The 103,020-nt window shown below is 39.5% G+C and overlaps 1 protein-coding gene across 1 annotated transcript; it reads left to right on the forward strand.

The window, feature by feature from the left end:
* The first annotated feature begins 14,941 nt into the window (after positions 1-14,941).
* TMPRSS15 (transmembrane serine protease 15) lies at positions 14,942-100,334 on the forward strand. The gene is made up of 24 exons (XM_043505736.1): positions 14,942-15,166; positions 15,634-15,701; positions 20,055-20,206; positions 23,406-23,454; positions 28,446-28,573; positions 32,816-32,924; positions 39,640-39,749; positions 41,549-41,686; positions 42,834-42,983; positions 49,725-49,830; positions 56,874-57,024; positions 58,314-58,455; positions 67,261-67,350; positions 68,720-68,845; positions 69,320-69,460; positions 71,439-71,549; positions 74,384-74,516; positions 84,977-85,072; positions 89,654-89,703; positions 90,036-90,210; positions 93,601-93,782; positions 94,072-94,167; positions 97,739-97,878; positions 99,438-100,334. Exons 1-24 carry the CDS (start codon positions 14,942-14,944, stop codon positions 99,591-99,593), a joined length of 3,024 nt encoding a protein of 1,007 aa, XP_043361671.1. The 3' UTR covers positions 99,594-100,334.
* Positions 100,335-103,020: the final 2,686 nt, after the last annotated feature.

A 103,020-nucleotide genomic window follows, 5' to 3' on the forward strand; every position in this document is an offset into this window, starting at 1 on the left:
ATTATCAAAGGCAGAAGACCCACAGGGCAATGAAAGCTACTTTGTAATCATTTCATCCAGCTTCTTCAATGCAGTCATTTGCATCTTGTGGTTTTTTTCAGCTCTGTAAAGGTAGAGCTCAGTTTCAAACAGGGGTCTAGAGTAGGTTTTCCAAAGAGCTGAGGCATAACAGATTGACCAAAGACTTGACTGGTGTACAGAATTGGGAGTCAGGAGGCTCAAGTCCAACCTCTCCTGGAGGCTCACTGTGTGATTTATTTTGATTTACCATCTATAGCAGGGATCAGCAATATTTGGCACACGGCCCACCAGGGTAAGCCCCCTGGCGGGCTGGGCCGGTTTATTTATCTGCTGCGTCTGCAGCTTTGGCCAATAACGGCTCCCACTGGCCGTGGTTCACCACTCCAGGCCAATGGGAGCTGCGGGAAGTGGTGTGGGCTGAGGGATGTGTGGGCTGCCACTTCCCACAGCCCCAATTGGCCTGGAGCGGCGAACCACAGCCAGTGGGAGCCGCGATTGGCCAAACCTGCTGATGTGGCAGATAAACAAACCAGCCCGGCCCGCCACGGGGCTTACTCTGGTGAGCCACATGCCAAACATTGCCGATCCCTGATCTATAGATTTCAGTTATCCCTTCCCCCCAAAATGGGGATGATAACACTTACCTGTATTTGTAATACATTTTGAGATCTACAGTAAATAAAGTTAAATATTAAATATAATATTTAATCCTCAAATCCAGATGCAGATACTCAAATAGGCATTTAGGCATTTCCCATTTTAAGTGTTTAAATAGCAATGTGAGATCCAACCTTTGGATTTGAACATTTCATTAAGTCACCCCTTTTTTAACGTGTCCTGAAGAATAGTGCATCAATTTGAACTGGCCAATGAATAGGCATATCAGAAATGTACAGGGAATGCCTTAGATTGTAAAGAAAAAGAGGGTGCATCTATACATAGTTAAAACCAGTGATCTTCCCTGCTTTTTATACATCTTCCAGGACAGATATCTTTAATAGATTTGAACAGAAAGGGATAACGATGGTTCTGGCCTGTGACCTGCATCCTTCTTTCAGTCATATCCTCTTTTTCTTTTCCATCTCTTGGTGATCCCTTAGTATCATCACTGCACAGATATTTCTACCAGGACAATGTACTCTTTGTTCAAAAAGCTGCTTAAAGGCTCAGGTGAATCCGCACTAACAATCCTGCAGTGCTTCTGCACAACCAGCAGATAGTATAATTTCATTCTTTCAAATGAAGAGAGGGGGTGGAGGGCAGGGACCCATATACCAGCCATTTTGATTTTCTTTTCAGGACTTCCATATTTGTCTCCAAGAAGGAGATCTACATACATAAAATGTTTTATAATTGCCTGCCATCCCTGTAGCCCATTATATCGTCCTTGAACTTGCTGCTGTTTTCTAGTCATTGATATATTATTAACTCACTGGCTTTTATACAAATTTTATCGGAGCACCAGTTATATTTTTACTCCCTCTTGACCTTTCTCTTTTGCCTTCTTCTTTTGATATTAACATTATCAGTGGAGATAAGAGGCTGATTCCTCCTTAATTTGTCTTATCTGTCCCTTGCCTTTTCTATTATTTATCTTTGACAGAGAGAACTTTGGGCTTATATGTACTTTTTATTCACTAGTCCATGGTTCATGCCTTTTCTCCTACTGTTTTTCTTACACCATGTGCCATTTGTCATTTACCCAGGCTTTATATTCCAATTTCTCCCATGACCCACACATTCCCTCCCATCTTTCATGTCACCAAATGCAACTCAGAAACAAATATTTTAAAAACCAACAACACAAAGCCATGAGTGGAAACATTTAGGGTTAAATTCTGACAGCCTTACTTACAGTGAGAAGCATTTAGCTCCACAAGCAGTGCTGTTGAAGTCAGTGGAATTCATCACAGAGTAAGGTGTTGTTCAAGGTGAGGAAGGGTTTCTGAATGTGGCCATTTTCATTGAGACATGACTGTCCAATGTTGTGTGTGTGTTGGGACAAATGTTTGTAACTAGTATTAGAGAAAATGAATGATGAATAGAAACTGCCTAGAGCTGGACAAAGTGTGGCCAGGTGTAATGAAAGTTTCCACACTCTGCTCTGGCAATGCACTTCAACCCAGGCTAGCAAGTTCCTGCTGGCCTCCATTGAGATAGAGAGTTAAGGATGCTATTTTTTATTGTCTTTCAGCAATATGTTTCCAGTTTTGCTTTATATGCAGATTTTATTTTCACCTGAGTTGTCTAAGATTTACAGCTGCTTATGACAGCAGTGTGTTTTTAATTATTTCCCTGATATGGATCAATTGAGATTGCGACAGATTAGTTCCCAGCAATCCATTTGGATCATTTCACTGGATACTTAATTTCAGTTCCTATTTCTGAACCCTCTTCAGAAAATGTATGATGTCTTCAGGGGGGTTAGACTATATTTTTTATCATAGAGTTATTGAAAACCAGAGTTTAATTAAATTGTGAATGCGCACAAAACAGCTCAGATATTGGCTTATGTGATATGAATCTGAATATACTCAAACCCTATTCTTTATAGTCTCAGCATTCTCTTCCTTATAAAGTAAATGTATCAGTTATTTCATTGCATTCAGTTACCCATCAAAGTATAATTTTGTGCATCTGTTCTGCCAGTGCCCCAAAAAAAAAACCTATTATTTGGCAATCTTGTATGTGAAAGTTCTAGGATAATATCTTAAAGCATACTCCTCTTGGATACCCGCATGAGTTTCCATTGCCTGTGGCTCTCCCAACATTAGCAGACCCATGGATCTCATCTCTCAATATTTAATCAATAGCTAGACCTGGGGTTTCCTACATTCTGGGTCCTAGATGCCGGCTCTCACCAGCAAACACAGGCACTGCTCCTTTGTACACTATCACATGAGTAAAATATCAGACTTAGTGGAACTTAAATTGGTGCTGAGAAACTCATAAAATCAGATCAATTATTTGATGGAAGTTTGTGTCCTAAAAGACTAGAAATACAACAGTTGTTCCACAATGGATTATTGACAAATGTTTTCCAAAAATATGATGTATTATATCACACACACAGGCTTATGATAATGTAACTCTTCTGCTGGATCGGTGATGAAGTTGTATAACCTGGCATCAAGAAAATAAATTATAGGGGCAACAGAATTTTATAGAATGCTAGTGATGTATGTTATGTCATTGCCATGCAGGCAGGCTAGCTGTGCCATGGTGAAGAGAAAAGATTGCACAAGAGAGACACAAATAAGGAGTCACATAGTCCTTTAAGTTACCAAAAACAAGGCAGGTTACTCATGCTGTGGATGGAATTAAGAATCATGTAAGCCTTTTTTTCTCCCACATGTGATGTTTGACAATAAATATGCCACTGTCCTCATTTGGAATCTCATTAAATTCTGCAGTTGTAAAGCTTGATGGTAAGTCATTTAAGTCTGTGTTTCTTAAAGTTAAAAGAAAAGGAGTACTTGTGGCACCTTAGAGACTAACAAATTTATTTGAGCATAAGCTTTTGTGAGCTACAGCTCACTTCATCGGATGCATTCCTTTATTTGAGCATAAGCTTTCGTGAGCATCCGATGAAGTGAGCTGTAGCTCACGAAAGCTTATGCTCAAATAAATTTGTTAGTCTCTAAGGTGCCACATGTACTCCTTTTCTTTTTGCGAATTCAGACTAACATGGCTGCTATTCTGAAACCTTTCTTAAAGTTGGAATTGTTAGAATTTACCAGTATAACAAACCTAGGAAGCCATATATATGCCTGAGTTCTGTTTTAAAATGCCATTTCATAAGCATCACCAAAAATAAGTTAACGGTCTGTTACTAGGTTTTCATCACAGATGTATTGATGTAGTTTTCCAGCTCTTTCCACAGCAGCCTGCACAGCAAAATGCACTCGCATATCTGAAAACACCTGCCACAAGAAAGCTGACTCTCACTTCATCTTGTTAATGAAGGGGATTCCTGTGAATGTAACCAAATCATTTACCCACAACTGGATTAACAGAATGTCAGGCTTTGGGTGTGTTTGTCATAGATTGAGTATTAGAGGAATTATCTGAATACAACATTTCCCCTTTCTGTGTCAGCAACCTTTTTTCCCTATGCAATAGTATGATTTAAAAGGAAAATAAAAACATCACAATGAGACTGTAAATTTTGCTTGCTCTGCAGATGATGTTGACACAATATAAAGTGATTGTACTGTCACTCTGCTGGGATTGCACTCTGATATATTTCTTTGGAAATGACCTGAACTAGAATTTGGTTACTGAGACAATGGAGATGATAATGAAAAGCTATCAATCAAACAAGACTTATATGTAATAACACTAAGTCATTTTTTTAGAAAAAGTTGTCCATTCCTCTCTATTTTAGATAAATATTTCAAAATATTTTGCTCTTAGCTGAGTTTCCATAGAAACTCAATTTCATTGTAGAATACTTTGCAACTATTAGTCCTTAAAGAAAGTGGAAAAGATACAATATAAGTGGAAAATACACTTTTGTACATGCTCTCACAGTCATGTTGCTTTTTCTCCATTTCAAATATGGATAGTCTAGGGATTATACTTGGTCTGTGTGTTTGGTTTTGCTTTATTATTATTATTATAATTATTATTTATTTTATTGTATTTTATTTTAGAATAATTTGGGCCTCATTTATAGGTTTGCAATCTCTTCTATTTTTCTTTAGAAAATAAATACAATGTTTGATGCATACATATTTTATAGCACAAGGCATAAAACTTATTGTCAGTTTAGGATCTCCTATCCTTAATGTACATAAAAAAAAAACAAAAAAACCCCCACCTTCCTACCAGTTGTATAGCAGATAACTATAGGGAAAATCTAAATTACATGAATATGGGGCAATCCAAATAAATGAGCAAAAAGAAGATAATTTGGTGACCCCTTATGCAATAGTTAGCATTTTGTACAATGTAGACTATTTCATAGTGTGACATTAGTCCAGCCATGTTTAAGTTCTGCAATTATCATACATTTCAAAGGCCATGACAGTATGGATGTCACAAGGGTGAGTTTCCCAACATAGCTCAAGAAATTGATGAAAAAATAGTGGAATTGCACAAGAAGAAATGTAATAGCATTCTCCTATACAAAACAATGACTTTACCAAAATATCAAGGGGCAAGATTTTCAAAAACAGCTAGTAATTTCGGGAGTCTAAGTGTATGGGTACGTAACCTGACCACCTTAAAAAGACCTGATTTTCAGAATGTGCTAAGCACTCAATTTTTAAAAATCAACACCATTTAAAACATCTCCTGTTGGGCACCCAAAATCATGAATCTTTTCTGAAAATCTTTGCCAAAGTCTAATTTGCTCAATGTATTCTTCTGCCTTAGAATAATGTAGGAAAACAACTCAGTATTTCACACTGATGATAGTAAATATTGCCCTTATTTGAAACAAAAATGTAATAGGTATTACTTGATTTCACACTTCCTGGCAGGGATTGATTCAGCCTTGAATAGCACCAGCTTCTACCGCATAACACAGGACAACCGAGAGGAGAAAACTCATCCTGGAGGTGGTTGAAATGATGCAAGCCTGATCAAGTAGAGGTTTTCTGATCCCATATTCTGCATAGATTTACATTATTATGTGTTTTTTGAGTCATGACAATGGACTAGGAACATCTCTTAAGTCTTTGTTAAATTGCAAGATTAGACATTTCTTTGGATCACATGGCCCTGTTCTCTCCTCTGATATACTTACCTAAGGGTATGTCTACACTATGAAATTAGGTCGAATTTATTGAAGTCGAATTTTAAGAAAGCGATTTTATACAGTTGATTGTATGTGTCCCCACTTAAAACCATTAAGACCATTAAGTCGGCAGAGTGCGTCCACAGTACCGAGGCTAGCGTCGACTTCCGGAGCGTTGCACTGTGGGTAGCTATCCCGCAGTTCCCACTGTCTCTGCTGCCCATTGGAATTCTGGGTTGAGATCCCAATGCCAGATGGGACAAAAAAGATTGTCGCAGGTGGTTCTGGGTACATGTCGTCAGGCCCCCCCCTCCCTCCATGCAAGCAATGGCAGACAATCATTCCACGCCTTTTTTCCTGGGTTACCCATGCAGACACCATACCACGGCAAGCATGAAGCATGCTCAGCTCACCGTCACCATACATCTCCTGGGTGCTGGCAGACGTGAGACTGCATTGCTACACAGCAGCAGCTCATTGCCTTGTGGCAGCAGATAGTGCGGTACGACTAGTAGCCGTCCTCATTGTCTCCTGGGTGCTCTTAGCCTGCCTCGTTGAGGTCAGTTGGGGTGCCTGGGCAGACATGGGTGCTCCTGGCAGACTTCAGTAAAATCTGTCAGGGGCGCCTGCACATAAATGGGAGTGATTCAGGTCATTCTCTTCTTTAAGTTTTGTCTAATGGACATTCAATCCTGCCTGGAATATTGGCAGAGGGATAGCTCAGTGGTTTGAGCATCGTCCTGCTAAACACAGGGTTGTGAGTTCAGTCTGCTGCCAGCCTACCCCTTGCTCCCCCCCTCCCTCCCTCTATAAAAGCAACGGGCTGACAATCGTTTCACGCCTTTTTCCGTGCAGGCGCCATATTGCTGTCAGCATTGTCATCCACCCGCCGCTTCCGCTGCCACTCTGCTCTCCTGCTCATGCCATACCATGGCAAGCATGGAGCCCACTCAGATTACTGTGGCAGTTGTGACTGTTCTAAACACCATGCGCATTATCCAGCAGTATATGCAGAACCAGAACCAGAACCTGCAAAAACAGGTAAGTAGGCGACGGCAGTGCGGTGAGGAGAGGGATGAGGACATGAACACAGACTTCTCTCAATGCATGGCCCTTGGCAATTTGGCCATCCTGGTGGCAATGGGGCAGGTTCATGCCATGGAACACCAATTTTAGGCCCGGGAAACAAGCACAGACTGGTGGGACCGTATAGTGTTGCACGTCTGGGATGATTCCTAATGGCTGCGAAACTTTCGTATGCATAGGGCCACTTTTATGGAACTTTGTGACTTCTTTTCCTCTGCCCTGAAGCACCAGAATACCAAGATGAGAGCAGCCCTCACAGTTCACAAGCGAGTGGCAATAGCCCTCTGGAAGCTTACAATGCCAGACAGCTACCTGTCAGTCAGGAATCAATTTGGAGTAGGCAAATCTACTGAGGGCGCTGCTGTGATGAAAGTAGCCAGTGCAATCACTGAGCTGTTGCTATCAAGGGTAGTGACTCTGGGAAATGTGCAGGTTATAGTGGATGGCTTTCCTGCAATGGGATTCCTTAACTGTGGTGGCGCGATAGACGGAACGCATATCCCTATCTTGGGACTGGACCACCAAGGCAGCCAGTACATAAACCGAAAGGGATACTTTTCAATGGTGCTGCAAGCACTGGTGGATCACAAGGAACATTTCACCAACATCAACGTGGGATGGTCGGGAAAGGTACATGACACTCTCATCTTTAGGAACTCTGTGGGAATGGCTGCAGCAAGGCACTTACTTTCCAGATCAGAAAATAACCATTGTGGATGATATTATCCTTGGGGACACAGCCTACCCCTTAATGCCCTGGCTTATGAAGCCATACACAGGCACCCTGGACAGTAGTCAGGAGCTGTTCAACTATAGTCTGAGCAAGTGCAGAATGGTGGGAGAATGTACATTTGGACGTTTAAAAGCGCTCTGGCGCAGTTTACTGACTCGGTTAGACCTCAGCAAAACCAATATTCCCATCGTTATTACTGCTTGCTGTGTGCTCCACAATATCTGTGAGAGTAAAGGGGAGAGGTTTATGGTGGGATGGGAGGTTGAGGCAAATCACCTGGCTGCTGATTACACACAGCCAGACACCAGGGCAGTTAGAAGTACAGCAGGGCGTGCTGCGCATCAGAGAAGCTTTGAAAACAAGTTTTATGACTGGCCAGGCTACGGTATGACAGTTCTGTTTCTTTCCTGATGAAAACCCACCCCCTTGGTTCACTCTATTTCCCTGTAAGACAGCTTCCCTCCCCTCTCCCTTTTGATCACTGCTTGCAGAGGCAATAAAGTCATTGTTGTTTCAAATTCCTGCATTCTTTATTAATTCATCTCACAAATAGGGGGAGAACTGCCAAGGTAGTCCGTGAGGGGTGGGAGAGGAGAGAAGCACTGGGTGGAGTGGGGTAGGAGGGAAGGACAAGGCCACACTGCACTTCAAAACCTATTGAATGCCAGCTTTCTGTTGCTTGGGCAGTCCCGTGGGGTGGAGTGGATGGGTGCCTGGAGGCAAGATACTTTCAAATCTTGTGGGGGGGAAAGGCTTTTGTTTGTGCTCTTTGTTTATGTTTTGTTCTCTCTTGCTACTGAGAGAAGCCGGACAGAAATCTATCTTCTCCAACCCATCCTAATCCAAGTCTCCAATATTGCAACCAGTATAGGTAAGCCAGGCAAGGCGGATTAGTTTATCTTTTGTTTTCTGTGAATTTCCCCGGTGTTAAGAGGGGGGTTTATTCCTGTTTTCTGTAACTTTAAGGTTTTGCCCAGAGGGGGACTCTCTGTGTTTTGAATCTGAATACTCTGTAAAGTATTTTCCATCCTGATTTTACAGAGGTGACTCTTTTACCTTTTCTTTAATTAAAATTTTTCTTTTAAGAACCTGATTGATTTTTCATTGTTCTTAAGATCCAAGGGTTTGGGTCTGTGTTCATCTGTACAAATTGGTGGGGATTATTATCAAGCCTTCTCCAGGAAAGGGGGTGTAGGGCTTGGGGGGATATTTTGGGGAAAGATGTCTCCAAGTGGGCTCTTTCCCTGTTCTTTGTTTAAAATGCTAGGTGGTGGCAGTATACTGTTCAAGGACAAGGCAAAGTTTGTACCTTGGGAAAGTTTTTAACCTAACCTGGTAAGAATAAGTTTAGGGGATCTTTCATGTGGATCCCCACATTTGTACCCTAGAGTTCAGAGTGGGGAAGGAACCTTGACACCATCTCTCCTCTCACTCATCCCTCCTGTCCTCTTGCTAGTTCCTCCTGTCCTCGCATTCATTTTGTGCTTTCCTGGACTCTGACATTGTCTCCCTTCACGCATTGTGCTGGGATCTTTCAGTGTGGGAGGACTGCATGAGTTCAGAGAACATTTCATCTCAAGTGCGGTTTTTTCAGCTTCTAATCTTTGATAGCCTCTGGGACAGAGATGATACATGGAGTGATGAAACATTTGCAGCTGTGGGAGGGAAAAAAGGGAGATTAGTCTTTAAAAAGAGACATTTTAGAGAACAATGGGTAAACTCTTCCATGGTGAACCATGCTGTTAACATTACATAGCAAGTGTGCTTTCTTTACAAGGTCACATTTTGCCTCTTATATCGAGGGCCTGCCGGTATGGTGTGAGAGATCACACACACGCAGGGCCGGCAGACAACAGAATTTGGCTTGCAGGCAGACATGGTAAGCCACAGTCTTTTGGCTTCTTTAACCTTCTTAACATGTGGGAATGGTTTCAAAAAGCAGCACCCTCATTTCACATACCAAGCACCCATTGGGTTGGCCCTTTAAAATGGGTTGACCATTTAAAAGGAGGAGCTTCAGTTTTGGGTTAATATGCGGCATAAACCCAACTAACCACCCCCCCACACATACACACACATCCAATTCTCTGGGATGATCACTTCACCCCCCCCACCATGTGGCTAACAGCGGGGATGATTTCTGTTCAGCCACAGGCAAACAGCCCAGCAGGAATGGCCAGCTCTGAATGTCCCCTGAATAAAATTTCCCTATTTCAACCAGGTGACCATGAATGATATCACTTTCTTGAGGATAACACAGAGAGATAAAGAACGGATGTTGCTTGAATGCCAGCAAACACTGGGACCATACGCTGCCATGCTTTGTTATGCAATGATTCCAGGCCTGCCATGGTAAAGTGTCCTACCATGAAGGACGGAATAAGGCTGCCCTCCTCAGAAACCTTTTGCAAAGGCTTTGGGAGTACATCCAGGAGAGTTTCATTGAGATGTCCCTGGAGGATTTCCACTCCATCCCCATACACGTTAACAGACTTTTCCAGTAGCTGTACTGGCCGCAAGTGCATCCCAAGTCTTCAGGGCAAATTAATCATTAAACACGCTTGCTTTTAAACTGTGTATTACATTTACAACGGTACACTCACCAGTGGTCACTTCTCTGCCTTCTAGGTCCAGAAGCCCGCCTTTGGTGGATTGGGAGGGTACTAGATCCAGGGTGAAAAACAGTTCCTGGCTGTCAGGGAAAATGGTTTCACTGCTTGCTCGGTGTGCTTCAACCTCCTTCTCTTCATCATCTTCTTCATCCCCAAAATCCGCATCCCTGTTGCATGATAGTCCATTGATGGAGTCCACGCACTGGGCTGAGGTAGTTGTAGGGCCACCCCAGAATGGCATGCAGCTCACCATAGAAGCGGCATGTCTGGGGTTCTGACCCGGAGCAGCCATTTGCCTCTCTGGTTCTTTGGTAGGCTTGCCTGAGCTCCTTAAGTTTCACATGGCACTGCTGTCGGTCTCTGTTATAGCCTCTGTCCTTTAGGCCCTTGGAGATTTTTTCAAATATTTTGGCATTTTGTCTTTTTGAATGGAGTTCTAATAGCACGGATTCATCTCCCCATATAGCGATCAGATCCAGTACCTCCCGTTTGGTCCATGCTGGAGCTCTTTTGTGATTCTGGGACTGCACGGTCATCCCTGCTGATGAGCGCTGCATGGTCACCTGTGCTGAAGAGCTCTGCATGGTCACCTGAGCTGATCAGCTCATCACGCTGGCCAAACAGGAAATGAAATTCAAAAGTTCACGGGGCTCTTCCTGTCTACCTGGCCAGCGCATCTGAGTTGAGAGTGCTATTCAGAGCAGTCACAATGGAGCACTCTGGGATAGCTCCCGGAGGCCAATACTGTCGAATTTCATCCACACTACCCCAAATTGGACCCAGCAAGGTCAATTTCAGCCCTAATCCACTCATTGGGGAGGAGTACAGAAACCGGTTTTAAGAGCCCTTAAAGTTGGAAAAAATGGCTTCGTAGTGTGGACGGGTGCAGGGCTAAACATATCTAACGCTGCTAAATCCGACCTAAACTCATAGTGTAGACCAGGGCTAAGACAAATAGGGTATTGGCTGTGCTGCAAAGAAAACCCTGACAACGAGTCTCACAGCACAAGTCAAATGTTCGGGGTTCATGGGCCTTGAGCTGGAGGGCTAAAAATAGCATTGTAGATGTTCCTGCTTGGGCTGGAGCCTGGGCTCTGAAACCCAATGAGGGTCTCAGAACCCCACTCCAGACCAAGTGGGAAAGTCTACACCGCTATTTTTAGCCCCACAGCATGAGCCCCATGCATAAGCACCGACTCCATGGGTGTTCCGGGGCTGGAGCACCCACAGAGAAAAATTAGTGGGTTCTCTGAACCCACCACCAGTCATGCTTCCTGCCCCACCCCTCCACCCCCCTCACCTCCTCCTCCACCTCTGCCTCCTCCCCTGACTGCACCGCGTCCCAGCTCCTCCACCTCCATCCCAGAGTTTGCTGCTGCCAAACAGCTCTGGGAGGGATGGAGGAGGAGCGGGAACCTGGCATGCTCATGGGAGGAAGCGGGGCTGGGGCGGGAATTTGGGGAAGGAGTCAAATAGGGGCAGGAAGGGGGTGGAGTTGGGTCATGGACTTTGGGGAAGAGGTCGGAATGGGGGCAGGACGGGTTGGGGCAGAGGTGTAGCCGGTGGCAGAATGAATTAAGCACCTCCTGGCATCATTAGAAGTCAGCGCCTATGGCCCCATGAATACAAGAGAATTGACTCGGGTTCTAAGAATTGGTGCCATGAGGTTTTTTTTTGCAGTGTAGACATACCTTCAGATTCTAAATCTGATCTTTTATTGTCTGGCATGGGGTGGTGATAGATTAAAATAATTTTGGGCCTGATGTACAGTCCACTGAAATCCATAGAAGCCTTTCTATCAATTTAATAAGCTTTGGCTCTGGAGCATATAAAACCATTCATTTTTCTAGCACTTTCTTTGGGCTCCGCATTCCTTTTTATAAGTACTTTGGACATCTTGAAACATCCCCATGCAAAGTATTTCTTTTCAAACATCAACACTTATGAGACACAAACATCAGCTGCTCATACAACTTCTAGTAATTTAGTAATCTGATTTTAAATGATCGTTAATACCCATGCAATTCTAAGGGGCTTTCCTTAAGTTAATGTACTAACAAAATTAGCATGGTTGTTAGATGCCTTTATACACTAGAGGGTTATGGACATCCTCCAAAGTATTTTTGAGCAATATATATTACCCAAGACAGAGTTATCAGACACATTTATATGTGTGCACCAAATTAATAAAAGTGTCCAGCAAAAAGGTTAATTAAAATAAAGATAAAATATTGAAAAGATTAAAACTCATGAGATAATGAGGTGCTGAACACCCTTAACTCACGTTGATTTCAGTAGGAGTTGAGGATACTCAACCAGGAACAGGATTGGGCCCTTAAAGTGACTGCCAAGCGGATATTTTGGTTGTATTACTTATTGATGCAATGCTAAATTCAGTTTTATTTCTGGGTATTTACTCCTAAAATAGTAAACCAAACTGCAATAAACTGTATTTGTAACATTTATTTTCAATTTAAAATTTGCAAATGACAGGTAATTATAAAGCTGATGATTAACATTTACAACTTTGGGTAGCTGTTCACATAGGTATTTTTTATCTTAAGCATTATCATCTTCCTTAATGAGAGTTTTGTTTTCTGTTTATACCAGCATATACTGTCCATTGATATAACCATTCAGGAATTATATAAAAACTACATCATACTGACTGGGTGTAAATGAAGGTTAAGGTGCAATTAATTTACAAATATCTCCTGTAAATGTCTGTTCATGTAGATCACTGCCCTCTTTGTCATGCTTATATGTTTCTTGCGGCAATTCTTAATTGATATAAACTTCCTAGCTGGAAATGAATCTGAAAAAATTGTTACCTAAGAGAAGTATCCCTCTTAATAACTTTGAAATCTGTCTTGTTGCTTTGCTTACAATTTTTGTGTGTGTTTGTGCTGGATTAATTGCTCTTTTATGGGTACTAAGCAAGGAGTCGCAACAAGGTAAGTAGTCAAGATTTAACCTTTAAAGGAACTCTCTGGTAAGTGTTCAAACTTGGAAGCTAACTGTTGTTGTCATTGTAATTATTTTTCATGTTTCATGCTCTGCTGTTACCATTGTTGCTTTAAAAAGATTCATTACAAACAAGATATGCAAAAATTTAAACACTTCAGGCCTGATCCAAAGTTCATTGAAGTTGATTGGAAGACTCTTATGGTCTTCAGTGGGCTTTTGATCAGGCCCCTGGACTTTAATCTCAATAGTAAAGATTATGATATTTGATCAGATGTGTCAGAGGAAAAATTAAAAGCAACACTGGTTGGGGTATTTTTGTTTTCTTTTGTTTTTCGTTAAAGTAGGCGGTATCATTTTTGTAAATGTCCTTTATCAAAATACCATTTTATTTGACAAGCTTCTGGCTTGATCCTCTGAGTTACTGATTTCCATGTAGTGTTGCAGATTCTCCGCGTGTCTTGGGATCACATTTTTTCAGAGACAAACAATATTACTAGTTTATGTAATACTTTGATTTGCAGTGTCATCCTGCACAGTACCTTCATCTCCCAACCTTGTGCATAGTGAGATGTGAGGGCACTCAGCTGGTAGTAGGAGGTTCTCGGCACATTGCACAGTCAAGCCCTAGCTAGTCAAAGTAGGTTACAGTCACTGTCAATGCTAGTTAGTTTTCCATAGGAAAATGCACTTTCACTAAAATCAAAACATGTCACAGGAATGTGTCAATTTCAATGACATTTCAAATGGGAAAGTGTAGAAATGAATCATTTTAACTTTCTTATTTCTTTTTAAAATACTTTTTGCAAAATCATTAGATGGGGTAGATGGCAGTGAACCTCTTTTTTTTTTGTACTACCAGATTGGGTCCTGGCAGGTGAGATGGGGGGGAAACATCTAGTGTGAAGAGCCTGCTGGGACTTAGATGTGAGATATGCACCTGGGTGCCAAGACTGAAGCAGCTGTGTGCATGCTCACTAGCAGATTTTTAGGCACTGTGGGGACATTATTGGCAGAAATTTTGCTGCTCTAGAGACTTGCCTATAGATGCCTACAGAGTTGGGCAGCAGCTGGACAGGTAGGTCGAGGACTTCAATGATGCCAAAATGTTGGATTTAGGTGCATAAAGTGGCAGTGAGGTGTCTGTCCTTTTCTGGATCTAGCCCTTACTACCTACTTGCACATAATTTTTTTTCGTAGATGATAAAGCCACAAGGGACCACTGTGATCTTCTAATCTGACCTTTAGCATACCACAGGCCATAGGATATTCCTTGAATTAATTCCTGTTTGAACTTTTTTTTTATAAACTCATCCACACAATCATGTATGTTCTGATAGAAAAGGTCAGTCACACATGTCGTATAATAATTAGTTCAGTGAAAGCAGTATTTTCTCAAAGGGGTGTACATGTATATAGAAGTTAACAGAGCTTTTAATTGTAGAAAGCAACATGGTGAGACTTGGTGCCTGCAGTCCAAGAATATACAAACTTTTAATGGCTCATTGCCCACCATGCTTCCATTGTATCAGTTGCTCTAGCTAGAAGAAGCTGACCGGTCATTGCCTCTTTCAGCAGGCAATATAGTTGTTCCAGGAAGCTCTGAAATGAAGATATAATTTAAAGTAATGGGATTAGAAAAAAACAGCATGGATTTAAAGATGTTAGCATTGTGAAACAGTGTCCTTTAAGCAGCTGAAAAGCAGTTTTCTTTTGAAACCAGTGCAAAACAAAGAAAAGCTTTGAATAGAATGTGAAAGGAGAGAGTAGCAATATTTTATCATGATCTTTATTGGAAAAGTCAAATGCAACCTCTTGCTTACATTTCTACATAATTCAACACTTCCACTGTTTTGTTTTTCTTTAAATAATCCAACTGAAGTATATGGAAACAATCATGCAGCCACAGGAACATTTAAAATACTGTCAGGAGCATCGTTCAGCCCTGGTTTACAAGACAACTCATCAGCTGACTTCAAGGCTCTTGCCTTTGATGTTCAACAATTGGTAAGAGTCTGTGGTTTACTCAAGAGGATATAACAGATAACATGCCATTAACTGTATTGATTTCTTAAAGGCATCTAATATCAGTTATAACTGGTTGGGAAATTTCTGACAAAACATTTTTGGAAAATGCAGATTCATAAAATATGAGATGGTTCCATCAGAAACCTGCCTGGGGATTCAGCTGGCCCAGGACACTGGGATCCCTTGGTCCCTGTCCTCAATGCCATGGCCTGGCTATCTAGGAGCCCTGGCAGCTGGTGACTTAAATTAACATGATTCTTGTCCCTTTAACCACTGTTAATGAATAGCAGCAGTGAAACTGACAAAAATGTCAATTTCAGTCACCTCAAGAAGCATATTTCATTTAGGAAGAAAAACATGTGTGGTGTTAAAATCATAATTGTAATGAGTAATTGTGTATATTTCTAACTTGTAGTTCTTCAGAATTTTTCATATTTTTTGTATAGATAAATGAAATCTATCAAGCAAGTCAGCTGAAGAATGAATATAAGAACTCTGAAGTTTTGCAGTTCAAGTGGGTATATACTGTAGTTCATAATTTTTAAGTTTAAAAATCCTCATTAGATTATGAATGTCGACAGTGCATAAAAAAGATTTTGTCTCTCAAAGGGGTCTGTGGGGACATTTCATCTCTCCCCTTCCTTTGATGAACACTATTGTGGAAAGCACAGTGTAGTTATATTCCTCCACAGTGTAGTTATATTCTTCTCAGAACCTATTGATGCAATGCCAAGCCTTGGCCAAATAAATTTGTTAGTCTCTAAGGTGCCACAAGTACTCCTTTTCTTTTTGCGAATACAGACTAACACATCTGCTACTCTGAAACCTGTCATTAGTTTAGGATAAGCTCTTCTTGGTGGTGATAGAGATTAGGCTACTATTATAACCCAGACAGACCCACACCTCGTGTATTTTGAACAGTATAAAACATGTGGGGTATACTCTGTTTTATTAAAGGATGGTTAGCTTTATGTCCCTCATGCCAGTTATGCCACAAGCCTAACTAAACTTGAGTTCAGTCCAGTCTGCTCATATTTCAGTGCGGCCCTGATTCAGCAGAGCATCTGCTCAGGACATCCCTATTCACTAAACAACTTCAGGACATGCTCAAGTCCCAATCATTTCAATGTAACTAGCTTCAAAGATATACAGCAGAGCACTGACCACATGCTTAGGGATGGATCACTGAATCAGAGCCTGAGAGTTCAAAACAGGCTCAAAATGAGGTCATCAAACAATGTTCACTTGTACAAGGGCAGGAGACATCAGTGCTATTGAAGCAGAAAGTAACGCTCTTGAACAATATTTGTGAGTGTACCATACATTCAGGGATTGTATCAGACAGACAGAGGAGCATATAATTACTATGCCCCTAACAGTACTTTCTCCCACACAATCTTCCAAAATAATAAAATAAAGCATCTGATTTTCCATTACTCCATTGCAGAGTGGGTGTACAACACTGCTTTTCTGATCTAGTAGCATAGTAAACCCATTCTGCATTGGCATAAATGACTACAGAGAATCAGGCTTTCAGTAAAGAAAAGAGAGGAGACATGGAAACCCAACACTGCATTTTCCTTCCTTTGAATACAACTATGAGAGACTGAAATGAGAGAAACAGAGAAAGAGAGAGAGAGAGAGGATCCCAGAACAGCACTATTAATATGTATTTAAAAAGTAGGGTATTCATATATTTGTAAAGAGCTGTTTTCTCCATTTATAAGCATACAGGAGGAGATGTTAGTGAGCATGAAATATTTTCCCACACCCATTTTCCTAATCATAGATGATTACATATCTAAAATTATTTCTATTTTTATGAGCTTTAAAATAACATGTAGAGGTGTTTCATTTTCACCCCTCCCCTCCCCAATAGATTTTAGTTAATAATGATGCATCTGACAAGCATTCAGATTTTAGAAAAAATGCCTGGTCTTAGTGTTGACCTACACAGCAGCCGGGGAGCAACCCAGGTTAGATAGACATACTCACCTTAGCTCTGATTGATCTAGTGCATTAAAAATAGTGATGTTGCTGTGGAGACATGGCTGCTGTGACATACGTAGTGGCTTGCGCTAGACACTCAAGCACCAGTGGGGACAGGTGGGTTTATAGTTTCGGTCACTAACTGTGGCTAGGCTATTATTTGCCACACGTTGGCTCAATCAAAGCTAGCACAGGTACATTTATCTAAGACAGAAATTACACCCCGGGAGCAATGTAGATTTACCCTAAGTGGATTGATTTTCCTGAGATTTAAGGCTTCCTCTTCCCCTCCCCCCAATACATTCCTATTAACTTATGCCCTCTAGACATTTTATGGCAAAATAGATTGTTTTCCTTTTCTTTTTCTTTTGTGCAGCTAAAGTGAGAGCCAAACCCCTGTGAAGTCACAGGGAGACTCCATTGACTTCAGAGGACTTTGTATCAGGCCCCTAAATTCTTTGGAATAATCTCTATTCCTGTCCACTGTGAAAATACTCAAATTATTACTTTGACTCAGCAATTATTTTCTACTTGACTCTTCATAAAAAATTGTTTATCTTTTGGGAAATCTGGTTATTGTTTCACCCTTGGAACTCAGCTCAGCTCCAAAGAGAGCAATAAAAGCTTTTGTTTACTCAGCATGGCCTAGAGGTTATCAGAATCATTTAAGAAATTAGTCTTTTAATATATTGCAAACTGTGCTCAGTGCAGTGATAAAATTAATCACCTCATATCAAAGAGTGCTGTTGAATCAGTGGCAGTCTGCTAGCACAAGTACTTTGCAATAAGGGCGGTCACTGCTGTTTTTCAGCAGGGAGAGAAAATGTCCTTTTCTCCAATAAGCAAAATTATATATTCAACTCAATCAACATGTTGCTATAAGTATAGACCTGAATACCAGGGGTTACTAATAGAGCTGGGTGAATACATAAATTTTCAGTTTGATAGCAGTTCTGAAAAATCAGGAGGAAATGGTTTGGGGCTGACTCAAAACTGAATTTTGGGGCAATTTTTGGTGAATCAAAAAGTCAGAAAAAATTGTTGCAGGTTAAACTACATGTTGTTTTTTTTCCAATTGCAGACAACTTTAAATGTTTCTTAATAAAAGCAAAAGAAATATAAGGGACTTAAGGCCACTCACAAAACAGAAGGAGAATGGGGTGCTGTCCTCCTTTATATCAAGGGCATTTACCTGGAGTGTTGGAAAACTGAGTTCATATCTCCACTCTGGAGCAGGAACTTGAACCCAGGTCTCCCATATACCAGGTGACTGCCCTAACCACCTGGCTATTTGGTATCCCTTCAGTTTTGCCTGTTGAAGCTGTTCCACTTTGTATTCGATAGTGAAATATTCATTGGGCAAAAGAGAGAGAAAGAAACTCTCTATCTTGGTGATTAGAGTATTCACCTGGGAAGAGGGACACCCAGGTTCCAGTTAATATTTAATTTTTTTGAAAGTGGGACAGCTTCAAGGGGAAAGACCCAGTATCTTGGCGGTAAGGGCAGCTATCAGGGATATAAGAGACCTCAGTTCAAGTTTCATCTCCAGAGTGGGGATTCAAACCTGGGTTTCCCACAGTCCAGTTGAGTGTGATTGCTAGTGGTCTTAAGGGGATACCACCACCACCTTCTGACTTATGGGAATGACACCTAAGTCACCTTGTGAATCTAGCCCCCAGAATCAAACTTTCAGTTTGGGCATGTCAAAATGAGCCATTTTGAAATTTCTCATATTTTTTAAGTGAGACAATTTTCCAAAGTCGATAAAAATTCACCACATTTTGGTTGTCACAAATCTGTATTTATTAGTGAAATAATGTTTCTGCAGAAAATTTTGCCCTGCTCTAATTACCAGGGCATCACTTTAATGAAAGCATATCCCCAAAGAAATTAATGTAAGTTTTGCCATTGACTTCAGTGAAAACATGATTTCACCCTGTATTGTTTCATGCGAGCAGTCCCAGTGCTTATCAAATCCACCTGTGACACAAACATATTTAACTTTGGGGTCACAAAAATGGGTACTTTACATGATGTTTTATCATGTGGATATTTCAAGGCTATCTGTCATTGTTATAAAGCCTAAAATATGAGACCTAATCAAGACTCAGTGTGGGTTTAGCTAAACACAGGTCCTGATTCTCCTTTCATTTACACCAGTATAACACCACTGACTCCTTTGACTTAAATTGAGTTACTTTTGATTTACAGCAATGTAAGTGAAAGGACAATCAGGCTTCAAGTTTCTAAGGTGTTCAGTACTTTTTAAAAATTATGTCCCTTCACCTTATCTCTAGTTGCTCATCCATTATACCCTGACAGTTTGAGTTTAGTGGACGGAACCTATTATTAGAATGAGATCCTCATTAGATTCATATATTCTATAGCCGGAAGGGACCACTCTGATCATCTAGTCCAGGGATCGGCAATGTTTGGCACGCGGCCCGCCAGGATAAGCCCCCTGGTGGGCCGGGGCAGTTTGTTTACCTGCCATGTCCATTTACCTGCCACAGGTATCCCTCAGCCCGCACCACTTTCCGCAGCCCCCATTGGCCTGGAGCAGCGAACCGCAGCCAGTGGGAGCTGCGATCGGTCGAACCTGTGGACGCGGTAGGTAAACAAACCAGCCCAACCTGCCAGGGGGCTTACCTTGGCAGGCCATGTGCCAAAGGTTGCCAATCCCTGATCTAGTCTTATCTCTTATATAAACACAGGCAACAGAACTTCACCAAAATAATTCTTGTTTGAACTGGAGTATATACCTTTTAGAAAAAAAATGTAATCTTGATTTTAAAAAACGATATGTCAAATATGCTATTCACTTGGTATTTTGTGTGATTAACTTGTTTTTTCTTCTGTGGTGTTTTCTGTTTGGCAGAAATGGCAGCATTATCGTAATATTCAACCTATACTTTGCACAGTGGGTATCTAATGAGAAAACAAAGAATGAACTCGTTTTAGGTACTGAAGCAAATAAAACTAGCCTTTTGCAAACTATTAACATTGATGTGAACAGCATAGAAATCATAGGTAACTATGAAAATTGTTTGCTTTCTTTGAAACCTTGAAATGTAAGTCAATTGCAGATGTTGGCACTCAGTCCTGCAATGGCATATGTGCAGGTATACAAGTCCACACATGAAAATTCCATTACAGGAGATTCCTTTACTAGCTGGCACAACAGAGGCTACATAATCAGAAGTTGTAGGGAAGAAGGCCCAAATCCTCAGTGGGAGTTAGGTACCTAAATACTTTTGAAAATCTTGACCAATAGTCTGTGAGTTGTTCACAAGTGATCTCCTTTAGCCAACCTGGAAGCAGCATTTACAAACCACACTGGGAGCCATGCAGTCATTTTCACAGAACAGTGGATCAGCGTGATACATATGCTTTAAAGGGGAAACAAGAGGGTAAAATAATGATGAACTCCCAGTGAAATTCCATAATATTAATCCTTTATTTATGGTGTCCATCATTTGTGATGCCTACCAATGTCCTTCAAGGTAATGTAATTAAGGTCCAACAATGTTATTTCATAAGTAAATACCATTCTTTTACCCAACATTTGGACCAAGGGTAGTGAGAGGTTCTAGTGTTCTTAGAAAGTGAGATGTTCTGCTTTGCTTGTGAAGGCAGATAAGGGAAAGAAGTGGGATCTCATGTAAGTGGAAACAAACATTAAGAATGGAATTTAAAAGGATTTGATTATTCAGTTTCATTTAACCAGCAAGGAAAAACTCTGACTTGTCAATAAGTGGATGAGGTGATTCTAAGCATCATAAATATGATTAAAAAGTGGTGGTGGGACCCTCGATACCCAGAGGAAGAAATGTATGAGCAATGGATAAGACCTGATCCAAAACCCAGTGAAATAAGTAGGAATCTTCCCATTGACTTCAATGAGTTTTGGAACAGGCTGTCAATGAGGAAGAGAATAAAAAATTAATTTGAATCCCTTGAAGTGGAAGTTGATTAAACTCACATTTTTAATCTTGTTTGAGACACTATTAAGTAGCTACTGATTGCCTTCATAAGGAGAGAGAGACATCTGGTGGGTAAAGTCTCTTATACTCTATATACTAAAGGCACATTTCATGCTAGGTACTTTAGATATTCAATGACTAAATTCAGAGCCATGACATCATTATTTATCTTGACTATTTGCACCATCTAGAAGTTTTTTTTTTTATAAAACAGCACATCATTATGTGAAATGATTGACCACTATATCCCAGAAATTCTGTAGAAGAAAATTATGAACTGAAAGGGTGATATATCTACTTGTGAGCTTCAGAGTAGCCAAACTTTTGTTGTTGTGAGATATTAACAGGTCTGACTTAAAATGAGATAACAACTGTGTATTCCTCCAGGACTACTGCAACAATGTGATATCAGGAATTGAACATCCAATTAATCATTAGAATGAAAATTGTACATAGCACTTTAACTTCCTAAATCTCAACATGCTATAGCAAGAAAAGTGTCATCTCCATTTTACAGATGAGGAAATTGAGGCACAGAGGTGAAGTGATTTGTCTATGCTCCCACAGCTTCCATAGAGATCAAAAGTAACTTTCTTTTTGGAAAATTGCTGCCATTCCACATTTTAATTTCAGCTCATTTAACTGATCCAAATATTGTCTTATGAGATGCAGGTGCCACAAGGAGTACTGTGATATAAATGGTAATATCAATACTCAAGAAGGCTGCTTGAAAAGATATGTCCCTTCTGACAGTCACAGATGAGTCCCCATGAGTCCCCAGACACACATTCTCTATAAAAACCTTCTTGAAGAGGAGAAGGAATAGGGATTGAGGAGCCTGTGTGCATGAGAGAGAGTTGGGAGAAAGGGCTTCATGTGGAATGGTAATCCTTGATGAGCTTGCAGAGTGGGAGGAAAAGCTGCAAGAGAGGTAGGATATTCACCAGGAGAGAACTGGAAAATTTCAGATGGCTCAGAGGAACATTCAAGTAAAAAAATATTTGAGGTATTCCTACACTAATGTGAAACTCCAAAATACTTTATACAGAAAGTTTACACTTAACTTGATTTTGTTCCAACAGCTCCTGAAACTCTGACTACAAGCCCACCTCTAACATCATCAGGTCAGTATTTCTTGTAAATGAAAACTAGCTTGTGTGGCCAAGTAAGGTATGAAAACAAATGTAGGGCCAAATATTCATCCTGTGTGAATTGGCACAGCTGCATTGACTTCATTGGAGATACACTTCAGTACAGCAGCTGGGGAGCTGGTCCATAAAGTGATATGTTACCTGAAGTTATACCCTAGATAATCTAAGATGCTTGGATTTGAACTCACCTATAATGAGGAGACAAACTTTTGTATTTTGTATGGAAGTCCTTGGAGTCTAGTGATTTAAACCAGTCTGGAAAAAAAGTAAAAACAAGCATAAATTGTTGCCCACCCATTGACTCCAAACAAAAACTTTGTAAGGGTTCAGATCGGTTTAGATAAGGCCAGAGCTATCCATCCTTATGTTGTGAGAGATGGTTAGTGCAACAACTTTCCTAAGCTTTGGTTCCATTCTCAACGGAAATCTTATGGGGAAAGGCACACTTAGGTTTCCCTGGACAAGGGGATGCTGCCACAGCTGCTGAGCCTTACAAATTCAGAATCAAAGGTGAGCAATTAAAGCCAGTTGGAAGAGAGTCAAAAGGAGAGACTGAAATATGTAGTGATCCCCTTGTGTAATTCAGAGCTAACTTGACCCTGCATGCAAATGTAATGAGAGAAAGTTGTACCCTAAATGATCAATCACTACGTACACACAAGCATCCTTGTTATCAACTACACCACACACTTTGCACCTGATTTTCAACTTCCTCCAAAAACAAAGCCTCTATCTCTTGAGCTGAAAGATGCTCTTCATTGGCTGTGATAACACATCTTTTTTGAGATAAAGATGAGATGATCACACTTGAGGTCTTGGAAATAGTACATATGCACAATAACCAATACCTTACTCAGCAGTCAAGGGCCTATGGTAGAGGAAGAAGGTGCTTCAGGAGGAGTTGGGTAAGAAGAAAAAAGTAGACTATTGTTAGAAAGGTTAGGAGGAAGGTGTTGATGGAATAACCAACAGATAAGCACCCAAACTTTTCAGATTTTTTTTAAAACCATCAAAAAAGTAAATCTATACACAAGAGTGTTTACAGATATAGATTAGAACTAAATTAAGGGTTATCTCAACTATATTTTGTTCTAGCAGATCCTGTGAATCTCACTACAAGTCCCCCTCCATCAGCTTCAGGTCAGAACCTTTGCATATCATGAGAATACAAGATAATGCTACTGTTTGTTAATGGAAGAACCTGGTATCTACCTGAAGTCTCTCTCTCTCTCTCTCTCTCTCTCTCTTTCTCTCTGTTTGCATGCATACACACATATATGATGGGATTGGCTTAATAAATCATGAGATTTAAAAATAATATATGTTGGATTATTTATGTTATGTTATGGATTGACCTTTTAAAGTTAACATTTTCAAGCTTTTCTACAAAGCCAGGAGCAACAGAAACTTAACCATTTAGAAAATCAAAACTGAGAGTCTCACCTGACTCCAGGAGCTGGAGTTTTGAGACTCATGAGAGTCGGTAGCTTTGCTTGACTCTGGACAATGTCAGAGTAGCAAATATGGGCTTCTTTAAAGCAATAATTAACACTTTTCCAAAAGTGGGAAGATTTTTATTAGACCTTTAAGGGATAGGAAATGTGCTTCTGAAATGTTTTCATCTTGAGGTTGGTTTGTTTATATAGATTCAGAACCACTCACTAGAAGCAAGTCTTCAGGTTCGTAACTTAAATATAGTGAAAAGGTTGATGTTTTACATAGAAGACTTTGGTATCCATTCAGTTGTACAAATTATGGGCCTGATCCTACAAATACTTCATACATAGAATTTCCATTGACTGAAAAGGGAGAGCCATGAGCAGAGCAGACCTTTCAAGTTTGGGCCCTAAACACAAAAGATATTGTATAGTATACTGTGTTGGATTAATAGAGCTAGTTTTGCAAATCATGGACTATAGGGGATATTTTGAAAAGCACAAATTACAGTCAGGTGCTTAATTCCCACTGGCTTTCAGTGTAAGTTTTGTACCTATCTGCCTGTAGCGGGGTGGTCACCCGCTCCTGCCTGGAAGGGCTTAAAATGGCCCAGGGAGAAGGCTGGGGCTGGGAGCCTTAGGCTGGGCTGATTGGGAGGCAGTCTCAGATGTGGCCACACCCCAAACAGACTCAGCTGACCCTATAAAGGGGCTGCTGGGCTGAAGCTCAAGAGACTCTTTCTAGCTTCTGAGAGGGAGGGACGTGGCTGCAGGGACCTAAGCAGAGTACCTAGATTAGAGCAGGGCTGAGGAAGGGCCTGAGGAGCTGGGGAGCTCCAGCCATGAAAGCCCCAGGCTGCAGCCTAGCATTAGGCCCAACAGGTACTGGGGCTTCAGGGGACAGCCCAAGGTGAGACAGAGGCAGCAGGTCCAAACTCAACCTTGCCTGTGATGAGTGGCTTATACTGCAGTCTGCCCCAGGGCAGGGGGGCTAGCTGGTGACTGGCAGGAGCCTACAACTGAGGTGAGGTAGGGATAGGGGTGGGCGGTCCCCCAGGGAGGGGAGACCCTGCAAGTGAGAGGTTACTGCCAGGGGGCAGCACCCCAGCATACAAGAGACACCAGGTCCCAGAGGGACACGGGGGCCCGGCGTAAGCGGGACACCGGCCTGAAGAGGGCACTCCAAGGCTGGAAGTGGAGCTAATTCCCAGGACACCAGCAGGAGGCGCCACAGGGTTGATTCCCACACTCTTACACTGCCATTTGTACCTTTGAAAATATTTCCCAGAATCATTAATTAGTGCAAAATATGAGAAACACAAATGCATTTCAGATATGTCTAAGCATTTGTAATTTTTACATGTACCGTAGCAATTTATACTCCTCTATGGGTTGTGATTTAGAGGTAATTTTTTTTTTCAGTCTTAAAATTAAAAAAGAAGCATTTTCAAACAAAATACCAGTTTTCTTATGCCCAGAAGGTAGCCATGCAGTTTGGTTTTTTGAATAGGAATAAAAATGAAATTGAAGATATCTTCTGTAAACACAACACTCTTATTGCATATTAATTTCACTCAAAGCATATCTCTGGATATTTGGTGTAGTTTTGCTGGTGTTTTTTTTCATTGCATCTAGAAATGTACTAAGTTCAAACATCTCACCAAGATTTGTGATCATTCCCTTTGCTGATACTTCATACCATTCAACTCTAACTCTTCACTGTTTAAGGTTCTTCTATTTATCCTTGGTGGTTGTCCTAGAGAAAGTTGGAATTCCCATTACACATTTGCAGTGCCCTGTCCAACATTCTTATTCTGCATAAAACAGGCTATGATATAAAGGCTATGAAGTGTATGGCCTATTGCTTGAGTGCAAATGGCAGATTTTCTTTCTTACACCTTCACTTTGTATTGCAAATATTTTATTTACAGGGTTTGTTGCAGAGAAGCTAAGTGAATTATTTGTGATTGGGCATCACTGCAGAGGATGTAAGGGTGATTCCTACACAGAAGCCATTCTTTTTTTAGATAACAAATCTGAGGAACTGTCTCAGACTGAGGTGTCGGTGGAGGAGGTTTTGAAACAAATTGATTATTTAAACAGTAATAAGTCACCAGGGTCAGATGGTATTAGGGTGACCAGATGTCCCGATTTTAAAGGGACAGTCCTGATTTTTGGGTCTTTTTCTTATATAGGCTCCTATTACCTCTCACCCCCATCCCAATTTTTCACATTTGCTGTCTGGTCACCCTAGATGGTATTCACCCAAGAGTTCTGAAGGAACTCCAATCTGGAATTGCAGAACTACTAACTGTGGTATATAACCTATTGCTTAAATCAGTCTGTCTACCAGATGACTGGAGCAGGGCTAATATAACAATTTTTTTAAAAGTCTCCAATGGCAATCCTGGCAATTACAGGCTGGTAAGCCTAACTTCAGTACCAGGCAAGCTGGTTGAAACTATAGTATAGAACAGAATTACCAGACACATGGGTGACAACAATATGTCGGGAAAGAGTCAATATGGCTTTTGTAAAGGGAAATCATGCTTCACCAATCTATTAGAATTCTTCAAGGGTGTCAACAAGTATTCAGAAAAGGGTGATCCAGTGTTATAGTGTACTTGGACTTTCAGAAAGCTTTTGACAAGGTCCCTCACCAAAGGCTCTCAAACAAAGTAAGCAGTCATGGCATAACAGGAAAGGTTCTCTTATGGATCAGTAACTAGTTAAGAGACAGGAAACAAAAGGTAGAAATAAATGGTCAGTTTTCACAGCAGGGAGAGGTAAATAGCCAGGACCCCCAAGGATCCATATTGGGACCCATGCTGTTCAACATTATCATAAATAGTCTGGGAAAAGGGGTAGACTGTGAGGTGGCAAAGTTAGCAGACAATACAAAATTTCTCAAGATAGAGAAATCCAAAGTGAAGAATTATAAAGTGATCTCAGAAAACTGGGTGACTGAGCAACAAAAGGTGAAATTCAGTGTTGATGAATGCAAAGTAATGCACATTGGAAAAAAAAACCCTAACTGTACATACAAAATGATAGGTCTAAGTTAGCTGTTACCTCTCAAGAATAGTTATGTGAAAACATCTGCTCAGTGTGCAGCAGCAGTCAAAAAAGCTAACAGATTGTTAAGAATCATCAGGAAAGGAATAGATTATAAAACAGAAAATACCATAATGCCACTATATAAATCCATAGTTTGCACACACCTTGAATACTATGTGAAGTTCTGGTTTCCCCAGCTTAAATATATATAATTAAAATTGGAAAAGTTGCAGAGAAGGGCAACAAAAATTATTAAGATATGGAATAGCTTCCAAATGAGGAGAGATTTAAGATGCCAGGACTTCATTTTAGAAAAGAGATGACTAAGAGGGGATATGATAGAGGTCTACAAAATCATGAATGGTGTGCAGAATGTGAATAATGAAGTGTTATTTACCCCTTCACATAACAAAATTACCAGGGGTCACCCAATAAAATGTATAGGCATCAGGTTTAAAACAAAGAAAAGGAAGTACTTTACACAATGCATAGTCAACCTGTGGAACTCATTGCCAGATGTTGTGAAGACCAAAAGTATAATTGGGTTCAAAAAAGAATTAAATTAATTCATGGATAGGCCCATCAATGGCTATTAGTCCAAAATAATCAGGGATGCAACCCCTTACTCCGGGTGTCCTTAAACCTGTGATTTCCAGAAGGTGGAGGACAAGATAGATCATCCAATAATTGTTCTGTTCTGTTGATTCCCTCTGAAGCATCTGGCACCAGCCATGGTCAAAAGACAGGATACTGGGCTAGAGGGACCATATATCTGATCCAGTGTGATCAGTCTTATGTTCTTATAAGTATTTTGCCGCTTTTTTCTTGTCAGATCTTTTCCACCTGCACTCATATGCATTTACTAACAAAAGCAAAACAAATGTAATTAGAACTGAGTGATTACCCTTCTCCCCACCTCTGTCCCATGAGGTATGTACTTCCAGGATGCTTATCCAAAATGTCTTTATGTGTCTTTATTCTGCTCCATTGGCAGAATTCTTATTCACTTAAATGGGGACAGGACTGCACTCTTTCGCCCTGATCCAACAATTAGATTCATGTGGAGGGACACTTACACCCTTGGGCAGTGCTGTTTAGTGTGACTCCATACAGACTTAAGGGTCCACCCTCAGGGAGCTGATTGCAGAATCTGGGCAGAGAATTGTACAAAAATAGATTTTTTTCCTCAGAGATTTATAATATACTAAAATTTGTCCTTTAAAGGGCTTTCTTATTAGTGCTGGTCAAAATGTGAGAATTTTTTTCCATGACAAATTTTAAATTATTTATGAAATGATTGAAGGAGGAAAAAATGAATTTCCAATTGAGTCAAATAAAAATTATTTTTTTTCATTTTGCAAAAAAAAGTGATAAAAAATTTCCATCAGCCCTCATTTTGAGCTTAGTTCTAACAAGAAGTGAATGTTCAGTTTTCATATTTCTGAACTTATTTACCCTTCTGTACTAATATTCACCTTTCAGCTATTATTTATTGACTCAGAGCATGTAAAAACACCATAAACAAGTTAGACATACAACTCACATAATTGTTGTGTAATCAGGTTTGTGTTGGAGTCCCAAAGGCAAGACAGTTCTCCTTTCTAATATAATTTTATTTTTCCCCTTTTCTTTTCTCAATTATTATTTCAGTGACATGTTTGCCTCCTGAGGAACCTTGTGCTGATGCCATAAACTGCATAAGTAAAGACTTATTTTGTGATGGAGTACCAAACTGCCCAGATGGTTCAGATGAATATGAAAAAATATGTGGTAAGAATGTAAAGCTCTGAATCAATCTTTAAATCTGCTTGTACTTGTCAATATATTAAGCAATAAAAAGTATCTTCCAAACCAATCCCACTAGAAGTAAAAAATAGAATTCAAGAAGATAATTTACTCTTCAAGAAATGTATGAAACTATAGATTAGCTTGATATTTTTATGAATATTTGTATGGTTTAATGCTGAAGCAGCATAAGCCAGCTCTATTCATCTAATGGAAAAGCCGTTGTCAAATAATTTACCAATGATATCCAACATTGTGCTATCAAATGATGTTGCTATGCAGCTGCAGAACCACATACGCCATCTCCAGGATGCATTAACCTTAATTTTTTGGTGGAACTAGTACAAAGATGTCCCTTGTGATAGTTGATAATGGTATCCTACTTCAATATGATGTTCTTCCATTGCTCACTGTTCTCAATTAGCTTTTAATACTGTTGACCAGGAGGATTCTACTGCACTGAGGCAATTTATAGGTCTCGCTTTATTATCTCAAACCTGGTTTCCATCTTACTAGAATGTTTGCAATGAACTGATCAAATATTACCAAAAATGACTCATGAACATCTCAAGAATAGGTCTGACCTCAAATGGTGATAAGCCCCTTCTTCAAATTGTTGACTGCTCTTGTTATGTGCTAACTGCACCTCTGACCCCTTTCTTGTCTCTCTGGTCCCTTGCCTGTACCTATCTTAGGGTGGAATCTCATTCTTCTCCTCACACTTAGCTCAAAACCAAGTTATACTCCCCTCTTGGAACCACCACTTATCACTCTGCAGGTCCATCAGGGTTTTGGACACTTGAGTTTCCTCCTTTTGGAAACTTGTGACCAGTGTTAGTGACCTTCTTGGGGAAAAAATGTAATTCTTTAACAATTGGAACAAAGCACTAGAGAAAAAAAGCCACCACACATACTTAATTCTCTTGTAATCTTGCACTTCACTACGAACTTAGCCAAATAAGTTTCATCCCAGCCATCAATTCCCATTAAATCAGTGGAAGTGGAGGGAATTCAGGAGTTTGTATAATTGGGCCTTTGACTCAGAAAAAGTTTGATGCAATAGCACCTGCCAATGATTTAGCTAAAGTTTGTACAGCGGTCTGAAGCAATACATAAATGTTCCATGTTATGTGTAATACAAAGTATTCTACCTGCAACATTTAAAGAAATAAACCAATCATTTTTATGGTTAACAGTAATTGCCTATTTTGTATTAGAATAAATAACACTTTTTCATAGCATCATAAAAATGCAGGGCTGGAAGGGACCTTGAGAGTCATCAAGTCCAGCCCCCTGCCTTGAGGCAGGACCAAGTTTGCTTATGAGGTCAGTTTTGCTCACAGATTTTGCTTATGTTTCATAGAGAACTAATAGAAACACATGTAAAATAAGGGAGAATTCAGTGAAATATTTGACTAGTCAGTTCCTTTGAAAAATCAGAACATTATTTCTTACTTAAAGCAACATTTATTTAGATTGCATTGAATATGTAAAACTGAGTCCAAACTTGCCTGGGTCTTTAGGACAGAGATGATATGCAATTATGTCACACAGAAGCTTGATGTAGAGTATTCACAAAGCAAAATCCAGGAGTTACAGCCTGCTCTAGGGAGTTACTGGTGGTATCCTTTTCCTTTTCATTTGTGCCTGGTGGATCAAGCATCCAACCTATTCTTTTCAGTTCACATTTTCACTGAAAGCTGTTCTTCACAACCTGGGGGAATATAAAAGTCTGGTTTCAGGACAAAATGTTATTTAGCCCATCACCCTTATTTTAGATTTTGAATCTTAAATCTTATGCTCAAAAGTAAAGAGTTTTTCCAGGCTTCTATATTTAGGCTTCTTAGCAACATTTGCAAAGCCAGTGTACAGAAAGGCAATAAGCAATGTGCACATTTGGGAGAGCTGCCAAGTTTTCCACCTTTTTGATTTTTCACTCCTGTCCCATCCCCCAGAATGACTTAATACAGCTGTATAATAGCTAAAGTTGTCTGGTTTTTCAGAAGTGTCACAGAGTTTTACAATTAGATTTACAGCCAATTTATAATTCTTGTTGCAAGTGCTTTGGCACACAAAAAGTGTTATTTCCCTTTAAACAACTTAAACAACTAAACTACTTGATTCCTCCTCTCCTCCCCGCAGTTTATTTCTCCCTCTAGTATTACTGAATTTAGCATATCCTATATGTATAGATACATTACCGGAAAGGTGAAATTCTAACCGTTTCTTCCTGCCTTTGACAAAGTGTAGTGAAATCTATATGCATTTAAGCAGAGATTCAGACAATGGATGGTGAAAGATACATTCATTTTCTAGTTTTATCAATAAAATTGCCATGAAATGTTGGGTAATTTTATGGCAGCAGCAGCAATAGGCAATACTGAAGGGCAGTTAGAAATAGCAGTTAAGGGGTCTCCAGAGAAGTAGGGAAAACCTAAACTATTTTTATTAATTAATTTTGTTGGAAAAGCAGCCATGTAGCACATCAGTCTAAGGGAAGGGAGTTTGGAGGCTCAGCACTTGGGGGACATTATTTTTCATAATGGGCGCTAAGACCCCTGTTTTTGTCATAATAAACCTACTTCACAGAATCGCTACTTTGCTAACAGAGATTAACCTACATTAGCAGTGAAGAAATAAACCTTCATTGACAAGTAAAGGCTCTGCACATGAAACAGATGAGCTGGATCCTACTCTTTTGAAGTTAATGTGAGTGTTGTCATTGACTTAAATGAGAGCAGGATTAAATCCTATTTGCACCCAGCCTCCAAGACAAGTGGTTGGAGCTGTCCAGATTCTCGTGGGGTAGAGAAGCAACAAGAGCAATTTCCAGGAAACCCCATATTGGACCAAAAGGTCCTCCTTCTGTCCCAGCAAGGGAAGCAGCTAGAGCTACCCAGGGGCTCCAGCAATGCAGCAGAAGAAGTCAAAAGAACAGCTCAGACTCTGCCTTGCCCTGACCTGAGGTGCCTCCTCTCTCTGCAAGGGAATTAGTTGAAGCAATCCAGAGTCACCAGTGAGGAGGCTAGGGAAATCCAAAGGGACAACTCCATTAGCCCTGTACCAGTACCTTTAAACACTAACTCTTTGTGACTGTTGGGGAAATCTCCTGCTTGGATTTATGCTTTAATGCCCTTGTGTTGTGTAGCCCTCTTACAGTCAGTCCAAGATCTGTGATGGGGAAGGTTGGATTGGGGCAGATAGTGTGAGAGAGCAGATAAAGGAAAGAGGGATGGGAGAGCAGCAAAAGGGAATTGTTGAACAAACAAAGCACATTTGCCTTAGTCATTATGGGGTGATAACTCTATGAGGCTGGCATCTATTTTGCTACACATCTATAAGAAAATACCACACCTTTGTGCACTTGATAAATTTAGCACATTATTATTATGAATAACGGGTAATAGTACATTCATGTTAATAAAGACAAAAATATCTTACTAACAATATATAACTTCTTATGATCTGTATCAAATTGAGCAACTTCCTCTTGCTCCCTGAGTTATATGTGGCATTGCATTTAAAATATAGTAACTGTCCATTTTTCAAGTAAAATATCTAAATGGTAAATGGAAAGCACAGGGGAAAACATTTATGTTATTTTAAAAATAAGACTACCCTAATGATCAGTGTCAGTGAGGATACAGGAAAAGTATTTAATGTTAGATTTGGACAATGCCTCTGTTTTAGCAAAAAATACCCTGTGAAATTCAAAATGTGCAAATGTAAAACTTTGTCCATTTTCATGTTCTTACTGGGCTTTTTGCATTTGTGTTTTTGGTTAAATTCACTGATTTTTTAAAAAGGGTGAACCACATCCTTCATGAGCTCAAGAATGCATGAGCAGTAGGAAATATGAACTCTAAAGGCAAGATCCTGTGTCTCTGTGAATGCACTTAATAATAATAAAACAGGGAAGGAGAATACAAAAAATGAATGGCTAGATAAGCAGTGTTGTCTCTGACTACTGTACAATGTTTTTCATAATATGTCAGTGAGCCAAAAAAAAGTCAAGCTTTTACTGTGAAATCATACAATTATAGGAGTTAGAGATAGAAAAGATCTATTGGGTCATTTAGCTTATCTCCCTGTCAATGCAGGATTGTTCCCTATAATACATTTTAAAAATTTTGGATATAAGCCTTTTTCTGAGTCCAGTTTCATTCAGGCAATACCTTCAAATTTCATATTGTACTATGGCAAATATTAATGATTATTTCTTTACAGCTACAACTTGTGATGGAAAATTTATGTTGACTGGCTCCTCTGGATCTTTCCACTCTATTAATTATCCAAAGCCCTATAATTCAAACATTGTTTGCCAATGGATTATGCGGTAAGTAGCTTCAAAACAGGTTGTTTCCTAGCATCTATTTGATTGCAAGGTGTTCTCATTTCCTGTATATCAGAACGTATTCCCTGTGCTTTGTATTCCCTGTTAAGATGTTCATGTAAAATGTACAATAGAAATTTCTTCCATTTCTTCAGCTTTCTTTAAAACAAGGCAAAACTTCAAGAGTCAAATATATCATCAGTTTTTTCACTTAAGATATTTGATGCATGAAGTGGTAGGGATGGTGTGAGAAACCTCGGGTACTGACTTTCTGTATATGTAAGTACTTGTCTGCTCTGGATAATTTGGGTCTATTATCACTCAATTGACTCTCCATACCACAGAAAGTTATCTTTCATAAAAATATTACTGGAAATATTACCTTAAAAGCAATAGTTTAGAAAGAGATAACACTGTTGTTGACAAGCAGGATTTTCAGATGTGCCTAAGTGACTTAGGGGCACAAGTCTCTTCTGGAAATTGATGGGACTTCCATTCCTAAGTCACTTTGGCCCAGCTCTTCAAAGATTTTTAGACACTTAACTCCCATTGATTTCAATGAGACTTATGTGCCTAAATATCTTCAAGGATTTGGGCCTTAGGTGCTTCTGTAAATCCCACTCTATACCAACTAGCACACTCAAAAGTACTTTGAGAGGCAAAGGTTCTTGTAATGGCTTTGTAAAATGGCAGTCTTGTGATCCTCATGTACCCAATGAGGGTGATTAATTTGGGAGTTAGACACCCTGGAACGGCAAACCATGGCCAGTGGGAGCTGCGATTGGCCAAACCTGAGGACTCGGCAGGTAAACAAGCCGGCTTACCCTGGCAGGCCATATGCTAAAGGTTGCCAATCCCAGCTATACACTGAAATGGAAGTACAAAATTTATATTCAAATTAATTTATTTTATAATTATATGGTAAAAATGAGAAAGTAAGCAATTTTTCAGTAATAGTGTGCTGTGACACTTTGGTATTTTTATGTCTCATTTTGTAAGCAAGTGGTTTTTAAGTGAGGTGAAACTTCAGGGTAGGCAAGATATATCAGACTCCTGAAAAGGGTACAGTAGTCTGGAAAGATTGGGAACCACTGATCTAGGGATTTTGGACCAAGATTTTCAAAACTGGGTGACTAAAATAAGTCTCCTAAATAAGTAGCCTGAGCACCCAACAGCTCTCAGTGACATCAGTGGAAACTGGTAGGTACTCAGCACTTTTGAAAATCATGTACCTAAAAAGGAGTTTAGGACCCAAACTGTAGCCACCCAATTTTTAAAATATAGGCTTTGGTGATGAATTTCCCTATTTAAACACATGAAATAAATTATGGCCCACATACCTACAAAAGATGGAATAAGGCATAAGGCTCCTATTAGAGTCATTGGGGCTCTGCCTAAATGAAAGTACCCCTCTGTGATGGGGTGTCCATCCCAGACAAGGCTTGAAGGGGTAAGGCTGGCTATCAGGGCCAATGTACTTCCCAGGCAGCACCTGGAGGGGAGGCAGGGAGCAGGAATTAATTAGACAAGGCTCAGCTGGACAGGAACAAACAGGGCCTGCGTAAAGCCCAGAAGCTGAGAGCAGAAAGGGGATATGTGGAAGAACACTCTAGTCACTCCCTGGAAGAAGGAAGGTGTGTTTGGGAGTATAGAGACAAGTAGCCTAAAGTTACTTCCTAGGAAGGAAGGAGGTGTGTGGCTGACAAACCCAGAGAAGGGGGGAGAGTCAAAAGGTAAGGAAAGCCTCAGGGAAAAGGCAGTAAGATCCAGGGTGGAACGGAGCTTGGCAGCTGACTAGAGGATCCCTGAGCTGGAACCCAGAGTAGCGGGTGAGCCTGGGTTCCCCTGCCAGCCAATGGGGAAGTGGCACAGACCAGGCAGTAGTGAGTAGACTCCTTTGGACAGTTTGCCTTGAAAGACTTTGATGCCCCAGAAAGGGAGGTCCAAGACAAAAAGTGCAAGCTGTAGCTACTGAAGTAAGAGGGGCCACAAGGTGAAAGAGGACTATGGGTGGGGAGACCATCACAGGGACAGCACCTGGAAGGAGCTAATCCTAGGAACGGCCAGGAGGATGCACCCCTAGTGGTGAGTGAACCCCATGACATCATCCCACAAAGGTCAGAGTAGGTCTGGATGAGAATGCTTTCATATTAAAATACTCCCATGTCAGTAATCTGAATCAAAATCACCCCATCAGTTATTACTAACAATAATACCTAGCCTTTATATAGCAGCTCTCTAGCACTTCTCTGTCATGAAGTGATGAGATTGTGCTGCATAGTGAATTGATAGATAAAGGAGCATCACAGGTAACATGCAAACATAACAGGGATTGTCCTATATCTAAGGGTTAATCTTTGGATGCCACACCCTCCAGTGTAGTTGAGTCAAAGGCCTTTTAAAGGTTCATCTACTATGTCCAACATTACAGTAATGATGCAGCAAATGTGTGTAGCTACATGTTTCTCAATGGGAAAAATAATCCTTCTAGTTTTATTCTTCAGTTCTCTGCCTTAGAAAAGCCTGAGTACTTACAGTGAAAGCCTGAAAAGATCAGCTGGGTATCTCCTAACTCAGACACTTGTCTTCCTTCAGGGTGCAATTGTTTCTTTGGGGAGTCTTTTGAATTTTGCAGTCACCAACGGGATGCATTTTATGTTGTTCTTGTTAGAAAATATTTATTAGAAAAAATCAACCTGCAGCACAACCAAGTTTGATCTTTTTCCATCCTTTTCTTCTCTACTAATTAACCAGAAAGTTCAGCAGTGACCCCTGATAAAAGATGTTTTCTGTGTTCCCTTTTCTAGTTGTTTCCTTAATAAAGATATAAGTTCATCTTTTTTTTTACCTAAACCATAAAAATAATATGATGGCAATAGTGTGGTCAATTTCCCTCCATCATATTTAATTACACAAGCAGTCCTCCCCCAGTGCATTTACTTTTCACAGCATCCTTCATCTTTTCATTTTCATAAATATATATATTTGTGTTTGTATCTGTGCACACCCACAAAAGAAAAATAAAAAGAATTACGAGCTGCATGAAACCTTGTTCCATGTGTATCTCCAAACTGGTTCTGACAGGTATGTTAAGACTGTTGCTTTCAAATCTGTATTTGGATTTCTGCTGGGAATCACAACCACAGAGAACAACAAATTAATGGTTCTGTTGGAACGATTAATTGATTTTGGCAGTGGACTTATGGATCTTGGACCACCATGTATTTCTGATGGAGAGAATCGAGAGAGAATCATTTAGAAAAAATATGGAGAATGTGATGGGGGGGGAAATAGGATGCAACACTTGTGATATTGAACTGTTACAACAGACTGCTGTGTGATGCTTAGAAGTGAAGACATAGAGCCAACTCATTGGTTGGACAGCCCCGATTCTTCTGAACTTAAATTGTGGTTTTGGAACAAGGAGGAAGGTAGCATGGACTAAGTCATAGATTCTGAAATCCTTTCTCTTGTTGATTATTGAAATACTCCACAAAAATTCATTTGACTTAAATGAAGCTACTTGGGAATTAAGGTGATACTCGTCATGAGCAAAGTATCAGAAGATGGCCACAAATTAGCAACCAGTTTAAGAAAAAGAGCTACCCATTTCTACTTCTGATTCCAAATTATTAGAAGGTTCAAACCCTGAAGTACATGTTTTATGTATGTAAGGAATCTGTAGGCTCTGGTAGTAACCAAGGTTATGAGTTATCACTATATAAGAATTTGCCCGATCATTAAGGCCTCTTAGAAAAGATAGAACAAATGGCCAAGAGAATAAAAACTCAAGGTCTAACAGCTAAGTTTCTTCAATAGTTTGAGAAAAATCAGAGTAACATAAGAACATAAGAATGGCCATACTGGGTCAGACTAAAGGTCCATCCAGCCCAGTATCCTGTCTACCGACAGTGGCCAATGCCAGGTGCCCCAGAGGGAGTGAACCTAACAGGTAATGATCTAGTCATCTCTCTCCTGCCATCTATCTCCACCCTCTGACAAACAGAGGCTAGGGACACCATTCTTTACCCATCCTGGCTAATATCCATTAATGGACTTAACCTCCATTTATTTATCCAGTTCTCTTTTAAACCCTGTTATAGTCCTAACTTTCAGAACTTCCTCAGGCAAGGAGTTTTACAGGTTGACTGTGTGCTGAGTGAAGTTGCTGCAGCCTTTTGCAGGAGTGTACCACTGATGGAGCTAAAGAGACTTCCCCTTTTTCCTGTCTGTGAATGAATAAATGAGTGAATGAAAAATGTATTTAACATCAAACATTGATATTATATGATGTGCCAGATACAGCAGTGAAATAGGGAACTGGATTAAATCTAATATTATGATTAATATGAATATAAAAGGAAAGGCAGCTATAGGTGATACAGTTTAGGGTGAAATATTGAAGACTTTAATGACAGGGTTTATTCATGGGCGGTATTGTTAGGAAAGAAAGTGGTTGTGTTCATACTGATCAATTTTAGTTTAAGTAATAAAATAAGCCTAATGTTTGCAATCAAGCATGCTTATGCTGTCAAGCTAGTGAAATACACCTGTAGTGAGAGAGACAATAAATAAAAGAAATTGAAACCAAACAGTGAGTTTATAAGGACACTTGAGCACAGAGTAGAATAATCAGAAATTTACCTGGTTATATATAATGCATGGACTCAGCTCAGCCATGCATACCAAGGTCTCACCATTGTTGTTGAAAGAAGAACAGAAATGGAAGATTTATACCGCTGTTTTGGCCTTTTGGAGAACAACAGTTCTTGAACTGATTTTGCATTGTATAATGGACTGTTATAACAAGTTTAAAGAGTATCAAAGAATATGGATGGACTTTGTATAAATGATATGAACTTTGGAGATTTCAGCGGCTAGCAGAGAGTTGTTGGAGAAGCTGCAACTTGAGCAAGCATAACTGCAAATCTAGTGAAGCTAGTGTTCAAGATACATCTCAAGTTGGTTGCACCAACAGCTATGACCTAACTTGCTGTACACAAACTGGTGTAAAAAAGCATGTTGCATAAAGCGCCTGGAAAATCCCAATCCCAGTTGCAAGAACTCAAAAGCTTATGTTTCGTTCCCTGAGAGGATGATGAGAACTCTTATTTTGGTTGGCCATTTCTAATATTCAGAAGTAGTATGGGTCATCATCTAATTGGTCCATTCCAGCACCTCCAAGAAGAGGATAAAGTTGAACCACCCAGCAGAAATGGGATCAAAGGGCCTGTTCCCAATAGAAATGGGATCAAAGCGACTATCTCTTTCAGTATATCACTTCCTGAAAGCCAAAGACATCTGGACCAGAGAAGACTAAGGTCCTGGACCAGCCACCAGGGACTCCTCCTGGTGACATTAAGTATCTCTCTCAGATAGAAGTCTTTAACTGAATGTTTCTATTTTCCAGCAATTCTGGTTGCCTACTAGTGCACTGGGGAAAAACTATAGTTGTGTCTGTCTTTTGCTCCATCTGTGTTTGCAAAGTGAACACCTACTCTGAATGAAAACTGAACTAAAAAGCTGACCACTAAGCAAAGATCAGGTGATACAGACTTTCTTGTAGGTGATGACCCAAATTAGTCAATTGACCACTTCCTGAAACTAGGTACCTACGTAGTAAGGAAGTGTACATGCTTGTATATATGCTTTAAGGATTGTCAGAGTTATAGTGTGTGACCCTATTTTGTAATAGGTTCCAATCAAGATTATTATAAAGTAGTTTTAGAAATGAAAACGTTTCTGTTGTTAACTAAGATTGTAAAAGAAATTTGCATTCAGCTACCATAGCGAATGGTTGCATACTGCCTTTTAAATTCTAGGTATATACAGACATAAAATGAGACCAAGTGTACAAGCTTCTTGTACTACACTCAGTCTGTAGTTTGTCATAAAGGTATGAGTTTGTTAGACGGTTAGGAGTGTTAGTTAGATCCCGGGGCTAATATAATTCATTGGGAAATAAGTAATAACAGTTGACTACTATAGATCTATTGGGGAAGAGATGTTGCTGAATTGTTATGAAAGTAACTGATAAAACTGTGTTGTGATCTAGCTTTGGATTGTTTTTTCCTCTATGTTAGCAACATTGGAATTGAGAAACAAATGACTCAAGGGGAGCCCTGTTCTGAGGGACTCTGAGTCAAATATCTAAACTAAGTCACCTTCCCAAGATAGTAATTGAGGATAAGTATTATTTTCTATAGTGGTTGTTTAATTTGATTCTGAAAACCTGAATGGTTATATCAACCAATTTTTTTAGTTTGTGTTTTCCAAATCATAATTCAACACTAGTTTTGTCTTCCTATATCCTATAATATTAGTTGCTGCTGGCAAGGATATTTAATAAAAATCTATAAACTAAAATTCAACTCTCGAGTCCATTTCTTTAGTTAAGCAATCAAAATTAAGAGAACCTTAAAAAAGATGGTCTGGATAATCAATTAAGCAGTTGCTTAAGTGAGGTTTGTTTCCTACAGTTTCCACAGCTGAAGAGGCTTCCCATCTGTTCTCTTTTGCTATTGTACAAAGTGTAATAATGCTTCATCTAAAATTTCACCATGATTAGCACAGATTAGAAAAGCTGATAATGCAATTCCCATAACTTTTCTGAACTATCCATTAAACAGCCTTCATACGAACAGTTCATTTACTACAGACAAGGAAAATTACTGAAGCATATAATCTTCCTTTTTTTCTTTTGTTTTTGTTATTTTAGTACAAATCAAGGATTATCCATTAAACTAAACTTCACTTCCTTTGATACCCAACAATATGCGGACATTTTAAATATTTATGAAGGTACAGGACCAAGCAAGATTTTAAAAGGTAAGGCAGTATTACTTTTCAGTCATTATTATATTTGAGGTGAATCAAATACATGCATATAGTTGTCCAGATTACCTTTTTCTTTGAAGATTTCTGATCTAAACATATTTGCTTACTCATTTAAAGTGGCTTGCTAAATGTTGTTCTAAGATACAAAGGAGAGAGTCACTTTTTAATGCTTTATTTGGCTTATGGTCTAAGTAAATCTGAAGATCACAAATGCATACTATTTACCACTGTGTCCTACTTTAAAGAAGTGAGATTCCACTTGTATTTTACCTGAATAAACCCATTTAAGCAACTTTTGATGAGGGATTTTAATACATATTTAGAGAAAAAGTTGGGAGGTTTCCTTATCATTATAGTTTTTGTCTTTGTAAGTGAAGGGAAATTTGCACTACAAATAGTGTCTGGATGGAGAAGGGGATATATAGTGAAGAAAAGTGAAATTCTGTCTCTGTGACATTATCTCCCCTCACCCTTATACACACATGGTTCCTTTGTGGAGGATCAGGAAGCTTCAATTGGGTGATCCCGTGGTAGTATTGCTTCTGCAGCAGCTGTGCTTCCCAGGAGATGAAGGAATGGTTGGGGAAAAGGTCTCGTGCTAGTATAAAGTCATTGGACACCTTAATGCATGTTACCACCACAAGCTCTCTCCAAAATCTGTATCAAGGGGATAGAACCTTGGTCTCTTCCAAGGGGCACTGCATGTCCCATGAAGGAAGAATTAAAAGGGATTTCCACGCAGAATTTCAATTCCACTAAGAAGGAAAAAACTATGGAAGGGAAGAATTTGATACATACATATCTATGTCATTCTAATTTTTAATTATCATTTTGACATATTTTTAAAGATTTATAGAATTAAAATAGGCAAAAAGTTCCTCTCCAGGAAAGTGCACACTTGCTAATTGTCTGAAATTGTCTAAGAGTTGAGAGAGGAAGAGAGCCTAGCCTAAACTCCACTTCATAATGGAAACTGGGAGTCCAGGATTTGCCTCCCCTTGGATATATTATAGTGCAGTGACTCATAAAATAGGACCTGACCTAATGCCAATTGAAGTTAATTTGAGTCTTTCCATTGACCTCATTTGGGTATTGGCTCATGCTGATAACCAGGAGGCTAACTACATGATTAAGTTACTTATTGTATTACCCCATTAGTTTCAGAAATAATTTTTAGAATTCACAGACATATGTGATTTTTGACTACACTGTAATTGCTTTTGTTATTTTTTCATACTTTTATGATGTATACATTACTAAGAAAATAAAACTACAAGGTAATCATAGTGTATTAAAAGTTCTTTGATTCTCAAAATAAAAGTGTTAATTACCAAGCCATGGGGGTAAGCTCAAGTAATGAAATCATGTAGTCGATCTTCTGGTCTTAGGAGTTTGGAGTTTATACATGTATCAAAAACTCCAGAATATTTAGAGGGAAATAAGTGTGAAGTTGAAGAGCTAATATGTGAATAGTTAGATATTACAAAATACAATTAAAGCACAACCAGTTTAGTTACAGTCATTCACTAGCTGGTATCTGTGCTGAAGTTAAAGTAAGATGGATGTGCAGATCTAAGGGCAGAGCTGTACCTCACAAAAATAATTATATTTTAGCTAATTAGAAAAATGCTGTTTTGTTTGTTTTTTTAGATAGAGCCACCACTTCTGTAAAGAGGGATTTATTCAGAATTGAAAAAAACAGTCATACTCACTCTCTTTTTATAATAGCACCACTCATTTTAAGTGACCTTCTGTAATTGACAGTTGCTTTTTTATTTATTTATTCTTAGCTTCGCTCTGGGGGACAAATCCTGGAACAGTTTACATTTTTTCTAATGAGGCTACTGCAGAGTTTATTACAGATTATTCTGAAAATTATAATGGATTCAATGCAACATATACCATTTTTCGTACCAGTGAGCTAAGCAGTAAGTGCTTTGTTATTTCTCAACAGCAAAGGCTGATGAATCTGTATTTTGTATTTGATAAAGGGAGAAAGTGGAGATGTTGAGATCAATGAACTGCTACTTTTTAATGACCCAGTTCTGCAACTGGGTGGATCCTTCCGCTTCTTCGAAGTTCCATTTACTTCAACATGAGCCTTAAGATCTGCCTACCTGGAACTGATTGTAGTATCAAGGCATTATGATATTATTTATATTACAGGTTTAATAAAAATGAAAGCTCGGGGATACGGTCATAAGAAATATATTTAAGAATGAGCAATTGAAAATCATTGGCATTACCATTTGTTCTTCAGTATCTGTTCATTTGAGGGTGAATTAAACTGTGGAGTTACTGGTATCCTAACTCATTGCAATGAATGATGGTCCTAGAACAGTTAAAGCAAATGGAGGAGCATATCAGCTTCAGTCAATAGAAATACTGGAAGAAAATATGTTTGTAGCCAATCTGTTTGTGACAAATGAAGGACAACTACATGAGTTAAGGTTAGGTGTTTCCAGATATTCAGGGGAAAAATTAGACATAGGCTGGACAGGTGGCTGCCATCTAGGATGCTACATTTTGAGTAATGAGGGTGAGGAGGACATGACCCTGGGGGAGAATACGGCTACACGAGGCAACTGGCTGGCCAAGATTCCTGTGCTCTGGGAACCCTTGCATAAGGTGTGAGCTGCAATAGAAAGTATGATGGCCAGAAGACAAGATCCCCTCCCTACTGAGGAAGAATATTGAGCAAGATATTGTGGGAAAGAAAAAGAATTGTGGAAGCCTTCAAAAGGAACAATGCTGGAGTGAACACAGGGAAAGCGGAAGAAAAGAGAATGGGATATTGTTGACCTGTGGAGCATCAAAGGAATTCTTAAGTGCCTGAGCACTTAGTGTCAACTCCAGGGATACTGCAGCACATAAAGGAGTTTAGGCTTATTAGGAAAACATATACACTGTTTCAACTTTATAATGTTGCTCCTGAGAGGAGTGAATCAAAAATGGCCATATGTTGCAGTCCTTATAGGCACTCTTAAAAATTCAAACTGTTTTTTCATAGAAATGCACAGTTGGACATGCTGATGAAATCATCACTCTTACGTTCTTGTCTGATATTATTCACAGATAATGAAAAAATTAACTGCAATTTTGAAGATGGCTTTTGTTACTGGATTCAAGGTTTAGAAGATGACAGTGAATGGGAGAGAATTAGTGGGCCTACCTTTCCCTTTATGTCTGGCCCTGATTATGATCATACATATGGCAATTTGTCAGGTAAGAAAAAATTCTAGGAAAGAGATTAATAGAAGGAACATCCAAAGAAAAAAGTTAATTTTAAACAAATAGAGAATATTCCTAGGCTGCAAATTTTGAATTAGTAATTGTGAATACTCATCCTAGAAAACTGCATCTGAAGTTTATGCTTATTCAATGGGAAAACAAAAATATCCCCATATGATCTGTCAGCCCAATCAATGCTAATCAATGTAGTTTGAATTTCACTTTGAATAATCACAACAAACTGTTTGTTAGACTGAGAATTATTCAGAATTTATTCAGTGATTAATTAAATACAGAAAATTGTAATCTGCTGAAATACAAGTTACTTACAGAAAAAGAGGCAAAATTGCATAATACATTTTTTGGTATAAAGTATTCATCTGACTGTAATACATAAATGTACACTCCCTAAACAGTCTTGAGAACAGTATATTATTTTCATTCTCAAATTCTGCATGCCAGAGCAGTTGAAATAACAAGGAATTCATTTAGTAAAACATTTGACAGTGATTTTCAACTCTGAATTTTTCTTTTATTCTAGATGTTTCCTCTTTCACCTCACTAGATCTAAACTGACGGTTCTTAGATGCAATATTGCCTTTATTCAACTTTCAGATTTCTACTGCCTCAGTTTGATGTAAACGTATGAGCTGGCATCATTATACACAGATATTAAAAATGTTCTGTTTTGTTCGCTTCTCTCCAAAAAAGCAAAAGAGATAATACACATTCAACAAGCCTCAGAACCAAATCAGCATGATACTTCAAACATACAGTAGAAAAGATTTACTTTCAATTTAAATTAGACTTAAACCTCACCTCACTTTCTTCACATGATATTGTATTATACAGTGCCATTCCTCATGCCAGAATGATGCATGCTACATAATAATACATATAAACAGCACAAGCACCAAAGAAAAATTATATGTATTATTAGACACGTTTCCCAAATTGATTCAGATTGCTCAGAGAATTAATGAACCAAGGATCAGAAAGAAGTGATTTGCTTGAAATATTTGCAGACATTTTCAAAATAGGGATAATCTGTTTCCATTTCATCTCTCTACTTCTAAAGAAAAGCTTTTCAATATAGTTGAGGATCACAGAGTGGCTGATATGGGACTTGATTAATAAATAATTAAAGGAGGGTCCTCTGGTGTCCATGCCTTGTCGTGGCTGGACAGCTTGCATGCTCTAACGATCCCCAGAGTCTGTATCTGCGAGGGCTTTTTGCTCCTGGTAGGTTCAACCATGCCAGATTGGTCTGTGGGGGAGGGACCAGACAAAACAGACACCCTGGTCCTCCAGGTTGGGGGTTAGGCACAGGGCTAACAACCCTGTCCCGTAAAAAACAAAATATGTTATAGAAACAGCAATGGAAAAATCGACCTTTACTGTGTGTGATAACCTTGAGGAGTCAATGACCCATATGGCTGCCAGTGGTGAAGATCAAAAGGAAGCCACTGGCATGAAGACTGAAGTGCTCAACACCAAGACAAAAACCAAACTTGTTTTTTGGAATCTACGGACAATGTATGAAACAGGGAAGCTAGCTCAGGTCACAGCAGAGATGAAATGCTACAGCTTACACATTTGGGTGTCAGCAAGAGCAGATGGATGGCATCAGGAAGATTAACAGCAGCCTCGGGAGAAACTTTGCTGTATTCTGGATGGGATGATGAACAACACCATGAGGGGTGTTGCCATCCTTTTGAAGAAGGTAGTGGAGCATTACCTGCTTGAATGGAAATCCATCAGCAGCAGACTTATGAGAGCCAGACTGAAAAGGAAACATAATAATATCACCCTGATACTATGCTCTGACAAATGACAGTGATGAAGAAGTAAAGGACAAATTCTACCTTACACTACAGACGAAGTTAGAGAGAGTACCATGCTACAACCTAACTATCATCATGGGAGACCTGAATGCCAAGGTCAGTAAGGACAACACAAAAAATGACAGAGCAATGGGAAGACATGGGTGTGGCATCATGAATGAAAATGGAGAGAAGCTAGTTGATTTCTGTAATATGAATGACTTAGTCATTGGCAGAATCCTATTTCAACATTGTGAAATTTACAAGCTGACATGGTGTTCTCCAAATGACAGAGATAAGAACCAGGTTGACAATATCATGACCAATGGCAAATGGCAGTGCTCACTGACAGATGGGAAAGCGAGAAGGGGTGCAGATGTTGGCAGCAACCACCATCTTGTGACAGCCTCCATCAAGCTAAAGCTGAGAAGTGTGGGTCCACCAAACAAGGGACATAAACATTATGACATTGACAAGTCCCCTGAAATACAGAAAGCCTTTGTTCTGCAGTTAAAGTTCAGGTTTCAAGCACTTGAAGACCTTGATGAAGAGGAGGGGAATGCATTTGAGGAGATCAACAAGAAGTGGGACAAAATGACTGCAATTTATAAACAGAGCAGTGAAGCCAGCTACAGGCAGAAGAGAAGGAATGAGTGGATTACACCCAGCACAGGGAACACCACAGAAGCCGGACGAGCCCAGAAGAAAAAAGTTTTAGACACAAAATCCCAAAAGCTAAAGGACAAATACCGGAAGCCATATAGCAAGACACATCGGGAGGTCAAACGCCTTGTAAGAGCAGACAAATGATATTATATTCATAATCTGGCAACACAAGCAGAGCTACTTGTGGTGAACAAGGAACTGTCTACAAAATGAAGCAGTTTATCAGTGGTAAATGGCAGACACCAACAAACACTCTCATCAGGAACAAACAAGGACACCTACTAACAACTGAAAAAGAACAAGAAATGTGCTGGACAGAGCATTTCAAAGAATTGTTGAACAGGGAGCCACTTAAAGAGGAAGCAAACATCCAGGAGGCAGAAGAAGAATTTGATATCCACACAGACACCCCAAATAAGGAAGAGATCATTCAAGCCATCAAATCCTTTAAAAATGGGAAAGCTCTTGGCAAGGATAACTTAAATGCAGAATTGTTCAAGGTAAATCCTAAGTTAGCAGCATCTATCCTGGCCCCTCTATTTACATCAGTCTGGAAAAGGGAAAAAGTGCTGGATGAGTAGACCAATGGGTGAAGTGAAATGAAGTGAAGATACCAAAGAAAGGAACACTCAGTGATTGTAATAACTGGCATGGTATCACACTTTTATCTGTGCCAAGAAAAGTATTGTGTAAGATCATAGTCCAGCATAAATCAGAGGCAGTTGATAGCATTCTCAGAAAAGAGCAAGCTGGTTTTTGGAAAGTGCATGGATGCACAGACCAGATTTTCACTCTATGAAACATAAAAGAACAATGCTTAGAATGGCAATGGCAACTCTACATAGACTCCATAGACTTTGAGAAGGCTTTTGATAGCATTCACGGGACTAGCCTATGGTGTATTCTGCAGGCATATGGAATCCCTCTCCATATAATCAACATCATCAAAAGCTTTTATTTCAACTTTACATGCAGTGTTGATCACAGTGAGCTCAGTTTTGAAGTCAAAACAGGAGTACGTCAAGGGTGTCTCATATCTGCAATCCTGTTCAACGTTGCCATTGACTGGGTAATGAAGACAAACAGAAGACATGCCAAGAGACATTAAATGGACACCCTTCTCATCCTTTGAAACCTGAACTTGCAGATGATCTTGCTTTCCTATCACATACCCAACACCACATACAAGAAAAAACAACTCAACTCAATACATTCAGCCAGAAAGTTGGACTGAAAATCAACCACAATGAGACAGATATCATGACATTTAATATTGCCTCACCATCAGCAGTATGGATAGAGGATTGTGTTCTGTCCAATGTAGAAACATTCACATACTTGGGCAGCACCATCATCCAGGACAGTGGAACAAGCCAGAACATCCGGAACAAAATCAGTGAAGCCAGGAACAACTTCAGGAGCTTAAATACAGTCTGGAAATCATCAACATACAAAACCAAAACCAAACTCAAGATTTATCAGAGCTGCATATTTTCAACATTACTTTATAGTGAAGAATGCTCGGGAATGAGAAAGTATGACATGTCCAAACTGTTTTCTTTTCATACAACCTCCCTCAGAAAAATCCTTTGTATCTTTTGGTCCAGAACAATCTCAAACCAAGATCTGTTGACACAGTGCATCCAAGAGGTTTTGAGCACCATTATTGACAGGAGGTGTTGGAGATGGATTGGTCATGTGCTTCAGAGAGAAACTGATTCCATCACCAGAGTGGCAATAAGATGGGCACCTGAGCGCAAGCTAAAATGAGGCAGCCTGAAAGCAACATGGCAAAGAGCTGTGGAAGACAAGCTGAAAAACCTGGGGCACAGCTGGGGAACCATTGAAAGACTTGCCAGAAACAGATCGGAGTGGAGGAGCTTTGTCACTGCCCTAAATGCCAGAGGTGTAATAGGAACATGATGATCATGATGATGATGAATATGATTAATGCCGTTCAACATGAATTTATGAAAAATAGATCCTGTTAAGCTAACCACATCTTTTTTTTTGGTGAAATTAACAAGTATGGTTAGTAAAAGTAATAGTGTAGATGTAATATACTTAGACTTCTGTAAGGCATTTGACTTGGTGCCACACGATATTTTAATTAAAAATCTAGAGTGATATAAAATCAACATGACTCACATTAAATGTATTAAAAGCTGGTTAACTCTGATAGGTCTCAAAATGTAATTGTAATAGGGAATTATCTACAAAAGGATGTATCTCTAGTAGGGTCCTGCAGGGATTGATTCTTGGCCCAATGCTATTTAACATTTTTATCAATGACCTGGAAAAATACATAAAATCATCACTAATAAAATTTGGAGATGACACAAAAACTGGGGGAGTGGTAAATAATGAAGAGGACGGGTCACTGATTCAGAGCAATTTGGATTGCTTTATAAACTGGGCTGAAGCAATAAGAACATAAGAATGACCTTGCTGGGTCAGACCATAGGTCCATCTATCCCAATATCCTGTTTTCGACAGTGGCCAATACCAGGTGGCCCAGAGGAAGTGAATAGAGCAGGTAATCATGAAGTGATCCATGCCCTATCACCCATTCCCAGTTTCTGGCAAACAGAGCCTAGGGACACATCCCTGCCCATTCTGGGTATAGGCAATGATTTTTAATATGGGTAAATGTAAATGTATAAATCTTGTAACAAAGAATGTATGCCATACTTAGAGGATGGGGACTCTATCCTGGGAAGAAGTGACGCTGAAAAAGATTTGGACATCATGGTGGATAATCATATGAATATGAGCTCCCAGTGCAGCTCTGTGGGTAAAAGGTTCTGTTGATCCATAAAAAGGGGAATCGTGAGTAGGAGTGGAGAGGTTATATTCTCTCTTTATTCGGCACTGGTGCAATCGCTGCTAGAATATTATGTTCAGTTCTGGTGTCCAGAGTTCAAGAAGGATGTTGATAAATTGTAGAGGGGTCAGAAGAGAACCACATGAGCGATTAAAAGGATTAGAAAATATGTCTTCTATTCATAGACTCAAGGAGCTCAATCTATTTATCTTAACACAAGAAGGTTAAGGGATGATTTGATTAACATACATGGTGAACAAGTATTCAATAGTGGGGTCTTCATCCAGCAGAGAAATGTATAACACAATCCAATATCTGGAAATTGAAACTGGACACAGGTGTAAATAAGGTAAAAAATTTTATCAGTGAGAGTAATTAATCATTGGAACAATTTACCAAGGGTTGTGGCAGAATCTCCATTGCTGGCAATTTTAAAATCAAGATTAGATGTTGTTCTAAAAGATATTCTCTAGGTATTTTGGGGGGGGACATTCTATGCCCTGTGTTATACAGTAAGTCAGATTAGATGATTACAGTGGACTTAGATTCTACGAATCTATGATTATGAGCATCTCTAAATCAATACAGAAATGAAGGACCTGATTTGGATTTCATTCTACAAACCAGTCTTTTTTGTATTTTAATGAATCTTGCAGACATGAAGCATCTATACAACAGAGGTAAAATCCTGGCATCTGTAAGTTTTCTTGGAACCAGAATTTCACCTTTAGGATTCTTAATTCTGTGGCTAACATTGTCTTTCTGATCTGAAATGAAAGTGTTTCTCCACTTAATTTTACCCCATTTAGCATTTTCACATTGCAAAAGAAAGTTTGAGCTCCTAGCCTCAACGAATTAATGTAGATAACTCTAGAAAACACATTACCAAACAATGTATGTTTCATGTTGATGTTGCTTCCACCTACGACTTATTGTCCCAATCTTTTTTCCTCCCCCCACATCCCATTATGGTATGGAGGGTATGGAGTGGTATGGAGGATACGGAGTGAGAATAATCTCCCTCAAAAGCCTGTACAATTGTCATAAGGGCAGACTTTGATTCATTCACTATAAACTCCTTGGGTTAAATCCTGCCCCACCTGGTGAAATTCCCACTGACTTCAACGGGACCAGATTTTCACCCCTTGAGTAGTTGCTCAGTCATTTTGTAGGTTAAGGGCCCATTAAAATATATAAGTTTTAAAACTATTGCTTACCAATATGCATAACTTTACACTTACATTTTCACCTGCTATTGTGATATTCCCCACTCTTCCCGTGTATTTCGCTCTATCTGCAGTTAACACTGCTGTTTCTGATATTTTTTACTAACCAGATTCTTTTTATTGACCATAATAATTTAGTGTCATCATCAAACTTCATCAACTTGATAGCCAATTAAAGATATTTATTGTTTTACAGGATTTTATATTTCAACACCCATAGGATTTACAGTGAGACAGCAGAGAGTTCGGCTTTTTAGCTTGCCTTTAGTTCCGGCTTCAGATCAATTCTGTCTAAGTTTTTGGTATGTTAGAAAGCATCTGCAAGTTATATAATTGCTAAGTATCACCTTTTAATTAAGAATGAAATCATATGTAAATGTATTTTTGTCATAAATCATTTGGTCAATTGGTTCAAAGTCTAGAACCTGGCTTGACCATGCACAGGAGTGCAGCACAGTTCTACAAAGAGTTTGGATTCCAGGACAAACTAGCGATTCCTGTGGTGAAATCCTGGCCCTATTGTAGTCAATGGGAATTTTGAAGCTAGGATTTCACTCCAGTTTTCTAACTATCCAGTTCCATAAGAAATTACAACATGGGCCTTGATCCAAAGTCCACAGAAGTCAATGGGAGTCTTTCATTGACTTCAGTGAGCTTTGGAACAGGTCCTATAGTTTGACTATGAAACCAGCTCACAAGAAAGAGAGTAGCCAGGTAATTAAGAAAAAGTTATGTTATCCTTGTACAATTTCTTCTCTGTTTTGGGTTTTCTGTCCTGTTTGAAATAAAAACTAGAGTCCATCAAGGTGATATTTGTTATATTAGAATTCTATGACAAATATTCAGTATTTAATTGCCTTCAAAAGAAAATGTCTTTTATCCTATTGTTTCTAATACAGCCTAAAATCCAGTCCCAAAAGATCTTGTTTCGGACCATTATTGATTTTAATGGAGAATTCAGATTAAGAATCAGTTAAATGTACTGGTCACTAATCCTTACTCAAGTGCAAAACTTCCACTGAAAATATCAATAAACAACTGAATAAGACTGAATAAGAAAGATAGGAAGTATGACAAGAGACCACCCTAGCTTACCCAGGTGATCTTCAATTTTCTGAAACTCAAAAAAGAGTGTACAAAAAGTGGAAACTAGGTCAAATTACAAAGTCTGAGTATAAACAAATAACACAAGTATGTAGGGACAAAATGAGAAAGACCAACAAATAAAATGAAATTAAACTAGCTAGAAACATAAAAGGTAACAAGAAAACATTCTACAAATACATTGGTTTCAGAGTAGCAGCCGTGTTAGTCTGTATTCGCAAAAAGAAAAGGAGTACTTGTGGCACCTTAGAGACTAACAAATTTATTAGAGCATAAGCTTTCGTGAGCTACAGCTCACTTCATCGGATGCATTTGGTGGAAAAAACAGAGGAGAGATTTATATACACACACACAGAGAACATGAAACAATGGGTTTATCATACACACTGTAAGGAGAGTGATCACTTAAGATAAGCCATCACCAACAGCAGGGGGGGGAAGGAGGAAAACCTTTCATGGTGACAAGCAGGTAGGCTAATTCCAGCAGTTAACAAGAATATCAGAGGAACAGTGGGGGGTGGGGTGGGAGGGAGAAATACCATGGGGAAATAGTTTTACTTTGTGTAATGACTCATCCATTCCCAGTCTCTATTCAAGCCTAAGTTAATTGTATCCAGTTTGCAAATTAATTCCACTGGGCTATTCTATCTGCTACCCAAGATCCATAAACCTGGAAATCCTGGACGCCCCATCATCTCAGGCATTGGCACCCTGACAGCAGGATTGTCTGGCTATGTAGACTCCCTCCTCAGGCCCTTCGTTACCAGCACTCCCAGCTATCTTCAAGACACCACCGATTTCCTGAGGAAACTACAGTCCATTGGTGATCTTCCTAAAAACACCATCCTAGCCACTATGGATGTAGAAGCCCTCTACACCAACATTCCACACAAAGATGGACTACAAGCTGTCAGGAACAGTATCCCCGATACTGTCACGGCTAACCTGGTGGCAGAACTTTGTGACTTTGTCCTGACCCATAACTATTTCACATTTGGTGACAATGTATACCTTCAAATCAGCGGCACTGCGATGGGTACCCGCATGGCCCCACAGTATGCCAACATTTTTATGGCTGACTTAGAACAACGCTTCCTCAGCTCTCGTCCCCTAATGCCCCTACTCTACTTGCGCTACATTGATGACATCTTCATCATCTGGACCCATGGAAAAGAAGCCCTGGAGGAATTCCACCATGATTTCAACAATTTCCATCCCACCATCAACCTCAGCCTGGACCAGTCCACACAAGAGATCCACTTCCTGGACACTACGGTGCTAATAAGCGATGGTCACATAAACACCACCCTATATCGGAAACCTACTGACCGCTATTCCTACCTACATGCCTCTAGCTTTCATCCAGATCATACCACTCGATCCATTGTCTACAGCCAAGCGCTATGATATAACCGCATTTGCTCCAACCCCTCAGACAGAGACAAACACCTACAAGATCTCTATCATGCATTCCTACAACTACAATACCCACCTGCTGAAGTGAAGAAACAGATTGACAGAGCCAGAAGAGTACCCAGAAGTCACCTACTACAGGACAGGCCCAACAAAGAAAACAACAGAACGCCACTAGCCATCACCTTCAGCCCCCAACTAAAACCTCTCCAACGCATCATCAAGGATCTACAACCTATCCTGAAGGACGAGCCATCGCTCTCTCAGATCTTGGGAGACAGACCAGTCCTTGCTTACAGACAGCCCCCCAATCTGAAGCAAATACTCACCAGCAACCACACACCACACAACAGAACCACTAACCCAGGAACCTATCCTTGCAACAAAGCCCGTTGCCAACTCTGTCCACATATCTATTCAGGGGATACCATCACAGGGCCTAATCACATCAGCCACACTATCAGAGGCTCGTTCACCTGCGCATCTACCAATGTGATATATGCCATCATGTGCAAGCAATGCCCCTCTGCCATGTACATTGGCCAAACTGGACAGTCTCTACGTAAAAGAATGAATGGACACAAATCAGACGTCAAGAATTATAACATTCAAAAACCAGTTGGAGAACACTTCAATCTCTCTGGTCACTCGATCACAGACCTAAGAGTGGCTATACTTCAACAAAAAAGCTTCAAAAACAGACTCCAACGAGAGACTGCTGAATTGGAATTAATTTGCAAACTGTTCCTCTGATATTCTTGTTAACTGCTGGAATTAGCCTACCTGCTTGTCACCATGAAAGGTTTTCCTCCTTCCCCCCCCTGCTGTTGGTGATGGCTTATCTTAAGTGATCACTCTCCTTACAGTGTGTATGATAAACCCATTGTTTCATGTTCTCTGTGTGTGTGTATATAAATCTCTCCTCTGTTTTTTCCACCAAATGCATCCGATGAAGTGAGCTGTAGCTCACGAAAGCTTATGCTCTAATAAATTTGTTAGTCTCTAAGGTGCCACAAGTACTCCTTTTCTTTTTACAAATACATTAGAAGCAAAAAGAAGACCAAGGACAAGATAGGCCAGTTACACAATGTGGGGAGGAGACAATAACAGAAAATTTGAAATGGCAGAAGTGTTGAATGACTTTTTTTTCTCAGTTTTCACCAAAAAGTTTATTAGTAATTGAACATCTAACTTAATGAATGCCAGTGAAAATGAGGTAGGATTAGAGACTAAAAATAGGGAAAGAACAAGTTAAAAATTACTTAGACAAGTAAGATGTCTTCAAGTCACTAAACCCTGAAGAAATATATTCTAGAATACTCAAGGAGTTAATTGCTAATGGTTCAGATATTTCCTCAGTTATCTTTGAAAAGTCATGAAATAGGTGAGATATTCTGGAGGACTGGAAAGGGGCAAAAATAGTGCCAATCTATAAAAAAAGGGAATAAAGACAACCTGGGGAATTACAGACCAGTCATCTTAACTTCATTACTCGGAAAGATAATGTAGCAAATAATTAAGCAATCAATTTGCAAACACCTAGAAGATAATAAGTTGATAAGTGACAGTCAGCATGGTTTTGTCAAGAAACAATTATCTCAAATCAATCTAACAGCTTTTTTGACAGGGTAACAAGCCTTGTGGATGGGGGGATTGGTAGATGTGATTTATCTTGACTTTAGTAAGGCTTTTGTTACTGTCTTGCATGACCTTCTCTTAAACAAATTAGGGAAATACAACCTAGATGGAGCTACTATAAGGTGGGTGTAGTGGGGTTGTCACCCTGCTCCTTCCTGGAAGGGCTTAAAGCAGCCCAGGAGAGGGCTGTGCCAAAGAAAAGCTGAGCTGATGGGGAAAGCAGCCACCGCTGTAGCCAGTGCAATCAGGGCCCAGCTGACCCCTATAAGAGGGCAGTGGGCCAGAAGCACAGACAATCTCTCTCTAGATGTAGAGAGGGATGGGCGTGGCTGCTAGGAGCTAAGCAGGGCTGGTGGAAGGCCAGAGGAGCTTCGGCCTGGAACCCCCCTCCCCTCCTCCAGGCTGCAGGCCTTGTTAAAGGCCAAAGAAAGGTACTGGGGTTGCAGAGGGCAGCCCAAGGGTAGGCAGAGGCAGCAGATCCAAATCCCCCTTGCCGGTAATGAGTGGCACTTACACTGCAGTCTGCCCCAGGGCATGAGGGCTAGTTGATGACTGGCAGTGACCATAGACTGAAGTGAGGTGGTAATAGAGGGTGAGGGTTCCCTGGGGAGGGGAGACCCAGATCTGTGGGGGTACTGCCTGAAAGGAGCACCAGGGTCCAGGAGGGACTCAGGCCCAGCGGCATGCAGGACACTGGCCTGCAGAGGGCGCTCCGGAGGCTGGAAACGCTAATTCCCTGGACGACCAGCAGGAGATGCCGCAGGGGTGAGTCCCACCCCTCTACAGTGGGTGCATAATTAATTGGAAAACGGTGCTAAGAGAATAGTTATCAGTGGTTCACAGTCAAGCTGGAAGTCATATTGAGTGGGGTACCATACAGATCAGTTCTGGGTCCAGTTCTGTTCAATATCTTCATCAATGATTTAGATAATGGCATAGAGAGTACACTTATAAACTTTGTGGATAATACGAAACAGGGAGGGATTGAAAATGCTTTGGAGGATAGGATTAAAATTCAAAATGATCTGGACAAACTGGAGAAATAGTTTGAAGTCAATAGGATGAAATTCAATAAGGACAAATGCAAAGTACTCCATCTAGGAAGGAACACTCAGTTGCACATATACAACATGGGAAATGATTGCCTAGGAAGGAGTACTGCGGAAAGGGATCTGGGAGTCATAGTGGACACAAGCTAAATATTAGCCAACGTGTAACACTGTTGCAAAAAAAGCAAACATCATTCTGGCAGGTATTAGCATGAGTGTTGTAAGCAAGACACAAAGTAATTCTTTTGCTTTGTGTGCTGATTAGGCCTCAATTGGAGAATTGTGTCCAGTTCTGGGCACCTTCTTTCCGGGCAAATTGGAGAAAGTCCAGAGAAGAGCAACAAAAATTATTAAAGGTCTAGAAAACATAACCTATGAGAGAAGATTGAAAAAAATTGTTTAGTGTGGAGAACAGAAGACTGCGGGGGGGCGGGACATGATAAGTTTTCAAGTACATAAAAAGCTGGTTATAAAGAGATGGGAGAAAAGATGTTCTTTTTAATCTCTGAACATAGGACCAGAAGCAATGGGCTTAAATTACAGCAAGGATGGTTTAGGTTGGACATTAGGAAAAACTTCCTGTCACGATGGTTAAGCACTGAAATAAATTGCCTAAGGAGGTTGTGGAATCACCATCATTGGAGATTTTAAAGAGCAGGTTAGACAAACACCTGTCAGGGATGGTCTAGATAATATTTAGTCCTGATTCAGTGCAGGGGACTGGACTAGATGACGTCTTCATGTTCCTTCCCGTCCTACACTTCTATGATTCTAAGAACTTCAGTATTAGACCTGGAGATAAGATGCAAAATTTTAACTGTGAGGGTAATTAATTGTTGGAACAGCTTACTAAAAGAATGAAACTTAGAGTCTTTAAATCAAGACTGTGCATTTGTCTAAAAGATATGGAGTGAAATCCTTTCCTCACTAAAAGTGAATGGGAGTTTTGCCACTGACTTCAATAGGGTTGAGATTCTACTCATACTAAAGTTCAACCACAACTTGCTCATTCGTGGATGAAATTCTATGTCCTGTGTTATACTGGAGCTCAAATTAGATGATCACAATGGTCCTTTCTAGTTCTGAAATCTCTGACCACTAGAAATTTTAAAAATAATATGGCCCATTTTTTCCACTTAGAAAATCAAATTTCAGGTAAACTTTTACACTCATTTGTTTGGATTTTACTGCAGAGTTTATTTCTGTTAAAATATCAAGATATTTATATTTTTAAAAATAAATCTTTAGTCTATAATGTCTTTATTTTTCTGGAAAAAGCAAACACAAAAAATGCTCTCTAAACTATATATCTAGCTTGAATTCTTTAAGACTTTTAAATATATTAATTCTAACAAGGAATCTCTGTTCTGCTTTGTCATTGTTGTAGATACTACCTGAAGAAATTCTGTGTGGGAAGGAGGGGAAAAGACCCATAATGAAGTCATGAGGCTTAAAAACTCATATTATAATAACATTCTAGCTTGTTGATCTTTCAGATGCCACTCCAGGGATCAGCAACCTTTGGCACGTGCCCCCTCCCCCCGGGTAAGCCCCCTGGTGGGCAGGGCCAGTTTGTTTACCTGCCGCTTTCATAGGTTTGACTTATCGTGGCTCCCACTGGCCGCGGTTTGCCATCCCAGGCCAATGGGGGCTGCAGGAAGTGGCAGCTAGCACATCCCTCATCCCACGCCACTTCCCATAGCCCCCATTGACCTGGAGCGGCGAACCGCCACCAGTGGGAGCTGCGATTAGCTTAACCTGCTGATGCAGCAGGTAAACAAACCGGCCCAACCTACCAGGGGGCTTACCCTGGTGGGCCATGTGCCAAAGGTTGCTGATCCCTTTGCCAGTCCTTCAGAATGACTCATGCTTGAAGTTATCAAAGTCTGAATATCATATTCTTTTGATACCCTGTATTGTAGAAATTTACAAATATCTGTGGGATATTAGAAACAAATTCCCAGCATTTATTGGGTGAAAATACATTAAAACCTTTTAGTTTTTGACCTGTCTTGACTTCATAAAGCTATGCAATGAAAAGCTTGAATTAATATTTTCGGTATGATATTTCTTTTTATTCGCTCATGTGGATGAATTCCAGTCTGATAGGATAATATAAAATTTTGGTATTTCCCCTCCAGGTATCATATGTATGGTACTAACGTTTATCGTTTAAGTATTAACATCATGAATAGCAATAACATGGAAAAGACAGTTTTCCAGAAAGAAGGAAATTATGGAAACAACTGGAATTACGGACAAGTAACATTAAATGAAACATCTGATTTTAAGGTTTGTTAAGCTATTAATCTTTTTTATTAGTTGAAGCTAACTCTCTTTCACTTTATTTTCCATCAGCCTTTGTAACCGTTTGCAGTATTCCACATCTGCCAAAGTAATATCCTTTGTTGTCTACTAACACTTACTGTCAAATAATTATTAGTATGCAGAGGACCGGGGCTTCAGAACTGAACTGTGTATTTTCTAGGGTATAAGTTGTTGTTGTTATGGTAGGACAAGGAGACTTACTGCTGTCTGAGGACAGCCAGCTTTATATCCAAAGAGAGCTCTTGGTCACAGCAAAGGAAATCTGAGAACATATCCAAATCTGATTGTAAGTTGAAATACCTTGATGATGAATAAAATATGAAACATTTGTCCCTAATGAGATTCGACCAGAAACTTTAGATTCCCAGGTAGTTCATCCAACTAATTACATAATTATATATTGGAATTCAGCTTCAAAAGGAAATGTTTTTATATCCAGCTAGGTTAAAAAAATGACTCTACTTGTATCAAAAATCAAAAAGAATTATTCTCTAGTAGAATGACTCTAGGTAGTTTTTTTTTAGCTATTCTGAATTAGACCACAAATTCATTCCATAAGTATTAGGGATGACCAGTCTTGTTATGGTGGTGAGGATGAGCAGCCATTTGAGCAAAACCACTGCTGGAAAAGAGTGCTAAAGATTGCAGTTATCATCTGAGCAAACAAATGCTCTTGTAATGTTGGTATAGTCAGTTTTCCAGGAAACCTGGATTTCCTTATAACACCATGAAGAATATTGCATTTGGCTATTCAGCTCACCAGCACTTAATATTTGGTAACAGGCCTGCTAGAGGTAATAGTAGGTTTGGGGCACAGTAACAACAGTAAATTCTCTTCTGATTAAACTAGTTCACCGCCTTATAAATCAAAGGAGATAAGCCAATTAAGGCCAGCAGAGAATTTGAACCATAATGATTCAGATTCTGTGTGTGGAAACTTCATTATAATAGATAATGAAATTATTGAATTGCATATTCAGTGTTCTGACTCATTTGATATATAGGGGATAGATGATTGTGATTCATGCTTACAAATGGAGAGATCCACTCTAGTCTTCTGTAGCGCTGTTTCACAAAGTTTTCTAGCGGGGAATTATCACTTGTCATTAGTGACCCATCAATGGAATGTCAGACCAGAGATTATGGTAGAAATTAAAAAAAATGCATGAAACAAGGGAAAATCTATTCAGAAGGCACAGATGGTTAGATCATTTAGCATTACATTCTAAATTTGTGTTTTTCATGAATTTCAGGTTATTATTGATGCCTTTAAAAACCCAGGTCAAAGTGATATTGCCCTGGATGACATTGGCCTGATAAATGGACAGTGTAAGGAAAGTATTTATCCAGAACCAACTTTGGTTCCAACAAGCACTACTCCACCTTCACTTCCCAGTAAGTCAGTTTTAAATTAAAGTACAGTATATGTTTGTTTTCTATGAGTATATTTGTTTTTAAACATTTTCAATTCTTTAATTACTTAGACCTTTATTTATAGTTACAAATCAGGGGTTAAAATCTTAGCTGGCATATATCATCAAAGCTCTGTTGTTATGCATAGGGCTGTATTGATTTACACCCATTGAGGATCAGGGCCTAGATTTTGAAAGTATCAAAGAATAAATCATTTAAATTTTTAAGGCCCACTAAAGAACTCTAATCCTGTCTTTACAATATGTAGAAAGGGAGGTTTCCTGGAATGTTAATGTTTATATTAGACTTTACATTTTGAAGCAATACAGAATAACTAGGTGGTTCGACCATGCCACACACTGACATCAGTAAGGGATTACATGGCTAAAATTTCATGCAGCTCTGACTGTGTATCCACATCTGTATTTTAACAGAGCTGAAATCTCTGTGCTTGGTAGATAACTTTCTTGTTCAAATGGGCAAGCCTCTAGTGTTCCAAGCCTGGTTTTAGAGTCAAATATGAGCATGGCAGGACCACCCAAGTTTAGGGGCACTGTCCAAATATTCCTCCTGAACAACAGTTTAATTTAAAGTTCATGAACTATTAAAAACATTGGCTGTAAACCTCCTTTCTGGTGCACCAGACTCCTCTGTCTACACCATGCCTGGAAAGTTCACAGGGAGCCATTGTGTGGAGACTACAGAGATTTAAAATTCCTGAATTTATATTGTTTGCAGGTTTTTAAACTCTTTTTTTCTTTAATGCAACCATAACTTTGTGTTTAGAACATGCATATAACACAGTGTAGAATAATATATCTGATATTAACTCAGTGGGCTAGATCCACCGATCCTTCTAGATGCCTTAGTAAACATATGAGTACAGCTGGTCAAAAAATGATGAAAATTTATTTTGTTTTGGAGATTTTTTTTGCATTTTTTGTGGGGAAAAAGATCATGGGAATTTTGATAATTAAAAGAAGAAAAGCTTTATGTGTGCCCAGAAGGTCTGAAATAATTGAAATGAACAATAAGTGCATGAGAATCCTGTTTCATACTGGATTTACTGTCCTTTATAAATCCTTCTAGTTGCTAACTTGGCAACATATAGTAAATAATGATGGTCTTAAATTAAAATAACGGAGGTAATTTATTGGCTGTGTTTCCAATCACACAAAGTACTGTTTACTAATATTGACATTCCACTAAAAATCCCATCACATGTAAATGTAAAGCATCAGTAATGGGAAGCAAACTACAACTTTTTGACTATATGATAAAAGATTAATTTTAAACCTTCCTTGCAATAAATATAAGAGGAAAGGAAAGCTCAAAAAAAAGTTTGTGTCCAAAGTTAAACTTGGACAACAAATTAATCTTAATCACCATAATAAATTAGTTTTGTTCTTTGCTTTGTAGGCCTTCATTTATGTAAAATTCTCAGTGAGTTTTCAGTATTATCTAGCAATATGGCATTCACTGAGTGTGAGAACATGGATCATTCTTGGTTCATGGAGCAGTGTGATGAAGTTATCTTAATCAATTTCAATCTGGATACATCCTTTTCCATTTGAGGTGCATTAGAAGTTGAACGTTTTTGAGATTGAAGCACATGAGTAAACTTCCACCAGTTTTTGAAATAATGCAAAAGAATTTCGAAGGATGTTCTAATGGTAAATAAATGACCAATACACTACTCAGTACCATCTGTGGAATGATGGAATCAGTATAAGAATTCTGTTTTACCATTGACAGCCATGTGCTGACCTGGTTTTAAATCTATAACACATTTCCAAAGCTGAGTTTTATCCTTTTTTCCTATGCCATTACACAAGAAATGAACATTTCTGCACAGTTGAAATATTAAATTTAATCATATATCTAAAGTATCAAGACCAACATGTAACATATAATGCATGAAAATGATGGTGAGCACCCCGATCAGATCATCTTGTCCTTCATAGTAGAAAATAAAGCATGCTTTCTGAAGACACAGGATGGTAGAAAACTATGAGCATATCTTGTTTGCTTTCTTGTAGCATTCCTGTATCTAAGGCATACTAAAAATTATCTTGTCTTTAAGCTGTCAAAAGTCCTGAGTGCTTCAAAGTAATATTGAGCTACAAAAAATAGACTTTGTGCAAGTTTACTAATGATACTGATTTCATTACAAATTTCATGTCAGAAAACAAGAGATGAGAGGAATCTGAGTTGAGTCAATTTCTTCTGCTAGACATTGTGCTTCAGTAAAATGTGGCGTTGTCTTTTGCAGTATCACAAAACACTATTGAAATGCCGAGCATTTCTGTAGCTTTTTTGCATGACTGTCAGTTCTACATTTTTATTTGCAATATTCATTGCTGTAATCTGTGAATGCTCATTTTCAAATCATGTTTTGACACTGAGCATAGCACACAAATAGAGTGGAAATGACTAGGAGTGGTTTTTGCAATTGAGTTGGTTGTATCCATCTAGATTATGATTATGGCCAATGCACAAGGGAGCTTTATGTGAGTAAGGATTCAGGGCTGGGCCCATTTTAGATTAATTAATAGAGCTGTCTTCAAAAGTGCTCAGAAAACCTTCTGTAGTGCACAGTTGCCAACTTTCACGTGGTAAATAAGCATCCTAACTTTCACAATAAACCAAAAATCAAGCTAATCCCATTTCAAAGCAAGGCCAAAACAAGCCAATCCCTAAGAACTCCAACACTCTATGTGACTCCAACACTCTATCTAGATCCCCCCGTTGTGCAGTCTGGGACTGTGGTGGGCCTGCTGTGCACCCCTGATTCTCTCTCTCCCCCAGCTTACCACTGCTTGCTCCTTCCCCCACCCCCCGCCCCTGCTTGCCAGGAGCCGATCAAAAAAAAAAAAAGAAGCTACAAGACAAACAAGCAACAAGCTATAAACCAAAAACTAGCCAACAAGCAACTCACAAGCCAATTAAGCCAAAACCAAGCCCAATTTCTGCAGTTTTTTCTGCAGGTTTGGCATGTCTGCTGTAGTGTCGTCATCAGCGGGAAAAAAATGTGTGATTGCAGTTTGTTACTAGTAACTAGCTTCAAGCATAAAGTCCAAAATAACTGCATAATACTTTTATAAACACCACTCATGATGTTGCCAATAATTTTCTAGACATGAGCAAAATCAATTACTTTTCTACTGTATTTCCTTGCCTGGGTAGTGCTTAGAGGATTGTGACTAATGTGTCTTATACTTAGACTTCACAAGATCAAATTTTACCCCAAGAAACAACAAGCCACACCATTTTAAGGTAGCTGTTGTTGCTCTTCTAAACCCATCAGATGATATTGATTCAGAAAGCCAATTAACAATTGAAATATCTGTGTATGTGTGTTTCATAATAGAATGCTAATGTCGTCATTTGTTGATCCCGTCTATAGAAAGTGGACTTCCCTATGAACCCTTTGAACCATAACTCTAACTTGACATAGTTTCTAACTCTACATAAAATGTCTATGTCTTGAGACTCCTGGCACTATTTTTTCTCTTTTAGAGCTTTTGACATTTCTTGCCAAGAATAATAGCCCTACTAAATGGGTTCCTATTTGCCTATCAAAGGAAAATATTAAGCCATTCCTTGTGTCCCAGAGCTTCCTCCTGAGAGAATTTTGTGGACAATCTCAACAGGAACTTTCCCATTGCGCAGGCGGTCTCTAAATGGCTATGGAGGAATTCATTGCTTAATTTTTGCTAAACTTGCAGTGAAAAAAACAGTGCTCTGAATATTAGGTAATTAAGATCACATTGTTTCACTGTTTGCCCTTCTACAATGGTCATCCCTCTCTAACCGCTAAGGTCCAAATATGGAATGCAATGAGTGGCAAAGACCAAAAATAGGTACACAAAACAATTCTCCATGCAGGAAAATTACAGTATAGAGGGAGTCCTTCCCTTAGGGTAAATGACTCTTCCTGTAACCTCAATTTCAATATTCTTTATTTTTATTGTAAATAATTATCAACAATAGAAGTGAGGAGACACCAGATTTGTTTTAATCATAGGTAACTCTGGGACAAAAAAGTAAAATCCCTCAAAATGAGGTATACTTAAAAGATATGGCAACAATTTTCCTCCAGTGCAGATTGGAGAGGCCCTGGAGGTTTTTCGCCTTCCTCTGTAGCATGGGGCATGGGTGACTTGAGGGAGGCTTCTCTGCTCCTTGAAGTCTTTAAACCATGATTTAAGGACTTCAATAGCTCAGACATAGGTGAGGTTTTTTATAGGAGTGGGTGGGTGAGATTCTGTGGCCTGCGCTGTGCAGGAGGTCGGACTAGATGATCAGAATGGTCCCTTCTGACCTTAGTATCTATGAATACATTTCAGACATAAACCATCTTTTATTACTGTGTTTTTTAAAAAAATAAGAGTATCAAATGCATAAGGATTTTTTCTATCAATAAAATTTCACCTCTTGTCTTCATGTGATTCCTGGCAGCTAGCTGAGTCGCACTAATGTTTGTTGAGATTGTGAATCACTGTGCATTTACAAAATCTGGGGGTTTGGTTTGCTTCTGAACAACAAAAAGAAAGGATATTCCCCAAAAGAAAAATTCACAGAATCAAATCTTAGAATAAAATATCCAAAAGTCACTGGGAAAAATCCCAAAGGGTGATATTATAAAAACATGTTTACATACAATGCATGATGACTCAGAAAGATTCGCACACCAGAATCACACTGGTTCAGATTTAAAATAGCAATGATAAGTAACTCAGTGGGAACTCCATCAAAAGGCCAACATAAAACTGTCTTCCCCTGGTTCCCAAATCTAGAAATGTTTTGTTACCTCTCCTTCATTATCATTCTCATCTTTAGTTCTTCAGATGAAGTTTGCCAAATGGAAATGATGAAATATCCCAATAAATTCCATTTTCTTCTGAGATTTTTCTTCACTTCATAGAGCTTCTTGTCTGGAGATTTTTAGTTCAATTTTGGAGACTGAAGAGGTAAATGTATTTTGATGCCAAAAGTTTAGATGCTTCTCTGAAATGAATGTACTAATCTTTGTAGGGTCACCAGTCACTAATGGAGAATGACCTCCTAGTATTTCTGATGGTCCCTTATAGTTTTGACTATGTAAGTTTCACATTCTCAGAGACAGCAGCTCAATTTCTGCCCATAGTTAAAAGAAACCCCACTTAAGTGGGGTTGCATGGGATGTGACTAAGGGCAAAGTTTGGCCCAATGAATGTTAGTAGAGATAAAATCTTGAAAAACAAACAAAGATCAGACAGATATTGCCAAGCAAACAGAATATTGCAATATGTATTGTTTTTTCCAAATCCCTCATCTCCATAAAAAATTAAGGCGTGAAAGTTTCTTAGTCAATTGTCATTAATCATAAACCCAAGAATTGGTGACTGATTTACAAATGTAGCTTTTTATTTTAGCCAAAATCTTTAATTAGATGTTTGTTTTTCTTGGTGTGCAGGATGGTGCATTCTTTTCAAGCTGCGGGACCTAAGAATTTTATCCTGTGCAGATAAAATAGTATTATTAGAGAAACAGAGAGCCAGTTTCAACCAAGAAGATATATAGATAGATAGATAGATAGATAGATTATCACTTCAAATATTCTATTCTTTACACACATGTACATGCACACACAATTCGTATGTCTTTTCTGTAGAGTAGGTTTTTTGTCAGATCATAACTCATGAGAAAAATTGTTCCATGGAAAAGACAAATGGCTAGTTTTAGCATTTAGAAAGATTATGTGAATGAGCTAATAGATATCAAATGAAGTGAAAGTAACTGACAAGTATTTGAGAAATTCAACTATCACCCATTGTACGCTTGTTCTGTAGTTGTGGCCCTTTTATCTAATAACACTGCATATCAGGGATATTAAGATCCATTATAATACAAGTCTTTTGTTGCTTTATTACAGAATACATACCATCTTTTCTAAATAGCTGGACCACCATTAGTGTAAATGATATCATCATAATTAGAATGGCAGATACTATAAGTGCTTCTGCCAATTCCTTACCATCATTTGTCTCTAGACAGCTTGTAATATATCTTGCTTGACCAAGTATAAAAGATATCTTACTAGCCAGCTGTTTAATGTAAAATTATACTTGAAATGTAACTAAAATAGTAGCTCTTAAATATTTAAAAGCAGTGACCCTTTTGAAACTCTTCCATTTAGTGTATAAATACTACGAGTGCTATCCATTTAGGCAGGCTTACTAATGCCACTGAAGTCTGGATGTATTTTCACAGGGTCCTGACTACTCACCTTAACATATTTTATTAAAATATATTTTGAAAGGCTAAGATACACATGCAGAGCTCTCAAAACTCTGTTTTAAAAAAAAACCTTTATAAGTAACCCCTACACTTGTTCAGTATAGTCACACTATAATAATAGCCTGCACGTACATAGCCCTTTTCATCCAAAAAGTTGCAAGTGTTTTAAAAAGGTGGATAAGTATTATCATCTCTATGTTACATATGGGGAAACTGCGGCATAGAGAGGAGAAATGGTTAGTTCCAGGTCACACAGTGAAGCAGTAGCTTAGCTGGGCCTAAGTCTCCTGACCTGAGTCCTCTGTTCTAGCTGTGTGTCCAGGAATGAAGGGAGAGTGCAGTGTCATAAAACAAATAAAAGCTCACATCAGCAAATGGAGCTATGGCGCTATACCAACAGTTTATGGTGGTATACACACTTATGGCTCTATAGAAATAATAATAATGGCATATCTTTAATGTTCTCTTTTAAAGCATAATCCAATTGTGGCCTGTTAAATTATTCATCTTAAAAATAGAAGAACAGAGCTAGTTTTATGCATTGCCATGCAAAACAGCTAGGTTTCCTTTCATGCCCTGAAGAAAGGAGCTGCATAGAAAACAGAGGGGAAAGAATCTCATGGCTTGAGGAAATGTTCTTTGTGGCGGGGAGACACACAGAAATAGGTTCAGAAGGTCTATTGAAAGCATTGCTAAAGCTTTTCCTATAGGGTTAGATTAGATAATTTGTAATATTAAGTGGTCTGGGCTAAAAGCTTCCCTGTGTTTCATTGGCTCACTGGGGAAGAATTCTTCCTTTCACTCACCAATGCATCTGCACAGGAGTAGGGAAGGATACCCTCCTAGTGCTCTATTGAACACAATTATAACAATTCCTAGTAATAATTCTAAGCTTTTCACAGGCCTTGGTTAGTGCATCTGCTGCCATACTGGTCTCTTAGGGCAGGATCCACCAGTTTGATGGTATAGTCAGGTCCCTGATTTTTGGGGTGCATGCTCCAGTTAGTAGTTTGCAATAGAGGGGTTTGCAAGTGATCCTTTTGGATGAGCACTAAAGTGAGTTCCAGAGCCCATTTCTCTTCTCACTCTCATCATCATCTGGAACTATCCTACCCTCTGCTGGCAATAGAGCTCAAGCACTCACTGTACAGCCTACATCCCTTGTTCCATCTCTTGCATGGCCTTAGCCAAGGATTGGCAGGTTTTTCCTTTTTACAGGTAATACCATGATTGGCAGTACAGTGTGGTAAGGGATGCTCTAGAATAGCTCACTGCATTCAAATCTCACTGTATTTAAAGCTGCCTACAAGAGTCAGAAACTCAATTCCCTTTGGGATTTGGGTATCCAAATTCCTTAGGCGACTTTGAAAATCTCAGCCCTAGAATTTTACTGTGGTATTTAAACAAGAGCGCAATACAGAAGTATAGGAAATCATTCAAGATATTGTGGTAGGCTAATGCTTTAATTATGGCCAAAGCTGAATGAAAAAGCATGAAATCTTTTCCCCCAAAAATTTCTTGGCATTATTTTTCACATATATATGAAAAATAGTCATTATATATATGAATGACAAAAATTTTAAATGACTAATTATCTGACCTACTTTGTCATTTTAGTTCCACATGGTCTCCATTAATAATTTATTCAGTGGACAAAGAAAGGAAAGGACCTCTGATGTGTCTAAGAGCATCACGTATTTTCCAAGGCTAGCAAATCAAATACAAAGACATTTAGAAAGAGAGTAAATGACAGAGATGTTGCTAACTAAAATTCCAAGGTTTGCATTAATCTGTATGGGTTTTTCTTGTTAATCTTGAATAACAGGCATTTAAAATATTGTACAGCCAAACAATACAGTGTATGTTTAAAACTTTTCATGTATAAAGCCTTCAAGCTCTGCTCTCATGTAATTTTAGGCATCCTTGATCAACAAATAAGGGATAGATTGTGACCATTTCCTCTGCCAGAGTTCAAGAGGAGGGCTTCACAAAGAGTGGTGACACTTGCAACACTTGTGTTCCCCAGAACACAAGAACCACATAAGCAATAGAATCTACAAACAGGCTTTTGATGGAAGCGCAGTACTGCCCAGCTCTGCATCAGCCAGCAGAGCTGACTGGCTCTGGACAGTCGTGCATATTATATCTTCTTAAGGAGAAGAGCAGCTGCTATATTCCCTAGGAGCTCTGTAAATACTCTGCTTCCCTGAGACTCAGTGGTCACACTGAGGTTGATTGACTCCTCACTGCCCGTGGTTCACAATTGTGTATTAATAGCACCGTCTGGCTCTGAACCTTCATACTGTTACTGTAAAGTTGAATGCAGTTCATTCTCTTTATAAAAATGTTGCTGTTCTTTCCAGGTCTATAAAGCAGAAGGAAATACCATTAAGTGACCATTAAATGTATGACCTGTAATTTTATAGATTGGAACATGGTCTTTCTAGTAATTGGTTGCACAAAGAGGCAATAGGTGACATATTTCTGAAACTCTTTCTCTTTTAGCTGACTGTGGGGGACCATTTGAACTCTGGGAACCAAATACTACATTCAGCTCTACAAATTTCCCGAACAATTACCCACACCAAGCTTCCTGTAAGTCTCCCCTCCCCCAGATCTTAGGGGAGGATTAGTACAATAAAAATGGAAATAGATTATAGGAACTATGTGCTGTGAGGAAGGAGAAGAAACCTTGCTGTATAATTGGATAACTGTTAATTGAGAGCTGTGTTGGCAACTTGCCAGGAGGCTGAGGTACCGGATGTTAGCTAGCTGATAAATCCACTCTCAGTTCTGGTGCACACACCACAGCAATATGGGAGCTGTCATTTCTGTAGTCTGCTTTTAGACGGAAATACAGTGAGGGTAGCAACAGGCCACACTGAAGAACTCTATGTCAGTTTGCTGTATGTGGCCTGCAGGCAGCGTTTTAATCGTACCTCCTATAAAATAATTAATTTTAAAATATTTTATGTGGAAGAACATTTATGTGTATTTTGTGAGTGGTTTTGATTGGAGATTCTCCTCTCGCAGTGGTGTAAATCAAGAGTTACTCCACCGAAGTTAATGGAGGTAAAACTGGTGTAAGTCAGAAGAAGATGGGGCCACGATGTTTTGATAATGTACAATATTTGCTGCTGATGCTTGAAGTGAAGAAGAAAACACTATTGTTGCTTTTCAATTAAATTTAAATTTTGTTCAGTTGTTGTAGGAGAGCTGTGTGAATTCTCTGTGCTAATCAAATGAAATCAAATCCTGTTTGTTTTGTTTGTTTTTTTGTCACATTAAAGTATGGTATCCTACTTTCAAACACTAATTCCACAAGATACTTAATCACATGGCCTTACTTTAAGCATGTGCAGGTCACTGATAGTGAGGCCATGGTTAAAGTTAGGTATGAGCTTAATTACCTTGTTGAATTGGGTCTTAGTATGGGATCCAAAACATTCTGAGCATTGCATGGTTATCAGAAAAAGATTGCCAGTTACATCCTACTTATGCTGCTCTATATGTCTTTGGGCAATTCTGGTCACATGAGTTTTCACTTTGTGGAGAAAGAGTACATGTACTCTTTTTGTTTGCTTGTTTGTTTTCTGACAAACAAATCTTTCCTTTCAATACACCCCAAGCTGCAAAGATTTTTTCCATAGAAGGAGCGTAATTGGAATGACCACACCTATGCCATATGATTCTCTTAATTAAATAATGCTGATACTATTGCACCGAATTTAAGTGACAAGAAAGATCATTTGGAATTAGGCCCCTCAATATCTTTAAAAATATGACCCTTAGTAACTGATGAAAATAGGATTTAGGCTTCTTAATCACTGAGGTGCTTTTGAAAATTTTACCCAAGATCTTTTTCCTCATGGCCTGTCAAAATGCAAATACTACCGTAAATATAAAGCATGTGGGGGTTTTTTCGTTTGGTTTTTATTCGTTTTTAATTTGAGTTGTTTTCTAGGTGTGTGGTATTTAAATGCTGGAAAAGGAAAAAACATTCAGCTTCATTTTCAATATTTTGAGCTGGAAAATATCTATGATGTTGTTGAAATCAGAGATGGAAGAGGAGCGGATTCCTTGTTTTTAGGCAAGTACCACATATTGAATTATATGATGAATGAAATCGGACAATTCTAGCAATCTGATCAACATGATGGAAAAGGAATTAGGGGTGTCTAATTTTATCTGTATTTTGGGATTATCCATAATACTTGGGAGTTAATCAGAAGGCATGAGGATATATTTAATTTATGTGATCCTGTCAAGACTTATGCACATGCTTAACTTTCCACACAGGAGTACTCCCATTGTAGCTCAGCACACATGTAAGTGTTGACAGGACCAAGACTTATGCTGCTATATTAATGTGTCAGGTTTGGAATATATACCTTCCTTGTTATAAATACTGCAAGGATGTGGGAGGCTTGGGAAATAATTACTACCCATATGTTGCTATCTCTCAATTTAAAGATGTAATACCTTTCATCCTATGGCATCCCAAAACATCTGACAATCCATCTAACACATCACTGCAATGTACTCATCTTTTCCTTGAGAATAGCTGTCTATACAGGACGAAACCCTGTTCCAGATGTCTTCTCCACCACTAACCAGATGACAGTACTCTTCATTACTGACAAATCTGCAACTCAGAAAGGATTTCTTGCAAATTTCACTACTGGTTATAATCTTGGTATGCCTCGTGAGTAAAGTTCACTATCTGTTGTATTTAAACAGACACAATTATGCTCTAACAAAGTTAAGATTGTAGAAGAAGTTATATGAAATTGGGAACAGCAAAAGCAGGACGCAGCACGTCGGTCAAAACTTTGGATTATCTGATCATGAACAGCTGTTGTCACTGTAACATCATTTAAACAGGCTTCAGAGTAGCAGCCGGGTTAATCTGTATCTGCAAAAAGAAAAGGAGGACTTGTGGCACCTTAGACTAACAAATTTATTTGAGCACAAGCTTTTGTGAGCTACAGCTCACTTGATGAAGTGAGCTGTAGCTCACTTGATGAAGTGAGCTGTAGCTCACGAAAGCTTGTGCTCAAATAAATTTGTTAGTCTCTAAGGTGCCACAAGTCCTCCTTTTCTTTTATCATTTAAACAATATTAAATTTAACCAAATTCTGCACGTCTAGAACTCTGTGCAGTACCACTGGATTTAAGGCAGAATTTGACTCAGTATTTTCAAGTTTACAATATTATTTTAATAAAAATATATGGAAAGTTACCTACATGTATTAATTATGTTCATGCCCAATAATCAGAATACCTCTCTGTGAGTCATTTTGGTCCATCATGGGCTGTATTTAGGAAATTTTTATAAAATATTTAATGTGGACCTGATAAATAAGAACAGATTACTGTACACAGTAACTATGGGCCAGATTTTTGAAAGGTATTTAGGTGCTTAACAGTGCAAATAGGAGATTTTCAGAAGTCCCTAGGCACCTAACTGCCCCTTTAAACGTGTCTAGGTGCCTAACTTCCATTGAAATCAATGGGAGTTAGGTGCTTAGGCACTTTTGAAAATCCTATGTGGTGCCTATCTATATTTTAAGGTGCCTTTAAAAATCCAGTCCTTTTTGTTTACTGGGAATGGGCAAATAACTGCTCTTCCCAAAAGTGGTTCAAAAGATTTTGGCAGTGAGCAGCAGCTGAGCTATTTTGAAAATTTGGCCCTAATTGTGGGTGCTGAACACTTGAAAATCTGGGGATCCAAAGAATTTTTGGAAACCTGGCCCATTGTGTGTATAACGTGTATAATTGTTTTAATCAATATTGTGTCAAAGGCCAGATGTGTTTGTATGACTCTCCTTGATTATTATATCCCTTATTTTACCAAAAGACAAAACAATGGATTCCCCTTAAACAAAGGTATAAAATTTCAGCTACAGTAGCCAGAAAGCAAAGTAAACTGAAATAAACATGCTTGTCAATAGACTAGGCAGTTTTTTCCATTTCCTTGCTCCCTAATTTAATCTGTAAGCAATGCAATTCAAAAAATTATATTAACTAGAGAAAACAAATGTAGCTGTATATTCTGAAGGAATGTAACTTTCTTCTGTTATGCAGTAGACTGAACTAGAGTACACTTAGCTTGGTGCATGCATCCTTTCTTCCTATCCCCTCCATTCCACCGCAATACTTCTCCCCAGACAAGATTTTTTTTTTAAAGTGACTCATGATTTTGGGTGCCTCCGGATTTGGGTGCCCAATTTTTGAGATGCCTTAAAGAAGCCTGATTTATGGAAAGTGCAGAGCACCCAGTACCCAAAATCTTTAGTCACTTTTGAAAACTGTCCTAAACCCATTGAAGTCAATGGGACTTTTGGCATTGACTTCAGTGGGACCAGAATGTCACCCATGGTCTATGTTCCTTTCTCACCCCTCAGACGTGTATCGTATTTAACAATTGAACACCAGTAACTAAACAGTATTAACAATAACTCTAAGAGATGTTACCATGTAGTTGTTTCAATTTAACTTCTTTGTATAAATTTTAAAAACCCATGTGTTTCCATAACAATAAGATACCAGTGAAGAGCCCCTGCTCATTTCATCACTGGATTCACAGTTTCGTCCCTTCAGTCAGGTTGGATGATCTGTGTTTATTAGTCTTACTCTCTGATTATGGTTTTGTTTCCTTCGTTGACCAAATCTTTCTGCAGAACCCTGTGGACCCAATGATTATCAGTGTGGAAGTGGGGAATGTATACCCCTTGCTAACCTTTGCGACAAACAACGGCAGTGTAAAGATGGCTCTGATGAAGCGGAGTGTGGTAAGTGTTTGTTTTCCTCTTACCCAAAGAGCATTACATGTATTTTCAATAATTTCTTTTCTTTTTATTTTATTACTTTTTTATTAAAGGAAATAACCATTCAGGAAAGAACAAATGTAAAGAGGCAGAACCTCCGCAGATGTAAATTGACATAGCTCCATTTATTTCAATGGAGCTGTGCCGAATTACACAAGCTGAAGGTCTGGCTTGAAGTCACAGAGAAAGAGAGAACAAAGTGAGTCATTCTGTGACATTGCATGTAAATGGGCAAATAGCCCTGTGAAAGCAGGGAGTGTCCTCAACACTTTAAGGTGTAGGCTACTTAAAATGCCAGGAGAATGTTCTTTTTCAGTTGTACGGTTAGTTCTACCACAGTAAGCAGGCAGATTTCTCTTCTAAGAAAACCAGTCTGACTGCTGGTTATTGCAACGTAATTACGGCTTGTAAACCTCTGCTCCCATGCCTGACCCACAGAGCTTGCCTAGGCTCTGTCTCATACAAGTGTTGGAGCAGCATTATGACTGCTTTTCACAGCTGCTCATATGTGCAGGTTTCCATGACAACAAGAGCAACAGCTGCTGACATGCTATCATCAGTGAAGATAATAAAAAATTAAATGCACAGTACATAGTTTTGTTTCATGTAAAATGGAAATAATAGCCCCCAAATGACCATTTATATGCAAAAACTATGTTAAAATCATGTTGGGTCTGGCAAAAAATGAAATTGCTATTTCTGGCAAAGTGCTGTAGACCACAAATGGGAACATTTAAGGGCAAGCTTTTAGACTCAGATACACATTTGTTGCCTTTGGTTGGTTTAAGGAAGACTTCTAGGGCCAAGATATGACCATAGACATATGCTGGCAGCTCCCATTGACTTAAACTGGAACTGTGTGCATGCATCCAAAAGCAGAATTTGACTCTTTCCATTATTTCAGTGTGTTCTTTTCGAGTGTGAGAATGTCGTTGTCTTTTTTTTTTTTTCCTAATTTCATAAAATAAACTGACCTGCAGCTTCCACCTACAGGAAAAGCTGTGAACATAATTATTTTAACTAAGAACAGCTGGAAAAGATTTCCAACCATTTATATTGCAGATTTAAAATATGGATAAAGCAGTCATTTCCTGTCCCGTTATTATGTACTTGATCCCAAAGAAATGTTTTTGGCACAGATTGCTTTACACCTTCTTTTGAGTTAGACATCTAAGGCTGAGTGAGCTGTTACCAAAACGAAACAACCCCTCCCCCCACCCCAAGAACTGACCTTAACCTCAGTCTAAGCTTCAAAAAACAGTGAAAAGTCAACTAGCCCCCATTTAGTCCCCAAAATTTCTCCTAATTTTGCTGAAACCCATTTCAAGATCTCATCAGCTGTGGCAATCAAGCTAAACTAACTACCATCTTCAAATACTCTAGTTCCTGGGGCTTCTTGAGGATCATAGAAAAGTCAACATATTCTAAAGCTTTCTCACCTAGAGAAGCTTGTTAATATATTGAAGATTGAGATTAGCAGTTGTTTGGGTCCCAGTATCAGAACTCCCTGCATCCCTTACCAACATTACCAAAATAGGAGAATCTGTTAAGAATCATATGTGAATCAGGGATTTCAGGGGCTTGTTGGAAATGGGGGAAAAGGAATTGTAGTTCATGGGAAGATAAAGAATTTCAAGGGGATAGTCAAGGGGAAGAGAGTCAAAAGAAAGGCAGAAAGTTCTGACTGAGACCGAAGAGAGGGAAAGAGAGCTCTCCCAGTGAAGATGCCGCTAATGTTTTCTGGGTTTATCCAAGCTTCCTGACATTTTAGGTTTGCCAGTCACTAGTTACTATACATCATCTCTGCCTTGTAATGATATATTTCACCAATATGAATACCAGAAGGATCATACTTCTACTAATTGCATACTGAAAAAGACATTCTCAAAGCTCTGCTGTGTGATGTTTTAGCTACAGCCAGTCAGGAATATTTAGCAGATTTTTTTTAATGGAAAATGTTGTTTCTACACAATCAGAAATTTTCACCAGAAAATGTTGATTTTTGTGGGGAGAAAAATGTTCATTTTTCCACTGGGAAAATTGAAATGTAATGGTTCATTTAGGTCAGGCTGACAATAATTTTTCATCGCCTGAGCTGCAGCAGCGCCTGACCAGAGTCATAGTTTGGAGTCTTCATGCTGTCTGTCTCCACTTAAACAGATTAAAGCACCAATGAGCCTCCACAGCAGCCCATGGAGGTGCAGTTTAATGTTGAACAAAACCAAAACAAAGCATTTCATCATTTCCAGATTGAATATTTTTTTAACTTTTTGCTCTGTGGAAAAAATCTGACATTTCAACTTTTAGTCCCAATTAATGATGAAAGCAAATGTTGAAATATCAGAATTTCTCACAGGATGAAAATTCCAGTTTTCAGTCAGCTCTGGTTTTAACTTAATCTCCAATTGGTTTTCGTGAAAATTGAGTAGCTAAATCATTGTACAATAGTTTGAAAAAGGGGATGATACCGGCCAGGAAGGGGCCTTGGATAGATTGGTTGGAACATTTGCTGCTTCAGCACATCAACTCAATAGCTTCCATTGACAAGATTCCTAAGATTCCCCTGGCTGTAAACTAAAACTCTCTCCCATGTCAGAAATGCCAGAGGAAGTGGCAGTAGCGTGCCTGCTTCCTGTTGGCTTGTGTCACCTCTGCGGCACAGGGTTCCTCACTGCTGCTAGGCTGTGTAATTTACACTTTCCTCTGCCAGCACTAGTGAATCTGGCTTGCTGTCTGTTATATTTCCAGTATTATAAGCCTAGCTGCCAATCCATATGTCTGGGTTTTTTTGTCCACAGTGCGTTTGTTTAATGGTTCTCTAAGCATCAATGGATTGGTACAGTTCAGGATTGAGAATAATTGGTCTATAGCATGTGCAGATTACTGGAGTGAGCAGATTTCAAATGAAGTTTGTCAGCTGCTAGGACTAGGGTAAGTAATGTTGTTTGTTTGTCTTTGTCAGCACCTCATTTATGTATCTATTGCATATGAAACATATTTGTTCTTCTCTAGGTGGTTTGAACAACTTCAGGATTGTCCAAAAAAGGAAGCATGCGCATATCTGTGGAGCAAGGATTGGCAACCTTTGGCCCACGGCCAGCGCCACTTTCCGCAGTCCCCTTTGTCCTGGAACGGCAAACTGCGGCCAGTGGGAGCTGCGATCACTGAACCTGCGGACACGGCTGGTAAAAAAAAAACTGGCCCAGCCTGCCAGGGGGCTTACCCTGGTGGGCCGCAGGCCAAAGGTTGCCGATCCCTGCTGTGGAGCATGACAATGATATATATTTAAAAGACTATCCTTTGGATTTCCAGGTTCTATCTGGATATAAAATGCTGGAAAAACTAAAATACTTCCAGAGAGGCTGTCTCCATGTTGTCAGTTTCTTACCTCACCAAAACCAGGAAATCCAGAAATCTCATGAGAGAGCCTTTTTTTTTTCCATGAGATTTCCAGCCTGATGCCCAAATCTCTGTGGTATGGAAAAGTCTCTAACTGTTATATATAGCACTTTCTTGAAATGAACCTCTTGTGGCTTGATCATTATTCTTTATTGCATTTATATCAATATTCTTTATTGCATCTGTCAAAAAACGTAACATTTTTATACACACTTCCAACTGGGGAAAAGAAACCAAATCTTATATATTTCATCAAAGAAACTTAAAAGTTATAGGTATTGGTAAATTTTCATATAGTCCCATGAGAGTTCATATAGTATGTTGCCAGACATTAGAAAGAGTTCTCTGAAAAAAATGTAAATTAAATTTATTTTAAGCAGTTTAATGTGTAAGAACTCCAGTGAAAAAATTGAGTCATCTTCCTATGTTCTTTCTGGAAAGCCACAGACAAAAAAAATAAAGACTCCTGTTTCTATGTTTGTCTTTCAAGTCACTTTCAACTTATTTCACTTGATAAGTTGAAAAATAAAGTTTTAAGTTGGTCCTCCAAGTCACTACCTTCTGTACCCACTAAAATCTCTTTTTAAAATGCATTTTATTTGTTTGAGGCTTTCTCCAAGGTTCTTTCAGCATTAGTCTTTCTTCAAATGGCAAGGATCAGTCCTAATAATATTACTTGGCATTTGCATGGTGCTTTTTAGCTCAGTCAAATCCTTCTGCAGTGCTTACTCAGGCGTGGGAGCACTCCACTTCCTGGCCTCCAAGTGGTGGAGGGTCCTGCCATTTGTATCCTGTCCCCTACTTCTGCAGGTTCCTCCCATCTTCTGTGACTAAGGGATGGGCAAAATATTAGTCCCCATTATCAAAATATTGGCTCTTCATTCTCCTTACTTCCCAAGAGCTATCACAGAACACCAAAAACTCCAGTGTCCATTTGTACTATACCAGTGTTCTGTGCAATAATGGCCCATCTTCTGGTCTATCTGGTTTTAAGATTCTACTCGATAAGTTTATGGAGGAGATGGTATGATGGAATAATGTGATTTTTGGTAAGTAATTGATCTTTAAATATTCAGGGTAAATAGGACTAATCCCCTGAGATGGGATATTAGATGGATGGGATCTGAGTTACCCAGGAAAGAATTTTCTGTAGTATCTGGCTGGTGAATCTTGCCCATATGCTCAGGGTTCAGCTGATTGCCATATTTGGGGTCGGGAAGGAATTTTCCTCCAGTGCAGATTGGAGAGGCCCTGGAGGTTTTTCACCTTCCTCTGTAGCATGGGGCATGGGCCACTTGAGGGAGACTTCTCTGCTCCTTGAAGTCTTTAAACCACGATTTGAGGACTTCAATAGCTCAGACATAGGTGAGGTTTTTCGTAGGAGTGGGTGGGTGAGATTCTGTGGCCTGCACTGTGCAGGAGGTCAGACTAGATGATCAGAATGGTCCCTTCTGACCTTAGTATCTCTGAATCTTACTGCGCTTCTTTACGGTCATTTGGATATGTAATGGCAGCTCTTCAGAACATTTGAAAACAGATCATATTTGATTGAGGTTCAAGGCCAAATTCTTTGCCAATGTAAATCCATTGACTTCATTGTGCCAGCAGAAAATCTGGCCTCTAGTCTGCTGGGAAATAGCTTCTAAATTCTAAATATAAAGACATCTTGAAATTTTATGATTTGTGGAAAAAAATGTGAACATTCATCCTACTTTGATCAGCTATAGAGCTGTTAAAAAAAAGTCAAAATTGGAAATTGTAATGAAAAAGTGAAGTATTTTTCATGAAAACTTGTACTGTGACCTGACCTGTTCTAGAAGTATCTAATATTGCACTTTAAAAAAAAAATAAAGCACCCTATAGCTAGAGAGGTTTTGCAAAAGCCACTGTTTTGGTGGGGGATGACCCACAGAAACAGCAATGTAGTTTATATGATCTGGCTCTGGCTGTCACTTGGCAGGGGTGAACAAGAAAAGCAGTGCTAACTTCAGCTACATTAGAAAAACTGGGGAATAAGGGACAAAGGGGGGGAATAATTTCCTAAATGGAAGAAGCAGTCAGTTGAGAAATAAAATACTTATTTTTAAATGTTGAAAGGGATATTGTAAAGAAGGGGATATATAACAATGTAAACTCAATAGCGCAGCAGGGAGGGAAGAGAGGAGCCAGCAGCAGCTTCTCTTCTAAAGCAGGAACATCTTTTAAAAGAGTAAGCTTCAGCAATCAAGGTCCACAGGGAAATTTGGTTTCTGCCCACATCAACTTATTGCCTGAAGGAAAAAGACCAACCACCGATGAAAATAGAAAAGTCTGGCCTTCCCACAGTGGCAAAGAGGAGTAAGTCAGAGGACTGAGTGTTCTTACATGCAACTCCCTTGATAGTGACCTGAGAACAGTTTTTGTCTGGCATCAAACTTACAAGGGAAAAGAAGTTGAGCTCTTTCTTATCCCTCTGTGTGACTTAATCAACTTCCTCTGTCACCTTGCTGTTTGAGAAGTTGGTCTCCTGAACTCTATTCTTACTCTTTAAAGAGACCTACTGTAGCATAGTAAACTGAACTCGGGTAAACTCTGACCTCCCCGTCAAAGCTGTGTGGGTCCTGCTGCTGGGCAAATACTTCAGTAAAATGGCCTGGGCAGATTGAATAATAAAATCAAAGAAATTGGAGATGTATAAGACCTATTAGGTCATTTTGTCCATTCTCCCGCCAGTGCCAGATTGCTCCCTTCAGTATATTTTCTGTTACCTTGTCCAGTTTAGTTTTATGACAAAAGGGTATTCCCCCTACTTCCCTTGTGAAACTATTCCACAATCTATCATAATTCATGGCCTATGTTCTCCTTTTCTTTATTTCATCCAAGAAGAGGATCTGTTCAGTGCTGCTGCCATAAAATGGAGACACAAACAAAATTTGGCCTATGTAGCCCAGTGACTCTAAAATTAAATATGGCTTAAATCAGTGGTACCTGAGATTCTCTGTGTGGTAAAATCCTGAAGGCATTTGTCATAAACACACAGCTAAGGGAAGCATAAAATCCCTCCTTTACCTTTAATCAGTTCCATTAACCTCGTTGGCACCTGACCAGAAGGACCAAAGGAGAAAGAAGATACTTTCAAATCTGTGGCGGGGGGGGGATGTTTGGGCTCTTTCTCTGTTGGAGAGAACAACAGAGAGACCAAGCAAGTAATCCAGCTCCTACTGAATGATACATCTAAAATTACAGAAATAGTAAGTAATAGCAAGGAAATGTATTAGAGTATCTTTTATTTTAGCTTGTGAATTTTCCCTATGCTAAGAAGAAGCATTGTAACTTCTGTTTTTTGTAACTTTAAAGTATTGCCTAGAGGGGAATCCTCTTTTAAATCTTATTGCCCTGTAAAATTACCTTCCATCCTGATTTTACAGAGGTGCATCTTTTACTTTTTTCTTTGTAATAAATTTCTGTTTTTCAGAATCTTATTGGGGTTTTTAGTGTCCTAAAAACCCAAGAGTCTGGTCTGTGCTCACCTTGTTTACTCTCAAGCCTCCTCAGGAAAGGGGGTGAAGAGGCTTGGGGGATATTTTGGGGAAACAGGAACTTCAAGTGGTCCTTTTCCTAAATCTTTGTCTAACTCACTTGGTGGTGACAGCGATACCATTCCAGGATAAGGAAGGATTTGTGCCTTGGGGAAGTTTTTAACCTAAGCTGGTAGAGATAAGCTTAATGGGTCTTTCATGCAGGTCCCCACATCTGTACCCTAGAGTTCAGAGTGGGGAGGGAACCCTGACAGCATTGTTCTTTTAAACTTTCAACATTTACAGTGCAGTTTTATGGGCCGTATTTTAGCCTCACTTACACTGGGAGCAATTCTAGTGACAACATTGGCACATCACTGAATAACCAGCACTATTTCTTGCAGCAGGCTGGTTTTCAATGGATGTCACTCATCTAACTACTAAGTAAAATCTTAGCTTGTGAGATCTGACAAGAGTACAGCCTAATGTTCCTTTGTGATAAATAAGCAAACTACAGAAATCAACCTAATCAGGAGCCCTTAAAGAAAATATTCAGGGTCTTATTTTTCATCATTAGCTGAGGAAATCTGTTGTTTTTGCCTGAACAATCACTGCATTTGTGTACACATCAGGTATCTGGCTGTACAAATCATGGTGGCAATTTGCATGTACAATTACCTGATTGATGCATGCAAATATAATAATTGTATATGCATATTAGGCATACAATTTCACAGCAAACTTATCTTAAACAAACTCCATGTTAAGATTCTTATTTGTTCTTCTTCGAATAGCGCCTCTGTGGATGCTGCACTTCAGTGCGCTTGCACCCTGTCCCTTTGATCAGAGATTTTTGGTAGTAATGCCAATTTGGTCCACTCATGCACCCCACACATCCTCATGCCCCATGCAGGTGAACAGCTCTCAGTTCCTTCTCAACCACCTTTGGTCCAAGATGGAGTCAACTGTGTGCCTGTTCTCTAATATTTAGCTTTTTTCAGATTCCTTGTAATTCCTTACCTTATAGCGTTATAGTTGCTAGAACAATTTTCTTTTTGTTTTTTCTTTTTTTTCTTAAAGCCTTTTTATTCATAGAGATAGTTACATAGTTAGGAGATTTCCCTTTCTAGGGGTTAAATTTACATTAATTTTTCTCGAGAATGCCTGGGATTTGCCCAGGATTCAAGAGGTGCCTCTCCTGTCATGAGATTATTCCAATAAGTCACAGACTCTCCCAGTGACTCTGCTGTCTCATATCCCCAGCAAGTGGAGGATCTGTACTTCCTTCAAGGGGAGATCCCCCAAAAACAGAGAAATTAAGTTTAAACTCCTTATGATGGAGCAAGATTTACATCCAGCTTCAGATCTGGGAGACAGTCCCCCCTGTACATAGACCTCCCAGTACAGCTAGTGCCCCATCCACATCAATATCTCAGTCACCAGAGACCAGCAGACAGTACCAGTACCATGACACCGAGTACATTTATGGTGCCGAAGTCCTCATCTACATCTGCCTCTAAGCAAAAGTATGTGAGGAGGAAATCTCCAAGAAGTTATCAGTCACCACCTCACAAGAAGACTACAGAGACCTCAAGTCCTGAGAGGTCTTCTGTGCAAGATCTGAGTGAGGCCAGTACAGCAAAGGCAAAGAGGAGTCAGTCGTCTAAGACAGACTCAGTACAGAGTTCAGATACCCATACCCAGAGGAGCAGAGACAGGCTTGAAAAAACCAAGTCATCCCTGAACAACACTCACTACCAATAACCAGAAAGACTGCTCACCTATCTATGGTACCAAGGGAATCCCATGCCAAGTGCTTGGTGCCAGCTGCATTGTACTAAAGCCATTGTCCACAGTTTCCCACTTGTCCCAATCCTTGATACTGTCAGTACTGAAAGAATTCAAGTCCCTAAGGACCTGATAATATCTTCTGAGCCAGTATCTCCACTGTTAATAAGTGAAGGGAGTTTGGGGAGCACTGTAAGATAGGGATATGCTATTTTCCTCATTTTAAAGGTGGGGAACTAAGGCAACTTGCCCAGGGTTAAACAGGAAGTCTGTGCAAAAGCAGGAAATTGTACCAGGATCTCCCAAGTCCCAGTAAGCACCCTGGACCTTCCTTTCTTTGACTGTAAGCATTTAATCACAGTTTGGAAAACTTCCAATAAACTGCTTTCATCAATTGAGGTTCCAATATTAAATCCCAAATCCAGACTTTAAGATTCGGCCCATTGTGTTAAGAAATTAAATCATACAGGAAAGGAGTTTCGATTAGCAAAGGTAAGAGCAGACATATTTCTGAATGCTTATGGCTTTTTCCTTCATTTTAAATCATATTTTTTCTTTGTTGTTTCTAACTGCTGATCAGTACGTGACAGAACAATAGAATAATCTCATCAGAACAGTTCCCTGAAACCTTTCAGGGCACACATGACCTGCATCACCATGTATATGTTCTCTTGCATAATGGAAATAATGTTGCTATATAACTGAAATCCTGACTCTACTGAATGAAACATATTGTTACAATAATAGCTTTCCAATAAAGACATTTGATTTCCTTTTATCTTTACTGAAAAGGAAGAAAGAATACAGAAGATATTCATTGATTTTTAATGAGGTAGTGTTTTATTCAACAGATTACAATCCAGTACACATTTCATGCATAAATTCTTGGAATTTGCAGTTTTATGTCTTCCAACAAGATAATCTAAGAAACCTTTAGTCAACTAACTTACTGTAATTTGATAAATCAAGAGAAACTCTTGAGGGTTAACTCAGAGAAGCACGTTAAACTTGCTTTCAGGAATTGAGGGGCCTATTATCTTGAGGAGGTGTCAAAGACTAGAGAAAAAATGAGAGAAATCCAGAACAGTAATCCGGACAGCATTGCATTAGTCAAATAGAGGAGCAAGAGGTAGAAATAGTCAGTTCTCACTTCGCTGAAAAAAGAGCAAGAAATGTAGGAGAAGAAAAGCACTGAGTAGATAGTCAGAGGTCAGTGGGAGTTTTGACTTGAGTTAGAAAGGATTGCAGGTTTTTGCCCTATTACAGTATCTCTTTCAACCAATCAGATTTAAAATGTGTATTCAATTATAGGATCATGATATGAGACACTGCCTCCTCATACCTGGGGTGGCTGCAAACTAATTCTAGACCCAGAGGCCTGCACCAAAGACTGTCTGTGTTCTACCCTGGCCAGAGGGCCAGAGACCCTTATAAACTGTTACTTGCGGTCTATCCCAGACAGGAGGCTATGGGCTAAAGACTGTTTGTTCTTGGCCCTTCCCAGAGGGCAAGAGCTTCCCCCATAGACTATTGATTACGGTCTGCCTGTAATGAGGCAGAGTGAGGGACCACTACAATTGTTGGAGAATTCAGGCATCATCCCACCCCTGAAACAAAGGGACAAGCCAAGAAAAGCAGCATATCAAATACCTCCCATCTGCCGGATGATAGAATGGGGAACCTTCCAACCAGGAAGGATGGAGGTCAAGAAGCTCACAGAGTGGCTCACCAAGTGCCAACAGCAGCAGCATGTGGCACAGCTTGAACAGCAGCAGCAATGCCTGCAACAGCAACTGATTCAAGAGCTGGGGGTCCAAAACCAGCACCCAGAATGGCAGTGCTTGCAGCAGCCGGCTGTGTTGGTACTGACACCCAGAAGCTCCAATGTTGGGGGAGCAGTGACCCCGACTAACCCCATAGTGCTTGTGAGCCTGACAAAAATGGGTCCCAAAGGTGACCTGGAGGCCTTCCTCAGTTTCAGCTGAGTCTGGACCAGGGAATCTTGGGCATGTAAGCAGCCCCCAGGGCCAAGTGACGACCCTGTTAGATGTGGACGGAACTTGGATCTCCACCCTCGTGAACTCTGTGGACAGACTCTGGTATGTCGGGACCTTGTGAAGCTGCCAGACACATAGTATGCTGCTGCTGTTGGCAGAGTTACACAGATCGTTATCCTCAGGCCTGGGTCACCTTGACTGTGAGGGGGGATATGAGGATTATGATAGTGGATATGTCACCAAGGCTGGCCTAGCCCATCATCTTGGGTTGAGGCTGGAGCAGCTTCTTGGGGGTCCTGCGCACCATGAGCCTTGAGTCCTAACAGCCCCAGGGCATCTTTGTGGGAGAGGTCCTGGAAGGGACAGACTGAACACCCAGGAACCTCAACCCAAGCAACCAGTGATACCTCAAGGCCGACCAGGACCTTCCTGATGAAGGGGGTGATCGCAGGCCTCCCACTCATGGTGAACCCCCTGGTTTAGACTCAGACTTTAACTATGACTAGTAGGAGAACCCAGCCCTCAGATGGGCCTATGAGCAGTTGGCTCATGTTGATGGAAGATTATGGAACCCATCCCCAAGGAAATGCAGTATCCCCGCTTCTAGTTGACTGGCAACTGCCTCTAGTGAGTTGATCATTACTCCCAGACCCAGGACATCCAGATCCCCAATGCCACCATCAGGCCATCTTGCAGCTTTCCCTCACCATTCCCATTGCGGGACATCTGGGGCATGAGAAGACCTTAGCCCAGATCCTGACATGGTTCTTCTGGCCCAGGGTACACCAGGAAGTAAAAGATTTTTCTGACTTCTGTGTCAACTCACAGCCCCGTGAGGGGTACTGAAGGCTTCCCTTGTTCCTCTGCCGGTGATCGACACCCCCTATGAGAGCATCGCAATGGACCTGGTAGGACCCCTCCTGAAGAAAGTCATGGGGTTCCAATATATCCTGACCATCCTCAACTACACCACCTGGTTTGTGGAGGCAATCCCCCTCCAGAAAGTGACAGCGAAAACTGTGGTTACAGAATCTTTCCCCGGTGTCTCTCCCCCAGGAAGTCCTGACAGACCAAGGTACCAATTTCACCTCACAACTGTTCCAACAGGTCTGTGACCTGTTATGAATAAAAAAGCTCCAAATGTCCATGTATCACCCGCAGACTGATGGGTTAGTAGAGCAGTTTATCGAACTCTTAAAGAGAGGATGTTGAAGTTTCCGCCAGAAGATCTTTGCCACTGGAACCAGTTTATCCCTCCCCTATTACTAGCCATTAGAGAAATTCCCCAGTCCTTGAGAAAGCTGAAGATATCAGGGAGGTTGCACAGAGTGTAAATCAGGGCAGAATTTTGATTCAGTGTATTTGGTATAATTCATTATTATGTTCCTGCAAATGCCTGTGAGGCCAAGTAACTGCTAGGATGGAATTTTTCAGGTACATGAATATGTCATTACAGTAAAACAATCTGAAACAATGCTACTGTACTGTACTGTACTGTACTGAACATTGGGTGCGTAATAAGGGTGTATTCCCTTTCCAGATTGCTTTTTAGGCAAGTTGGTTTGAATGGATTTGTAATTAGGAACAGACCCACGTTACTAAGATTGCCTCTTGAATTGAATCCAGAGTTAACCTTCTGCCAAACGTAGGGGGTTTAGTGTTCACAGCCCAATGATCTAGGCCATTATACCACTTTTACACTAGCCCAGCTCTGTTAAATTCAATAATGTGCAACTGGCATGGAACTGATGCAACAGTGGAGAATCACACCCACTGGGTTCTGGTTCAGCTCATTAAAGAAACTGGCTCAGGACGCAGAAGTTCAGATCAGAATTCACCATCAGTTTGGGGGGATTTGAGTTTCATACCCAGAGATATAGTTCTCTCCCAACTGCATACATAAGTACTGTAGAATTGCTTCACCACTGCCTTTGCATCTTGGGGTAGCCACTTTTCCCAATGCAAAATGCATGTAAGATGCTCCCATATTAGAATGGCCGTATATTATTCTGACATTGCACAGATGTGATAATTAAACAAAGTGTGAGTCAATGGAGAATAAATGCAATTCTTTTCTGCTCAGCTGAAATTCTCAAGCTGGCTAGGTTTTTGTATGCCATTCTGAAGTCAGGTTTAAAAACATTGAGGTTTTTTTAGGAAAAAAAATTCTAACCACCAAGACATACACACTAGCCTCCCAAGTAACTTGACAATCATATTGTACTTGTTTTTGTTCATTCCTGTCCCCCCTGTCTGGGTAGTTGTCTTTTCTGTTCTTAATTTAGAGCTAGGCTCTGCCATTTTCACATTAAGTAATATCTTATTTCACAAATAGCTCCATCAAGGCCTTTGACTTTAAACTCTTCTCTATAGAGAATGCACCTCTATTTGTTCTGTAAAGCCCAGTGTACGTAATACTGTTTTCCCCCCAAAGTACAGAACTGTGCTACACAAGTTTCAATTGACTATTGTTGAACATTGCATAATAAAATTTAACTCTCTATCTTTTAAAAATGGCAGTGCAGTACCTTTGAGTGGTGGCATTGTTTCTGTTCTTTTTCCTTTAGATTTCAAACCTCAAAAAATCTTTGAATAAATACCCACTATTCTAGGAACCAGTATTACCAGACATAATCATTTTTAAAATGTTATTCAGTCAGAGAAACACAATGAGTATCTTAAAAATGTCTCATTTTTCCCCTCCTCCTAGAAATATGAATACATCTTCAGCGATGTTATCCACTGGAAATGGGCCATTTGTAAAAATCACCAAAGCAGCTAACCAGAGCCTAATACTTATACCAAGGTAGGCATCAATGCATCTTTCTCACATTAAGGATCAAATTGATTATAGTGGTAAATAAAAATAAATATAATAATAAATGTCTTGTTCTACTTTACTTTAGTTGAGATCCAGTGTGGTCTAGTATATAAGGCACTGCCCTGGGTGCCAGGAGACCTAGATTCTATTCCATCTCTGCCATTGACTTTCTGTGTGACCTGGAGCAAGTCATTTTATGTCTCTGTTTCCCCTGCCATGTGTTGTGTATTGTAAGCTTTTGGGGCAGGGACTGTCTCTATCTGTTTGTATGTTACAATCTTGGTTACAGCATCTAGGTACTACTGTGATTACAATAATAAATAGTACTATTCTTGCATAGCATTTGTATCGTAGATCTCAAAGTTTTTACATTAAGTATCATTAACCCCATTTTACAGATGGAGAATAAGGGGTCCAGAGAAGTGAGGTGACTTGGCCAGTATCATCAGTCATTGATGGCAAGAATAGAAGAACCCAGATCTCTTAACCCAGTCCAGTGTCCTATCCTGTAGCCCACACTGCTTTTCATATTAAATATAAAATGTTAGGAAAATACTGAAAACTGGATATTTGGGAACAGTCCATAACAAGAACAGAGAGCAATACAAATGTAATAGCCAGCTAGAAAAAAAAAAAGCATGTCCTTCTCTTCCTGGTTGGATATGTTTTAAGGCAAGTGGTAGTAACAAAAATAAAATGAGGCCTGTATAGTTCTTCTGGCTTTGTCTCCATATCTTTCTTACAGAAATCAGCTTGTTAAGTGAGGAGTTGTTCAGAATCATATGCTAGCCCCTAATCTCTTTTACCCTATATCATATCTGATGTGACTTTGAAGGATTCCTATGGGTTTGGAATAACTGGGAGCTTTTCTTGACTATAGACCCTGAATTTAATGGTTTTAAAGAATTATGTTCACAAGAGATGCCAGTGCTTTAGGCACACCTATAAAAGGAGAGGTGCTTGCCATTGACTAGCAAGACAGTTTACACTTCAGTTAAAACAATGCCTTAAAGGAGCTAAGAAAGCTTAGTAGTCCTATCACATTAACAGTTACATTTTCCTGGAACCTTGATGAATGCACTGACACAGAAAATCACCATATAATTGCTCAGTAGCGTAGACTGGATTGAAGATGGGATGCATCAATAGTCTTCTAGGCTTCACTTATGAGCCATATTGCACAGTAGTAAAGCTATAGAGAATATTTAATTTGCTGCAGAGTTTTCTTTTTCCCTGCTGGGAGCTGATTGATACATTTTCTGTTCTAATTCTATTCTGTTAATACCAAATATTTATCAGTCTCACTGGTGGTGGAAAAAAAATCTTAGAGTAATGGAGGATCATTAAAAGCTATTTTTCTTTTTTTAATAAAATGTATGTCTAAACAAGCATTGCCGTGAGAGATCTTAAAGAGCAGCCTATGATTTAAAGGTGTCTTCTATTACTATCAGTTAGACACTAAAGAATGAGGAGAGCAAGAGGAAAAGGAAGAAGACCGTTCATCTTTATTGCATTCATATTGCAGAAAGAGATTTCTTTTCTGTTTATCATCTGAACTCCTGATAAGGGTCACTTTATTGTGGTGATACCATTATACCCTCATGTAGTTTCACAGAAGTTGTAATGTTACAGAATGAGAGGAGGATTAGACAGTGTTTTTCTTTTAGTACAATAAACTACTAATAATAAAAGTCAACTGATAATCTATACATGAAGGCCAGACCCCACACTGTATTTAGTCCTTACTCAGTCAAAACTCCCTTTGAAGGTCATAGGAGTTTTGACTGATTAAGGATAGTAAACTATGACCCAGAGATGAAACCCCTGTTCACATCCGGGACACACAGGGAACTTATTTACTGACAGAAGGATAACATATGCATTGGGCCAGATCCTAGCCCTAGAAGTATTGGTGGGGCTTAATACTAAGCAGCTCTGTGGCATGGCAGGCTCCACAGCCAGAGATGGGTTAGGGATTTGGGGGGGCCCTGAGCAAGTGGGGGCCCCTCTCCATCCCCTTCCTCCTGCAGTTCCCCCTCCCCCAATGCTCCTGCCAGGAAATGGGGTCAGGGCTTGAGGGCTTGCCCCCCCACAAACTCCTGGCGGGAAGCTGAGTCAGGGTTCCAGGGCTTCCCCCATTGCCCAGCTGGAGCACTGGGAGGGCAGGAAGAGCAGTGCAAGCAGCCATCAAAGTCATCCACCACCGCAGGAATTGCTGCCAGCCCAACTTCTATATACAGTGTGACAAGTGGGCCTTTTGGAGGTCACACAGGGGAAGCAGTCAGCATGCACCAGGCTTCCCTGACATTTCAATGGGAGAGGAGGGGAATTAGAAGTGGGCAAATAATTGATTTATTTGGTTCATTGGCAGCTCTGAAACATTGAAAAACAATTTTGGTTTGAATCAAACCAAAATCAAAATTCTGAAAAATTTTGGCAAATTGAAAATGTCAAGAGATGTTTCATTTTGTGTCAAACAGAACATTTCATTTGACCAAAAATAAAATATATTGTTTCCTTTCCAGACACTTTTAAAAATAATAGCAAAGGAAATGAACGACTGGATTCACCAAATGTGGGCATGAGGGGAAGGGAAAGAGCTGGTGCTGCCTATCTTATAACCTTTATCCCAGTGATTAGGGTGCTTACACAGGATGTGGGAGACCCAGGTTCGTTCTCCCCCTCTGCCAGATGTAAAAAAGGGATTTGAACGCAGGTCTCCAACATTGCAGGAGTGTAACCCTAGCCACTGGACTGTAGTGTATGCCGCCGTGGGGCTGTTTCAGTCTCTCCTATTGAAGCGGTTCTATTGGTTAGGGCACTTTTCTGCAATGTGGGAGACCCAAATTCAAATCCCTTCTCCATATCAGGTACGGTGGGGCAATTGGATTCAGCTGAATGCTCTAAACACTGGCTAAAAGTTATTAGGGTGGTGGCACTGCCTTCTCTCTGTCCATTTTGCGAAATGCACCAAATCCCAAATAATAGTTTTTGCCAAAAGCATTTGGCAAATTTGTTTCAAAATCAGGAATACTTTCAAGCTGGTCCAAACTGCAAACTGGTTTTGGCTAATAAACCATTCAACTGAAAATTTTCATCCAGCTCTAAGGGGAATGGAACCTCCTCAGCTACCCTGCTGGCATCCATAGGAATGACAAATGGGGATGAACAGCCCAAAGCCAGTCTCCAGACTGACAGCTCCCACATGAAGTAAAGGTGGAGGCCCACTAGCTTGAAGTCCCTCTGATCACGGCAATCAGAGGGTATCAGCAGTGTAAGAAATACCTCAGTGAGTTGCCACTCCTACCCATAGTTCCCTGCTGTAGCTTAAAGAGTGGGAGATGCTAGATGTTGTATCACCATCATAGAAGGCATGGGTCCAGTCCAGATGAGCTAATGTTCTATCCCACCTCCTGCTGGACCTGCATAAGGAGTGGGCTGCATTAGTTCCTTCACCCTCTGCAGCTCCATGGAATCCATGTAAGGCATTTTAGTAGAGATGGAGCTCCTATGCAAAAGTTCCCAGTTACTGTGCAATCCTGCTGGGAGCAGGTGTGTGTTCCCTGCCCTACCCCTTTCTGTGCCATGTTATTCATCTTCCCTGCCAGATGGCCCAATGTGCAACTGGTTTACAAGGGCTTATGAGTTTTCAATGGGAGTTTGAGTAAAGACTGAAGAATTTGGTTTCAATGGTGTAAACCACATCCTTGGGGTTATATGTAAGACTGAAAATAGGAGATGTTTGCAATGTGAAAACTATACAGTGATTCTGGATTACAATATGAGAGTGTATGTTATTGTATAATAGGGAAATGTTGATAGCTACATTTATACAATCATGCTATATTACTCTGTATACATTTAAAAAACAAACTGTGCATTAAACTAGTCTTGCAGTGACATTCTTTCCCAGTATATTTTTGTATATATCAAATTTAATTGGTGGCACAGGCACTGTCCCCAGTGTTCAGATTCATTACAAGCTATGAAGATAATCTTAAAACCTCTGGGTGTCAGAAATGCTTGAGTAGTTTTGATCTGTGGCCTTGTGCTCTTCAGGCTTCTGGCTTTATGTCTCTTCTAAATAATTCCTAGGCCTTTACATGTGACTATATATATTCTACAGTGCAGTGTTATCTCCATGAAAGCTACACTGATATCAGACTAATATATATATATATATTAATTCTTTGGTTACACTGATCTCTAGTGGCAAGTTCCTGAAAACACCTAAGAAGGCAGCAAAAAATCCATATTGAATTCAGTTTGTATTGGATTCAGAATTTTAGCAGATGATATTTCCCCCCTAAAGATTAAGCTACTTTTATTTCTATAATACGCTGTTTTTAATCAAATGTTCAGCAAAGGAGAAATTATGTGCATAATATCCATTTAAGCATTGGGTAGTACAGCCAAATTACTGCATATTAACACCATGGTTTTCCTTTAGAATAAGGAAACAAAACAGAAGTTTTGTAGTGATTCTAAACTGCACTTAAACATACTCATGTAATGTCACCTGGCCTGCAGATACCTGTGTTTTTAACAACTTTGCTTTCATTCTAGCAAACAGTGTCTCAGTAATCTGGTGATTCATCTGCAATGCAACAATAAACGTAAGTAAATATTTCATAAGAAACTTCAACTTTAAAAATCAAATTATTAGGTCCATAAACTTCATGTATATTGTTTGAAAGATTTTGGCAGTGAAATAGAAACTGTATTTTCATATAAACCATGAAGCAGGAACATTTGCAATCTTCAGTTGTTTGCATACAATGGGTATAAACAAAAAGAAGATCCAACACCCCCTCCTCCCACGTCCCCCAACCCCCCTGAACTTTAGGGAAGATCAGATCCAATTCCAGACTGGAACTTTGTATCTTGGGCACATCTTGAAATACTGCATAAATTAATTTCAGACCTCCCCTCCTCTTTCAAATTCCAGCTTGTGGAAAACGATTCATAACTCAGGAGATCAGTGGAAGGATTGTAGGTGGAAGTGATGCCAAAAAAGGAGCTTGGCCTTGGGTAGTCTCACTGTTTTTTAATGAAAGACCTACATGTGGAGCTTCCCTCATCAGTGATGAATGGCTAGTCTCAGCAGCGCACTGTGTATATGGGTAATGTTTATTTTCTCCTTAAGTTAATACATATACCATGTTGACACTCCCAAAATGTTCATGTATAATGATGGAAAGATGCTTGTTCATAAAGCTGGGTTACAGAATGGCCCTAACCTGTCAATCAGATATGCATGAGGCAACACTGCTAGCCACGTAGGGTATGTATACACAGTGATAAAAGACCTGCAGCATTGGTCTGCTCACTTGGGGTCACAGGGCTCAGGCTGCGGGGCTATAAAATTTCAGTGTAGGCATTCAGCCTTGGGCTGTAGCACAGACTCTGAGACCCCGCAAGGGAAGAAGGTCTCAGAGCCTAGGCTCCAGCCCAAGCCTGAAAGTCTGCACTGAAATTTTTAGACCCTCAACCTGGGCCCTGCTGACATGGGCTCTGCGACTTGGTACTGCAGGTTTTTTATTGCAATGTAAACAAACCCATAGAGTCCCATTGAAGTCAATAGGAACCACATATTCACAGGGATCTCCCCTTATGGATCCTATGAAAGAGAATAGATGTGGTTGCCTTTGATAGCAGGGAACTGAACTCATTGACCCAGGAGGTACTTCCAATCCTATATTGTAATGTTCTGATGGATCTGATTGCAGCATCAGGGCTTACATTTATGCTTTTAATAATATTCTGTTATTTTTGCCTCAGTAAAATGACTTTTTCATGCTAGAATAATGTTGTTTTGCCAAATTAATTGTTTATTTTCAAAGTTGAAAAAGAATTATTCAGTGATTCGAAGGCCCATCAGATAAATGATTCAGATTAGGTACTTGAAAATCATACCCAATAACAAAACTGTTCAAATGGAGAATAGCCAGAGTCAATAGAAAATATGAGGAAAAATTAATGTAGGGGACTTGAGACAGTTCTGTAGTATTTTTCAAACATGTAATCTCTCTTTCTCTGTCTCTCCTATCCCCCAATGTATAATATTGTGGTGAAAACGCATATACAGCAGGGACCCAGTTTTATAAAAATGACATTACCACTGAAGTCTGCACCAGACTAGGGAAAAACCTGAAATTAGTGATAGGTACAGTTAACAACCCAGCTCATTATTTAATTATTATGTACTGAATTATTCATTCTCCTAATAAGAGATGGAGTCCAGCTCACAGCTCCAGGAGTTTTTAGTAGCCCCACATTTTAATGACTCCAGTAAGGAGTCACTTAAATCAAGAGACACGTTTTTGAAAATAGAAGGTAGTATACATTAAATATATGATACCTCATCAAGCATTTGCAGTTTATCTGTAATTAGTTGGGTGTCTGCATTACTCACTCAGAGCTTTCCCAATGGTGTGAGAGTAAAGAATGACATATCTCATAAAGGTAAATTTAGTATTGCCTGTGTAATTATGACTCTCTGCCATACACTGAGAGACTGATCAAGATTTACACTACTCTATACAATTGGAATGAATTTCATTTGTCTGAATAGATGTGTTAATCAACTCAAGTAATCTCTATGGTGCACTACTCAGAATGTGAGGAGATGAGGTATATTTTAAAATATTTCCTACAATATGTTACCATTATGTCTACAATTAAAGTGCTGTAGAGGTGACCAAGAATAGGAAAACATAGTGTTTAAAAAACCATGGAAGAGGTATCACTAATGTAAGTAAGTAAAATCCATTTATTTATGTCTGAATATTGGTGACATGGCAGAATTTACTGAAGCCTTCTCTATCCATTGCTACCTATGAACACTTAGCAGATGACTTCCCAATAATCTGCTACACACCATCTATTCATCTCCTCAATTATCATACCCTTTTACAGTGACTTGCCACCATTCCTTCTGTGATAACTGTCTCAAAGTTATTTCCATCTCTGTGCCTGATGTGACCAAAGTACATAAGTTTGTGCCTGTTGATTTCTGACAACAGAGTCTGCTTCTCTCCAGCAATGTTCCAAACATAAACATGCCTCATCTTTTCCATCCAGGAGATATGCAAAAGTCTTTGCCAGCACCACATTTCAAAGGCTTCAGTTTTCTTCTTGTCAGAAGCCTTAATTTCCCACAGTTCACATCCATAGGTTGCTATTGAGAAAATAAAGTTTTTCACCAGCTGAAACTTTGTATGTTTTAAGATTCTACGGGTTTTTTTCCAAATTTTTGTTAGGGGGTCATTACAGAGCAAACCATTCCTACATTTCTTCCAATTTCTTTAGAACAGCCTCCTTGGTTGGATATGTATGTATATATGTATATATATATATGTATCCCAGATAACTGAAATAATTTACTACCTCTACATCTTGAACATTAATTGAGGTGTTTGCTTGCATCTTGTTTTTGTTAATCATGTAGATGTACATGAATTTTATTTTCACCATATTCAGAGATAGTCTGTATTCATCACTGTTTTTTTACAGACACCAATATTTGTTGCATTTCAATCACTATAGAGACTGAAGGAAATCTGGGTGCTCAGCTTCAACCAGGATCATAAGTATTTATATTGTTTGTAAATCAGTTCATTCAGTGGACATTTGATGATTCAAAACAACTTCAGCCATAAAGCAGGTCTCTAACTAAAGTACATCCGATACAGCTCAGCAATAAATACAGATTGTAGGAACAAACTTGTCATATTTTTTTTCATTTAAATGCTGATTTTCTAGATTTTTTTTTCAGCTGTAGGTTAAAAAAAATTAAAAATTAGATTTCTAATGGTATGTGTACTCTGCAATCAGGTATGATTGCAGCATGTCTAGACATACCTGAGCTAACTTTGATCTAGCTAGCTTGAGTAACAATAGCTGTGAAGGTGCGGCAGAATGGGTCTAGTCTTGTCCACCCCAAACCCTGGATACATACTCAAGAAGCCACTGTCCATGCTACAGTGGTTTCACTGCTATTGTAACTTGAGCTAGCTTTGAGCTAGCTTAATTAAAGCTAGTTTAGGTATGTCTATATGTGATGCAATCACACCTCCCAGTTGCAGTGTAGATATCCTCAGTCTACCATCCCCATGGTATTTCATGCTCATAATTTTCTATCTGCGGGATGATAATTAATTGCATGGGAATTTTTAATTTCAGCTGTTTAAAGGGTCATAATAATTATTCTTCAATAATTGTACTATTGTCCAAGCAACTCTGTATAAATGTATTATTGGCTTAATACCAAAAATTTACTGACAATTCTGTGATACTAAACTTTAGGCCACTAGTGCTGTCAGAAAACTGTAGGCAATTTCAAATGACAATATGCTACTCCACTTAATCTGAAAAAATATACAAAGTGTGTATGTATATGTGTGTATATATATTCTTGAGGGGATTAAAGATTAATACAAATTATACATGGCAAATTGTTCAAGTCCTTCATTTGATCAAAAATAATTATGAATATTCATTGCAATCTCTAGGAGGAATTTAATACCATCTCAGTGGAAAGGAGTGCTTGGCTTGCATACCACTTTGAATCTCACATATCCTCAAACAGTAATTCAAAAGATCGATCAAATTGTCATAAATCCTCATTATAACAAGCGCACAAAAAATAGTGACATTGCTATGATGCATCTTCAATTCAAAGTGAATTATACAGGTAGGATTGTTGATCTTCTCTTATACATTTATTTACTCTGTATGAATTAATTTGAGCTAGCTCCAAGTGGACTAGTCAACCTGACTTTACTCAGTAATGACAGGTTTATGGGATACTTGGACTTGTCCTTATAAATTAGATATAATCTTGGGAAAACCAATCCTGCGCTTGTTGGACATTTTGCTTGAGCAAGGAAGAGAGTGTTTGGATCAATGTGCATTTTGGTAACTGACATCACAAAAACCAGAATATTGGAAACAAGTTGAAAATAATTATTTCTCTTTCACAGATTACATACAGCCTCTTTGCTTACCAGAAGCAAGTCAACAGTTTTTGCCAGGAATTAATTGCTCTATTGCTGGCTGGGGTAGAACTACAAATCAAGGTGAGTCACCACACTTTTAAAAATACCACACAAAATAATGAAGAAAAATTTGTTTGATGTCAGAGATGTATTTTTACTTTACGTTTTAAAGACTTCAAGTGATGGGAAATCTATCACATCGCTTGGGAAGTTGTTCCAATGGCTAATTTCCCTCCCTGTTAACAAAGTATGTCTTATTTCCAGTTTGATTTCCATTATCATGTTTCTGATTGTGTGCACACAATAGAAATCAATGTGAGCTGCCTGTACATATTTGTGGGTGGGATTTGTATATAATAGTAATATCTGCCTCTTAAATAACATCTTTCATCAGTATTTCTCAAAGCAGTTTACAAAGGAAGTGTTGTTATAATAATTTTGCAAGTGGGGAAACTGAGTCACAGAGTGACGAGAAGACTTGCACAGTATCACCCAGCAGTTGAATGGCAAAGCCACAGCTAGAACTAAGGTATCCTGAGTACCAGTCCAGTCCTCTCTTTATTCAGCTACCTTCTGTGACATTAAAGATCTCTAAAAAGGTCATATACTATCACTGATTTTTTGACATTCACTATAATGGAGTACTCTTCATATGGAAAAAAATGTCCATCATTTCTTTGTTTTTGTAGATTTAAGGCTGAAATCCTGCTTTTCACTTCATTCCATCTTGCCTAAGCAACAGAGGATGCAGAGAGAGATAAAATTCAGATTCAGATTTTGAACATTCCTGCCTTCAGGAGCATTTGGATGCAAGAAGTTGGTTATAATCCTTCTCTGGATATGAGTCAGCAGTGTGCCCTTGTTGCCAAGAAGGCCAATGGCATTTTGGGATGTATAAGTAGGGGCATAGCGAGCAGATCGAGGGACGTGATCGTTCCCCTCTATTCGACACTGGTGAGGCCTCATCTGGAGTACTGTGTCCAGTTTTGGGCCCCACACTACAGGAAGGATGTGGATAAATTGGAAAGAGTACAACGAAGGGCAACAAAAATGATTAGGGGTCTAGAGCACATGACTTATGAGGAGAGGCTGAGGGAGCTGGGATTGTTTAGTCTGCAGAAGAGAAGAATGAGGGGGGATTTGATAGCTGCTTTCAACTACCTGAAAGGGGGTTTCAAAGAGGATGGCTCTAGACTGTTCTCAATGGTAGCAGATGACAGAACGAGGAGTAATGGTCTCAAGTTGCAATGGGGGAGGTTTAGATTGGATATTAGGAAAAACTTTTTCACTAAGAGGGTGGTGAAACACTGGAATGAGTTACCTAGGGAGGTGGTAGAATCTCCTTCCTTAGAGGTTTTTAAGGTCAGGCTTGACAAAGCCCTGGCTGGGATGATTTAACTGGGACTTGGTCCTGCTTTGAGCAGGGGGTTGGACTAGATGACCTTCTGGGGTCCCTTCCAACCCTGATATTCTATGATTCTATGATTCTATGATTCTAGACGAAGGCCATTTTCATAAAATCTGATTGTTCAGTTTGGATGAGCACCAGGCAGTTCATATGCCATACCACAAGCTCGTCAGAAGTGGGGGAAAGAAAAGGGGATGTCTGCTGTTGAGAAACTTCAGCGGAGGAGCTGTTTATCTAATTTTTTTAAAATTAAAAACATATTTAGGCTCATTTTAGACAAAATGCTGAAATTTAGGCCCAGTGTTAACATTTCCAGGGTTGCTGCCTGTTCTTAACAAAGATCCCATATTGTCATGGCCGGGTTGTGGGCAGCCAGACCTAGTAGTCAGAGCCAGAGTCACTAGTCAGGGTCAGGAGACAAACTGGAGGTCAGAACCATGAATCACATGACAGGAAATCAAGCCAGAGGAGGAGCAGAAGCAGGAGGGGACAAAGTCCAGAACAGGGTGGAGCCCAGCTGTTTCCTGTGCCTGTTGCTGGACCAGCAGGCCAATCAGCTGCTCCGGGATGCCACCAAAAGTACTGCAAGGGCAGAGCTTCAAACTGGGGCTGGGCTTCTTGGATCCCAGGTAAGCAAGCCTTAGCAGGCTGCCAGATGGAGGGTTGGAGTATGGCTGTTCCTATAAACCAGGGATCGGCACCCTTTGGCACGCGGCCCACCAGGGTAAGCCCCCTGGCGGGCCAGGCCAGTTTGTTTACCTGCTGCGTCCGCAGGTTCACTGATCGCAGCTCGGACTGGCTGCAGTTCGCCGCTCCAGGCCAATGGGGGCTGCAGGAAGCGGCCGCCAGGACATCCCTCGGTCCACGCTGCTTCCCGCACCCCCCATTGGCCTAGGACGTCAAACTGTGGCCAGTGGGAGCCGCGATCAGCTGACCCTGCGGATGCGGCAGGTAAACAAACTGGCCTGGCCACCAGGGGGCTTACCCTGGCGGACCGCGTGCCAAAGGTTGCCAGTCCCGGCTATGAACCTTGGAAACCCAGGTTTATGACTTGTGGGCCATGACACATACATGCTGCCATGCCCAATCCAACCACATGAATGACAGAGAATTCTCACATACATGTTTTCGGTGGCTAACATTTTAAAATGTCCCAAATGATTATTTTAAAATTTAAAATTTGCCAAAATTTCAGCCTGCAACCGATTTTTATGTTCCTTACATAAACCCACCCAAAAGAAAAATTAAATAAAAAATTTAAAAATGAGCACACTTTGAAATGTATTTATACTGTACTTCATAATAAAGCAGATTTCTACTTTTCAAAGATTGTTATTGCAGATGGAGCCAAATTCTGTCCTGAGACAAAGGAGGTCGTACAGGGGAATCTGATGGCAGAATGTGGCTCATAGGATATTATTATTACTGGTAAAGATGCATACAGAGGAAAGATGCAGCTTGACTGTTAGAGCCTAGACTGAATTTCCAGGGCTGAGAATTTACATTTTCATTTGTAAATCAAGCCTATGGATCTGATGTCACAGAGCAATAAACATGGAATAACTCTGCCATTTTTGCTGAGCTACTTTCAGAGTACAATTGCACCATAAAACTGTGGTTAATAATTAATAACATACATTAGTGTAAGGGGTTAAAATGACCAACTGAAAATCATACAATGTACTCAAAGAATCTGGATAGTCAAAGCCACATTTAATTAATCCTTATATCCATGCATAATAATATTCATTTATTTTAATGGTCTTCATTAAGTTATTTGAAAAACAAAATTTAGTTGTGATTCCTATTATAAAAGCTCAGGATGTCATTCACTACTGTTTACTCAAGAATAATTCCAATGAGTGAGGAGTAAAGAGGGCCTAGTGCACAGCACACTGGACTGGGACTCAGGAGACCGGTATTCAAATCCTAGTTCAGCCTTATTTCAATTTGTGATCTTGGGCAAGGCACATAATATACCCAACCTCAGTTCCCCATCTGTAAAATAGAGTTAATATATTCTACCTCACAGAGGATAAAATCGATTAATGATAGTGAGCCAGGGCCTTTTAAGTTCTGAGATACATTTTAGTGAGGTATAAACTGAAGTAATGACGTGGCAACCCAGGCCCTCGATAGTGCTGTGTAATGAGAGTGAAATTTCTGAATCACTAAGAATAATGGCTGTAGTTTGTTCAATGCATTTTGATCAATTTGGTTGTGTATACTCTGTATTTTGATCAGGTTCCACTGCAAACATATTGCAAGAAGCAGAGGTCCCTCTTATAACAAATGAGAAATGCCAACAACAGATGCCAGAATATAATATTACAAAGAATATGATGTGTGCAGGCTATGATGAAGGAGGAATAGATTCCTGTCAGGTAAGTAAAAACAACCCATTTGTATTGCTAATAGTATATTCCTTCTAATTACTGAACAGCTCAGTGGTTGGTCCTCTGATCATTAAAAACTAGCTACTCGCTGTCAGAATATAATTTCTACTCAGAGCCTTACATATTTCATACTGTAACAAGATACATGCTTCAAAGATTACAAGCTCATATATTTCAAGGTCAGAAGGAACCTTTCTGATATTAAAAAAACCCACTACAGAGTGATATGGGGTTTTGGAAGTGCCACATGTGGAACTTCACACAGTTTCTGGTCAGCAATCTCCTCAGGAGGAAGAGATGTTTGTGGGTGGAAATGTGAGGTGTGAAGCTTAAATACTAAGCTGATACAAGCCTAAGAAAGACTTTGGATGGATGGAGAGCAGCAAGGGGGCATTATCTTCAAGCATTAAGACCCCATGGATCCTCAAGAAATGGAAGCTCCAACAACTTGCAGGGGATGCCCTTCTCTGTGACAAGACAACACTGTTAGAATCATGAATCGTAGAATATCAGGGTTGGAAGGGACCTCAGGAGGTCATCTAGTCCAACCCCCTGCTCAAAGCAGGACCAATCCCCAACTAAATTGCTCTCATGATCTTCCTGCCCTCTAGCAGCATAGCTTCCTAAGGAGCCATTGTCCACCCCAGCTCAGCCTACAATGCACTCCCCCTCTATGGGAAAGCAGGCAGCACTGAATTCTGCGTCTAGCTTCCACTTAGTTCTGCTTCTAGCGGCATGAAGTCTTTGTTTTTGCTGACTGTTTTCATCACATTCTAATGGGAGCATGCTACGTAATGTGGTTCTCACTGGATCTACACTGTGCTGCTTCTGGCTTGTGCCCCATAACTGCAAGATTAGACCAAATGAAGTTGCCTTTAGGGAGTTATAGCAGACTCCCAGAAAAAAGGAGGTCATACTGCATTGGCTCCACTTCACATTCCTTAAGCTTGTGAGGCTTTCCATACCTGTTTTGCTTTTATTTGTTTCCCCTTATGCCCCACTGAAGAGGGAAGAGCAAGGCCTTAATACTATACAGAGTGCAACAAATCAGTGTTGTAATCAGTGATCAAAGAACCATGAATTAGGAAGGATATAGCAAGTACAGACAGCCTGTAGGTTGCTGACAGAGTGAGAGAGCTTCTGCAGCTGCTCTTCAGCCTTTGAGAGAGAGAGAGATTTTATTCCCCCAGACCTTTTTCAGAAGTCCCCAGTGCAAACCCCACCTATACAGGATTTGTGCAGGGTAAGAGGATATAACCTAAAGTTGATAAGTAAAACAATTAATGCAAAGAGTTCTACTATGCTTCATGGCTGATACAGTTCATGACTAACAGGTGTCTAAGAGCTTAAGATCGCACATTATGTTAAAAAATTTAGTAAATAGTGTTCTCTTTTGAGTATTTCTTCAGATAGATCCCCTTCTGGGCACATCAGGAGCATGTGCACCAAAATTGGGATACACACACAGACAAAACAGCTTGAAGATCCAAAGTTACTTTAAGATAAAGAGCAGTTCTTTTTTTAACTCTTGAATTTCAATATTGCAGGGAGATTCAGGAGGGTCCCTGATGACTCAAGACAATAACAGGTGGCTTTTGGCAGGTGTGACATCCTTTGGCTATCAATGTGCATTGCCCCAGCGTCCTGGAGTGTACGTTCGAGTCACACAATTTGTGGACTGGATAAAACAATTCATACATTAACTTGATTTAAAAAACAAAAATAGAATGTAAAGGCAAATACTAAGCAAGATTATAATATACCATAGCATTCAAAGCTACTGGTGAGAGAAACTGAATAAAATCCTGTAATTCAAAATGAGATTTAGACATAACCAAACTTTTGGGAGGAAAACATTAAATATTAAAAAACTCTATCATATCAGAAAACAATATTTCAAAACAGCAGTTGTCTCTTTTTGCCACTGGTTCTTACCACTTTACATTGACAGCTCTACAAGATATGGTTTTACTGTTTGTCCACCTTACAGACATATTATTTAACAAATACCAATGCCCAGTACATTATGGAAAGCTGCACAAAGATTTAGAAGGAATAAAATCTGTGATTTGTGAAGGACGCTATTTATTGAGTAACATCTATATAAATTATTAATCCCAGGCCAAACATTTAAACAGTTTTTCAGGGTTTTTATGCTTTCCTTCCCAATATTCATTCCCATTTCAATGCATAGGGAATGTTGTTTCATAATCCCCATACATCAAAATGGGGCTGTACCCTAACTGTTTGTGAGATCATGAGAGATCCTTTGTTCCTATTACGAACAGTTCTGGAATATGTTTTATACATGGAGATGGTGTGCAAATCAATCTAGCTGCTTTGTAATGGATAAACTGACCTGGAGCCAATTTTTTTTCCCTGGTGTCACTGTTTTGGAATTAATGAAGTTACACCAGGGATGAACAGAGTACTGTTTTTTATGATTATTTCTGGCAAACATCCTAGAAATTACTGCTAAGCTATCTAATTATAGATAGACAGTTGTGCACACAAAAAACAAACTCTTCTGTTATAAACTGTAATGCTCTTAAAAGCATCTAACAACAAGCATCCTCAGACAATTTTGCAAGGAAAATAAACATGCCACTCCAGTTGCTGCTTAGTATATCACATGTTTACTTTCAGTCATCGATACAAGGGACTTTAAAATAATGTTTTGGATTGTTTTGTTTTAACAATTAGGGTGAATCACCCACTAGAGGACTTCAATTGTGTAAAATATTAAACAGTCTGACTGCTTTAATTTCTTGGGTTCTTTTCCAAATAAGATTTTTTTAAATGTAAACAAATAACTGTGTATTCACAATTTATGTATGTTTGTATCTAATGATGTAATCATTCTAGTACAATATGACATGTTCCATTTGTTTCTGCTTAGTGCCTGCTATAGAACAATTAAAATCTAATTAATTCCATGGTATTACATAAAAGTCCAAAAGAATTGTAATTATTTATATAGACACATGTAATGATGCCCATTGCCTAGGTGCCTTCCATCACTGAGTACAGCTATTAACTAGGGCAATCAAATCTTCAGAATAAGAGTCTCATAAACCTCATCCCTCTCTCCCCCAACTCCTTGCTATTAACCTGAAGTAACACTAGGCCTTACTCGGTCTGGCCTTATACTGTGCCTGGAATCTTGCCAGACAATCAACCTGATTCTCTGTTGCCCCCACCTTGTGACATCATTTATGCCAGTCTAAAGTGCTGCCATTCTGATTTGACTGTAGCAGACCACAAAAGGAAGGTGTGAGAGGTGTGGGCTCTCCAGTGAAAAGGGCCTGTGGCCCACTCCGGAATGTCTTGCTGTACAAGGTGATCCAGCAAGAGTGACCGAGTAGATCCTACCCCTCTCCCCCCGACCAGGACAAAATGATTGTGAAAGATCACAACCGATACTATGAATTGCATCAAGAAGCAAATAGATAATCAGCGCATAGTAGTAGGATTATAATAACTCACCTTACCCATAGTGGACCCACAGATTTCCATGCTGGTTGAAGTTTCACAATCCTTTTTAAAGGCAGTCTCAAACCAAGTGCATGGCATTAATCTAGCTTTGGGATTACAAAACCGTGAATTGCTGTGTTCATGATATGAAAGAATGTAATGCCAAGGAGTCTCTTCTCCCATCAATAGAAAATTCAGAACTTTAGCACCAGCAGAAATCCTTGCACCTCTGTGGGAGAATAGCTGCCCAAAATGGGCTTAAAAATATATGCAGAAGAACAATTTCTTTCTATCATTGCTAAAGTACAAGCCATTGCTGTCCCTTTAGTTGTGAATCAATCATTACGATGATGTGGAAAAAAATTGTTAATGTCAAAGTCAAAAACTCCAGCTTTTCCAACTAATAGTGGAAAAAAAGTTTTTTCCCACATTTTGATTCTACTTTTCTTCTTTCTAATGAAATGCAGCCCGAGACACACAGTGCATTCTATACCAAGTTCAAAGTTTGATGTGAGTGAAGCAATTATTAAAATGTTTTTAAAAATTTTATTCCTAGTTAAAATCATGTGAAATAAGTTTGCAATTAGTAAAAAAAAAATTAAGGTGTTGATTATTACTGTCAATTTTTCTAAGGTCCTTATATTCAGTGGAATATGCACGTTCAGAAAGTTAATCAGTGGTGTAATTTACAATGGACAGTATTATGTGTCATGTTACCATAAATGCTGTAAGTTTTACTCCATTAATGATTTATAACAGCCAGATCATTAGAGGCCCTAGTTGCTGGAAAACTTGCTTGCCAGAAACATTGCAACATGTTTCTATTTTTTCATTGCATAGTTTTGACTCCCAAATGCAAGCAGCAGGTACTCTGATGCACATGAACTGCAGATTTGTTGGGTTCAGCATTAATAAGCCATCCATAAGCCTGTAAAAGTTCCCTTTTTAAAATATCATTTGTGCAAAAAGCACATGCTCCTGAGTGAGATATCTATAGGACTAGGGTCAGAAATATAAATTTTACTCCAGTCCCTTCTGCCTAGATAGAACAGGTGTGTCATCCTATTTCCTATTGTGAGATTTCTTTTAAAAAAAAAAGTGTCTCCATACAGTACCCCTTAAAATAACAGATAAAGCCTTTAAATCATATTGTGTCCTTACTACCTTTAAATATGCAAGCAACATAGACTATTTTAGACAAAATCTCAGGTCATTTTGCATGCTCTTGGAAGCTGTGAAAAAGGCAGAAAGGGAAGATATGGGCAGGCTCACATTGCTTAGATGCTAACTGATTCAAGGAACTGGTAGGACAGTATTCTTTTGGAGCTGTGGCTGGTGCTTCTGGCAAATGGCCAGGGCAATTATGGAGGAGGGAGAAGGCATTTCTTTAGGGGTGACATAAGTTTTCAAACATCTAGCCTCAGAACAATAGAATCCTTACTCTTTCTCTTCTCTTCTCTTCTTTTCTCCTGCTGCGGCTGCTTCTCTGCCCTCTGCCTCTTTTTGAAGACAAAAGAGGCTGGAGAGCGCTGAGCAGAATGGAGTGTGACACAGTAAGTCAACTCCTATATCTAACCACCCCTCCTCAATTCTGAGCAGCTTAGACTGCAGATGTGATGGATATCTAGAACTGCTTGACTTTTGATGGCATCTCCT

This window comes from Dermochelys coriacea, chromosome 1 (genome assembly GCF_009764565.3).
Source record: "Dermochelys coriacea isolate rDerCor1 chromosome 1, rDerCor1.pri.v4, whole genome shotgun sequence".
Lineage (NCBI taxonomy): Eukaryota > Metazoa > Chordata > Testudines > Dermochelyidae > Dermochelys > Dermochelys coriacea.

Excerpts from the sequence above, each read along its gene's own strand:
- TMPRSS15 (XM_043505736.1), top strand. The coding sequence starts at position 14,942 with ATGATCTTTATTGGAAAAGTCAAATGCAACCTCTTGCTTACATTTCTA. Across the intron at positions 49,831-56,873 it reads CAATTCTGTCTAAGTTTTTG|GTATCATATGTATGGTACTA; the intron begins GTATGTTAGAAA and ends TTTCCCCTCCAG. Across the intron at positions 57,025-58,313 it reads ATGAAACATCTGATTTTAAG|GTTATTATTGATGCCTTTAA; the intron begins GTTTGTTAAGCT and ends CATGAATTTCAG.